This window comes from Salvelinus namaycush, unplaced genomic scaffold (assembly GCF_016432855.1).
Source record: "Salvelinus namaycush isolate Seneca unplaced genomic scaffold, SaNama_1.0 Scaffold740, whole genome shotgun sequence".
NCBI classification, from domain to species: domain Eukaryota; kingdom Metazoa; phylum Chordata; class Actinopteri; order Salmoniformes; family Salmonidae; genus Salvelinus; species Salvelinus namaycush.
The window spans coordinates 1-125,921 of NW_024061465.1; the positions used below are offsets into that span (position 1 = coordinate 1).

The following is a 125,921-nucleotide window of genomic DNA, read 5'->3' on the forward strand; positions in this document are numbered from 1 at the left end:
AGAGAGTGAAGTGAGGAGTTTCCTTCAGTCTGCCCTACATCTCACAGCTGAGGTGAGTCTGAACATGTGTGGTGGTTAGTGATTATGTGATGCTAGTGGTTATTATCTTGTAGAAACATTTGACATTTAAAACTACACATGTTGGTGAATCTGGTAACACTTATCAGCCCATCTCCTGACGTAACAAATGTTGCATCACTAAATGTCACACATAGATAATGTGAACGTCTCTATAAAAAATACTTTAACATATAACCAAAGCACATTATGTAAATGTATAACTACTTCCTATATATAGTTATTACTGGTTTCATGTGTTCATCCATGTCTGAATCAGCTGTTACTGTCCTTGTTGCAGTTTCTATCCACAGAGGTCTGATCCCTCAAAGCAGATCAAGTTCCTGGTGGATCTCCTGTCTCAAGCAGCAGAGTGGGAGGAGCAGACAGGAGAGAAGACACTGAAGCTGGTATCATCAGTGTGTACTTACAGCACCTTTCCTTTTCTCAATGGATACAATTCTAAACAGAGTGATTTCCTGCTGGATCTGTACTCACATGTGAAGGACTATGAGACTCAAACAGGCAGGAGTGTCCTTCCAGCATTACAGACAGTTTACCAGTCAGCTCCTGCAGTCTGGTCCATAGACCTCTCAGAGAGAAAGGCCTCCCTCCTCCTAGAAATGCTGAAACTCCAACCAGAGAAGAAACCAGTAGAGCTGAAGGGCTGGTCAGATGAAGAGAGTGAAGTGAGGAGTTTCCTTCAGTGTCTGCCCTACATCTCACAGCTGAGGTGAGTCTGAACATGTGTGGTGGTTAGTGATCATGTGATGCTAGTGGTTATTATCTTGTAGAAACATTTGACATATAAAACTTCAAGTGTTGGTAAATCTTGTAGCGGTATTGTTAGAGAGGGGTAAGGTAAAGATTTTGTTGGGGCACCAGGCAGGTAATAACCCTGCAGAAAGGAAAAGAGTAGGATAGAGAGAGACCCACTACCCACACACACATCAGCAGAAGAGACTGTCTAGAGTGTAGCCTGTTAGCCAGATAGCCAGTGGAGAGAAAGATAAGACACACCATATAAAACACCCATCACAGCACAGGGGTAACCCCACCAATAATACCTCATACAATAATGATGGCAGAGCAATTTAACGGCAACTTCATAGAAACAATTTACAAGAAAGAACCCAGTCATCAACATGAGAGGATTTGCAGTAATCTGTATTACCTCCCAGTGGAGGAGTGCAGAGGGTATGAATGGTGGGGGGTCATAGACAAACAAAGGCCTTAAATGTCCACAATCTTCTGGGCCACATGTCATTAGTACCACATCAATACAGTTCAAATAACAAGACACAATAAACTGGCAAGAAACCTCCCTTTAACTAAAATGTCAACCCAAATACGTCTGACAGGACAATAATAGTCCACCGATGCTGAACCTCAAAGGGAAGAGCATTGAAAACAATAATAAAGTCTGCTGCAGTGTAAAGCACTGGAGAGATACGGGGAGAGAGAGAGAGAGGAGAGAGGAGAGATAGAGAGGAGAGGAAGAGAGAGAGAGAGAGGGAAGAGAAAAGTGAAAGAGCGATAGGGAAGAGACAGAGGGAAGAGACAGAGGGAAGAGAGAGAGTGAGTGGGAAGAGAAAGAGAGAGAGGGGAGAGAAAGAGAGAGAGAAGAAAGAGGGAATAGAGAGAGTAAGAGTGGAGAGAGGGAAGATAAACCAGAGTTGTTTAGCATCACCACTATCAATCTTCCCCCCAGAGTCTCCTTTCTGACTGCTGATACAAAGTGGCAGCACACGGTGAAGGCTCCGTATAAATCTACACATTTTGGTGAATCTGGGAACATTTATCAGCCCATTTCCTGGCATAACTAATGTTACATTACTAAATGTCACAGATAAATCATGTGAATGTCTCTAAAATTAAATACTTTAACATATAACCAAATCACATTATGTAAATGTATAACTACTTCATATATTTTAACTATGACTGGTTTCATGTGTTCATCCATGTCTGAATCAGCTGTTACTGTCCTTGTTGCAGTTTCTGTCCACGGAGGTCTGATCCCTCAAAGCGATCAAGTTCCTGGTGGATCTCCTGTCTCAAGCAGCAGAGTGGGAGGAGCAGACAGGAGAGAAGACACTGAAGCTGGTATCATCAGTGTGGACTTACAGCACCTTTCCTTTTCCCAATGGAGACACTTCTAAACAGAGTGATTTCCTGCTGGATCTGTACTCACATTTGAAGGACTATGAGACTCGAACAGGCAGGAGTGTCCTTCCAGCATTACAGCCAGTTTACCAGTCAGCCAGTCCTGCAGTCTGGTCCATCGGCCTCTCAGAGAGAAAGGCCTCCCTCCCTCCTAGAGGTGCTGAAACTCCAAACAGAGAAGAAACCAGTACAGCTGAAGGGCTGGTCAGATGAAGAGAGTGAAGTGAGGAGTTTCCTTCAGTGTCTGCCCTATATCTCACAGCTGAGGTGAGTCTGAACATGTGTGATGCTAGTGATTACTGTCTTGTTGTCACGTTCGTCGTAACATTTAAGAGAGGAGGACCAAGGCACAGCGTGAAATGAATACATATTAATAAACGAAGACGAAGAACACTTGACAAACTATGCAAAACAACGTGAAGCTATATAACAAATAGTGCTGACACTAAACACTACACATAGACAATCACCCACGAACTACCTAATGAATATGGCTGCCTAAATATGGTTCCCAATCAGAGACAATGATAGACAGCTGTCTCTAATTGAGAACCAATCTAGGCAACCATAGACATACATACACCTAGACTGAACACTGCCCCGTAAACATACAAAAAACCCTAGACAATACAAAACACATACATCCCCCATGTCACACCCTGACCTAACTAAAATAATAAAGAAAACAAAGATAACTAAGGCCAGGGTGTGACACTTGTAGAAACATGGTAACATTTATATTCAGATTTTCTGACATAACAGATGTTGACATACCAAATGTTACCCAGATATTGTGAAAGTGTTTGAGGTTAAAGACTTATACAAAACAAAAGCATATAATGTAAATGTATAACTGCTTCATACAGTCAGGTCCATAAATATTTAGACGTTGACCAAGTTAGTATTATTTTAGCTGTCTACCATATTGGAGTTGAGGGACCAAAAGGGACCAAAAGTAATTGGACAATTGGCTGCTCAGCTGTTCCTTGGCCAGGTGTTTGTTATTCCCTCATTAGTTAATTTACAAGGAAGCAGATAAAAGGTCTGGAGTTGATTTCAAGTGTGGCATTTGCATTTGTGTTGCTGTTAACCCTCAATATGAAGTCCAGAGAGCTGTCACTGCCAGTGAAGCAAGCCATCATTAGGCTGAAAAATCAAAACCAACCAGTAAATCAGAGAGCTAACAAAAGCATTAGGTGTGGCCAAATCAACTATTTGGTACATTCTTAAAAATAAATAACACACCGGTGAGCTCAGGAACATCAGGAACACCAAAAGGCCTAGAAGACCACGGAAAACAACTGTGGTGGATGACAGAAGAATTCCTTCCCTGGTGAAGAAAACCCTTTTTCACAACAGTAGGCCAGATCAAGAACACCCTCCAGGGGGTAGGCATATCTATGTCAAAGTCAACAATCAAGAGAAGACTTCACCAGAGTAAATACAGAGGGTTTACCACAAGATGTAAACCATTGGTAAGCCTCAAAACAGGAAGACCAGATTAGAGTTTGCCAAAAAAACAGTTCTGGAACAACATCCTGTGGACAGATGAGACAAAGATCAACTTGTACCAGAATGATGGGAAGAGAAGAGTATGGAGAAAGGAAGGAACTGCTGCTCATGATCCGAAGCACCTCATCTGTGAAGCATGGTGGAGGTAGTATATGGCTACCAATGGAACTGGTATTTATTGGGCTATGTTATCTGCTCAGATTCAGCCAAATGCTTCAAAACTCATTGGACGGCGCTTCACAGCGCAGACAATGACCCGAAGCATACTGCCAAAGCAACCCAATACTTTTTAAAGGCAAAGAAGTGGAATGTTCTGCAATGGCCAAGTTAATCACCTGACCTGAATCCAATTGAGCATCTGTTTTACTTGCTGAAGGCAAAACTGACGGCAAAACGCACCAAGAACAAGCAAGAACTGAAGACAGCTGCAGTAAAGGCCTGGCAGAGCATCACCAGGGATGAAACCCAGCATCTGGTGATGTCTATTGGTTACAGACTTTAAAAGTCCTTCTGCTCAGGATTCACAAACCTGTCACCTATTTTTGTTCTTAAAAACATGACAATACATTTGAATGCTTTTACTGTGAATTTAGTTTCCCATCTATTCATAATACATGATTTCCTTGCTTTACTTGGTCCACTTGAATGAGTCTGGTTGCTGAGAAAGTGGGAACGAACCTCTTCTCCACAGTTTTAACCACCAAACTCCACTTCTCTCCCACCTAAGCTCCCTTCAAGTTTAACCAACTGTTACAACTCACAATTTAATTTAGGATTATGTTAGTTTGTCCAATTACTCTTGATCCCCTAAAATTGCGGGGCCTATGTATAAAATAGGTAGGTATGAAAATGGTTGTAATTCCTACATGGTTCATACAATAATTTTGACAAAACCCTCAAATTAAAGATGAAAGTCTACACTTGAAAGCACATCTAGATTTGCTTCCTTTCCGATCCATTGTGGCAGAGACAGAATGATGCACATTCTGTCAGTGTCCAAATGCTTATGGACCTAACGGTGTACAGGTGTACAGGGATGTAAACTGGTGAGGCCCAAAAAGGTGACACTTTTTGTTGCACTGAAACATGTAATAAATCCCTGCTAGGGGGAAATGCAGGTTTTAACTAATTAAGTAACACAGAACATGATCTACACGATCAGTCTCTGTGTGTCCAATATAAAGTGGTTCAATCAAACTCACAGCTAAAAAATTTAAAGAAAGCAATCCAATGTTATTTGTTGCCTAGATTTTATTGCAAATGACACTCAAGTCTTGAGAAAAAAACTATCACTAATATTGCAGTTACCATGACAGCCTTTATAATAGAACGCTTGTTACCATGACAGCCTTTATAATAGAACGCTTGTTACCATGACAGCCTTTATAATAGAACGCTTGTTACCCTGACAGCCTTTATAATAGAACGCTTGTTACCATGACAGCCGTGTTACCATGGCAGCATTTATAATAGAACGCTTGTTACCTTGACAGCCTTTATAATAGAACACGTGTTACCATGACAGCCTTTATAATAGATTGCTTGTTACCATGACAGCCTTTATAATAGACTGCTTGTTACCATGACAGCCTTCTTACCATGACAGCCTTTATAATAGAACGCTTGTTACCTTGACAGCCTTTATAATAGAACACTTGTTGCCATGACAGTGTTTATAATAGAACGCTTGTTACCATGACAGCCTTTATAAAAGAATGCTTGTTACCATGACAGCCTTCTTACCATGACAGCCTTTATAATATAACGCATGTTACCACACACATATATATATTGCACTTGTGGAAAAAATACATCTTAAAGTAGAATATAATGAAACAAACAGGCATTCTATTTTTGCTCTATTATCGTGGCCACTATAGTAGACATCGATCAGGTGCACAAGGCTACATGTCTGCAAAAATAATGTTCACTGAGTAAAAAATGTAATAATCCCCCCTCACTCACAAGTGTAACTGTCAAGTTCAACACTACAAAAGCTATACTGCATATTATTACATTGTACACTTTCTACCTGTGGACATCTGTTCTACAATGTGCCAGCAGAGCAGGATACCCTTTGTTGGCATAATTGATCTCTTTCAAGCAGAGAACTCATCTGGCATATACCCCTTTTAATCCACTGTATTGAAAGAGGGAAAGTGGGTGGTGTTCCTTTCACCTCTATAGTGGCATCCAGCTCCAGCTACACTTGATCCCTGAACCCACTTGTTTAACAAGCAACGCCTTATTTTCACCTAATTCTCTCATTCTGAAAATTAACCACATACTGTAGAAGGAAAACATTAGTTCACAGATAGTTAGTTTGTTAACTAGTTAACATTTCACAGATTCCCAGGGTCCAGTAAGCAACTAACTTAACGCGCTATAACTTGAGGAACGGCAAGGAGTCGAATACCAGTTAATACTATAACGAATTGGTTAGGTTACTGACGTTAGCTCATCTGACGTTGTAACGTTAGCTAGCTAGCTATCTGACTTTGTTAGCCAGCTAATTTTCAAACAATAAACTCAATTATCTGATCAGTTAAGTTGGCTAACAGAGACATTTGAGCCAGCTACTATAGCAATATACTTAGCAACGCTAACAATAACGTTACTTTTTCCATCACACTTTCTCTCTCACCTCAAACTTTCCAAATGCCAGTTGTTTTTAGGTTACAGGTACTCTCCTCACCCCGGTCTCCGTGGCAAATGCCAGTTGTTTTTCGGTTACAGGTACTCTCCTCACCCCGGTCTCTGTGGTCAGGCTTATCACCTACCTCTCCGTTACCGTTCAGGGCGACGCGCTGCTGTAAATTAACCGCCCAAATGCCTTTCCACTCTCCCGCTCTTTCCAGAGCACGCGCTGATGCTGTAACTAGCACATTGGCTCTTCTCTCTTCAGTCTCGTGCTGCGTTCTGTTGTTATGGGAACGATTGGCTGAGCCTTGGATACAGACAGTATTGTGCTGCGTTCTGTTGTTATGGGAACGATTGGCTGAGCCTTGGATACAGACGGTATTGTGCTGCGTTCTGTTGTTATGGGAACGATTGGCTGAGCCTTGGATACAGACGGTATTGTGCTGCGTTCTGTTGTTATGGGAACGATTTGCTGAGCCTTGGATACAGTCAGTATTGTGCTGCGTTCTGTTGTTATGGGAACGATTGGCTGAGCCTTGGATACAGACAATATTGTGCTGCGTTCTGTTGTTATGGGAACGATTGGCTGAGCCTTGGATACAGACAGTATTGTGCTGCGTTCTGTTGTTATGGGAACGATTGGCTGAGCCTTGGATACAGACAGTATTGTGCTGCGTTCTGTTGTTATGGGAACGATTGACTGAGCCTTGGATACAGACAGTATTGTGCTGCGTTCTGTTGTCATGTGAACGATTGGCTGAGCCTTGGATACAGACAGTATTGTGCTGCGTTCTGTTGTTATGGGAACGATTGGCTGAGCCTTGGATACAGTCAGTATTGTGCTGCGTTCTGTTGTTATGGGAACGATTGGCTGAGCCTTGGATACAGACCAATATTGTGCTGCGTTCTGTTGTTATGGGAACGATTGGCTGAGCCTTGGATACAGACAGTATTGTGCTGCGTTCTGTTGTTATGGGAACGATTGGCTGAGCCTTGGATACAGACAGTATTGTGCTGCGTTCTGTTGTTATGGGAACGATTGGCTGAGCCTTGGATACAGACAGTATTGTGCTGCGTTCTGTTGTTATGGGAACGATTGGCTGAGCCTTGGATACAGACAGTATTGTGCTGCGTTCTGTTGTTATGGGAACGATTGGCTGAGCCTTGGATACAGACAGTATTGTGCTGCGTTCTGTTGTTATGGGAACGATTGGCTGAGCCTTGGATACGGACAGTATTGCTCCAAACGCACATCACTCGTTCGCTTACAGCCAGTAGTGATCCAAACCCCTCCCCCACCAAATTTCGCCGAAAGGCGACTAGTTTGCATCCCTGTGTATCTTTAACTATGACTGGTTTCATGTGTTCATCCATGTCTGAATCAGCTGTTACTGTCCTTGTTGCAGTTTCTATCCACAGAGGTCTGATCCCTCAAAGCAGATCAAGTTCCTGGTGGATCTCCTGTCTCAAGCAGCAGAGTGGGAGGAGCAGACAGGAGAGAAGACACTGAAGCTGGTATCATCAGTGTGTACTTACAGCACCTTTCCTTTTCTCAACGGAGACAAATCTAAACAGAGTGATTTCCTGCTGGATCTGTACTCACATGTGAAGGACTATGAGACTCAAACAGGCAGGAGTGTCCTTCCAGCATTACAGACAGTTTACCAGTCAGCTCCTGCAGTCTGGTCCATAGACCTCTCAGAGAGAAAGGCCTCCCTCCTCCTAGAAGTGCTGAAACTCCAACCAGAGAAGAAACCAGTAGAACTGAAGGGCTGGTCAGATGAAGAGAGTGAAGTGAGGAGTTTCCTTCAGTGTCTGCCCTACATCTCACAGCTGAGGTGAGTGAGTTTATCCAACAAGAGTCCATATGTCATTGAACTGGTGTAGATAGTATTTATGTTTTAAACTGTCTTTATCTTTTTAATACATGCACATGTGAAGATGCTGTAGAAACTCTAATTTAGAAGGAATTGAAATTGAACAATATTCCAATTGATAGTTGTATTGTTTTAAAAGATGGAGTCATATGGTGCTATTAGTTTTCAGTTCCCCAACCCTGTTACTCATATCAGTCCTCATCACTCACCTGTATATCATCTGTGTTTTAAACTGTTTGTTCAGATTTCCTCTACTGAAGGATAATATAGAGAGGAGAAAGAGAGAGAAGACATTCCTACTGAATCTGTGTCTTCAAGCAGCTCTCCATGAGAGAGGAACCATACAAACAACTGTAGAGAAAGTGTTGTCACTGTCTGAAGTATATCGCTTTCAGAAATGTGATTTCCTGCTGGATCTGTGCTCACATGTGAAGGACTATGAGACTCAAACAGGCAGGAGTGTCCTTCCAGCATTACAGCCAGTTTACCAGTCAGCTCCTGCAGTCTGGTCCATAGACCTCTCAGAGAGAAAGGCCTCCCTCCTCCTAGAAATGCTGAAACTCCAACCAGAGAAGAAACCAGTAGAGCTGAAGGGCTGGTCAGATGAAGAGAGTGAAGTGAGGAGTTTCCTTCAGTGTCTGTCCTACATCTCACAGCTGAGGTGAGTCTGAACATGTGTGGTGGTTAGTGATTATGTGATGCTAGTGGTTATTATCTTGTAGAAACATTTGACATATGAAACTTCAAGTGTTGGTAAATCTTGTAGCGGTATTGTTAGAGAGGGGTGAAGGTAAAGATTTTGTTGGGGCGCCAGGCAGGTATTAACCCTGCAGAAAGGAAAAGAGTAGGATAGAGAGAGACCCACTACCAGACACACACACATCAGCAGAAGAGACTGTCTAGAGTGTAGCCTGTTAGCCAGATAGCCAGTGGAGAGAATAGATAAGACACACCATATAAAACACCCATCACAGCACAGGGGTAACCCCACCAATAATACCTCATACAATAATGATGGCAGAGCAATTTAACGGCAACTTCATAGAAACAATTTACAAGAAAGAACCCAGTCATCAACATGAGAGGATTTGCAGTAATCTGTATTACCTCCCAGTGGAGGAGTGCAGAGGGTATGAATGGTGGGGGGTCATAGACAAACAAAGGCCTTAAAATGTCCAAAATCTTCTGTCCCACATGGCATTAGTACCACATCAATACAGTTCAAATAACAAGACACAATAAACTGGCAAGAAACCTCCCTTTAACTAAAATGTCAACCCAAATACGTCTGGCAGGACAATAATAGTCCACCGATGCTGAACCTCAAAGGGAAGAGCATTGAAAACAATAATAAAGTCTGCTGCAGTGTAAAGCACTGGAGAGATACGGGGGGAGAGAGTGGGACGAGAGAGAGAGAGAGGGGCATGAGAGAGGGACGAGAGGGACGAGAGAGAGAGAGAGGGACGAGAGAGAGAGAGGGGCATGAGAGAGGGACGAGAGGGACGAGAGAGAGAGAGGGACGAGAGAGAGAGAGAGAGAGAGGGACGAGAGAGAGGGAGAGGGGCATGAGAGAGGGACGAGAGAGAGAGAGAGGGACGAGAGAGAGAGGGACGAGAGAGAGAGGGACGTGAGAGAGAGGGAAGAGAGAGAGAGAGAGGGAAGAGAGAGAGAGAGGGAAGAGAGAGAGAGAGCGAGGGAAGAGAGAGAGAGAGGGACGAGAGAGAGAGAGGGACGAGAGAGAGAGAGAGGGAAGAGAGAGAGAGAGAGGGACGAGAGAGAGGGACGAGAGAGAGGGACGAGAGAGAGAGACGAGAGGGACAAGAAAGAGAGGGAGAGGGACGAGAGAGAGAGAGAGGGACGAGAGAGAGAGGGACGCGAGAGAGGGGGACGAGAGAGAGAGGGAAGAGAGAGAGAGAAGGAAGAGAGAGAGAGAGGGAAGAGAGAGAGAGAGGGAAGAGAGAGAGAGAGAGGGACGAGAGAGAGAGGGACCAGAGAGAGAGGGACGAGAGGGACGAGAGAGAGAGGGACGAGAGAGAAGGACGAGAGAGAGAGGGATGAGAGAGAGGGATAGAGAGAGAGGGACGAGAGAGAGAGGGATTAGAGAGAGTGATAGAGAGAGAGGGACGAGAGAGAGAGAGGTGGATGAGAGAGGGACGAGAGAGAGAGAGAGAGAGAGAGAGAGGGAAGAGAGAGAGAGAGGGAAGAGAGAGAGAGGAAGAGAGAGAGAGGGAAGAGAGAGAGAGAGGGAAGAGAGAGAGAGAAGGAACAGAAACAAGAGGGAGGGAAGAGAAAGAAGAGGGAGGGAGGAGAGGGAAGAGAGGAGAGAAAGAGAGAGAGGGGGGAAGAGAAATAGAGATGGGGAAGAGAGGATGAGAAAGGGAAGAGAGAAAGAGAGAGTGGTAAGAGGGAGAGAGGGAAGAGAAAGAGAGAGTGGTAAGAGAGGGAGAGGGAAGAGAAAGAGAGAGTGGTAAGAGAGAGAGAGAGAGAGGGAAGAACAAGAGAGAGTAGTAAGAGAGAGAAAGGGAAGAGAGAAAGAGAGAGTGGTGAGAGAGGGAGAGGGAAGAGAAAGAGAGAGTGGTAAGAGAGAGAGAGGGAAGAGGGAAATTAACCAGAGCTGTTCAGCATCACCACTATCAAACTGCCCCGCAGAGAGTCTCCTTTCTGACTGCTGATGCAAAGTGGCAGCACACGGTGAAGGCTCCGTATAAAACTACACATGTTGGTGAATCTGGGAACATTTATCAGCCCATTTCCTGACATAACTAATGTTGCATTACTAAATGTCACACAAAAAAATGTGAATGTCCCTAAAATGAAATACTTTAACATATAACCAAAGCACATTTTGTAAATGTATAACTACTTCATATATCTTTAACTATGACTGGTTTCATGTGTTCATCCATGTCTGAATCAGCTGTAACTGTCCTTGTTGCAGTTTCTGTCCATGGTGGCCTGATCCCTCAAAGCGGATCAAGTTCCTGGTGGATCTCCTGTCTCAAGCAGCAGAGTGGGAGGAGCAGACAGGAGAGAAGACACTGAAGCTGGTATCATCAGTGTGGACTTACAGCACCTTTCCCTTCTGTGATGATGATGATGATGATGATGATGGTGACATTAATAAGAAATATCAATGTAATTTCCTGCTGGATCTGTACTCACATGTGAAGGACTATGAGACTCAAACAGGCAGGAGTGTCCTTCCAGCATTACAGCCAGTTTACCAGTCAGCCAGTCCTGCAGTCTGGCCCATAGACCTCTCAGAGAGAAATGCCTCCCTCCTCCTAGAAGTGCTGAAACTCCAACCAGAGAAGAAACCAGTAAAGCTGAAGGGCTGGTCAGATGAAGAGAGTGAAGTGAGGAGTTTCCTTCAGTGTCTGCCCTACATCTCACAGCTGAGGTGAGTCTGAACATGTGTGGTGGTTAGTGATCATGTGATGCTAGTGGTTATTATCTTGTAGAAACATTTGACATATGAAACTTCAAGTGTTGGTAAATCTTGTAGCGGTATTGTTAGAGAGGGGTGAAGGTAAAGATTTTGTTGGGGCGCCAGGCAGGTATTAACCCTGCAGAAAGGAAAAGAGTAGGATACAGAGAGACCCACTACCAGACACACACACATCAGCAGAAGAGACTGTCTAGAGTGTAGCCTGTTAGTCAGATAGCCAGTGGAGAGAAAAGATAAGACACACCATATAAAACACCCATCACAGCACAGGGGTAACCCCACCAATAATACCTCATACAATAATGATGGCAGAGCAATTTAACGGCAACTTCATAGAAACAATTTACAAGAAAGAACCCAGTCATCAACATGAGAGGATTTGCAGTAATCTGTATTACCTCCCAGTGGAGGAGTGCAGAGGGTATGAATGGTGGGGGGTCATAGACAAACAAAGGCCTTAAAATGTCCACAATCTTCTGGGCCACATGTCATTAGTACCACATCAACACAGTTCAAATAACAAGACACAATAAACTGGCAAGCAACCTCCCTTTAACTAAAATGTCAACCCAAATACGTCTGGCAGGACAATAATAGTCCAGCCACGCTGAACCTCAAAGGGAAGAGCATTGAAAACAATAATAAAGTCTGCTGCAGTATAAAGCACTGGAGAGAGAGAGGGGGGAGAGAGGGGAGAGAGAGGAGGTAGAAGGGGAGAGGGAGATGGGGGAGAGAGAGGTAGAGGGAGGGGAGAGGGGGGAAGAGAGAGGGGAGAGGAGGGAGAGAGAGAGAGGGACGAGAGAGAGAGGAGGGAGAGGAGGGACGAGAGAGAGAGGAGGGAGAGGAGGGAGAGAGAGAGAGGGACGAGAGAGAGAGGAGGGAGAGAGAGAGAGGGACGAGAGAGAGAGGAGGGAGAGGAGGGAGAGAGAGAGAGGGACGAGAGAGAGAGTGAGAGGGGAGAGAGGGACGAGAGAGAGAGGAGGGAGAGAGAGGAGGGAGAGAGAGAGAGAGAGAGAGGAGGGAGAGAAGAGAGGGATGAGAGAGGGACGGGAGAGAGAGAGAGAGAGGGACGAGAGACAGAGGGACGAGAGAGACAGAGGGACGAGAGAGACAGAGGGACGAGAGAGAGAGAGGGACGAGAGAGAGAGAGGGACGAGAGAGAGAGAGGGACGAGAGAGAGAGAGGGACGAGAGAGAGAGAGGGAGAGAGAGAGAGAGGGGAGAGAGAGAGAGAGAGAGAGGGACGAGAGAGAGAGAAGAGAGAGAAGAGAGGGATGAGAGAGGGACGGGAGAGAGAGAGAGGGACGGGAGAGAGAGAGAGAGAGGGACGAGAGAGAGAGAGAGGGACGAGAGAGAGAGAGAAGAGAGGGATGAGAGAGGGACGGGAGAGAGAGAGAGAGAGGGACGAGAGACAGAGGGACGAGAGAGACAGAGGGACGAGAGAGAGAGAGGGACGAGAGAGAGAGAGGGACGAGAGAGAGAGAGGGACGAGAGAGAGAGAGGGGAGAGAGAGAGAGAGAGGGGAGAGAGAGAGAGAGAGGGGAGAGAGAGAGAGAGAGGGACGAGAGAGAGAGGGACGAGAGAGAGAGAGGGACGAGAGAGAGAGAGGGACGAGAGAGACAGAGGGACGAGAGAGAGAGAGGGACGAGAGAGAGAGAGGGACGAGAGAGACAGAGGGACGAGAGAGACAGAGGGACGAGAGAGACAGAGGGACGAGAGAGACAGAGGGACGAGAGAGAGAGAAGAGAAAAGTGAAAGAGCGATAGGGAAGAGAAAGAGAGAGGAGAGAAAAGGAAGAGATTAGGGGAGAGAGGGAAGAGAGAGAGAGAGGGATGAGGGAAAATTAATTAGATTTCCTGACATAACTAATGTTGCATCACTAAATGTCACACATAAATCATGTGAATGTCTCTAAAATTAAATACTTTAACATATAACCAAATCACATTATGTAAATGTATAACTACTTCATATATCTTTAACTATGACTGGTTTCATGTGTTCATCCATGTCTGAATCAGCTGTTACTGTCCTTGTTGCAGTTTCTGTCCACGGAGGTCTGATCCCTCACAGCAGATCAAGTTCCTGGTGGATCTCCTGTCTCAAGCAGCAGAGTGGGAGGAGCAGACAGGAGAGAAGACACTGAAGCTGGTATCATCAGTGTGTACTTACAGCACCTTCCCCTTCTGTGATGATGATGATGATGATGGTGACAATAATACGGAATATCAATGTAATTTCCTGCTGGATCTGTACTCACATTTGAAGGACTATGAGACTCAAACAGGCAGGAGTTTCCTTCCAGCATTACAGCCAGTTTACCACTCAACTCCTGTAGTCTGGTCCATAGACCTCTCAGAGAGAAAGGCCTCCCTCCTCCTAGAGGTGCTGAAACTCCAACCAGAGAAGAAACCAGTAGAGCTGTGGGGCTGGTCAGATGAAGAGAGTGAAGTGAGGAGTTTCCTTCAGTGTCTGCCCTACATCTCACAGCTGAGGTGAGTTGGATCAGTACATTTCAGGGATTGTAGTTGTCTGTCCCTGTATTTCCCTTTAGAGAGGATGCTTGTAGCTTTCTGCAGTCATTGTCTTTTTAAGACATTGTCATATGAATCTTCAAATGTTATTGAATCTGGTAACATTTATACTCAGATTCCCTGAAATAACAAATGTTGCCCAGAATTGTGAATCCATATACACATATACTCAGAATACCTCATCTAGAGAGGTCTTGTAACAATAAACCTGAATGTTTATATTCAGAATAGCTAATCTACAAAACCAAATGTCATGTATATTTTGTAACTTTCTCTGTTACATGGTGTTATATGTCCAGGCAGATATTCATCTACAGTGAGGTAGAAGTATTGGGACAGTGATGCATTTTGTTTTGTTTCTCTATTCCAGCACTTTGGATTTGAAATGATACAATCACTAGGAGGTTAAAGTGCCAGTTTAATTTTTTATTCACTTATGTGTATTAACTTCTTATGGCTGCAAGGGGCAGTATTGAGTAGCCTGATAAAATGTGTCCATTTCAAAAGGCCTCGTACTCAATTCTTGCTCGTACAATATGCATATTATTATTACTATTGGATAGAAAACACTCTCTAGTTTCTAAAACCGTTTGAATTATTTCTCTGAGTGAAACAGAACTCATTCTGCAGCACTTTTCCTGACCCGGAAGTTCAAAGTCTGAAATCGATGCTCTCTTCCTCTTCCTGCCTATAAATGGGCACAAAAGCTATTAATAAACATGCACGTCATACACCTTCCTCTGGGTGTCAAGAAGGCTGTGAGAGAAGAAATGAGGTGATTATCTCGATCTGGGATGGAATAAATCCTCTTGGAATGACGTGTACCCCATTTCCGGTACTCTGAAGAACGCGATTTGGACAGTGGGGTTGCCTTTTGTTTTGCTGACGTTATAGGCGACTATTATTTCCGGCTTCGATTTTATTTGATACATGTCACCATATCATCGTAAAGTATGTTTTTTCAATATAGTTTCATCAGATTATTGAATTTTTTTCGGGAGTTTTGCCGTGTTCCGTTCTCTTCCGTTTGTTTACATGGAGAGATCCGTGCAACCCGGCTAGCGCGCTTGCTAAATGGAGAGAGAAAGTTGCCATTCTGAATCCAAACAACGACTCATCTGGACAAAGGACACCTTGTTCAACATTCTGATGAAAGATCAGCAAAAGTAAGACCCATTTTAAGATGTTGTTTCATATATCTGTCGTAGTCGCCGGCGCCCAATTGTTTCTGGCTATTGTGCTAAGCTAATATAATGCTACATTTTGTTTTCGCTGTAAAACACTTAATAAATCGGAAATATTGTCTGGCATCACAAGATGCCTGTCTTTCATTTGCTGTACACTTTGTATTTTTCAGAAATGTTTTATGATGAGTAATTAGGTATTTGACGTTGGTGTCTGTAAATATTATGGCTGCTTTCGGTGCAATTTCTGAATGTAGCTGCAATGTAAACTATGATTTATACCTGAAATATGCACATTTTTCGAAAAAACATATGCTATACAATAAATATGTTATCAGACTGTCATCTGATGAGGTTGTTTCTTGGTTAGTGGCTATTTATATCTTTATTTGGACGAATTTGTGATAGCTACTGATGGAGTCAAAAACTGATGGAGTAATAAAAGTGGAGTCTTTTGCTAACGTGGTTAGCTAATAGATTTACATATTTTGTCTTCCCTGTAAAACATTTTAAAAATCGGACATGTTGGCTGGATTCACGAGATGTGTACCTTTCATATGCTGTATTGGACTTGTTAATGTGTGAAAGTTAAATATTTAAAAAAAATATCTTTTGAATTTCGCGCCCTGCACTTGAAGTGGCTGTTGTCATAAATGTACCGACGTCGGGCTTGCACGCCAAACAGGTTATTGTAGTCAAAAGTTTAGTATTTGGTCCCATATTTCTAGAATGCAATGACTACATCAAGCTTGTGATTCTACAAACTTTTTGCTGTTTGTTTTGGTTGTTTCAGATTATTTTGTGCCCAATAGAAATGAAAAAATAATAATAATAAATAATGTATTGTTTCATTTTGGAGTCACTTTTATTTTAAATAATAATATAATATGTTTCTAAACATTTCTACATGAATGTGGACGCTACCATGGTTACAAATAATCCTGAATAATGATCGTGAATTTTTTTCAAAATATGTTTCTCAGGATATTAATGTTTCATACTTCAAATGTTAGAATGTTTATTTCACTTTGAGGCAGGTGTTTCTGTATTTAGTGGTGAAGAGTTATGAAATCAATATGTTTTATTTTCTTTAACTTTAATGTTATTAAAATAATGTCTGTGAGTATAACAGAACTGATTTGGCAGGCGAAAACCTGAGGAAAAATCCATCCATGAAATGCTTTTATTTTGAAATGGCTGTTTTTCCATTGAAAGCCTATCCACCATACAAAGACTTATGACCCAGTTCACGGTCTCTATGGCTTCCACTACATGTGGCCAGTCTTTAGGCATTGTTTCAGGCTTTTACTCTGAAAAATGAGGGAGAAAACATCACTTTCAATGAGAGGACAGTGGAAATTTCCAGACATGAGTCCTGATCGTGAGAGCCTTTCTTGTTTTTCCTATTGATATTATGTATATTTATACAAAAACTACCTGAGGATTGATTATAAAAAGCGTTTGACATGTTTCTACAAACTTTTATGGTACTTCTTTGATTTTTCGTCTGCCTGCTGTGACCGCGCTTTGTTCCAATGGATTACTGAACAAATTGCGCTAACAAACAGAGGTTTTTGGATATAAAGAGTGACTTTATCGAACAAAACAAACATTTATTGCGTAACTGGGAGTCTTGTGAGTGCAACCATATGAAGATCATCAAAGGTAAGTGATACATTTTAACGCTATTTATGACTTTTGTTACTCCTCTTCTTGGCTGGTTACTATTTGTAATGATTTGTCTGCTGGGCACTGTTCTCAGATAATCGCATGGTATGCTTTCGCCGTAAAGCCTTTTTTGAATTCCTGTATGTATTAAAAAGTCCTATAATAACTGGATAGTTCACCTGATATGGATGAAAATACCCTCGGATTAAAGCTGACCTTTAACCTCATAGTCATTGTATAATTTCAAAATGCTGGATTACAAAGCCAAAACAACAAACCATGTGTCCCTGTCCCAATACTTCTTGACGTCACTGTCTCCTAAATGTCTGATTTGATGTCCCCCATCTTTTGTTGTTTCAGCTGTGATGATGACAGGTTCTTCCAGACTGTGTGTGAATCCATCCCTGTGAGGTCCAGAGAAGAGGACCAGCAGTTGGCCTCTCTTCTCCAGGCCTTGGGCTCCACCCTGTCACTGGGAGGAGAGTTACCCAGGAAAACCTGCAGGTCTGTGGGGAGAGTCCTGGGTCTCTGTGCCTCCAGAGTGGACCTTACTCTCACCCCCAGCAAGATCTCTCTCAAAGGAGCCTTACTTCTTTTGAGACATGAGTCAAAGCTCCACAAGCTCAGGTATGTTCAGTAAGACAGCTTTTACAGGTCTATTGAATAGTTGATTTTCCTACTAGAGCATTTATCTGACAAGACTTCTCTGTTGATTTCTCTAGTGACTTGAGTTTTGTCTTTTCATTCCAGGCTGAGTGTGGGTATGGCAGTGAAACTGTCCAGACTGGTTAGGAGGACAGGGAGAGGTGCTACTCCACTGACTGTCCCAGAACTCTCCCTGGTCCTAAAGAGCAGCCATCTACCAGAGAGAGTGTTATCCAGGGCTCTGAGTAGTGTGGCGTCCCTGCTGAGACTCTGGAGGGTTCAGTGTCTGGACCTGACTGACTTCTGGATCCAGGGTCACTCTCTCATCACACTGCTGTGTCACCAGGGACCTCTCTCTCTCAGGTCAGTCTGAAGCTGATGTATTTTAAAAGTAGAAATAGTAACTTCATTCATGTGTTTTTCATATTTCTGACTGCCTGTATGTTCCAACCTCCTAGACTGAACTCAGACACTCTGCAGCAGCTGACTGTAGTTGTGTATGAAGCTCAGGACAAGGACTTGACTCAGTTGTTCCTGGAGAAGGTTGGTGGAGACCTGACCTCCTGCAGGCTGGACTGGGAAGTGCTTCTCTCTCTGCTGCAGCTTTCAACCCACAACATCACTGTGGACCTCAGGAAGAACCGGCTTCTAGAGAAGAACATCTCAGATCTTCTCCCCTTTCTGGGAAGGGTTACTCTCAAGAGGTGGGAGAACTTCTTTCTCTGTTCAGACTTTCTAGAAATAATAAAATAACTATTTGTATCCAGTGACTAGTTGTTCTGAGTTTTCCTCTGTATTATCATTAGGGTTTTATTCAATAGGTGGGAGATCTTTATTCAATATTTATAGACTTTAATTATTCATGTCCTATCCAGACGGTTGTTGCTATGTGAGTTATCCTTTATAAAACCTTGACATAACCACAACAATCCATTCTCCATGTTTGTTCAGGTCCAGTTCCAGCTTTGTAAAGTCCTCCATCAGACACATCTATGACAGTAGAGACAGTGACTGTGTGTCCAGTTTGTTGAGGTCTTCAGACCATTGGATCAACCTGAACAGCAGAGAGCTGGACAGAGTGGACTGTACTGCTCTGTGTTTTACCCTGCAGCACAGCCACCAAGTCAAAGTCAACCTGCTGTGGACCTCCATACCACCGGGGGAGATAGAGAGCATCCTGCCTCTTCTGGACAGAGTCTCCCAACTCAGGTTTAGTTGGCACTCTTTGACCCTGCTAGAATGGATAGAACTATGAGGCTTTCCACTTCCTGACTGATTTAACCTCTAACCCTATCCTTAGTGTAATGTACTAACCTTAACCTCAGCTTGGGGTGGAATTGAAGGGGAACGCCTGGGAGTTGACCTGATAAACAGAGTTGTAGTGTGTTTATCAGTGTTTTAATGTGTGATGGTGTGTAAATAAGTCTGTCTCTCTCTCTGTCTCGCTGTCTCTCTCTGTCGCTCACTCGCTCGCTCTCTGTCTCTCTGTCTCTGTCGCTCACTCTCTGTCTCTCGCTCTCTGTCTCTCTCTCTGTCTCTCTCTGTAGTGTTGACAGGAAGTTACTGCTGAGTTTCCTCCAGTGCTGTGCTGCCTCTAAGATCCAGCAGGGGGCACCACCACCACCAACAGCAGAATGGCTGCTCAGGTCTCTGCACTACAGGCTGGACTTCTCCTGCTCCTCCTCTGTGGACCTGTCAGCTCAGGACCAGGAGAAGGCTCTGTGTCTGACCACTGACCACTGCAGGGCCATCAACTCTGTTCTGAAGCAGAGCCAACACAGCACCCAGCTGGTCCAGAACCAGGTCCAGCTCATCCTAAGAGACTGTGAGGTGGAGGACAGAGCACTGAGGGAGCTGCTTCCCATCCTGCATATCGTCAAGCTGAGGTTAGACACACAAAGACAAAACATTTGACCAACTAGTTTATCAGTAGGAGTTAGACCTACTCTGTGTCATAATGTTGTCTCTGCTTCTTGTCCTCTCAGTTCCAGCAAAGCTCTGCTACTTCAGCTGCTGGACCTTGTGTCTGAGGGGATTGAAGAGGGGCTGCTGAGGCACACAGGGTCCCTGTGCAGAGCCCTGGATGGGGAGCTGGACCTCAGTGAGACCAGGCTGGATCAGAAGGCCTGTGGATCTCTGGCCCTGGTTCTGGAACACTCAGAGGGTCTGTCAAAACTGGACCTCAGCCACTGTCAACTCACAGACCACCACCTACAGGCCCTGATCACAAACCTGCATAAAGTACAAGTCCTGGAGTGAGTGGCTTTCAGTGTGTGTGTGTGTGTGTGTGTGTGTGTGTGTGTGTGTGTGTGTGTGTGTGTGTGTGTGTGTGTGTGTGTGTGTGTGTGTGTGTGTGTGTGTGTGTGTGTGTGTGTGTGAGACTAGATGACAAATGTCGCTCTCTCTCTCGTAGCCTGAGTCACAATGACATCACTGATGCTCTGACTGACAGAATACTCCAACTGGTCTCTACCAACACTTCAATACACACCGTACGGTAAGGGTGTGTGTGATGGTGAGCAGAGCATGTGTGTGTGAGATCATATGGGTGTGTCTGTTGCTGAGGGCAACAGTTGGAGGATGGAGATGTGTTGTCTAATGATGTAATAATGATTAATAATTATCATGTTCTATAGACTCTTCAACAACAGAATCCAGGACAGAAGACCCTTCCTGACAGACAAGAGGTTTGAGATCTGGTGAAACAACATCAGGTCTTAGTCCAGGAAGAGAAGGCTGAATCCAGGACAGAAGACCCTTCCTGACAGACAAGAGGTTTGAGATCTGGTGAAACAACATCAGGTCTTAGTCCAGGAAGAGAAGGCTGAATCCAGGACAGAAGACCCTTCCTGACAGACAAGAGGTTTGACATCTGGTGAAACAACATCAGGTCTTAGTCCAGGAAGAGAAGGCTGAATCCAGGACAGAAGACCCTTCCTGACAGACAAGAGGTTTAACATCTGGTGAAACAACATCAGGTCTTAGTCCAGGAAGAGAAGGCTGAATCCAGGACAGACGACCCTTCCTGACAGACAAGATAATGTTGTATAATAACACTATAATGTGTCAATGTAGAAGGCTGGTTTGACATCTGGTGACGATAATGTTGTATAATGTGGAACATAAACTGATGGAACATTTTAATACAAAAGACTGGTTGTTACAGCTGGAACAGTCCAATCATGTTTAATCTGCTGTGTTATCAACAGAACCGGTTGTTACAGCTGGAACAGTCCAATCATGTTTAATCTGCTGTGTTATCAACAGAACCGGTTGTTACAGCTGGAACAGTCCGATCATGTTTAATCTGCTGTGTTATCAACAGAACCGGTTGTTACAGCTGGAACAGTCCGATCATGTTTAATCTGCTGTGTTATCAACAGAACTGGTTGTTACAGCTGGAACAGTCCAATCATGTTTAATCTGCTGTGTTATCAACAGAACCGGTTGTTACAGCTGGAACAGTCCAATCATGTTTAATCTGCTGTGTTATCAACAGAACCGGTTGTTACAGCTGGAACAGTCCAATCATGTTTAATCTGCTGTGTTATCAACAGAACCGGTTGTTACAGATGGAACAGTCCGATCATGTTTAATCTGCTGTGTTATCAACAGAACCGGTTGTTACAGCTGGAACAGTCCAATCATGTTTAATCTGCTGTGTTATCAACAGAACCGGTTGTTACAGCTGGAACAGTCCAATCATGTTTAATCTGCTGTGTTATCAACAGAACCGGTTGTTACAGCTGGAACAGTCCGATCATGTTTAATCTGCTGTGTTATCAACAGAACCGGTTGTTACAGCTGGAACAGTCCAATCATGTTTAATCTGCTGTGTTATCAACAGAACCGGTTGTTACAGCTGGAACAGTCCAATCATGTTTAATCTGCTTTGTTATCAACAGAACCGGTTGTTACAGCTGGAACAGTCCGATCATGTTTAATCTGCTGTGTTATCAACAGAACCGGTTGTTACAGCTGGAACAGTCCGATCATGTTTAATCTGCTGTGTTATCAACAGAACCGGTTGTTACAGCTGGAACAGTCCGATCATGTTTAATCTGCTGTGTTATCAACAGAACCGGTTGTTACAGCTGGAACAGTCCGATCATGTTTAATCTGCTGTGTTATCAACAGAACCGGTTGTTACAGCTGGAACAGTCCAATCATGTTTAATCTGCTGTGTTATCAACAGAACCGGTTGTTACAGCTGGAACAGTCCGATCTTGTTTAATCTGCTGTGTTATCAACAGAACCGGTTGTTACAGCTGGAACAGTCCGATCTTGTTTAATCTGCTGTGTTATCAACAGAACCGGTTGTTACAGCTGGAACAGTCCAATCATGTTTAATCTGCTGTGTTATCAACAGAACCGGTTGTTACAGCTGGAACAGTCCAATCATGTTTAATCTGCTGTGTTATCAACAGAACCGGTTGTTACAGATGGAACAGTCCGATCATGTTTAATCTGCTGTGTTATCAACAGAACCGGTTGTTACAGCTGGAACAGTCCAATCATGTTTAATCTGCTGTGTTATCAACAGAACCGGTTGTTACAGCTGGAACAGTCCGATCATGTTTAATCTGCTGTGTTATCAACAGAACCGGTTGTTACAGCTGGAACAGTCCAATCATGTTTAATCTGCTGTGTTATCAACAGAACCGGTTGTTACAGCTGGAACAGTCCGATCTTGTTTAATCTGCTGTGTTATCAACAGAACCGGTTGTTACAGCTGGAACAGTCCGATCTTGTTTAATCTGCTGTGTTATCAACAGAACCGGTTGTTACAGCTGGAACAGTCCAATCATGTTTAATCTGCTGTGTTATCAACAGAACCGGTTGTTACAGCTGGAACAGTCCAATCATGTTTAATCTGCTGTGTATCAACAGCATAAACTATAGTCAACAGACTCATTAAAGAGATTCTCTGCTACTTTTTGTGTACGTTTTAGCCAGTAGTGCTGATAGTAACACTCACAAGCCAAAAGTGATCCCCGAAAATGTTCTACTACATCACATACAGTAGGGAGAACAAGTATTTGAAACACTGACGATTTTGCAGGTTTTCCTACTTACAAAGCATGTAGAGGTCTGTAATTTTTTTCATAGGTACACTTCAACTGTGAGAGACGGAATCTAAAACAAAAATCCAGAAAATCACATTGTATGATTTTTAAGTAATTAATTAGCATTTTATTGCATGACATAAGTATTTGATACATCAGAAAAGCAGAAGTTAATATTTGGTACAGAAACCTTTGTTTGCAATTACAGAGATCATACGTTTCCTGTAGTTCCTGACCATGTTTGCACACACTGCAGCAGGGATTTTGGCCCACTCCTCCAAACAGACCTTATCCAGATCCTTCAGGTTTCGGGGCTGTCGCTGGGCAATATGGACTTTCAGCTCCCTCCAAAGACTTTCTATTGGGTTCAGGTTTGGAGACTGGCTCGGCCAGTCTTGGTCTATTTCTAAAATAAAACAAAACAACAACGTTTTAAGTCTTTCTTTTCTGATATCAAAAACAGAAAAACCTCCCAAAAGTTTACTTTTTCTGACCGTGTAAATCATTTATGAATATTTAGTATTTGTGTTTTTAATAAATGAACCATGAGACACATGATTGATGTGTGTTACTGTGTTTTCTCTGAAGGTTGAACTCATTACTAGTAAAACATCACTTTCAGGTTATTGCTGGTATGAAAGTGATCAAACCCCAAGTGTGTTTCTTTTCATGCCGATGTAAAAGTTGTTAGTTGAAGACGTCTCCCTCTGACAGGCCGATCTCGGGAAAGCCGAACCCGCCCATTTATCAGGAAGCACCATATTAGGTCAATGATGTCGACGGAATCTCCTTTTGGAACGTTCCATTTCTTGGAAACTTAGAAGTTCTAACTTGTTGTCTTTACCGATAAATGCCAGTTAAATTGCATATTCAAATAAATTAAACTTTATTTGTCACATGCGCCGAATACAACAAGTGTAGACTTTACGGTGAAATGCTTACTTACAAGCCCTTAACCAACAGTGCAGTTCAAGAAGAAGAAAATATTTCCCAAATAGGCTAAAATAAAAAGTAACAATAAAAAGTAAAACGATAACAACAACGAGGCTATTTACAGGGGGTACCGCTACAGAGTCAGTGTAGAGGCTATATACAGGGGGTACCGGTACCGAGTCAGTCTGGAGGCTATATACAGGGGGTACTGGTAACGAGTCAGTGTGGAGGCTATATACCGGTGGTACCGGTACCGAGTCAGTGTGGAGGCTATATACAGGGGGTACCGCTACAGAGTCAGTGTAGAGGCTATATACAGGGGGTACCGGTACAGAGTCAGTGTAGAGGCTATATACAGGGGGTACCGGTACAGAGTCAGTGTAGAGGCTATATACAGAGGGTACCGGTACAGAGTCAGTGTAGAGGCTATATACAGGGGGTACCGGTACAGAGTCAGTGTAGAGGCTATATACAGGGGGTACCGGTACAGAGTCAGTGTAGAGGCTATATACAGGGGGTACCGCTACAGAGTCAGTGTAGAGGCTATATACAGGGGGTACCGCTACAGAGTCAGTGGAGAGGCTATATAAAGGGGGTACTGGTACAGAGTCAGTGTGGAGGCTATATACAGGGGGTACCGGTACAGAGTCAGTGTAGAGGCAATATACAGGGGGTACCACTACAGAGTCAGTGTAGAGGCTATATACAGGGGGTACCGCTACAGAGTCAGTGTGGAGGCTATATACAGGGTGTATCGGTACAGAGTCAGTGTAGAGGCTATATACAGGGGGTACCGCTACAGAGTCAGTGTAGAGGCTATATACAGGGGGTACTGGTACCGAGTCAGTGTGGAGGCTATATACAGGGGGTACCGCTACAGAATCAGTGTAGAGGCTATATACAGGGGGTACCGGTACCGAGTCAGTGTAGAGGCTATATACAGGGGGTACCGCTACAGAGTCAGTGTAGAGGCTATATACAGGGGGTACCGGTACAGAGTCAGTGTGGAGGCTATATACAGGGGGTACCGGTACAGAGTCAATGTGGAGGCTATATACAGGGGGTACAGCTATAGAGTCAGTATAGAGGCTATATACAGGGGGTACCGCTACAGAGTCAGTGTGGAGGCTATATACAGGGGGTACCGGTACAGAGTCAGTGTAGAGGCTATATACAGGGGGTACCGGTACAGAGTCAATGTGGAGGCTATATACAGGGGGTACCGGTACCGAGTCAGTGTAGAGGCTATATACAGGGGGTACCGCTACAGAGTCAGTGTGGAGACTATATACAGGGGGTACCGGTACAGAGTCAGTGTAGAGGCTATATACAGGGGGTACCGGTACAGAGTCAATGTGGAGGCTATATACAGGGGGTACCGCTACAGAGTCAGTGTAGAGGCTATATACAGGGGGTACCGCTACAGAGTCAATGTGGAGGCTATATACAGGGATCACCGGTACCGAGTCAATGTGGAGGCTATATAAAGGGGGTACCGGTACAGAGTCAGTGTAGAGGCTATATACAGGGGGTACCGCTACAGAGTCAGTGTAGAGGCTATATACAGGGGGTACCGCTACAGAGTCAGTGGAGAGGCTATATACAGGGGGTACTGGTACAGAGTCAGTGTGGAGGCTATATACAGGGGGTACCGGTACAGAGTCAGTGTAGAGGAAATATACAGGGGGTACCACTACAGAGTCAGTGTAGAGGCTATATACAGGGGGTACCGCTACAGAGTCAGTGTGGAGGCTATATACAGGGGGTATCGGTACAGAGTCAGTGTAGAGGCTATATACAGGGGGTACTGCTACAGAGTCAGTGTAGAGGCTATATACAGGGGGTACCGGTAACGAGTCAGTGTGGAGGCTATATACAGGGGGTACCGCTACAGAGTCAGTGTAGAGGCTATATACAGGGGGTACCGGTACCGAGTCAGTGTAGAGGCTATATACAGGGGGTACCGCTACAGAGTCAGTGTAGAGGCTATATACAGGGGGTACCGGTACAGAGTCAGTGTGGAGGCTATATACAGGGGGTACCGCTACAGAGTCAGTGTGGAGGCTATATACAGGGGGTACCGGTACCGAGTCAGTGTAGAGGCTATATACAGGGGGTACCGCTACAGAGTCAGTGTAGAGGCTATATACAGGGGGTACCGGTACAGAGTCAGTGTGGAGGCTATATACAGGGGGTACCGCTACAGAGTCAGTGTGGAGACTATATACAGGGGGTACCGGTACCGAGTCAGTGTAGAGGCTATATACAGGGGGTACCGCTACAGAGTCAGTGTGGAGACTATATACAGGGGGTACCGGTACAGAGTCAGTGTAGAGGCTATATACAGGGGGTACCGGTACAGAGTCAATGTGGAGGCTATATACAGGGGGTACCGCTACAGAGTCAGTGTAGAGGCTATATACAGGGGGTACCGCTACAGAGTCAATGTGGAGGCTATATACAGGGATCACCGGTACCGAGTCAATGTGGAGGCTATATAAAGGGGGTACCGGTACAGAGTCAGTGTAGAGGCTATATACAGGGGGTACCGCTACAGAGTCAGTGTAGAGGCTATATACAGGGGGTACCGCTACAGAGTCAGTGGAGAGGCTATATACAGGGGGTACTGGTACAGAGTCAGTGTGGAGGCTATATACAGGGGGTACCGGTACAGAGTCAGTGTAGAGGAAATATACAGGGGGTACCACTACAGAGTCAGTGTAGAGGCTATATACAGGGGGTACCGCTACAGAGTCAGTGTGGAGGCTATATACAGGGGGTATCGGTACAGAGTCAGTGTAGAGGCTATATACAGGGGGTACTGCTACAGAGTCAGTGTAGAGGCTATATACAGGGGGTACCGGTAACGAGTCAGTGTGGAGGCTATATACAGGGGGTACCGCTACAGAGTCAGTGTAGAGGCTATATACAGGGGGTACCGGTACCGAGTCAGTGTAGAGGCTATATACAGGGGGTACCGCTACAGAGTCAGTGTAGAGGCTATATACAGGGGGTACCGGTACAGAGTCAGTGTGGAGGCTATATACAGGGGGTACCGGTACAGAGTCAATGTGGAGGCTATATACAGGGGGTACCGCTACAGAGTCAGTGTAGAGGCTATATACAGGGGGTACCGCTACAGAGTCAGTGGAGAGGCTATATACAGGGGGTACTGGTACAGAGTCAGTGTGGAGGCCATATACAGGGGGTACCGGTACAGAGTCAGTGTAGAGGAAATATACAGGGGGTACCACTACAGAGTCAGTGTAGAGGCTATATACAGGGGGTACCGCTACAGAGTCAGTGTGGAGGCTATATACAGGGGGTATCGGTACAGAGTCAGTGTAGAGGCTATATACAGGGGGTACCGCTACAGAGTCAGTGTAGAGGCTATATACAGGGGGTACCGGTAACGAGTCAGTGTGGAGGCTATATACAGGGGGTACCGCTACAGAGTCAGTGTAGAGGCTATATACAGGGGGTACCGGTACCGAGTCAGTGTAGAGGCTATATACAGGGGGTACCGCTACAGAGTCAGTGTAGAGGCTATATACAGGGGGTACCGGTACCGAGTCAGTGTGGAGGCTATATACAGGGGGTACCGCTACAGAATCAGTGTAGAGGCTATATACAGGGGGTACCGGTACCGAGTCAGTGTAGAGGCTATATACAGGGGGTACCGCTACAGAGTCAGTGTAGAGGCTATATACAGGGGGTACCGCTACAGAGTCAGTGTGGAGACTATATACAGGGGGTACCGGTACAGAGTCAGTGTAGAGGCTATATACAGGGGGTACCGCTACAGAGTCAATGTGGAGGCTATATACAGGGGGTACCGCTACAGAGTCAGTGTGGAGACTATATACAGGGGGTACCGCTACAGAGTCAGTGTAGAGGCTATATACAGGGGGTACCGGTACAGAGTCAGTGTAGAGGCTATATACAGGGGGTACCGCTACAGAGTCAATGTGGAGGCTATATACAGGGGGTACCGCTACAGAGTCAGTGTGGAGACTATATACAGGGGGTACCGCTACAGAGTCAGTGTAGAGGCTATATACAGGGGGTACCGCTACAGAGTCAATGTGGAGGCTATATACAGGGATCACCGGTACCGAGTCAATGTGGAGGCTATATAAAGGGGGTACCGGTACAGAGTCAGTGTAGAGGCTATATACAGGGGGTACCGCTACAGAGTCAGTGTAGAGGCTATATACAGGGGGTACCGCTACAGAGTCAGTGGAGAGGCTATATACAGGGGGTACTGGTACAGAGTCAGTGTGGAGGCTATATACAGGGGGTACCGGTACAGAGTCAGTGTAGAGGAAATATACAGGGGGTACCACTACAGAGTCAGTGTAGAGGCTATATACAGGGGGTACCGCTACAGAGTCAGTGTGGAGGCTATATACAGGGGGTATCGGTACAGAGTCAGTGTAGAGGCTATATACAGGGGGTACCGCTACAGAGTCAGTGTAGAGGCTATATACAGGGGGTACCGGTAACGAGTCAGTGTGGAGGCTATATACAGGGGGTACCGCTACAGAGTCAGTGTAGAGGCTATATACAGGGGGTACCGGTACCGAGTCAGTGTAGAGGCTATATACAGGGGGTACCGCTACAGAGTCAGTGTAGAGGCTATATACAGGGGGTACCGGTACAGAGTCAGTGTGGAGGCTATATACAGGGGGTACCGGTACAGAGTCAATGTGGAGGCTATATACAGGGGGTACAGCTATAGAGTCAGTGTAGAGGCTATATACAGGGGGTACCGCTACAGAGTCAGTGTGGAGACTATATACAGGGGGTACCGGTACAGAGTCAATGTGGAGGCTATATAAAGGGGGTACCGGTACAGAGTCAGTGTAGAGGCTATATACAGGGGGTACAGCTACAGAGTCAGTGTAGAGGCTATATACAGGGGGTACCGTTATAGAGTCAGTGTAGAGGCTATATACAGGGGGTACCGGTACCGAGTCAGTGTAGAGGCTAGATCAGGGGGTACCGCTACAGAGTCAGTGTAGAGGCTATATACAGGGGGTACCACTATAGAGTCAGTGTAGAGGCTATATACAGGGGGTACCGTTATAGAGTCAGGGTAGAGGCTATATACAGGGGGTACCGGTACCGAGTCAGTGTGGAGGCTATATACAGGGGGTACTGGTACTGAGTCAGTGTGGAGGCTATATACAGGGGGTACCACTATAGAGTCAGTGTAGAGGCTATATACAGTGGGTACCTCTACTGAGTCAGTGTAGAGGCTATATACAGGGGGCACCGGTACCGAGTCAGTGTGCAGGCTATATTCAGGGGCACCGGTACCGAGTCAGTGTGGAGGCTATATACAGGGGGTACCGGTACAGAGTCAATGTGCAGTGTGGAGGCTATATACAGGGGGTACAGGCTAGTGGAGGTAATATATAGCCACGTAATAACCATGTCGTAACCTGATAGTGTAATAACCATGTCGTAATCTGTCGTAGCCTGATAGTGTAATAACCATGTCGTAGCCTGATAGTGTAATAACCATGTCGTAGCCTGATAGTGTAATAACCATGTCGTAGCCTGATAGTGTAATAACCATGTCGTAACCTGATAGTGTATTAACCATGTCGTAGCCTGGTAGTGTAATAACCATGTCGTAGCCTGATAGTGTAATAACCACGTCGTAACCTGATAGTGTAATAACCATGTCGTAGTCTGATAGTGTAATAACCATGTCGTAGCCTGATAGTGTAATAACCACGTCGTAACCTGATAGTGTATTAACCATGTCGTAGCCTGGTAGTGTAATAACCATGTCGTAACCTGGTAGTGTAATAACCATGTCGTAACCTGATAGTGTAATAACCATGTCTTAGCCTGATAGTGTAATAACCATGTCGTAGCCTGATAGTGTAATAACCACGTCGTAACCTGATAATGTAATAACCATGTCGTAGTCTGATAGTGTAATAACCATGTCGTAGCCTGATAGTGTAATAACCATGTCGTAGCCTGATAGTGTAATAACCATGTCGTAGCCTGATAGTGTAATAACCATGTCGTAGCCTGATAGTGTAATAACCATGTCGTAGCCTGATAGTGTAATAACCATGTCGTAGCCTGATAGTGTAGGGCAGGCTAACTGCAATAAAGAGAGACTGTATTCAGCTAAAACTGATCATTCAGACTTTATAAACTAGAATGTGTTATAATAGTGCATGAGGTGTCCTTCTAGAACAGACTGGATGTTAAACTTCTGATGCTTCTAAGTTAAAGCATCAGACTCAGACTGCAACAGACCACTGACTGCTCACTGCTGTAGTTCATTCATTCAGCAAGCAGCCTGGAAACTCCAGAGACAAGTTCCGCATCATAGTTTACACGTCATTATACCTTCTATAGCTTTTAATAGAACGACCGACCGGATTCATTCATAATGCATGAATCATGTCGGCTCTATATGTGTTATTCTGAAACATTCGACAACGTTTGGTGACTGAACGTTGCCCTGAGGTGTATTCATCAGGAACCAAACGTAAACAAACCGTCAGAAAAAGGGAGGGACTAACCTGAGCTTGTCCAATGAGAAACGCTCGTTGTTGTTGCAAAACGTTTTGCTACGATCTGCACTATAGAATACACCCCTGGAAAGTATGAGACAGCGTTTCTGCTGGTGACTACTACAACAAAACTATTTTCAGTAGCCAAAAATAGTCGAATGTTGCCATTAAAATGACAATAATAGAGCTAATGTGATTTCTTATAATAAATGTCTGAGACGTGTTTGTCCTACAAAGTGTATTTTATATCTGTTCAAAAACGTTGCATCTTGCTGAACCGCCCCAATAATACTTTTATACACGGAAGTATAAGTGAAAGTAAAATAGGTATATCGACACACAAGGTCACTGTAGCAGCAGACAACTAGTAGATTTAGTTGTCCATAGGAAATGACAACACATTTACAGTCTAGTTTGATTTGTGTCCTAATATCCTTTCAGGTTGTATTACTATCATCCAGTGATCCACATAACATGAGGATGAACCCTGCTATTCTCCACTCAGGCTGCGGAGAGAGAAAGACGATTAAACGATAAGGTAGGCAACAATCTGCAATATAACTGTTCAATGGCAATTTCATTTTACGATTCTTGAAGAATATAATTTATGAAGACCTCATCTGTGCCCAGTACAGCCCTATATTGGACGCTGCGCATGGGCGTCCTACAGTAAGTGGCTACAATGCGGCGCACGGAAAATAACAGGTGAAATTCTTTAGGGGGGTAGCCTAGTTGTTTCCGAAAACCTTGTTACTGAAGGCATATGTGTCTATAATCCCTTGTCCGTCGGACCGGATTGTGTGTGGATATCTTTAGAAAATACTTGATAGAAACCGTCTGAACCGAACTTTTCTCCAAACCGGCACCTATAACTTGGCTCTATTAGGCTACGAGGAAGCGCGTCTTGCGCGCTGTCTACCACAGCCAAGGTGCCGGAGGGAGAAAAGTTCGGTTCAGACGGTTTCTATAGGTCTACAGATATCCACACATGATAGAATCCTGACCTACGGACAAGGAGTTACGGATTATCGATATTCAGTAACAGGATTTTAGGAAAAACAGGTAGCCTACCCGCCTACATAATTCTGCCAGTTATTTTCCAGGCTTCACATTGTAGCCACCAAGGACGCCAATGCGCGCATGCGCAGCGTCCTACTATAGTGGTAAACATAGAAATAAGAATGAATAGAAGATTGAATGAATGGAAGGGTATTTTACTCCATTATAAGGAATTCTTATCACGTTACAAGATCCCTGTAACACCTACAGATTGTGTGAATAGTTTTAGATGCCGTTCCCTCAGAGGGGTTGTTTTATTATCCAGGAACATGTCAAGCCCTGATCCTCAGATCATACCTACGATTAACCCTGTTGACTCATCAGTAGGAAAGATTCGTTTTCCTTTAGGCCATTCAACAACATTAGAGGAATAGGAACCTTGTTTCAATGTTGTATCTATTCCTTACATACATTGGAATGGTTTTATTGATAATATCTGTTGGGAGAAAGTTTGGATGTTGCCTCACACATACCTACTATTAACACAATTAAGGACGTTTCTTCTTCAATTATTCATAAATATTATCCTACCAACCACTATATGAAGAAGTGTAAAAAACACCATCATTTCAAGTTGTACCTTTTGTAATGACCACCCAGAAACAGTGTTGCATCTTTTTGGGGATTGTGTTCATGTGAGGAATCTGATGCAAGACATCAGTAGATTTATAATGGAACACATTTAAGAAGATCTTACACTATAATGGAGAGATGTGCTCCTTAGAAACAAGTTGAAACAATTTTATGCAATTCATTTCATTATTCTTTTGGCCAAATTTCATATTTACAAATGCACACTACTGGTCAAAAGTTTTAGATTCTTGAAATAGTCACCCTTTGCCTTGAATACAGCTTTGCACACTCTTGACATTCTCCAAACCAGCTTCACCTGGAATGCTTTTCCAAAAGTCTTGAAGGATTTCCCACATATGCTGATCACTTGTTGGCTGCTTTTCCTTCACTCTGCGGTCAAACTTATCCCAAACCATCTCAATTGGGTTGAGGTCGGGGGGTTTTGGAGGCCAGGTCATCTGATGCAGCACTCCATCACTCTCCTTCTTGGTCAAATAGCCCTTACACAGGCTGGAAGTGTGTTGGGTCATTGTCCTGTTGAAAAATAAATGAAAGTCTCACTAGGCACAAACCAGATGGGATGGCTATATACTATATGGTAGCTAGGACTATAAGACTATATGGTAGCTAGGACTATAAGACTATATGGTAGCTAGGACTATAAGACTATATGGTAGCTATGACTATAAGACTATATGGTAGCTAGGACTATAAGACTATATGGTAGCTAGGACTATAAGACGACATGGTAGCTAGGACTATAAGACTATATGGTAGCTAGGACTATAAGACTATATCGTAGCAAGGACTATAAGACTATATGGTAGCTATGACTATATGACTATATGGTAGATAGGACTATAAGACTATATGGTAGCGAGGACTATAAGACTATATGGTAGCTATGACAGTAAGACTATATGGTAGCTAGGACTATCAGACTATATGGTAGCTAGGACTATAAGACTATATGGTAGCTAGGACTATAAGACTATATGGTAACTAGGACTATAAGACTACATGGTAGCTATGACAATAAGACTATATGGTAGCTAGGACAATAACACTATATGGTAGCTAGGATTATAAGACTATATGGTAGCTAGGACTATAAGACCATATGGTAGCTATGACAATAAGACTATATGGTAGCTAGGACTATAAGACTCTACGGTAGCTATCACAATAAGAGTCTATGGTAGATATGACAATAAGACTACAGGGTAGCTATGACAATAAGACTACATGGTAGCTATGACAATTAGACTATATGGTAGCTAGTACTATAAGACTACAGGGTAGCTATGACAATAAGACTACAGCGTAGCTATGACAATAAGACTACAGGGTAGCTAGGACTATAAGACTACATGGTAGCTCGGACTATAAGACTACAGGTTAGCTAGGGTAGCTAGGACTGTAAGACTATATGGTAGGTATGAGACTATATGGTAACTAGGACTATAATACTATATGGTAACTAGGACTATAAGACTAAATGATAACTAGGACTATAATACTATATGGTAGCTATCAGACTACATGGTAGCTATGAACGATTCTTGAATGATATAATTCATAAAGACATCATCTGTGCACAGTATAGCTCTGTATAGGACGCCGGCAGCGTTGCAGTTCTTGCAAAACCCAGCAGCGTTGCAGTTCTTGACACAAACCGGTGCTACTGGCACTTACTACCAAGCCCCGTTCAAAGACACTTTAATATTTAGACTGTATTCAGCTAAAACTGATCATTCAGACTTTATATACTAGAACGTGTTATAATAGTGCATGAAGGGTCCTTCTAGAACAGACTGGATGTTAAACTGCTGAAGCTTCTAAGTTATAGCATCAGACTCAGACTGCAACAGACCACTGACTGCTCACTGCTGTAGTTCATTCATTCAGCAAGCAGCCTGGAAACTCCAGAGACAAGTTCTGCATCATAGTTTACACGTCATTAAGATTATAACTCCTGTAGCTTTTAATAGACCGACCCGACCGGCTTCATTCATAATGCATGAATGTAATGATAGTCATTGCCCGGGACTAAACTAACTGGGGCATGTTCTCTGAGCAGGACCCAACGTTTTGGAACGTTCAGATGTTATGAACAAACATGCCTCTCTGACATTTAGAATAGTGATTCAGTTCGGCTCTTTATCTGGTAATTCTATCTGTAACATTCGACAACGTTTGGCGAATGAACGTTGCCCTGAGGTGTATTCATTAGGATCCAAACGAACACAAACCGTCCGAAACAGGGAGGGACTAACCTGAACTTGTCCAGTGAGAAACACTCGTTTTTGTTGCAAAACGTTTTGCTACGATCTGCACAATTGAATACACCCATGGAAAGTATGAGACAGCCTTCCTGCTGGTGGTTACGACAACAAACCACTTTCAGGAGCCAAACGCTGTCGAATGTTGCCGATAGAAATGTCATGAATAGATGTGATTCCTTCTTCTAAATATCTGAGGCATGTTTGTCCTACATAGTGTTTTTTATATCTGTTCAAAAACGTTGCGTCTTGCTGAACCACCCCCAATAATGTTTTTAGACACGTTCCATACATTCCATATACCTCTCATCCCCGGGTTAATTCCAGGACCTCCTTTGAGGATTTACCACCCATCTTATTAAATTACTTTCCTTGTTATTATACTTATTCTCACAATCTATGTGTGTGCTTTTACTGTTTTTATAATTAAATCTTACAATCTATGTGTGTGCTCTTATTCTCATATATTTTTTAATAGTCCCAGACTACTTCCCATATATCTTTACTTGTCCCAGACTACTTCACATATACCCCTAATAGCCCCAGACTACTTCCCATATTCCTCTAATAGTCCCAGACTATTTCGATACGGGGTAGTTTCTTTTGGTAATGACCTCAACTACCTTGAGTCATTGCAGACCCAATTTCGTTCAATACTCAGCCCCCCGTTTTATATTTATCTAGATACTTTGTTACTTTTGAACTTTCTCTATATATAAAAAAAAAAAAGTATACTGAATATGAATCCTCCTGGACTTTAGTGATTATCACCTTACCTACATAAGATTTATAACAATGTATACGTCTAATGCAAGTTTAGATCCTACCCCCAAAATCCATGAATAAAGATTACTGACCTTATTCTTGCAGCTGAGAATTCAATGCAGGTTGGATCTCGTCACCACCTCTGTCGTGTACCAGTTCACCACTGGCCTGAAATAAATCCTAAATTCAGAGGTCAAGGTCTTTGTCTTACGGATCCTGGATCCGCCTGTGCACGGTTTTCAGCAGTTCCTTGGGACGACAGAGGCAGGTATTGAGATCCGGCTCGAAGGACCAAGCTGTCACGAGAATTCTTTATCCCAATGTTGTGAACTCAACTCTCACTTAAGCTTTGAATAATTCCCAGGGGTTGTAAATCCCTGGTTAATGAAGAATTCGACAAAGTCCCAGTCTGCAATAGGTAAAAAGTTTATTCAGAGAACGATCTGAAAATCATACAATGCACATTAGGTAATATACCTCACATTTGGTCATCAATCCCCTCCTCTTCTCCTAACCCTATCAATACTATTTACAAGTCTTCTCCTACACATCCATTGCTTATCATATCCTGCAACATGTTACATAATCTACTGCAAGCCTAACAGTTTCTCCCCTCCCTGGGTGGGGAGACCTCCTTCCTGTTATCAGTTTCACAGTAGTCACAAGTTGTCTGTCACAAGCTGTCTGTTAACAGTTCCTGTTTTCCTATGCACAATCATGGAAGAATTCTAGTCTTATGATTCAAATACATTTCACTCCATTATACAGTGACAGGGTGGAATACTGTTAGTTATTGCCTTGACATTAATTTGAACGTATAAATAATTTAGTCATTAAACATATAAATCATGTGAATTTATTCACAACACCGAAACAGGGAGGCACTCAGCCAAACTTGTCCAATGTTTTGCTACGGTGTTGAATACACCCTAGTAGTGTATAATGCAGTCTAGTGTATTTGGTTGGCTGGCCCATATAGTAGTGTATAATGGCCCATATAGTAGTGTATAATGCAGTCTAGTGTATTTGGTTGGCTGGCCCATATAGTAGTGTATAATGTGGTCTAGTGTTTTGGTTGGCTGGCCCATATATTAGTGTATAATGGCCCATATAGTAGTGTATAATGCAGTCTAGTGTATTTGGTTGGCTGGCCCATATATTAGTGTATAATGTGGTCTAGTGTTTTGGTTGGCTGGCCCATATAGTAGTGTATAATGGCCCATATAGTAGTGTCTAATGGCCCATATAGTAGTGTATAATGGCCCATATAGTAGTGTATAATGGCCCATATAGTAGTGTATAATGGCCCCTATAGTAGTGTATAATGTGGTCTAGTGTATTTGGTTGACTGGTCCATATAGTAGTGTATAATGGCCCATATAGTAGTGATTAATGGCCCATATAGTAGTGTATAATGGCCCATATACTAGTGTATAATGGCCCATATAGCAGTGTATAATGGCTCATATAGTAGTGTATAATGGCCCAAATAGTAGTGTATAATGCGGTCTAGTGTATTTGGTTGGCTGGCCCATATAGTAGTGTATAATGGCCCATATAGTAGTGTATAATGGCCCATATAGTAGTGTATAATGGCCCATATAGTAGTGTATAATGGCCCATATAGTAGTGTATAATGGCCCATATAGTAGTGTATAATGGCCCATATAGTAGTGTATAATGGCCCATATAGTAGTGTATAATGTGGTCTAGTGTATTTGGTTGACTGGTCCATATAGTAGTGTATAATGGCCCATATAGTAGTGATTAATGGCCCATATAGTAGTGTATAATGGCCCATATACTAGTGTATAATGGCCCATATAGCAGTGTATAATGGCCCATACAGTAGTTTATAAAGGCCCATATAGTAGTGTATAATGGCCCATATAGTAGTGTATAATGGCCCATATAGTAGTGTATAATGGCCCATATAGTAGTGTATAATGGCCCATATAGTAGTGTATAATGGCCCATATAGCAGTGTATAATGGCCCATATAGTAGTGTATAATGGCCTAGATAGTAGTGTATTTGGTTAGCTGGCTGTCAGGTCTAAACTATAATCAGAGGTTGTAAGGCTCTGAGTTTCTATCTAAGAAGAATAGTTTAGCCCCATCATAGACACTAAACCCAGCGAACGGTTTGTAAGCGTTTATTCAGAGAGCTCTGAAAATCATACAATGCACATAGCTTTTTATACCTCACATTTGGTTTTACAACACATTTTATAAATGCCCCTCCTCTTCTCTAACTCTGTCACAATGTTCTACTTTGATAGCTCCTTCTGTCTAACAGGGTACGTCTATAATTCTGCTTCATGTCTGCAGCTGACAACTCAATACAGGAAACCTCTGTGGTTTCAAAGCACCTGCTTTACTTCTCTTCTCGGAACTCAGTCTCGCCTAATCTGCTGAGAAATAGATCAACTTGTTTTCTTCAAACCCACACAGACACGTTCCATCTTAACCGACACGTTCTTTTATGCATTCAATATTTCTCTAACCTACTGTTAAACACACTTACAAATGCTAACTGTTCTCTTCTATTATTCAACATTAACTCAATAAATGAATACTATTCACATGTTTTCCTCAACACTGGCCCATATAGTAGTGATTAATGGCCCATATAGTAGTGTATAATGTGGTCTAGTGTATTTGGTTGGTTGGCCCATATAGTAGTGTGTAATGTGGTCTAGTGTATTTGGTTTGCTGGCCCATATAGTAGTGTATAATGGCCCATATAGAAGTGTATAATTGCCCATATAGTAGTGTATAATGTGGTCTAGTGTATTTGGTTGGCTGGCCCATATAGCAGTGTATAATGGCCAATATAGTAGTGTATAATGGCCCATATAGTAGTGTGTAATGTGGTTTAGTGTATTTGGTTGGCTGGCCCATATAGTAGTGTATAATGGCCCATATAGAAGTTTATAATTGCCCATATAGTAGTGTATAATGTGGTCTAGTGTATTTGGTTGGCTGGCCCATATAGCAGTGTATAATGGCCAATATATTAGTGTATAATGGCCCATATAGTAGTGTATAATGGCCCATATAGTAGTGTATAATGGCCCATATAGTAGTGTATAATGGCCAATATAGTAGTGTATAATGGCCCATATAGTAGTGTATAATGTGGGCTAGTGTATTTGGTTGGCAGGCCCATATAGTAGTGTATAATGTGGTCTAGTGTGTTTAGTTGGCTGGCCCATATAGTAGTGTATAATGGCCCATATAGTAGTGTATAATGGCCAATATATTAGTGTATAAAGGCCCATATAGTAGTGTATAATGTGGTCTAGTGTTTTTGGTTGGCTGGCCCATATAGTAGTGTTTAATGCGGTCTAGTGTATTCGGTTGGCTGGCCCATACAGTAGTGTATAATGGCCCATATAGTAGTGTATACTGGCCCATATAGTAGTGTATAATGTGGTCTAGTGTGTTTGGTTAGCTGGCCCATATAGTAGTGTATAATGTGGTCTAGTGTGTTTGGTTGGCTGGCCCATATAGTAGTGTATAATGGCCCATATAGTAGTTTATAATGGCCCATATAGTAGTGTATAATGTGGTCTACTGTATTCGGTTGCCTGGCCCATATAGTAGTGTATAATGGCCTAAATAGTAGTGTATAATTGGCCCATATAGTAGTGTATAATGGCCCATATAGTAGTGTATAATGGCCCATATAGCAGTGTATATGCGGTCTAGTGTATTTGGGTGGCTGGCCCATATAGTAGTGTATATTGCGATCTAGTATATTTGGTTGGCTGGCCCATGTAGTAGTGTATAATGGCCCATATAGTAGTGTATAATGGCCCATATATTAGTGTATAATGGCCCATATAGTAGTGTATAATGCGGTCTAGTATATTTGGTTGGCTTGCCCATATAGTAGTGTATAATGGCCCATATAGTGGTGTATAGTGGCCCATATATTAGTGTATAATGGCCCATATAGTAGTGTATAATGTGGTCTAGTGTTTTTGGTTGGCTGGCCCATAGACAGTAGGGAGAACAAGTATTTGATTCACTGCCGATTTTGTAGGTTTTCCTACTTACAAAGCATGTAGAGGTCTGTAATGTTTATCATAGGTACACTTCAACTGTGAGAGACGGAATCTAAAACAATAATCCAGAAAATCACATTGTATGATATTTAAGTAATTCATTTGCATTTTATTGCATGACATAAGTATTTGATCACCTACCAACCAGTAAGAATTCCGGCTCTCACAGACCTGTTAGTTTTTCTTTAAGAAGCCCTCCTGTTCTCCACTCATTACCTGTATTAACTGCACCTGTTTGAACTCGTTACCTGTATAAAAGACACCTGTCCACACACTCAATCAAACAGACTCCAACCTCTCCACAATGGCCAAGACCAGAGAGCCGTGTAAGGACATCAGGGATAAAATTGTAGACCTGCACAAGGCTGGGATGGGCTACAGGACAATAGGCAAGCAGCTTGGTGAGAAGGCAACAACTGTTGGCGCAATTATTAGAAAATGGAAGAAGTTCAAGATGACGGTCAATCACCCTCGGTCTGGGGATCCATGCAAGATCTCACCTCTTGGGGCATCAATGATCATGAGGAAGGTGAGGGATCAGCCCAGAACTACACGGCAGGACCTGATCAATGACCTGAAGAGAGCTGGGACCACAGTCTCAAAGAAAACCATTGGTAACACACTACGCCATCATGGATTAAAATCCTGCAGCGCACGCAAGGTCCCCCTGCTCAAGCCAGCGCATGTCCAGGTTCGTCTGAAGTTTGCCAATGACCATCTGGATGATCCAGAGGGGGAATGGGAGAAGGTCATGTGGTCTGATGAGACAAAAATAGAGCTTTTTGGTCTAAACTCCACTCGCCGTGTTTGGAGGAAGAAGAAGGATGAGTACAACCCCAAGAACACCATCCCAACCGTGAAGCGTGGAGGTGGAAACATCATTCTTTGGGGATGCTTTTCTGCAAAGGGGACAGGACGACTGCATCGTATTGAGGGGAGGATGGATGGGGCCATGTATCGCGAGATCTTGGCCAACAACCTCCTTCCCTCAGTAAGAGCATTGAAGATGGGTCGTGGCTGGGTCTTCCAGCATGACAACGACCCGAAATACACAGCCAGGGCAACGAAGGAGTGGCTTCGTAAGAAGCATTTCAAGGTCCTGGAGTGGCCTAGCCAGTCTCCAGATCTCAACCCCATAGAAAATCTTTGGAGGGAGTTGAAAGTCCGTGTTGCCCAGCAACAGCCCCAAAACATCACTACTCTAGAGGAGATCTGCATGGAGGAATGGGCCAAAATACCAGCAACAGTGTGTGAAAACCTTGTGAAGACTTACAGAAAACGTTTGACCTCTGTCATTGCCAACAAAGGGTATATAACAAAGTATTGAGATAAACTTTTGTTATTGACCAAATACTTATTTTCCACCATAATTTGCAAATAAATTCATTACAAATCCTACAATGTGATTTTCTGGAGAAAAAAAATTCTAATTTTGTCTGTCATAGTTGAAGTGTACCTATGATGAAAATTACAGGCCTCTCTCATCTTTTTAAGTGGGAGAATTTGCACAATTGGTGGCTGACTAAATACTTTTTTGCCCCACTGTACATGTAATTGTGCCAGACATACACACAAACATATACAGTTGGCATTGCTGTTATGATTTCAGTTGTCTTTGATGTCCTTTTTTAAAATAGATTGTCAATATTACGTATTGGATCCCAAACAAAACTGTTTTCTTCTGTATTTTCCTTTCTTCTCTTTAGTTCATTATCTTGGTTGTTGGTGCATTGGGGGGTTCTTGTGGGGTGGGGATTGTTTTTTATATTCCTGGGGGGGACTGTGGGAGGGGTCTTGAATGGTTGAGGGACAGCTATTGGGGAACAGTGGGGGGATCTTGGAGGGTTCGGGTTCACGTTTTTTGGCCTGGTTGTAGATCGGTCAACATGCCCTTGAGCATTGACCCTGGATGCTTGAAATAAAAAATCTAAAAAACGAATAAATAAAACACTTTTTAAAAAACTGCCTTGTTCAGGGGCAGAACGACAGATGTTTACCTTGTCACCTCAAGCTACCTGCCGCCCCATAATTCTAAGTAAATCAATCAATCATTTATTAATGCAATTGCAGACAGAAGTTGACAACGGCAACACAGCACACATGTTTCCCAGTAAGTTCTGCAAAATATGAAAGGGTCCTAGTTGTTTTATTATGCTTGCAGTCAACCCCTAGTGATGTCACTGCCTACGTCATTACCTTCTACTCATGAGACCAAGCCCATGCATACACAGCTATACAACCACTAGTTCCAGTGTTATCTAAGGGCTCAGCAGTAGATGTCCACTCCCCAAGTTGATTTATAGTGGTATGTCTGACTTGTCTCTTATCTCTTTCACTCCCCTGCAGGGTTCTGTGTCTATGAATCTCTTTTAGCCTTGAGGCGCTTTCTCACAGACACCCTGTTTAGTCTGCAATAACTCACACATCTCTCAGACTGTTTCTTATAAGAGAGAGAGAAACTAGAAAAGAGCTGTGGAACAGTATTAAACCTTATAATGAATATATATATTGTTCATCTGTAGTCCAGGACCCTATAAATATAGTGGGGGAGGGGTCTTATAACCCCTCCCCTTCTATTAATACAACATAAGCATAATCAATTATTATAATACATCAAACATTTGGAACAGCCCCTATCATGAACCCCATCACAACCACTATATGAAGAAGTAAAAAAACACCATTATTTCAAATTGTACCTTTTGTAATGACCACCCAGAAACAGTGTTGCATCATGTAAGGAATCTGATGCAAGACATCAGTAGATTTATAATGGAACACATTTATGAAGATCTTACACTATAATGGAGAGATGTGCTGCTTGGATTCTTTACTTAAGATAGAAATAAATTGAAACAATTTCATGTAATTAATTTCATTATTCTTTTGGCCAGATTTCATATTTACTGGTCAAAAGTTTTAGGTTCTTTACATTTACATTTACATTTACATTTAAGTCATTTAGCAGACGCTCTTATCCAGAGCGACTTACAAATTGGTGCATTCACCTTATGATATCCAGTGGAACAGCCACTTTACAATAGTGCATCTAACTCTTTTAAGGGGGAGGGGGGGGTTAGAAGGATTACTTTATCCTATCCTAGGTATTCCTTAAAGAGGTGGGGTTTCAGGTGTCTCCGGAAGGTGGTGATTGACTCCGCTGACCTGGCGTCGTGAGGGAGGTTCTTGAAATAGCCACCCTTTGCCTTGATGACAGCTTTGCACACTCTTGGCATTCTCTCAACCAGCTTCACCTGGAATGCTTTTCCAAAAGCCTTGAAGGAGTTCCCACATATGCTGATCACTTGTTGGCTGCTTTTCCTTCATTCTGCTGTCTGACTCATCCCAAACCATCTCAATTTGGTTGAGGTCGGGGGATTGTGGAGGCCAGGTCATCTGATGCAGCACTCCATCACTCTCCTGGGTAAATAAAAAACAAACAATTTATCATAATAACGTTTTAAATGAAGGTTAGGCCCTACTTGCTACATTTTAGCTGGTCTAGACTAGACTTCATAAATAGGTCGGAAAATTGAGAGTCAGACGAATTGTCAAAGGATCTGCAGTCCATAAATCTGTCCAGTAGATGTAGTTGTCTATCGGACATATACAAACTAGTTTGATTTGTTTCCTTATATCCTAAATAATATAATATCAGGTTGTATTGTCATCCGCTGATCCACATTAGGATGAATCCTGCTGGTCTCCACTCAGGCAGCGGAGGGAGAGAGTCGAAAAACGATAATATAACTGCATTATAACTGTTCAATGGCCATTTCCATGAACGATTATTGAATAATATAACTTATAAAGACCTCATCTGTGCACAGTATTGCTCTGTATAGGACGCCAGCAGTGTTGCAGTTCTTGCAAAACCCAGCAGCGTTGCAGTTCTTGACACAAACTGGCACTTACTACCAAACCCTGTTCAAAGGCACTTCAATATTTAGTCTTACCTTTTCACCCTCACCCTAAATTATCCTAAATGTTTTTTTTTTATATTATCAACTGTTGCTAACGATACTCAGCATTTACGGAGGAAGCAAATGAAGGTAAACAAAATAATAGAATGAAATGGAATGATAATGTAGCCTTTACCAACTGAAGGGAAGTAACAGTAAATTTGGCAGTTGAATATGTGTTGTTTTTAGGCCTACTGACGGTCCATACTGATATTTAACATGATAGAAACATGAAATAGAGAAAATCAGGAAAGCCTTTATTTCAGACATTCCAGAATGCCCATCCCTGCAAGTTAAAAGGCAGTACAATTAAAATTCTGCATAATGGCACAGTATTTCATCAACTTTGACGTGGGATAGTTGATATGTTGATACGCTGAACAGTGTTGTACCTAATATACTGACCACCCCGTTCAGAGGTATACACTCAGTGGTCAGTTTATTAGGTACACCACCCCGTTCAGAGGTATACACTCAGTGGTCAGTTTATTAGGTACACCACCCCGTTCAGAGGTATACACTCAGTGGTCAGTTTATTAGGTACACCACCTCGTTCAGAGGTATACACTCAGTGGTCAGTTTATTAGGTACACCACCTCGTTCAGAGGTATACACTCAGTGGTCAGTTTATTAGGTACACCACCTCGTTCAGAGGTATACACTCAGTGGTCAGTTTATTAGGTACACCACCCCGTTCAGAGGTATACACTCAGTGGTCAGTTTATTAGGTACACCACCTCGTTCAGAGGTATACACTCAGTGGTCAGTTTATCCTGATTATCCTCCACTGATTATCCTCCACTGATTATCCTCCACTAATTGTCCTCCACTGATTATCCTCCACTGACCCAGATCAGTTGTGTTATGAAAAAAGGAATTTCTAGATATATCATATGTGTAATATGAGTAGTACTTTAATATCCCACTCAAGGAGAAGTTCTGTTACTGATATGCATGGAAGAGATCATGTCCAACAACGTTCAGGTAACCATAGTGCAGTTAACTTAACTGAATCAGTTCAACTGTCATCCATCTTTGATCTGACCCCATCAGAACCCCAAATATACTCTTGTTTTACTCCATTGTCATAGATACAGTCACATGTAGTTGGTGTATGTTTATTTACATGGGATAAAAAGTTAAATTTAATAAATAAACCTAATCATTACTTGACTCTTCTACTGTTGACTGACTATGTACTGTCTTCTTCCAGAGATCCTACTTGTTGAAACATATCAGTGATGCTGCAGAAACAACCTGAGACATGGCTTCTACAAGACAATCTGCTTTAGAGTACATTACAAATGGAAGGTTACATCTCATTGGAAGGCTCCAGAATCTGCCCCTCATTGTGGAAAACCTGTTCCAGCGCAAGGTTCTTCACGAGGAGGAAGTCAGTAAAATTCAAGCTGAAGTTGACTGTTTTGACCAAACCAGAAGAATTCTGGACTGGGTCTCAGCCAAAGGAGAGGCTGCATGCTACGAGTTACTGATGATTCTCGACATCACAAGGAAGAGGACCTTAGGCGACGCTGACTTACAGCAATGGATCAGCTGCTTCCCCTTCGAGGAAGACCCAGAGATGACAGACTACCTTGTTGGTAAGTGATTGTATAGTATCCTATTAGTATACACTATATACAGTTGAAGTCGGAAGTTTACATACACCTTAGCCACATACTATTATGCAGATGAATGAGGACCCAAAAGCGACTTAACAAAAACAGAGTCTTTATTCCAAACTTAAACAAAACGGTACTCCTGGATATATCTTAGATGACACCTGCTCACACGCAGCATCTGATGAAGGCCAAAAAACACGACAGGGCGGAACCAGGACGCCTGCTCACACGCAGCATCTGATGAAGGCAAAAACACGACAGGGCGGAACCAGGACACGGAACAGCAAACATCAAACAAAGATCCGACAAGGACAGAAGCGGAAAACAGAGGGAGAAATAGGAACTCTAATCAGAGGGCAAAATAGGGGACAGGTGTGAAAGATTAAATGAGGTAGTTAGGAGAATGAGGAACAGCTGGGAGCAGGAACGGAACGATAGAGAGAGAGCGAGAGAGGAAGAGAGGGAGGGGAAGAGAGAGGGAAAGAACCTACTAAGACCAGCAGAGGGAGACAAATGGAAGGGAAGCACAGGGACAAGACATGATAATCAAAAGACAAAACATGACAGTACCCCCCCACTCACCGAGCGCCTCCTGGCGCACTCGAGGAGGAACCCTGGCGGCAACGGAGGAAATCATTAATCAACGAACGGTCCAGCACGTCCCGAGATGGAACCCAACTCCTCTCCTCAGGACCGTAACCCTCCCAATCCACTAAGTACTGGTGACCACGTCCCCGAGAACGCATGTCCATGATCTTCCGTACCTTGTAAATAGGTGCGCCCTCGACAAGGACGGGAGGGGGGGAGGGAAGACGAACGGGAGCGCGAAGAAAAGGCTTGACACAAGAGACATGGAAGACAGGGTGGACGCGACGAAGATGTCGCGGAAGAAGCAGTCGCACAGCGACAGGATTGACGACCTGAGAGACACGGAACGGACCAATGAACCGCGGAGTCAACTTGCGAGAAGCTGTCGTAAGGGGAAGGTTACGAGTGGAAAGCCACACTCTCTGACCGCGACAATACCTAGGACTCTTAATCCTACGTTTATTGGCGGCTCTCACAGTCTGCGCCCTGTAACGGCAAAGTGCGGACCTGACCCTCCTCCAAGTGCGCTCACAACGTTGGACAAAAGCCTGAGCGGAGGGAACGCTGGACTCGGCGAGCTGGGACGAGAACAGAGGAGGCTGGTAACCAAGACTACTCTGAAACGGAGATAGCCCTGTAGCAGACGAAGGAAGCGAGTTGTGAGCGTACTCAGCCCAGGGGAGCTGTTCTGCCCAAGACGCAGGGTTTCGAAACGAAAGGCTGCGTAAAATGCGACCAATCGACTGATTGGCCCTTTCTGCTTGACCGTTAGACTGGGGATGAAACCCGGAAGAGAGACTGACTGAAGCACCGATCAAACGACAGAACTCCCTCCAAAACTGTGACGTGAATTGCGGACCTCTGTCTGAAACGGCGTCTAACGGGAGGCCATGAATTCTGAACACATTCTCAATGATGATTTGTGCCGTCTCCTTAGCGGAAGGAAGCTTAGCGAGGGGAATGAAATGTGCCGCCTTAGAGAACCTATCGATAACCGTAAGAATCACAGTCTTCCCCGCAGACGAAGGCAGACCGGTAATAAAGTCTAAGGCGATGTGAGACCATGGTCGAGAAGGAATGGGAAGCGGTCTGAGACGACCGGCAGGAGGAGAGTTACCAGACTTAGTCTGCGCGCAGTCCGAACAAGCAGCCACGAAACGGCGCGTGTCCCGCTCCTGAGTAGGCCACCAAAACCGCTGGCGAATAGAAGCAAGCGTACCCCGAACACCGGGGTGGCCAGCTAACTTGGCAGAATGAGCCCACTGAAGAACAGCCAGACGAGTAGGGACAGGAACAAACAGAAGGTTACTAGGACAAGCGCGCGGCGACGCAGTGTGAGTGAGCGCTTGCTTTACCTGTCTCTCAATTCCCCAGACAGTCAACCCGACAACACGCCCTTCAGGGAGAATCCCCTCGGGTCGGTAGAAACCACAGAAGAACTAAAGAGACGGGATAAGGCATCAGGCTTGGTGTTCTTATTCCCCGGGCGATAGGAAATCACGAACTCGAAACGAGCGAAAAACAACGCCCAACGAGCTTGACGTGCATTAAGTCGTTTGGCAGAACGGATGTACTCAAGGTTCTTATGGTCAGTCCAAACGACAAAAGGAACGGTCGCCCCCTCCAACCACTGTCGCCATTCGCCTATGGCTAAGCGGATAGCGAGCAGTTCGCGGTTACCCACATCATAGTTGCGTTCCGATGGCGACAGGCGATGAGAAAAGTAAGCGCAAGGATGAACCTTATCGTCAGACTGGAAGCGCTGGGACAGAATGGCTCCCACGCCCACCTCTGAAGCGTCAACCTCGACAATAAATTGTTTAGTGACGTCAGGAGTAACAAGGATAGGAGCGGATGTAAAACGCTTCTTGAGGAGATCAAAAGCTCCCTGGGCGGAACCGGACCACTTAAAGCAAGTCTTGACAGAAGTCAGAGCTGTGAGAGGGGCAGCCACTTGACCGAAATTACGAATGAAACGCCGATAGAAATTAGCGAAACCGAGAAAGCGCTGCAACTCGACACGTGACTTAGGGACGGGCCAATCGCTGACAGCCTGGACCTTAGCGGGATCCATCTGAATGCCTTCAGCGGAAATAACAGAACCAAGAAAAGTGACAGAGGAGACATGAAAGGCGCACTTCTCAGCCTTCACGTAGAGACAATTCTCTAAAAGGCGCTGGAGTACACGTCGAACGTGCTGAACATGAATCTCGAGTGACGGTGAAAAAATCAGGATATCGTCAAGGTAAACGAAAACAAAGATGTTCAGCATGTCTCTCAGTACATCATTGACTAATGCCTGAAAGACCGCTGGAGCATTAGAGAGACCGAACGGCAGAACCCGGTATTCAAAATGCCCTAACGGAGTGTTAAACGCCGTTTTCCACTCGTCCCCCTCTCTGATGCGTACGAGATGGTAAGCGTTACGAAGGTCCAACTTAGTAAAGAACCTGGCTCCCTGCAGCATCTCGAAGGCTGACGACATAAGGGGAAGCGGATAACGATTCTTAACCGTTATGTCATTCAGCCCTCGATAATCCACACAGGGGCGCAGAGTACCGTCCTTCTTCTTAACAAAGAAAAACCCCGCTCCGGCGGGAGAGGAAGAAGGCACCACGGTACCGGCGTTGAGAGAAACAGACAGATAATCCTCGAGAGCCTTACGTTCGGGAGCCGACAGAGAGTAAAGTCTACCCCGAGGGGGAGTGGTCCCCGGAAGGAGATCAATACAACAATCATACGACCGGTGAGGAGGAAGGGAGCTGGCTCTGGACCGACTGAAGACCGTGCGCAGATCATGATATTCCTCCGGCACTCCTGTCAAGTCACCAGGTTCCTCCTGAGTAGAGGGGACAGAAGACACAGGAGGGATAGCAGACATTAAACACTTCACATGACAAGAAACGTTCCAGGATAGGATAGAATTACTAGACCAATTAATAGAAGGATTATGACATACTAGCCAGGGATGACCCAAAACAACAGGTGTAAAAGGTGAACGAAAAATCAAAAAGGAAATGGTCTCACTGTGGTTACCAGATACTGTGAGGGTTAAAGGTAGTGTCTCACATCTGATACTGGGGAGAAGACTACCATCTAAGGCGAACATGGGCGTGGGCTTCCCTAACTGTCTGAGAGGAATGTCATGTTTCCGAGCCCATGCTTCGTCCATAAAACAACCCTCAGCCCCAGAGTCTATCAAGGCACTGCAGGAAGCAGCCGAACCGGTCCAGCGTAGATGGACCGACAAGGTAGTACAGGATCTTGATGGAGAGACCTGAGTAGTAGCGCTCACCAGTAGCCCTCCGCTTACTGATGAGCTCTGGCCTTTTACTGGACATGACATGACAAAATGTCCAGCAGAACCGCAATAGAGACAAAGGCGGTTGGTGATTCTCCGTTCCCTCTCCTTAGTCGAGATGCGAATACCTCCCAGCTGCATGGGCTCAGTCTCTGAGCTGATGGGAGAAGATGGTTGAGATGCGGAGAGGGGAAACACCGTTAACGCGAGCTCTCTTCCACGAGCTCGGTGACGAAGATCTACCCGTCGTTCTATGCGGATGGCGAGTGCAATCAAAGAGTCCACGCTGGAAGGAACCTCCCGGGAGAGAATCTCATCCTTAACCTCAGCGTGAAGTCCCTCCAGAAAACGAGCGAGCAACGCCGGCTCGTTCCAGTCACTGGATGCAGCAAGAGTGCGAAACTCTATAGAGTAATCCGTTATGGATCGATCACCTTGACATAGGGAAGCCAGGACCCTGGAAGCCTCCTTCCCAAAAACTGAACGATCAAAAACCCGTATCATCTCCTCTTTAAAGCTCTGATAATCGTTAGTACACTCAGCCCTTGCCTCCCAGATAGCTGTGCCCCACTCCCGAGCCCGACCAGTAAGGAGTGATATGACGTAGGCGATCCGAGCTCTCTCTCGTGAGTATGTGTTGGGCTGGAGAGAAAACACAATATCACACTGGGTCAGAAAGGAGCGGCACTCAGTGGGTTGCCCAGAGTAACATGGTGGGTTATTAACCCTAGGTTCCGAAGACTCGGAAGACCAGGAAGTAACAGGTGGCACGAGACGAAGACTCTGAAACTGTCCTGAGAGGTTGGAAACCTGAGCGGCCAGGGTCTCAACGGCATGACGAGCAGCAGACAATTCCTGCTCGTGTCTGCCGAGCATAGCTCCCTGGATCTCGATGGCAGTGTTGCGAGAATCCGTAGTCGCTGGGTCCATACTGGTCGGATCTTTCTATTATGCAGATGAATGAGGACCCAAAAGCGACTTAACAAAAACAGAGTCTTTATTCCAAACTTAAACAAAACGGTACTCCTGGATATATCTTAGATGACACCTGCTCACACGCAGCATCTGATGAAGGCCAAAAAACACGACAGGGCGGAACCAGGACGCCTGCTCACACGCAGCATCTGATGAAGGCAAAAACACGACAGGGCGGAACCAGGACACGGAACAGCAAACATCAAACAAAGATCCGACAAGGACAGAAGCGGAAAACAGAGGGAGAAATAGGAACTCTAATCAGAGGGCAAAATAGGGGACAGGTGTGAAAGATTAAATGAGGTAGTTAGGAGAATGAGGAACAGCTGGGAGCAGGAACGGAACGATAGAGAGAGAGCGAGAGAGGAAGAGAGGGAGGGGAAGAGAGAGGGAAAGAACCTACTAAGACCAGCAGAGGGAGACAAATGGAAGGGAAGCACAGGGACAAGACATGATAATCAAAAGACAAAACATGACACATACATTTAAACTCAGTTTTTCACAATTCCTGACATTTAATCCTAGTAAAAATTCCCTGTCTTAGGTCAGTTAGGATCACCACTTTATTTTAAGAATGTGAAATGTCAGAATAATAGTAGAGAGAATGATTTATTTCAGCTTTTATTTCTTTCATCACGTTCCCAGTGGGTCAGAAGTTTACATACACTGAATTAGTATTTGGTAGCATTGCCTTTAAATTGTTTAACTTGGGTCAAACGTTTCGGTAGCCTTCCACAACCTTCCCACAATAAGTTGGATGAATTATGGCCCATTCCACCTGACAGAGCTGGTGTAACTGAGTCAGGTTTGTAGGCCTCCTTGCTCACACACAGGTTTTCAGTTCTGCCCACAAATGTTCTATAGGATTGAGGTCAGGGCTTTGTGATGGCCGCTCCAATACCTTGACTTTGTTGCCCTTAAGCCATATTACCACAACTTTGGAAGTATTCTTGGGGTCATTGTCAATTTGGAAGACATTTTGCGACCAAGCTTTAACTTCCTGACTGATGCCTTGAGATGTTGCTTCAATATATCCACATAATTGTCCTTCCTCATGAAGCCATCTATTTTCTGATGTGCACTAGTCCCTCCTGCAGCAAAGCACCCCCATAACATGACGCTGCCACACCCGTGCTTCACGGTTGGGATGGTGTTCTTCGGCTTGCAAGCCTCCCTATTTTTCCTCCAAACATAACGATGGTCATTATGGTCAAACAGTTCTATTTTTGTTTAATCAGACCAGAGGACATTTCTCCAAAAAGTTTGATCTTTATCCCCATATGCAGTTGCAAACCATAGTCTGGCTTTTTATGGCGGTTTTTGGAGCAGTGGCTTCTTCCTTGCTGAGCGGCCTTTCAGGTTACGTCGATATAGGACTCATTTTACTGTGGATATAGATACTTTTGTACCTGTTTCCTCCAGCATCTTCACAAGGTCCTTTGCTGTTGTTCTGGGATTGATTTGCACTTTTCCGCGACAAAGTTTGTTAATCTCTAGGAGACAGAATGCGTCTCCTTCCTGAGCGGTATGACGGCTGCGTGGTCCCATGGTGTTTATACTTGTGTACTGTTGTTTGTACAGATGAACGTGGTACCTTCAGGCGTTTGGAAATTGCTCCCAAGGATGAAGCAGACTTGTGGAGGTCTACAATTTATTTTCTGAGGTTTTGGCTGATTTCTTTTGATTTTCCCATGATATCAAGTAATGAGTTTGAAGGTAGGCCTTGAAATACATTCACAGGTACACCTCCAATTTACTCAAATGATGTCAATTAGCCTATCAGAAGCTTCTAAAGCCATGTCATCATATTCTGAAAATTTCCAAGCTGTTTAAAGGCACAGTCAACTTAGTGTATGTAAACTTCTGACCCACTGGAATTGTGATACAATTAATTATAAGTTAAATAATCTGTCTGTAAACAATTTTTGGAAACATGACTTGCGTCATGCACAAAGTAGATGTATGAAACCGACTTGCCAAAAATATAGTTTGTTAACAAGAAATTTGTGGAGTGGTTGAAAAACGAGTTTTAATGACTCCAACCTAAGTGTATGTAAATTTCCGACTTCAACTGTAGTATACAATTGGCTGGGCTGAAAATTGTTGAAATTTGTCTTTCAAATATTATTTTAGGTGTGGTTAATTTAGCTTACTGTGCGACTCAGTGAACAGGGTTTGTACTTTTGGCACTATTCCTTTGGTTCCATGGTGCTGGGGAAGCTATTTGAAGAGCACATTGAAGGGGGTTAATGTACCTTTTTAGATTGTTCATCAAAAACAAGGACGACCAATGTCCTTTTCATGAAGTAAAAAACCTTCATTATGATGGCATGTTCAATAGAGATTTGTGTTATTGTCCTCCTTGATGAAGGCTATGCTGAAACGTGTCAGAGTTTTTATAGATATTGTTCTATTGAACATGCCCATCATAATAAAGGCATTTTAACTTTGTTTTTAGTGCCCCTTGGTCCTTCTTGTTTTTGATGACCATTTATCCCCAAAAGATCACCTTCAATCTATGAAGATCTACCAGTGTATCCTTGTAGCTTTCTATCCTGATTTTCTCTCGTCCTTTAGATTGGCTTTGATTTGTTGGCACAGTGCATTTACTCTCTCTTCCCTTAATACCTGTATTTTAGGTTCAAAACCCTGTCACGGATATCAAGAACAGCTGAAATATGAAGCACGGAGGATCACAGAGGGTGCATGGAAACAAAACTGTAGTCTCCTACCAGAGAGATTTAGAAATGAGGGGACTTTCTCTTACACCCCTCTTGTGTTAGATACACATGTGCATTCATCTGACTCTAAAATTAAAATGAAGAATAAAAGATGCAAGAAAGTTCGCCCTAAAAAGCTAAAGAGCTTCATCCCCATGGCCAAACAGGAAACATCCCCGGCTGAGCTGCTAAAAACACATGAGAAAAAAATCCTCCTGGTTGGAAAACCTGGAATTGGAAAAACAACAGTCGCCCATCAAATGTTGAACCTCTGGGCAGAGAAAGATCACAGAGAACTAGATTACATGTTTTATTTTGACGTGAGAGACATTTCACACAGAAAACCCATGAACCTGGAGGACCTTCTCTTTAACATGAACAGTGAGCCAAAAGAAAGCAAAGAAGAAGTGTTACAGGATATTAAGAAGAACTCTGAAAACGTTGTCATCATATTTGATGGAATCACAGACCTCTCCTATCTATCGGTAGTAAAGAACCTTGTGGAGAAACTCCTCCCTGATGCAAAGATTGTGACCACATGCAGACCAGATCAATCTGAAGACTTCCTGACAGACTGGCCCGTAGACTGGTTCAGAGTGGAGGTGAAAGGGTTCAGTGATGAATCCATCAGGGCTTACTTAACACAGATGCTGAGTGCTGAGCCTGACTCCTTGAGCAGTGTGTTAAACAACCTAGAGTTGTTCAGTCTGTGCCATGTCCCAATGTACGCACTGATGGTGGTTGCCTGCATTTATTTCCCTACCTCAGAGGCTTCTAAACAGACATGCACTATAACTGAAATGTACATTAACATCCTCCGTCACTGCATCCAAAAACACAGTGCCAAACGATGTAAGGATACCGACAAGTGTCTCAAAGAAAACAAAGAGAAAATATTGTCTTTGGCAGAAATTGCTTTTGATGCGACAAATGAAAAAAATATGAACTTGACAACACTGAGTTGTGAAGAAAGCAGTGTCCATTTTGCATTCTTGGGGGCACTTATGGTTAAGGTTGCACCCACAGCGTCAGACACCTACTCTGCATTTCTCCACTACACAATGCAGGAGTTCTTTGGTGCCCTTTGGCTCTTACAGAATCCAGACAAAATCAGAGAGGTTCTACAGAAGTGCCAGACTGAAGAATGGAAACACACAAAACACTTGATTCCTTTCCTGTGTGGGCTTCTGAATGAGAGGAATATTAGATTGGTTAACAGTCTAGTTCCAGTTCAACAGATAAAGAAGACGTCAGATTGGTTCTTCAAGGAAGTGGTGAACACATTTCTTCCATCTCAAACAAACCAAGATCATGCAGAAGGTGGTGCTCCTGAGTTTGAGATAGATCTTCTGTTTTTGTGTCAGTGCTTGTATGAATATCAGTCTACTGAGGCCTGTCTGCTTCTCCTGGACAAACTGGACTATCATCTAGACCTGAGTGGAGAACATCTTGATCCTCACCAGTGCTGTGCAGTCTCTTATGTGACCAGTCAGTCTGCAGAGAGAAAGGTTGGCTTGGACCTGAACGGCTGCACTGTGTCAGACCAAGGAGTAAGGCTGATACTGGGCTCTCTGAAGAACGTCAGACATCTTGGGTAATATTTGTGTTATCTAATTCACCAGTTTATTTCCAATTAATCAGCCAAAGAAAGAGAAATGGGGATGCAGCAACCCATCTTTAAAAAATATATCTTATATTCTCTTCCATTCAGATGCTGAGTTATAAACACTTCTGTGTCATGCTACTTTTAAATAATTAGTATAATCTAATTTATAATCTATTATTTAAAGTGATTCATCTGACCCCTCAATGCTGTGTCAACTCTGGACAACTTTGCTGAGAAGTGAGGCAGAGATGGACTTCACCAGCTTACTTGGTCTCTGTGGAAATGAGTTGCACCTTCCAGTCCAGGGTGAAAGACGAGTGTTTGAGAGAGCAGAAGAAGTGATGAAACAGAGTCTAGAGAGGGTTCGTCTCTGTCTACACTGGGATCAGAGAACTGTTCTCAGTGAAGCTCTCAGCAAAACCATTTTAAAGTGTCTAACAAATATCAACAAGCTCAGGTGAGTGTTTTCACAGCCAATATTTACTCAATGTCTTTGTGACTGTTCATTTATTTAAGTCAATTGAGATCATATTGTTCTTATTTCCAATGACAACCTATCGAAAGGCTAAGACGGACAAACAAGACATTACAGCAACACAACAAGATAGACATGACAACAGTATTCAGTCTATTAAAGAGGCAGCAGTCACATTCTCCCTGCTTCTATCTGAACACAGACATTCTTATGTTTTATGGGTCACAGGTTTACCCCTCTACAGCATCAGAGAGGATCCCCTGAAAGACTGGAGAAAGCAGTCCTACTAGATTTGTGTCTACAAGCAGCACTAGATCACAGAGAAACAGTCCAGAGAACTGTGAACACACTGCTGCCACTGTTCTCTGTGTATCAAACTGAGAGATGTGACATCCTGCTGGATCTGTACTCTCATGTGAAGGACTATGAGACTCAAACAGGCAGGAGTGTCCTTCCATCATTGAACCCGCTTTACCAGCCAGCTCCTGCAGTCTGGTCCATAGACCTCTCAAAGAGAAAGGCCTCCCTCCTCCTAGAAATGCTGAAACTCCAACCAGAGAAGAAACCAGTACAGCTGAAGGGCTGGTCAGATGAAGAGAGTGAAGTGAGGAGTTTCCTTCAGTGTCTGTCCTACATCTCACAGCTGAGGTGAGTGAGTTTATCCAACAAGAGTCCATATGTCATTGAACTGGTGTAGATAGTATTTATGTTTTACACTGTCTTTATCTTTTTAATACATGCACATATGAAGATGCTGTAGAAACTCTAATTCAGTAGGAATTGAAATTGAACAAAGTTCCAATTCATAGTTGTATTGTTTTAAAAGATGGAGTCATATGGTGCTATTCGTTTTCAGTTCCCCAACCCTGTTACTCATATCAGACCTCATCACTCACCTGTATATCATCTGTGTTTTAAACTGTTTGTTCAGGTTTCCTCCACTGGAGGATAATATAGAGAGGAGAAAGAGAGAGAAGACATTCCTACTGAATCTGTGTCTTCAAGCAGCTCTCCATGAAAGAGGAACCATACAAACAACTGTAGAGAAAGTGTTGTCACTGTCTGAAGTATATCACTATCAGAAATGTGATTTCCTGCTGGATCTGTACTCACATGTGACAGACTATGAGACTCAAACAGACAGGAGTGTCCTTCCAGCATTACAGCCAGTTTACCAGTCAGCTCCTGCAGTCTGGTCCATAGACCTCTCAAAGAGAAAGGCCTCCCTCCTCCTAGAAGTGCTGAAACTCCAACCAGAGAAGAAACCAGTAGAGCTGAAGGGCTGGTCAGATGAAGAGAGTGAAGTGAGGAGTTTCCTTCAGTGTCTGTCCTACATCTCACAGCTGAGGTGAGTCTGAACATGTGTGGTGGTTAGTGATTATGTGATGCTAGTGGTTATTATCTTGTAGAAACATTTGACATATAAAACTTCAAGTGTTGGTAAATCTTGTAGCGGTATTGTTAGAGAGGGGTGAAGGTAAAGATTTTGTTGGGGCGCCAGGCAGGTATTAACCCTGCAGAAAGGAAAAGAGTAGGATAGAGAGAGACCCACTACCAGACACACACACATCAGCAGAAGAGACTGTCTAGAGTGTAGCCTGTTAGCCAGATAGCCAGTGGAGAGAAAAGATAAGACACACCATGTAAAACACCCATCACAGCACAGGGGTAACCCCACCAATAATACCTCATACAATAATGATGGCAGAGCAATTTAACGGCAACTTCATAGAAACTATTTACAAGAAAGAACCCAGTCATCAACATGAGATGATTTGCAGTATTCTGTATTACCTCCCAGTGGAGGAGTGCAGAGGGTATGAATGGTGGGGGGTCATAGACAAACAAAGGCCTTAAAATGTACACAATCTTCTGGGCCACATGTCATTAGTACCACATCAATACAGTTCAAATAACAAGACACAATAAACTGGCAAGAAACCTCCCTTTAACTAAAATGTCAACCCAAATACGTCTGGCAGGACAATAATAGTCCAGCCACGCTGAACCTCAAAGGGAAGAGCATTGAAAACAATAATAAAGTCTGCTGCTGTGTAAAGCACTGGAGAGAGAGAGGGAGGGGGAGAGGGGAGAGGGGAGAGAGGGGAGAGATAGGAGAGAGGGAAGAGAGAGAGAGGGAGGGAAGAGACAGAGAGGAGAGAGAGACGAAAGGGAGCGAGAGAGGAGTGAGAGAGGAGAGAGAGAGAGGAATAGAGAGAGGAGAGAAAGAGAGGGGGGAGAGGGAGAGAGAGAGAGGGGAGAGAGGGAAGAGAGAGAGAGCGAGGGAAGAGAGAGAGAGGAGAGAGAGAGGAATAGAGAGAGGAGAAAAAGATAGGGGGGAGAGAGAGAGAGGAGGGAGAGAGAGAGGAGAGAGAGGAGTGAGAAAGGAGAGAGAGAGGAATAGAGAGAGGAGAGAAAGAGAGGGGGGGAGAGAGAGAGAGGGGAGAGGAGAGAGGGAAGAGAGAGAGCGAGGGAAGAGAGAGAGAGGAGAGAGAGAGGAATAGAGAGAGGAGAGAAAGAGAGGGGGGAGAGAGAGAGAGAGGGGAGAGGAGAGAGGGAAGAGAGAGAGAGCGAGGGAAGAGAGAGAGAGGAGAGAGAGAGGAAAGGGAGCGGGAGAAAGAGAGGGGGGAGAGAGGGAAGAGAGAGGGAAGAGAGAGGGAAGGAAAAGAGAGAGGGAAGAGAGAGGGAAGAGAGAGGGAAGGAAAAGAGAGAGGGAAGAGTGAAAATGAACCAGAGTTCTTCAGCATCACCACTATCAAACTGCCCCCCAGAGAGTCTCCTTTCTGACTGCTGATGCAAAGTGGCAGCACACGGTGAAGGCTCCGTATAAAACGACACATGTTGGTGAATCTGGGAACATTTATCAGCCCATTTCCTGATATAACGAATGTTACATTACTAAATGTCACAGATAAATCATGTGAATGTCTCTAAAATTAAATACTTTAACATATAACCAAAACACATTATGTAAATGTATAACTACTTCATATATCTTTAACTATGACTGGTTTCATGTGTTCATCCATGTCTGAATCAGCTGTTACTGTCCTTGTTGCAGGTTTTGTCCATGGAGGTCTGATCCCTCAAAGCAGATCAAGTTCCTGGTGGATCTCCTGTCTCAAGCAGCAGAGTGGGAGGAGCAGACAGGAGAGAAGACACTGAAGCTGGTATCATCAGTGTGGACTTACAGCACCTTTCCTTTTCCCAATGGAGACAATTCTCAACACAGTGATTTCCTGCTGGATCTGTACTCACATGTGAAGGACTGTGACACTCAAACAGGCAGGAGTGTCCTTCCAGCATTACAGCCAGTTTACCAGTCAGCCAGTCCTGCTGTCTGGTCCATAGACCTCTCAGAGAGAAAGGCCTCCCTCCTCCTAGAAGTGCTGAAACTCCAACCAGAGAAGAAACCAGTAGAGCTGAAGGGCTGGTCAGATGAAGAGAATGAAGTGAGGAGTTTCCTTCAGTGTCTGTCCTACATCTCACAGCTGAGGTGAGTCTGAACATGTGTGGTGGTTAGTGATTATGTGATGCTAGTGGTTATTATCTTGTAGAAACATTTGACATATAAAACTTCAAGTGTTGGTAAATCTTGTAGCAGTAATGTTAGAGAGGGGGTAAAGGTAAAGATTTTGTTGGGGCGCCAGGCAGGTATTAACCCTGCAGAAAGGAAAAGAGTAGGATAGAGAGAGACCCACTACCAGACACACACACATCAGCAGAAGAGACTGTCTAGACTCTAGAGTGTAGCCTGTTAGCCAGATAGCCAGTGGAGAGAAAAGATAAGACATACCATATAAAACACCCATCACAGCACAGGGGTAACCCCACCAATAATACCTCATACAATAATGATGGCAGAGCAATTTAACGGCAACTTCATAGAAACTATTTACAAGAAAGAACCCAGTCATCAACATGAGAGGATTTGCAGTAATCTGTATTACCTCTCAGTGGACGAGAGAGAGGAGAGGGAAGAGAGAGTGATAAGAGAGAGTGGTAAGAGAGAGAGAGATGAAGAGGGAAGAGAGGGGGAGAGGCAAGAGAGAGAGAGAGGGAGAGGGAAGAGAGGGTGAGGGAGGAGAGGGAAGAGAGAGAGAGAGAGGGAAGAAAGAGAGAGGGAAGAGTGAGAAGAGAGAGAGAGAGTGAGAGAGGGAAGAGAGAGAGAGGGAGGGAAGAGAGAGAGAAGAGAGAGGGAAGAGAGGGAGAGAGAGGGAGAGACAGAGGGAAGAGGGGGAGAGAGGGAAGAGGGAGAGAGAGAGGGAGGAGAGAGATAGGGAGGAGAGAGAGAGGGAAGAGAGAGGGAGAGGGAATAGAGAGGGAAGAGAGGGAAGAGAGAGAGAGAGAGAGAGAGAAAGAGAGAGAGAGGGAAGTGAGAGGGGGAGAGAAGAGAGAGAGAGAGAGAAAGGGAAGAGAGAATGGGAAGAGAGAGAGAGAGAAGGAAGAGAGAGAGAGGGAAGAGAGAGAGAGAGAGAGGGAAGAGTGAGAAGATATAGAGAGGGAAGAGAGAGGGAGAGAGGAAAGAGAGAGAGAGGGAGAGATGAAAGAGAGAGAGGGAGAGATGAAAGAGAGAGAGAGAGAGAGGGAAGAGAGAGAGAGGGAAGATAGAGAGAGAGGGGAGAGAGAAAGGGAAGAGAGAGACAGACGAGAGGGAAAGAGAGAGAGGGAAGAGGGAGGGAGAGGGAAGAGAGGGAGTGGAGAGAGAGTGGGGGGAGAGAGAGAGAGAGAGGGAATACGGAGGGGGAAGAGGGAGAGGGAAGAGGGGGAGAGAAGAGAGGGGGAGTGAAATAAAGAGAAAGAGAGAGTGAAAGTAACCAGAGTTGTTTAGCATCACCACTATCAAACTGCCCCCCAGAGAGTCTCCTTTCTGACTGCTGATGCAAAGTGGCAGCACACGGTGAAGGCTCCGTATAAAACTACACATGTTGGTGAATCTGGGAACATTTATCAGCCCATTTCCTGACATAACTAATGTTGCATTACTAAATGTCACAGATAAATAATGTGAATGTCTCTAAAATTAAACACTTTAACATATAACCAAAACACATTATGTAAATGTATAACTACTTCATATATCTTTAACTATGACTGGTTTCATGTGTTCATCCATGTCTGAATCAGCTGTTACTGTCCTTGTTGCAGTTTCCATCCATGGAGGTCTGATCCCTCAAAGCAGATCAAGTTCCTGGTGGATCTCCTGTCTCAAGCAGCAGAGTGGGAGGAGCAGACAGGAGAGAAGACACTGAAGCTGGTATCATCAGTGTGTACTTACAGCACCTTTCCTTTTCCCAATGGAGACAATTCTGAACACAGTGATTTCCTGCTGGATCTGTGCTCACATGTGAAGGACTATGAGACTCAAACAGGCAGGAGTGTCCTTCCAGCATTACAGCCAGTTTACCAGTCAGCTCCTGCAGTCTGGTTCATAGACCTCTCAGAGAGAAAGGCCTCCCTCCTCCTAGAAGTGCTGAAACTCCAACCAGAGAAGAAACCAGTAGAGCTGAAGGGCTGGTCAGATGAAGAGAGTGAAGTGAGGAGTTTCCTTCAGTGTCTGCCCTACATCTCACAGCTGAGGTGAGTTGGATCAGTACATTTCAGGGATTGTAGTTGTCTGTCCCTGTATTTCCCTTTAGAGAGGAAGCTTGTAGCTTTCTGCAGTAACTTAATAAACTAAACATACACATACTGTTTAAAAAGATGCAGTCTTACTTTGTGGTCATGATTTTAAGGAACAATTGAAGTGGATGATGAGTTTAGAAAGATAGTCATTGTATTTTACACACCATAATGTGACCTTCAGAAATACATATCATATCTCTCACATATTCATCTATTTGTTGTTAAACTGTTCTTGCAGTTTTACTCCTCCACAGGATCAGAGAAGATCCCCTGAAGAGAGGACAAAGAGAGAGAAGACATTCCTACTGAATCTGTGTCTTCAAGCAGCTCTCCATGAGAGAGGAACCATACAAACAACTGTAGAGAAAGTGTTGTCACTGTCTAAAGTATATCACAATCAGAAATGGTATTTCCTGCTGGATCTGTACTCACATGTGAAGGACTATGAGACTCAAACAGGCAGGAGTGTCCTTCCAGCATTACAGCCAGTTTACCAGTCAGATCCTCCAGTCTGGTTCATAGACCTCTCAGAGAGAAAGGCCTCCCTCCTCCTAGAAGTGCTGAAACTCCAACCAGAGAAGAAACCAGTAGAGCTGAAGGGCTGGTCAGATGAAGAGAGTGAAGTGAGGAGTTTCCTTCAGTGTCTGCCCTACATCTCACAGCTGAGGTGAGTGAGTTTATCCAACAAGAGTCCATATGTCATTGAACTGGTGTAGATAGTATTTATGTTTTACACTGTCTTTATCTTTTTAATACATGCACATATGAAGATGCTGTAGAAACTCTAATTCAGTAGGAATTTAAAATGAATAAAATGCCAATTGATAGTTGTATTGTTTAAAAGATGGAGTCATATGGTGCTATTAGTTTTCAGTTCCCCAACCCTGTTACTCATATCAGTCCTCATCACTCACCTGCATATCATCTGTGTTTTAAATGTTTGTTCAGATTTCTTCCACTGATGGATATTACAGAGAGGAGAAAGAGTGAGAAGACATTCCTACTGAATCTGTGTCTTCAAGCAGTTCTCCATGAGAGAGGAACCATACAAACAACTGTAGAGAAAGTGTTGTCACTGTCTAAAGTATATCGCTATCAGAAATGTGATTTCCTGCTGGATCTGTGCTCACATGTGAAGGACTATGAGACTCAAACAGGCAGGAGTGTCCTTCCAGCATTACAGCTCGTTTACCAGTCAGCCAGTCCTGCAGTCTGGTCCATAGACCTCAGAAGGAGAAAGGCCTCCCTCCTCCTAGAAGTGCTGAAACTCCAACCAGAGAAGAAACCAGTAAAGCTGAAGGGCTGGTCAGATGAAGAGAGTGAAGTGAGGAGTTTCCTTCAGTGTCTGTCCTACATCTCACAGCTGAGGTGAGTCTGAACATGTGTGGTGGTGAGTGATCATGTGATGCTAGTGGTTATTATCTTGTAGAAACATTTGACATATAAAACTTCAAGTGTTGGTAAATCTTGTAGCGGTATTGTTAGAGAGGGGTAAAGGTAAAGATTTTGTTGGGGCGCCAGGCAGGTATTAACCCTGCAGAAAGGAAAAGAGTAGGATAGAGAGAGACCCACTACCAGACACACACACATCAGCAGAAGAGACTGTCTAGACTCTAGAGTGTAGCCTGTTAGCCAGATAGCCAGTGGAGAGAAAAGATAAGACACACCATATAAAACACCCATCACAGCACAGGGGTAACCCCACCAATAATACCTCATACAATAATGATGGCAGAGCAATTTAACGGCTACTTCATAGAAACAATTTACAAGAAAGAACCCAGTCATCAACATTAGTCGATTTGCAGTAATCTGTATTACCTCCCAGTGGAAGAGAGATAGGGAATAGAGAGAGGGAAGAGAGAGAGGGAATAGAGAGGGGGAATAGAGAGGGGGAAGAGAGAGGGGAGAGAGAGAGGGAAGAGAGAGAGGGAAGAGAGAGAGGGAAGAGAGAGAGGGAAGAGAGAGAGAGAATAGATAGGGAAGAGAGAGAGGGAGGAGAGAGGGGAGAGAGAGAGAATGGATAGGGAAGAGAGAGAGGGAAGAGAGAGAGGGAGTAGAGAGGGAGTAGAGAGGGAGTAGAGAGGGAGTAGAGAGGGAGAGAGAGAGGGAGAGAGAGAGGGAGAGAGAGAGGGAGAGAGAGGGGAGAGAGAGGGAGGAGAGAGAGAGGGAGGAGAGAGAGAGGGAGGAGAGAGAGAGGGAGGAGAGAGAGAGGGAAGAGAGAGGGAAGAGAGAGAGGGAAGAGAGAGAGGGAGTAGAGAGAGGGAGTAGAGAGGGAGTAGAGAGGGAGTAGAGAGAGAGAGAGGGAAGATAGGGAATAGAGAGAGAGAGGGAAGATAGGGAATAGAGAGAGGGAGTAGAGAGAGGGAAGAGAGAGAGGGAAGAGAGAGAGGGAAAAGGGAGGGAAGAGAGAGGGAAGAGAGAGGGAATATAGAGGGAATATAGAGGGAATAGAAAGGGAAGAGAGAGAGGGAAGAGAGAGAGGGAAGAAAGAGGGAATAGAGAGGAGGAAGAGAGAAAGAAGAGAGATGGAAGAGAGAGGGAAGAGAGATGGAAGAGAGAGGGAATAGAGAGAGGGAATAGAGAGAGGGAATAGAGAGAGGGAATAGAGAGAGGGAATAGAGAGAGGGAATAGAGAGAGGGAATAGAGAGAGGGAATAGAGAGGGAATAGAGAGGGAATAGAGAGGGAATAGAGAGGGAGAGAGAGAGGGAATAGATAGAGGGAATAGAGAGGGAGAGGGAGAGAGGGGAGAGAGAGGGAAGATAGGGACTAGAGAGAGGGAAGAGAGAGAGGGAAGAGAGAGAGGGAGTAGAGAGGGAGTAGAGAGGGAGTAGAGAGGGAGAGGGAGAGAGAGGGAGAGAGAGGGAGAGAGGGGAGAGAGAGGGAAGATAGGGACTAGAGAGAGGGAAGAGAGAGAGGGAAGAGAGAGAGGGAAGAGAGAGATGGAAGAGAGAGAGGGAAGAGAGAGAGGGAAGAGAGAGGGAAGAGAGAGGGAATATAGAGGGAATATAGAGGGAATAGAAAGGGAAGAGAGAGAGGGAAGAGAGAGAGGGAAGAGAGAGAGGGAAGAGAGAGAGGGAAGAGAGAGAGGGAAGAGAGAGAGGGAAGAGAGAGAGGGAAGAGAGAGAGGGAAGAGAGAGGGAAGAGAGAGGGAATATAGATAGGGAATATAGAGAGGGAAGAGAGAGGATAAATATAGAGGGAAGAGAGAGAGGGAAGAGATTGGGAAGAGAGAGAGGGAAAAGAGAGAGGAGAGGGAAGAGAGAGAGGGAAGAAAGAGGGAATAGAGAGACGGAAGAGAGAAAGAATAGAGAGACGGAAGAGAGAAAGAATAGAGAGACGGAAGAGAGACGGAATAGAGATATGGAAGAGAGACGGAATAGAGATATGGAAGAGAGAGATGGAAGAGAGAGAGGGGAGAGAGAGGGGAGAGAGAGGGAATAGAGAGGGAAGAGAGAGGGAAGAGAGAGGGAAGAGAGAGGGAAGAGAGAGGAAATAGAGAGAGAGTTATAGAGACGGAAGAGAGAGGGAATAGAGAGAGGGAATAGAGAGAGGGAATAGAGAGAGGGAATAGAGAGAGGGAATAGAGAGAGGGAAGATAGAGAGGGAAGATAGAGGGAAGAGAGAGAGAATTATAGAGACGGAATAGAGGGAAGATAGAGAGAGGGAATAGAGAGAGAGGGAAGAGAGAGGGAAGAGAGACGGAAGAGAGAGGGAAGAGAGAGGGAAGAGAGAGGGAAGAGAGAGGGAAGAGAGAGGGAAGAGAGACGGAAGAGAGAGAGAGGGAATAGGGAGAGAGAAAGAAGAGGGAGAGGGAAGAGAGAGATGGAAGGGAGAGGGAAGAGAGAGTCGTAAGGAAGAGAGAGGGAAGAGAGAGGGAAGATAGAGATGGAAGAGAGAGTGAGGGAAGAGGGAAAGAGAGGGAAGAGGGAGAGGGAAGATAGAGGGAGGATAGAGAGCGATGGAGGAGAGAGAGAGAGAGGGCGGAGAGAGGGAAGAGGGAAGAGAGATGGAGAGGGAAGAGAGTGGTAAGAGAGAGAGAGGGAAGAGAGAGGAAGAGGGTAGAGAGAGGGAATAATGAGAGGGAAGAGAGAGAGAATAGAGAGACGGAAGAGAGAGGGAATAGAGATAGGGAATAGAGATAGGGAAGAGAGACGGACGAGAGAGAAGGAAGGGAGAGGGAAGAGAGAGAAGGATGGGAGAGGGAAGAGAGGGGGAGAGGGAAGAGAGAGAGGGAAGATAAAGAGAGAGGGAAGAGAGAGGGAAAAGAGAGAGGGACGAGAGAGAGAAGAGAGAGAGGGAAGAATTAGATAGAGAGGGGGAAGAGGGAGAGAGAGAGTAGAGAGAGTGGAGAGAAAGTGGGGGAAGAGGGGGAGTGAAGAGAGAGAAAGAGAGAGAGGGGAGAGGAGAGGGAAAATAAACCAGAGTTGTTTAGCGTCACCACTATCAAACTGCCCCCCAGAGAGTCTCCTTTCTGACTGCTGATGCAAAGTGGCAGCACACGGTGAAGGCTCCGTATAAAACTACACATGTTGGTGAATCTGGGAACATTTATCAGCCCATTTCCTGACATAACTAATGTTGCATTACTAAATGTCACACAAAAATAATGTCTCTGAAATTAAATACTTTAACATATAACCAAATCACATTATGTAAATGTATAACTACTTCATATATCTTTACCTATGACTGGTTTCATGTGTTCATCCATGTCTGAATCAGCTGTTACTGTCCTTGTTGCAGTTTCTATCCATGGTTGTCTGATCCCTCAAAGCAGATCAAGTTCCTGGTGGATCTCCTGTCTCAAGCAGCAGAGTGGGAGGAGCAGACAGGAGAGAAGACACTGAAGCTGGTATCATCATTGTGTACTTACAGAGCCTTTCCTTTTCCCATTGGAGACACTTCTAAACAGAGTGATTTCCTGCTGGATCTGTACTCACATGTGAAGGACTATGAGACTCAAACAGGCAGGAGTTTCCTTCCAGCATTACAGCCATTTTACCAGTCAGCTCCTGCAGTCTGGTCCATAGACCTCTCAGAGAGAAAGGCCTCCCTCCTCCTAGAAGTGCTGAAACTCCAACCAGAGAAGAAACCAGTAGAGCTGAAGGGCTGGTCAGATGAAGAGAGTGAAGTGAGGAGTTTCCTTCAGTGTCTGCCCTACATCTCACAGCTGAGGTGAGTCTGAACATTTATATTCAGATTTTCTGACATAACAGATGTTGACATACCAAATGTTACCCAGATATTGTGAAAGTGTTTGAGGTTAAAGACTTATACAAAACAAAAGCAGATCATGTAAATGTATAACTGCTTCATACAGTCAGGTCCATAAATATTTAGACGTTGACCAAGTTAGTATTATTTTAGCTGTCTACCACAGCATATTGGAGTTGAGGGACCAAAAAGGACCAAAAGTAATTGGACAATTGGCTGCTCAGCTGTTCCTTGGCCAGGTGTTTGTTATTCCCTCATTAGTTCATTTACAAGTAAGCAGATAAAAGGTCTGGAGTTGATTTCAAGTGTGGCATTTGCATTTGTGTTGCTGTTAACCCTCAATATGAAGTCCAGAGAGCTGTCACTGCCAGTGAAGCAAGCCATCATTAGGCTGAAAAATCAAAACCAACCAGTAAATCAGAGAGATAACAAAAACATTAGGTGTGGCCAAATCAATTATTTGGTACATTCTTAAAAATAAATAACACACCGGTGAGCTCAGGAACGTCAGGAACACCAAAAGGCCCGGAAGACCACGGAAAACAACTGTGGTGGATGACAGAAGAATTCCTTCCCTGGTGAAGAAAAACCTTTTTCACAACAGTTGGCCAGATGAAGAACACCCTCCAGGAGGTAGGTGTATCTGTGTCAAAGTCAACAATCAAGAGAAGACTTCACCAGAGTAAATACAGATGGTTTTCCACAAGATGTAAACCATTGGTAAGCCTCAAAAACAGGAAGACCAGATTAGAGTGCGCAAGAAAAACAGTTCTGGACAGTTCTGGAAAAACATCCTATTGACAGATGAGACAAAGATCAACTTGTACCAGAATTATGGGAAGAGAAGAGTATGGAGAAAGGAAGGAACTGCTGCCCAGGATCCGAAGCACCTCATCTGTGAAGCATGGTGGAGGTAGTATATGGCTACCAATGGAACTGGTATTTATTGGGCTATGTTATCTGCTCAGATTCAGCCAAATGCTTCAAAACTCATTGGACGGCACTTCACAGTGCAGACAATGACCCGAAGCATACTGCCATAGCAAACCAATACTTTTTTAAGGCAAAGAAGTGGAATGTTCTGCAATGGCCAAGTTAATCACCTGACCTGAATCCAATTGAGCATCCATTTCACTTGCTGAAGGCAAAACTGATGGCAAAACGCACCAAGTTAGGGTACCCTCAATCTCACACAAATCATCAAGGAACCCACCAGGTACAACCCTAAATCCGTAAACATGGGCACCCTAATAGACATTATCCTGACCAACTTGCCCTCCAAATACACCTCTGCTGTCTTCAATCAGGATCTCAGCGATCACTGCCTCATTGCCTGTATCCGCTACGGGTAAGCGGTCAAACGACCACCCCTCATCACTGTCAAACGCTCCCTAAAACACTTCTGCGAGCAGGCCTTTCTAATTGACCTGGCCCGGGTATCCTGGAAGGATATTGACCTCATCCCGTCAGTTGAGGATGCCTGGTCATTCTTTAAAAGTAACTTCCTCACCATCTTAGACAAGCATGTTCTGTTCAAAAAATACAGAACCAAGAACAGATATAGCCCTTGGTTCACTCCAGACCTGACTGCCCTCGACCAGCACAAAAACATCCTGTGGCGAACTGCAATAGCATCGAAGAGCCCCTGCGATATGCAACTGTTCAGGGAAGTCAGGAACCAATACACGCAGTCAGTCAGGAAAGCAAAGGCCAGCTTTTTCAAGCAGAAATTCGCATCCTGTAGCTCTAACTCCAAAACGTTCTGGGACACTGTAAAGTCCATGGAGAACAAGAGCACCTCCTCCCAGCTGCCCACTGCACTGAGGCTAGGTAACACGGTCACCACCGATAAATCCGTGATAATCGAAGACTTCAACAAGCATTTCTCAACGGCTGGCCATGCCTTCCTCCTGGCTACTCCAACCCTGGCCAACAGCTCCGCCCCCCCCTCACCCCCCCGCTGCTACTCGCCCAAGCCTCCCCAGCTTCTCCTTTACCCAAATCCAGATAGCAGATGTTCTGAAAGAGCTGCAAAACCTGGACCCATACAAATCAGCTGGGCTTGACAATCTGGACCCTCTATTTCTGAAACTGTCCGCCGCCATTGTCGCACCCCCCTATTACCAGCCTGTTCAACCTCTCCTTCGTATCATCTGAGATCCCCAAGGATTGGAAAGCTGCCGCGGTCATCCCCCTCTTCAAAGGGGGAGACACCCTGGACCCAAACTGTTACAGACCTATATCCATCCTGCCCTGCCTATCTAAGGTCTTCGAAAGCCAAGTCAACAAACAGATCACTGACCATCTTGAATCCCACCGTACCTTCTCCGCTGTGCAATCCGGTTTCCGAGCCGGTCACGGGTGCACCTCAGCCACGCTCAAGGTACTAAACGATATCATAACCGCCATCGATAAAAGACAGTACTGTGCAGCCGTCTTCATCGACCTGGCCAAGGCTTTCGACTCTGTCAATCACCATATTCTTATCGGCAGACTCAGTAGCCTCGGTTTTTCTAATGACTGCCTTGCCTGGTTCACCAACTACTTTGCAGACAGAGTTCAGTGTGTCAAATCGGAGGGCATGTTGTCCGGTCCTCTGGCAGTCTCTATGGTGGTACCACAGGGTTCAATTCTCGGGCCGACTCTTTTCTCTGTATATATCAATGATGTTGCTCTTGCTGCGGGCGATTCCCTGATCCACCTCTACGCAGACGACACCATTCTGTATACTTCTGGCCCTTCCTTGGACACTGTGCTATCTAACCTCCAAACGAGCTTCAATGCCATACAACACTCCTTCCGTGGCCTCCAACTGCTCTTAAACGCTAGTAAAACCAAATGCATGCTTTTCAACCGGTCGCTGCCTGCACCCGCACGCCCGACTAGCATCACCACCCTGGATGGTTCCGACCTAGAATATGTGGACATCTATAAGTACCTAGGTGTCTGGCTAGACTGCAAACTCTCCTTCCAGACTCATATCAAACATCTCCAATCCAAAATCAAATCGAGAGTCGGCTTTCTATTTCGCAACAAAGCCTCCTTCACTCACGCCGCCAAACTTACCCTAGTAAAACTGACTATCCTACCGATCCTCGACTTCGGCGATGTCATCTACAAAATGGCTTCCAAAACTCTACTCAGCAAACTGGATGCAGTTTATCACAGTGCCATCCATTTTGTTACTAAAGCACCTTATACCACCCACCACTGCGACCTGTATGCTCTAGTCGGCTGGCCCTCGCTGCATGTTCGTCGTCAGACCCACTGGCTCCAGGTCATCTACAAGGCTATGCTAGGTAAAGCGCCGCCTTATCTCAGTTCACTGGTCACGATGGCAACACCCACCCGTAGTACGCGCTCCAGCAGGTGTATCTCACTGATCATCCCTAAAACCAAAACCTCATTTGGCCGCCTTTCCTTCCAGTTCTCTGCTGCCTGCGACTGGAACGAATTGCAAAAATCTCTGAAGTTGGAGACTTTTATCTCCCTCAACAACTTTAAACATCTGCTATCTGAGCAGCTAACCGATCGCTGCAGCTGTACATAGTCCATCGGTATATAGCCCACCCAATTTACCTACCTCATCCCCATACTGTTTTTATTTATTTACTTTTCTGCTCTTTTGCACACCAGTATCTCTATTTGCACATGATCACCTGATGATTTATCACCCCAGTGTTAATCTGCTAAATTGTAATTATTCGCTCCTATGGCCTATTTATTGCCTACCTCCTCATGCCTTTTGCACACAGGCTGAGCCTTGGGTACAGACAGTATAGATTCTCTTTTTTTTTTTTTTTCTTTTCCTACTATGTTATTGACTTGTTTATTGTTTACTCCATGTGTAACTCTGTGTTGTTGTCTGTTCATACTGCTATGCTTTATCTTGGCCAGGTCGCAGTTGCAAATGAGAACTTGTTCTCAACTAGCCTACCTGGTTAAATAAAGGTGAAATAAAAAAGAAAAAGAAAAAAGAACAAGCAGGAACTGAAGACAGCTGCAGTAAAGTCCTGGCAGAGCATCACCAGGGATGAAACCCAGCATCTGGTGATGTCTATTGGTTACAGACTTTAAAAGTCCTTCTGCTCAGGATTCACAAACCTGTCACCTATTTTTGTTCTTAAAAACATGACAATACATTTAAATGCTTTTACTGTGAATTTAGTTTCCCATCTATTCATAATACATGATTTCCTTGCTTTACTTGGTCCACTTGAATAAGTCTGGTTGCTGAGAAAGTGGGAACGAACCTCTTCTCCACAGTTTTAACCACCAAACTCCACTTCTCTCCCACCTAAGCTCCCTTCAAGTTTAACTTCTAACACGTCCCAAACCCGGATCCGGGAGCACCCCCCACAGTAAAAAAGCTGACTAGCATAGCCTAGCATAGCGCCACAAGTAAATACAAGCATCTAAATATCATTAAATCACAAGTCCAAGACACCAGATGAAAGATACACTTCTTGTGAATCTAGCCACCATTTCTGATTTTTAAAATGTTTTACAGGGAAGACACAATATGTAAATCTATTAGCTAACCACGTTAGCAAAAGACACCACTTTTCTTACACCACCAGTTTTTTACTCCATCAGAAGCTATCACTAATTCGACTAAATAAAGATATATATAGCCACTAACCAAGAAACAACTTCATAAGATGACAGTCTGATAACATATTTATGGTATAGCATAGGTTTTTTTAGAAAAATGTGCATATTTCAGGTATAAATCATAGTTTGCCATTGCAGCCACCATCACAAATCTCCCCAAAGCGACTAGAATTACTACAGAGAGCAACGTGTATTACCAATTTACTCATCATAAAACATTTCATAAAAATAGACAAAGCATAGCAATGGAAAGACACAGATCTTGTGAATTCAGACAATATTTCAGATTTTCTAAGCGTTTTACAGCGAAAACACAATAAATCGTTATATTAGCATACCACATGTGCAAACGTTACCCCAGCATGAATTCAAGGCAAAGGGAGCTATAACCTTATCATCGCCAAAATATATAAATTTTTTCACTAACCTTCTCAGAATTCTTCCGATGACACTCCTGTAACATCATATTACAACATACATATAGAGTTTGTTCGAAAATGTGCATATTTAGCCACAAAAAAACGTGCTTATACAAAGAGAATAGTAGCAAAACTGTCCTGAAAATATCGTGCGCCATCTTTGAGAGTGATCTAGTCTAATCTATAACTAATCATAAACTTGATAAAAAAATACAGGGTTGACAGGAATCGAAAGACAAATTAGTTCTTAATGCAATCGCTGATTCACATTTCTAAAAGTATCCTTACTGTGCAATACCGGGTCCGCCAAAGCGAAGCTACACAAAACAAAGTGTCGATTTATGCGTTGAACATTTTTCAACAGAACAGCGATTTATCATCATAAATAGTTCTTACTTTGAGCTGTTCTTCCATCAGATTCTTGGGCAATGTATCCTTTCTCCGGTCTAATTGTCTTTTGGTCGAAAGATGTCCTCTTGTCCCGTCGAAATAGCCACTAACGTTCGGTATGTACAGGAAAAGTGCCCAGCTCATGGGAGGACGTCACAAATAAATGCCTCCAAATCGCACTAAACGGATATAAATTGCTATAAAACGGTTTAAATTAACTACCTTATGATGTTTTTAAAACCTATAACGAGTAAAAACATGACCGGTGATATATTACTGGCTAAACCAAGGCTTGGAAAGAGGCCAGTCCGACGTTCATTGTGCGTCCGGCGCAGGGTCCAAAAGAGGGGGTCTTCTGGGCTTTTGTGTTTTATACAGGCCCTGATTGCGCAATCGACTCCATTCAAATTGTCACCACTTACTGACATCTAGTGGAAGACGTAGGCAGTGTTTGTATCCTCATAGCATTCACAGGGACATTAAAACTGACCTGGGACCAGAGGCCAAGATTTCTGAAATCTCACTCCCTGTCAGGAAAAGTGCTGTAGAATGAGTTCTGTTCCACTCAGAGACATAATTCCAACGTTTATAGAAACTAGAGAGTGTTTTCTATCCAATAATAACAATAATATGCATATTGTACGAGCAAGAATTGAGAACGAGGCAGTTTAATTTGGAGACGCAAAATGTCGAAGTTGAAACAGCACCCCCTGTATTCTCAAGAGGTTTTAACCAACTGTTAAAACTCACAATTTAATTTAGGATTATGTTAGTTTGTCCAATTACTTTTGATCCCCTAAAATTGCGGGGCCTATGTATAAAAATAGGTAGGTATGAGAATGGTTGTAATTCCTACACGGTTCATAAAATAATTTTGACAAAGCCCTCAAATTAAAGATGAAAGTCTACACTGGAAAGCACATCTAGATTGCTTCCTTTCCGATCCTTTGTGGCAGAGACAGAATTATGCACATTCTGTCAGTGTCCAAATGCTTATGGACCTAACGGTGTACAGGTGTACAGGGATGTAAACTGGCGAGGCCCAGAAAGGAAACACTTTTTGTTGCACTGAAACATGTAATAAATCCCTGCTAGGGGGAAATGCAGGTTTTAACTAATTAAGTAACACAGAACATGATCTACATGATCAGTCTCTGTGTGTCAAATATAAAGTGGTTCAACCAAACTCACAGCTAAAAAATGTAAAGAAAGCAATCCAATGTTATTTGTTGCCTAGACTTTACTGCAAATGACACTCAAGTCTTGAGAAAAAAACGATCCACTAATATTGCAGTTACCATGGCAGCCTTTATAATAGAACGCTTGTTACCATGACAGCCTTTATAATAGAACGCTTGTTACCATAACAGCCTTTATAATAGAACGCTTGTTACTATGGCAGCCTTTATAATAGAACGCTTGTTACCATGACAGCCTTTATAATATAACGCTTGTTACTATGGCAGCCTTTATAATAGAACGCTTGTTACCATAACAGCCTTTATAATAGAACGCTTGTTACTATGGCAGCCTTTATAATAGAACGCTTGTTACCATGACAGCCTTTATAATATAACGCTTGTTACCATGACAGCCTTTATAATAGAACGCTTGTTACCATGACAGCCTTTATAATAGAACGCTTGTTGCCATGACAGCCTTTATAATAGAACGCTTGTTACCATGACAGCCTATATAATAGAACGCTTGTTACCATGACAGCCTTTATAATAGAACGCTTGTTACCATGACAGCCTATATAAAGGAACGCTTGTTACCATGACAGCCTTTATAATAGAACGCTTGTTACCATGACAGCCTTTATAATAGAACGCTTGTTACCATGACAGCCGTGTTACCATGGCAGCATTTATAATAGAACGCTTGTTGCCATGACAGCCTTTATAATAGAACACGTGTTAATATGACAGCCTTTATAATAGATTGATTGTTACCATGACAGCCTTTATAATAGACTGCTTGTTACCATGACAGCCTTCTTACCATGACAGCCTTTATAATAGAACGCTTGTTGCCATGACACCCTTTATAATAGAACGCTTGTTACCATGACAGCCTTTATAATAGAACGCTTGTTGCCATGACAGCCTTTATAATAGAACGCTTGTTGCCATGACAGCCTTTATAATAGAACGCTTGTTGCCATGACAGCCTTTATAATAGAACGCTTGTTGCCATGACAGCCTTTATAATAGAAAGCTTGTTGCCATGACAGCCTTTATAATAGAACACTTGTTACCATGACAGCCTTTATAATAGATTGCTTGTTACCATGACAGCCTTTATAATAGACTGCTTGTTACCATGACAGCCTTCTTACCATGACAGCCTTTATAATAGAACGCTTGTTGCCATGACACCCTTTATAATAGAACGCTTGTTACCATGACAGCCTTTATAATAGAACGCTTGTTACCATGACAGCCTTTATAATAGAACGCTTGTTGCCATGACAGCCTTTATAATAGAACGCTTGTTACCATGACAGCCTTTATAATAGAACGCTTGTTACCATGACAGCCTTTATAATAGAACGCTTGTTACCATGACAGCCGTGTTACCATGGCAGCATTTATAATAGAACGCTTGTTACCATGACAGCCTTTATAATAGATTGCTTGTTACCATGACAGCCTTTATAATTGACTGCTTGTTACCATGACAGCCTTCTTACCATGACAGCCTTTATAATAGATTGCTTGTTACCATGACAGCCTTTATAATTGACTGCTTGTTACCATGACAGCCTTCTTACCATGACAGCCTTTATAATAGAACGCTTGTTACCATGACAGCCTTTATAATAGAACGCTTGTTACCATGACAGCCGTGTTACCATGGCAGCATTTATAATAGAACGCTTGTTACCATGACAGCCTTTATAATAGATTGCTTGTTACCATGACAGCCTTTATAATTGACTGCTTGTTACCATGACAGCCTTCTTACCATGACAGCCTTTATAATAGATTGCTTGTTACCATGACAGCCTTTATAATTGACTGCTTGTTACCATGACAGCCTTCTTACCATGACAGCCTTTATAATAGAACGCTTGTTACCATGACAGCCTTTATAATATAACGCATGTTACCACACACATATATATATTGTACTTGTGGGAAAAAAAAACATCTTAAAGTAGAATATAATGAAACAAACAGGCATTCTATTTGTGCTCTATTATCATGGCGATCAGGTGCACAAGGCTACATGTCTGCAAAACTAATGTTCATTGAGTAAAAAATTTAATAATCCCCCCTCACTCACAAGTGTAACTGTCAAGTTCAACACTACAAAAGCTATACTGCACGTTATTACATTGTACACTTTCTGCCTGTGGACATCTGTTCTACAATGTGCCAGCAGAGCAGGATACCCTTTGTTGGCATAATTGATCTCTTTCAGGCAGAGAACACACCTGGCATACCCCTTTTAATCCACTGTATTGAAAGAGGGAAAGTGTGTGGTGTTCCTTTCACCTCTATACTGGCATCCAGCTTAAACCAGGCCCAGCTCCAGCTACACTTGATCCCTGAACCCACTTGTTTAACAAGCAATGTCTCATTTTCACCTAATTCTTTCATTCTGAAAATGAACCACATACTGTAGAGGGAAAACATTAGTTCACAGAGAGTTAGTTTGTTAACTAGTTAACATTTCACACAGATTCCCAGGGTCCAGTAAGCAACTAACTTAACGCGCTATAACTTGAGGAACGGCAAGGAGTCAAATACCAGTTAATACTATATCGGATTGGTTAGGTTACTGACGTTAGCTCATCTGACGTTGTAACGTTAGCTAGTTAATACTATATCGGATTGGTCAGGTTACTGACGTTAGCTCATCTGACGTTGTAACGTTAGCTAGTTAATACTATAACGGATTGGTTAGGTTACTGACGTTAGCTCATCTGACGTTGTAACGTTAGCTAGTTAATACTATAACGGATTGGTTAGGTTACTGACGTTAGCTCATCTGACGTTGTAACGTTAGCTAGTTAATACTATATCGGATTGGTTAGGTTACTGACGTTAGCTCATCTGACGTTGTAACGTTAGCTAGTTAATACTATATCGGATTGGTTAGGTTACTGACGTTAGCTCATCTGACGTTGTAACGTTAGCTAGTTAATACTATATCGGATTGGTTAGGTTACTGACGTTAGCTCATCTGACGTTGTAACGTTAGCTAGTTAATACTATATCGGATTGGTTAGGTTACTGACGTTAGCTCTTCTGACGTTGTAACGTTAGCTAGTTAATACTATAACGGATTGGTTAGGTTACTGACGTTAGCTCATCTGACGTTGTAACGTTAGCTAGTTAATACTATAACGGATTGGTTAGGTTACTGACGTTAGCTCATCTGACGTTGTAACGTTAGCTAGTTAATACTATAACGGATTGGTTAGGTTACTGACGTTAGCTCATCTGACGTTGTAACGTTAGCTAGTTAATACTATAACGGATTGGTTAGGTTACTGACGTTAGCTCATCTGACGTTGTAACGTTAGCTAGTTAATACTATAACGGATTGGTTAGGTTACTGACGTTAGCTCATCTGACGTTGTAACGTTAGCTAGTTAATACTATATCGGATTGGTTAGGTTACTGACTTTAGCTCATCTGACGTTGTAACGTTAGCTAGTTAATACTATAACGGATTGGTTAGGTTACTGACGTTAGCTCATCTGACGTTGTAACGTTAGCTAGTTAATACTATATCGGATTGGTTAGGTTACTGACTTTAGCTCATCTGACGTTGTAACGTTAGCTAGTTAATACTATAACGGATTGGTTAGGTTACTGACGTTAGCTCATCTGACGTTGTAACGTTAGCTAGTTAATACTATAACGGATTGGTTACGTTACTGACGTTAGCTCATCTGACGTTGTAACGTTAGCTAGTTAATACTATAACGGATTGGTTAGGTTACTGACGTTAGCTCATCTGACGTTGTAACGTTAGCTAGTTAATACTATAACGGATTGGTTAGGTTACTGACGTTAGCTCATCTGACGTTGTAACGTTAGCTAGTTAATACTATAACGGATTGGTTAGGTTACTGACGTTAGCTCATCTGACGTTGTAACGTTAGCTAGTTAATACTATAACGGATTGGTTAGGTTACTGACGTTAGCTCATCTGACGTTGTAACGTTAGCTAGTTAATACTATAACGGATTGGTTAGGTTACTGACGTTAGCTCATCTGACGTTGTAACGTTAGCTAGTTAATACTATAACGGATTGGTTAGGTTACTGACGTTAGCTCATCTGACGTTGTAACGTTAGCTAGTTAATACTATAACGGATTGGTTAGGTTACTGACGTTAGCTCATCTGACGTTGTAACGTTAGCTAGTTAATACTATAACGGATTGGTTAGGTTACTGACGTTAGCTCATCTGACGTTGTAACGTTAGCTAGTTAATACTATAACGGATTGGTTAGGTTACTGACGTTAGCTCATCTGACGTTGTAACGTTAGCTAGTTAATACTATAACGGATTGGTTAGGTTACTGACGTTAGCTCATCTGACGTTGTAACGTTAGCTAGTTAATACTATATCGGATTGGTTAGGTTACTGACGTTAGCTCATCTGACGTTGTAACGTTAGCTAGTTAATACTATAACGGATTGGTTAGGTTACTGACGTTAGCTCATCTGACGTTGTAACGTTAGCTAGTTAATACTATAACGGATTGGTTAGGTTACTGACGTTAGCTCATCTGACGTTGTAACGTTAGCTAGTTAATACTATAACGGATTGGTTAGGTTACTGACGTTAGCTCATCTGACGTTGTAACGTTAGCTAGTTAATACTATATCGGATTGGTTAGGTTACTGACGTTAGCTCATCTGACGTTGTAACGTTAGCTAGTTAATAGTATATCGGATTGGTTAGGTTACTGACGTTAGCTCATCTGACGTTGTAACGTTAGCTAGTTAATACTATATCGGATTGGTTAGGTTACTGACGTTAGCTCATCTGACGTTGTAACGTTAGCTAGTTAATACTATATCGGATTGGTTAGGTTACTGACGTTAGCTCATCTGACGTTGTAACGTTAGCTAGTTAATATTATATCGGATTGGTTAGGTTACTGACTTTAGCTCATCTGACGTTGTAACGTTAGCTAGTTAATACTATATCGGATTGGTTAGGTTACTGACTTTAGCTCATCTGACGTTGTAACGTTAGCTAGTTAATACTATATCGGATTGGTTAGGTTACTGACGTTAGCTCATCTGACGTTGTAACGTTAGCTAGTTAATACTGTATCGGATTGGTTAGGTTACTGACGTTAGCTCATCTGACGTTGTAACGTTAGCTAGTTAATACTATATCGGATTGGTTAGGTTACTGACGTTAGCTCATCTGACGTTGTAACGTTAGCTAGTTAATACTGTATCGGATTGGTTAGGTTACTGACGTTAGCTCATCTGACGTTGTAACGTTAGCTAGTTAATACTATATCGGATTGGTTAGGTTACTGACGTTAGCTCATCTGACGTTGTAACGTTAGCTAGTTAATACTGTATCGGATTGGTTAGGTTACTGACGTTAGCTCATCTGACGTTGTAACGTTAGCTAGTTAATACTGTATCGGATTGGTTAGGTTACTGACGTTAGCTCATCTGACGTTGTAACGTTAGCTAGTTAATACTGTATCGGATTGGTTAGGTTACTGACGTTAGCTCATCTGACGTTGTAACGTTAGCTAGTTAATACTATATCGGATTGGTTAGGTTACTGACGTTAGCTCATCTGACGTTGTAACGTTAGCTAGTTAATACTGTATCGGATTGGTTAGGTTACTGACGTTAGCTCATCTGACGTTGTAACGTTAGCTAGTTAATACTGTATCGGATTGGTTAGGTTACTGACGTTAGCTCATCTGACGTTGTAACGTTAGCTAGTTAATACTGTATCGGATTGGTTAGGTTACTGACGTTAGCTCATCTGACGTTGTAACGTTAGCTAGTTAATACTATATCGGATTGGTTAGGTTACTGACGTTAGCTCATCTGACGTTGTAACGTTAGCTAGTTAATACTATATCGGATTGGTTAGGTTACTGACGTTAGCTCATCTGACGTTGTAACGTTAGCTAGTTAATACTATAACGGATTGGTTAGGTTACTAACTTTAGCTCATCTGACGTTGTAACGTTAGCTAGTTAATACTGTATCGGATTGGTTAGGTTACTGACGTTAGCTCATCTGACGTTGTAACGTTAGCTAGTTAATACTATATCGGATTGGTTAGGTTACTGACGTTAGCTCATCTGACGTTGTAACGTTAGCTAGTTAATACTATATCGGATTGGTTAGGTTACTGACGTTAGCTCATCTGACGTTGTAACGTTAGCTAGTTAATACTATAACGGATTGGTTAGGTTACTGACTTTAGCTCATCTGACGTTGTAACGTTAGCTAGTTAATACTATATCGGATTGGTTAGGTTACTGACGTTAGCTCATCTGACGTTGTAACGTTAGCTAGTTAATACTATAAGGGATTGGTTAGGTTACTGACTTTAGCTCATCTGACGTTGTAACGTTAGCTAGTTAATACTATATCGGATTGGTTAGGTTACTGACGTTAGCTCATCTGACGTTGTAACGTTAGCTAGTTAATACTATATCGGATTGGTTAGGTTACTGACTTTAGCTCATCTGACGTTGTAACGTTAGCTAGTTAATACTATATCGGATTGGTTAGGTTACTGACGTTAGCTCATCTGACGTTGTAACGTTAGCTAGTTAATACTATAACGGATTGGTTAGGTTACTGACGTTAGCTCATCTGACGTTGTAACGTTAGCTAGTTAATACTATAACGGATTGGTTAGGTTACTGACTTTAGCTCATCTGACGTTGTAACGTTAGCTAGTTAATACTATATCGGATTGGTTAGGTTACTGACGTTAGCTCATCTGACGTTGTAACGTTAGCTAGTTAATACTATATCGGATTGGTTAGGTTACTGACTTTAGCTCATCTGACGTTGTAACGTTAGCTAGTTAATACTATATCGGATTGGTTAGGTTACTGACGTTAGCTCATCTGACGTTGTAACGTTAGCTAGTTAATACTATAACGGATTGGTTAGGTTACTGACGTTAGCTCATCTGACGTTGTAACGTTAGCTAGTTAATACTGTATCGGATTGGTTAGGTTACTGACGTTAGCTCATCTGACGTTGTAACGTTAGCTAGTTAATACTATATCGGATTGGTTAGGTTACTGACGTTAGCTCATCTGACGTTGTAACGTTAGCTAGTTAATACTATAACGGATTGGTTAGGTTACTGACGTTAGCTCATCTGACGTTGTAACGTTAGCTAGTTAATACTATAACGGATTGGTTAGGTTACTGACGTTAGCTCATCTGATGTTGTAACGTTAGCTAGTTAATACTATAACGGATTGGTGAGGTTACTGACGTTAGCTCATCTGACGTTGTAACGTCAGCTAGTTAATACTATAACGGATTGGTTAGGTTACTGACGTTAGCTCATCTGATGTTGTAACGTTAGCTAGTTAATACTATAACGGATTGGTTAGGTTACTGACGTTAGCTCATCTGACGTTGTAACGTTAGCTAGTTAATACTATAACGGATTGGTTAGGTTACTGACGTTAGCTCATCTGACGTTGTAACGTTAGCTAGTTAATACTATAACGGATTGGTTAGGTTACTGACTTTAGCTCATCTGATGTTGTAACGTTAGCTAGTTAATACTATAACGGATTGGTTAGGTTACTGACGTTAGCTCATCTGACGTTGTAACGTTAGCTAGTTAATACTATAACGGATTGGTTAGGTTACTGACGTTAGCTCATCTGACGTTGTAACGTTAGCTAGTTAATACTATAACGGATTGGTTAGGTTACTGACGTTAGCTCATCTGACGTTGTAACGTTAGCTAGTTAATACTATAACGGATTGGTTAGGTTACTGACGTTAGCTCATCTGATGTTGTAACGTTAGCTAGTTAATACTATAACGGATTGGTTAGGTTACTGACGTTAGCTCATCTGACGTTGTAACGTTAGCTAGTTAATACTATATCGGATTGGTCAGGTTACTGACGTTAGCTCATCTGACGTTGTAACGTTAGCTAGTTAATACTATATCGGATTGGTTAGGTTACTGACGTTAGCTCATCTGACGTTGTAACGTTAGCTAGTTAATACTATATCGGATTGGTTAGGTTACTGACGTTAGCTCATCTGACGTTGTAACGTTAGCTAGTTAATACTATATCGGATTGGTTAGGTTACTGACGTTAGCTCATCTGACGTTGTAACGTTAGCTAGTTAATACTATATCGGATTGGTTAGGTTACTGACTTTAGCTCATCTGACGTTGTAACGTTAGCTAGTTAATACTATATCGGATTGGTTAGGTTACTGACGTTAGCTCATCTGACGTTGTAACGTTAGCTAGTTAATACTATATCGGATTGGTTAGGTTACTGACTTTAGCTCATCTGACGTTGTAACGTTAGCTAGTTAATACTATATCGGATTGGTTAGGTTACTGACTTTAGCTCATCTGACGTTGTAACGTTAGCTAGTTAATACTATATCGGATTGGTTAGGTTACTGACGTTAGCTCATCTGACGTTGTAACGTTAGCTAGTTAATACTATATCGGATTGGTTAGGTTACTGACTTTAGCTCATCTGACGTTGTAACGTTAGCTAGTTAATACTATATCGGATTGGTTAGGTTACTGACGTTAGCTCATCTGACGTTGTAACGTTAGCTAGTTAATACTATATCGGATTGGTTAGGTTACTGACTTTAGCTCATCTGACGTTGTAACGTTAGCTAGTTAATACTATATCGGATTGGTTAGGTTACTGACTTTAGCTCATCTGACGTTGTAACGTTAGCTAGTTAATACTATATCGGATTGGTTAGGTTACTGACGTTAGCTCATCTGACGTTGTAACGTTAGCTAGTTAATACTATAACGGATTGGTTAGGTTACTGACGTTAGCTCATCTGACGTTGTAACGTTAGCTAGTTAATACTATAACGGATTGGTTAGGTTACTGACTTTAGCTCATCTGACGTTGTAACGTTAGCTAGTTAATACTATATCGGATTGGTTAGGTTACTGACGTTAGCTCATCTGACGTTGTAACGTTAGCTAGTTAATACTATATCGGATTGGTTAGGTTACTGACGTTAGCTCATCTGACGTTGTAACGTTAGCTAGTTAATACTATATCGGATTGGTTAGGTTACTGACGTTAGCTCATCTGACGTTGTAACGTTAGCTAGTTAATACTATAGGGAATTGGTTAGGTTACTGACGTTAGCTCATCTGACGTTGTAACGTTAGCTAGTTAATACTATATCGGATTGGTTAGGTTACTGACGTTAGCTCATCTGACGTTGTAACGTTAGCTAGTTAATACTATAACGGATTGGTTAGGTTACTGACTTTAGCTCATCTGACGTTGTAACGTTAGCTAGTTAATACTATATCGGATTGGTTAGGTTACTGACGTTAGCTCATCTGACGTTGTAACGTTAGCTAGTTAATACTATATCGGATTGGTTAGGTTATTGACGTTAGCTCATCTGACGTTGTAACGTTAGCTAGTTAATACTATATCGGATTGGTTAGGTTACTGACGTTAGCTCATCTGACGTTGTAACGTTAGCTAGTTAATACTATAACGGATTGGTTAGGTTACTGACTTTAGCTCATCTGACGTTGTAACGTTAGCTAGTTAATACTATATCGGATTGGTTAGGTTACTGACGTTAGCTCATCTGACGTTGTAACGTTAGCTAGTTAATACTATATCGGATTGGTTAGGTTACTACGTTAGCTCATCTGACGTTGTAACGTTAGCTAGTTAATACTATAACGGATTGGTTAGGTTACTGACGTTAGCTCATCTGACGTTGTAACGTTAGCTAGTTAATACTATAACGGATTGGTTAGGTTACTGACGTTAGCTCATCTGACGTTGTAACGTTAGCTAGTTAATACTATATCGGATTGGTTAGGTTACTGACGTTAGCTCATCTGACGTTGTAACGTTAGCTAGTTAATACTATATCGGATTGGTTAGGTTACTGACGTTAGCTCATCTGACGTTGTAACGTTAGCTAGTTAATACTATATCGGAGTGGTTAGGTTACTGGCGTTAGCTCATCTGACGTTGTAACGTTAGCTAGTTAATACTATATCGGATTGGTTAGGTTACTGACGTTAGCTCATCTGACGTTGTAACGTTAGCTAGTTAATACTATAACGGATTGGTTAGGTTACTGACTTTAGCTCATCTGACGTTGTAACGTTAGCTAGTTAATACTATATCGGATTGGTTAGGTTACTGACGTTAGCTCATCTGACGTTGTAACGTTAGCTAGTTAATACTATATCGGATTGGTTAGGTTACTGACGTTAGCTCATCTGACGTTGTAACGTTAGCTAGTTAATACTATAACGGATTGGTTAGGTTACTGACTTTAGCTCATCTGACGTTGTAACGTTAGCTAGTTAATACTATATCGGATTGGTTAGGTTACTGACGTTAGCTCATCTGACGTTGTAACGTTAGCTAGTTAATACTATAACGGATTGGTTAGGTTACTGACGTTAGCTCATCTGACGTTGTAACGTTAGCTAGTTAATACTATATCGGATTGGTTAGGTTACTGACGTTAGCTCATCTGACGTTGTAACGTTAGCTAGTTAATACTATATCGGATTGGTTAGGTTACTGACTTTAGCTCATCTGACGTTGTAACGTTAGCTAGTTAATACTATAACGGATTGGTTAGGTTACTGACGTTAGCTCATCTGACGTTGTAACGTTAGCTAGTTAATACTATATCGGATTGGTTAGGTTACTGACGTTAGCTCATCTGACGTTGTAACGTTAGCTAGTTAATACTATAACGGATTGGTTAGGTTACTGACTTTAGCTCATCTGACGTTGTAACGTTAGCTAGTTAATACTATATCGGATTGGTTAGGTTACTGACGTTAGCTCATCTGACGTTGTAACGTTAGCTAGTTAATACTATATCGGATTGGTTAGGTTACTGACGTTAGCTCATCTGACGTTGTAACGTTAGCTAGTTAATACTATAACGGATTGGTTAGGTTACTGACTTTAGCTCATCTGACGTTGTAACGTTAGCTAGTTAATACTATATCGGATTGGTTAGGTTACTGACTTTAGCTCATCTGACGTTGTAACGTTAGCTAGTTAATACTATAACGGATTGGTTAGGTTACTGACTTTAGCTCATCTGACGTTGTAACGTTAGCTAGTTAATACTATATCGGATTGGTTAGGTTACTGACTTTAGCTCATCTGACGTTGTAACGTTAGCTAGTTAATACTATAACGGATTGGTTAGGTTACTGACTTTAGCTCATCTGACGTTGTAACGTTAGCTAGTTAATACTATATCGGATTGGTTAGGTTACTGACTTTAGCTCATCTGACGTTGTAACGTTAGCTAGTTAATACTATATCGGATTGGTTAGGTTACTGACTTTAGCTCATCTGACGTTGTAACGTTAGCTAGTTAATACTATATCGGATTGGTTAGGTTACTGACTTTAGCTCATCTGACGTTGTAACGTTAGCTAGTTAATACTATATCGGATTGGTTAGGTTACTGACTTTAGCTCATCTGACGTTGTAACGTTAGCTAGCTAGCTATCTGACTTTGTTAGCCAGCTAATTTTCAAACAATAAACTAAATTATCTGATCAGTTACGTTGGCTAACAGACAAATTTGAGCCAGCTACTATAGCAATATACTTAGCAAAGCTAACAATAACGTTACTTGTTCCATCACACTTTCTCTCTCACTCAAACTTTCCAAATGCCAGCTGTTTTTCGGTTACAGGTACTCTCCTCACCCCGGTCTTTGTGGTCAGGCTTCTCACCTACCTCTCGGTTACCGTTCAGGGCGACGCGCTGCTGTAAATGAACCGCCCAACTGCCTTTCCACTCTCCCGCTCTTTCCAGAGCGAGCGCTGATGCTGTAACGAGCACATTGGTTGTCTCTTCTCTCTTCAGTTTCGTGCTGCGTTCTGTTGTTATGGGAACGATTGGCTGAGCCTTGGATGCAGACAGTATTGTGCTGCGTTCTGTTGTTATGGGAACGACTGGCTGAGCCTTGGATACAGCCAGTATTGTGCTGCGTTCTGTTGTTATGGGAACGATTGGCTGAGCCTTGGATACAGACAGTATTGTGCTGCGTTCTGTTGTTATGGGAACGATTGGCTGAGCCTTGGATGCAGACAGTATTGTGCTGCGTTCTGTTGTTATGGGAACGACTGGCTGAGCCTTGGATACAGCCAGTATTGTGCTGCGTTCTGTTGTTATGGGAACGATTGGCTGAGCCTTGGATACAGACAGTATTGTGCTGCGTTCTGTTGTTATGGGAACGATTGGCTGAGCCTTGGATACAGACAGTATTGTGCTGCGTTCTGTTGTTATGGGAACGATTGGCTGAGCCTTGGATGCAGACAGTATTGTGCTGCGTTCTGTTGTTATGGGAACGATTGGCTGAGCCTTGGATACAGACAGTATTGTGCTGCGTTCTGTTGTTATGGGAACGATTGGCTGAGCCTTGGATGCAGACAGTGTTGTGCTGCGTTCTGTTGTTATGGGAACGATTGGCTGAGCCTTGGATACGGACAGTATTGTGCTGCGTTCTGTTGTTATGGGAACGATTGGCTGAGCCTTGGATACAGACAGTATTGTGCTGCGTTCTGTTGTTATGGGAACGATTGACTGAGCCTTGGATACAGACAGTATTGTGCTGCGTTCTGTTGTTATGGGAACGATTGGCTGAGCCTTGGATGCAGACAGTATTGTGCTGCGTTCTGTTGTTATGGGAACGATTGGCTGAGCCTTGGATACAGACATTGTGCTGCGTTCTGTTGTTATGGGAACGATTGGCTGAGCCTTGGATACAGACAGTATTGCTCCAAACGTACATCAGTCGTTCGCTTACAGCCAGTAGTGATCCAAACCCCTCCCTCACCAAACTATTCTCATGAGATCTACACGAAAAACGTATTTTGGATTCAAAACGGCGAATTTCGCCGAAAGGTGACTAGTTTGCATCCCTGTGTATCTTTAACTATGCCTGGTTTCATGTGTTCATCCATGTCTGAATCAGCTGTTACTGTCCTTGTTGCAGTTTCTATCCATGGAGGTCTAATCCCTCAAAGCAGATCAAGTTCCTGGTGGATCTCCTGTCTCAAGCAGCAGAGTGGGAGGAGCAGACAGGAGAGAAGACACTGAAGCTTGTATCATCAGTGTGGACTTACAGAGGCTTTCCTTTTCCAAATGGAGGCAATTCTGAACAGAGTGATTTCCTGCTGGATCTGTACTCGCATGTGAAGGACTATGAGACTCAAACAGGCAGGAGTGTCCTTCCAGCATTACAGCCAGTTTACCAGTCAGCTCCTGCAGTCTGGTCCATAGACCTCTCAGAGAGAAAGGCCTCCCTCCTCCTAGAAGTGCTGAAACTCCAACCAGAGAAGAAACCAGTAGAGCTGAAGGGCTGGTCAGATGAAGAGAGTGAAGTGAGGAGTTTCCTTCAGTGTCTGTCCTACATCTCTCAGCTGAGGTGAGTGAGTTTTTCCAACAAGAGTCCATATGTCATTGAACTGGTGTAGATAGTATTCATGTTTTACACTGTCTTTATCTTTTTAATACATGCACATGTGAAGATGCTGTAGGAACTCTAATTATGAAGGAATTGAAATTGAACAAAACTCTAATTAATAGTTGTATTGTTTTTAAAAGATAGAGTCATATGGTGCTATTAGTTTTCACTTCCCCAACCCTGTTACTCATATCAGTCCTCATCACTCACCTGCATATCATATGTGTTTTAAACTGTTTGTTCAGATTTCCTCCACTGAAGGATAATACAGAGAGGAGAAAGAGAGAGAAGACATTCCTACTGAATCTGTGTCTTCAAGCAGCTCTCCATGAGAGAGGAACCATACAAACAACTGTAGAGAAAGTGTTGTCACTGTCTGAAGTATATCACTATCAGAAATGTGATTTCCTGCTGGATCTGTACTCACATGTGAAGGACTATGAGACTCAAACAGGCAGGAGTGTCCTTCCAGCATTACAGCCAGTTTACCAGCCAGCTCCTGCAGTCTGGTTCATAGACCTCTCAGGGAGAAAGGCCTCCCTCCTCCTAGAAGTGCTGAAACTCCAACCAGAGAAGAAACCAGTAGAGCTGAAGGGCTGGTCAGATGAAGAGAGTGAAGTGAGGAGTTTCCTTCAGTGTCTGTCCTACATCTCACAGCTGAGGTGAGTCTGAACATGTGTGGTGGTTAGTGATCATGTGATGCTAGTGGTTATTATCTTGTAGAAATATTTAACATATAAAACTTCAAGTGTTGGTAAATCTTGTAGCGGTATTATTAGAGAGGGGTAAAGGTAAAGATTTTGTTGGGGCGCCAGGCAGGTATTAACCCTGCAGAAAGGAAAATAGTAGGATAGAGAGAGACCCACTACCAGACACACACACATCAGCAGAAGAGACTGTCTAGAGTGTAGCCTGTTAGCCAGATAGCCAGTGGAGAGAAAAGACAAGACACACCATATAAAACACCCATCACAGCACAGGGGTAACCCCACCAATAATACCTCATACAATAATGATGGCAGAGCAATTTAACGGCAACTTCATAGAAACAATTTACAAGAAAGAACCCAGTCATCAACATTAGAGGATTTGCAGTAATCTGTATTACCTCCCAGTGGAGGAGAGATAGGGAAGAGAGAGGGAAGAGAGGGAGCGGGAAGAGAGGGAGAGAGAAGAGAGAGAGAGAGGGAAGAGAGAGAGGGGGGGAAGAGAGAGAGGGGGGGAAGAGAGAGAGGGAAGAGAGAGGGAAGAGAGAGAGGGAAGAGAGAGAGGGAAGAGAGAGAGGGAAGAGAGAGGGAAGAGAGAGGGAAGAGAGAGAGAGGGAAGAGAGAGAGAGAGGGAAGAGAGAGAGGGGGGGAAGAGAGAGAGGGAAGAGAGAGGGAAGAGAGAGGGAAGAGAGAGAGGGAAGAGAGAGAGGGAAGAGAGAGAGGGAAGAGAGAGAGGGAAGAGAGAGGGAAGAGAGAGGGGGGGGGAAAGAGGGAGGGAAGAGAGAGAGGGATGATAGGGAGAGAGAGGGAAGAGGGAGGGAGGAGAGAGAGAGAGAGGGAGGAGAGAGAGAGAGAAGAGAGAGAGAGAGAGAGAGGGAAGAGAGCTGGAAGAGAGGGAGAGGGAAGAGGGAGGAGAGAGAGAGGGAGGAAAGAGAGAGAGGGAAGAGGGAGAGGGAAGATTGAGAAGGAAGGGAGAGGATAGAGAGAGGTAGTGGGAAGAGAGAGAGGGAAGAGAGAGGGAATTGAGAGAGAGCGAGAGGGATGAGAGAGAGAAAAGAGAGAGAGAGAGAAGAGAGAGAGAGAGAGAGAGAGAGAGATGGAAGAGGGAGAGAGAGGGAAGAGAGAGTGAGGGAAGAGGGAGAAAGAGGGAAGAGGGAGGAAGAGGGAAGAGAGAGGGAGAAGGAAGAGAGGGAAGAGAGAGCGAGGGATGAGAGGGAGACAGAGGGAATAGGGAGAGAGATAGGGAGGAGAGGGAGGAGAGAGAGAGGGAAAGAGAGGGAGGAGAGAGAGAGGGAGGAGAGAAAGAGTTAGAAGAGGGAGAGGGAAGAGAGAGAGGGAAAAGCGAGAGGGACGAGAGAAAGAACAGTGAGAGGGGAGAGGGAAGAGAGAGGGAAGAAGTGGGAAGAGAGAGAGAGAAAGGGAAGAGAGAGAGGGAAGAGAGAGAGAGAGAAAGGGAAGAGAGGGAAGAGAGGGAGAGAGGGACGAGAGAAAGGAAGAGGGAGATGCAAGAGAGAGAGAGAACAGTGAGAGGGGAGAGGGAGAGGGGGAAGGAGAGGGGAGAGAGAGAGTGCGAGAGAGAGAGAGAGAGAGAGAGAGAGAGAGAGAGAGAGAAATAGAGAGTGGTGAGAGAGAGAGGGAGGAGAGAGAGAGTTAGAAGAGGGAGAGGGAAGAGAGATGAAATAGAGAGGGAAAAGAGAGAGAGGGATGAGAGAAAGGAAAATGGAGAGGGAATAGAGAGGGATAACAGTGTGAGGGGAGAGGGAAGAGAGAGGGAAGATGAGGGAAGAGAGAGAGAAAGGGAAGAGAGAGACAGGGAAGAGAGAGATAGGGAAGAGAGAGATAGGGAAGAGAGAGAGGGAAGAGAGTGAAGAGGGAGAGGGGGGAAGGAGAGGGGAGAGAGAGAGAGAGGAGGAGAGAGAGAGAGAAGAGGGAGAGAGAAGAGAGACAAGGAAGGGAGAGGGAAGAGAGAGGGAGAGGGAAGAGAGTGGTAAGAGAGAGAGTGGTGAGAGAGGGAGAGGGAAGAGAGGGAGAGGGAAGAGAGGGAGAGGGAAGAGAGGGAGAGGGAAGAGAGGGAGAGGGAAGAGAGGGAGAGGGAAGAGAGAGAGAGGGAAGAGAGAGAGAGGGAAGAGAGAGAGAGGGAAGAGAGAGAGGGAAGAGAGAAAGATGGATGAGAGGGTGAGAGACAGAAGAGGGAAGAGAGAGGAGAGAGAGAGAGAGAAGAGAGAGAGAGAGAGGGAGAGAGAAGAGAGAGAAGAGAGAGAGAGAGGGAAGAGAGAGAAAGATAAGAAAGAGAGAGGGAGGAAAGAGAGAGAGGGAAGAGAGAAAGGGAAGAGAGAGGGAGGAAAGAGAGAGAGAGAGAGAGAGGGGGAGGAGAGAGAGCGAGAAGAGGGAGACGGAAGAGAGAGGTAGAGAGAGAGCGAGAGGGAAGAAAGAGAGCGAGAGGGAAGAGAGAGAGAGAGAGCGAGAGGGAAAAGAGAGAGAGGGGGAAGAGAGAGAGAAAAGAGAGAGAGGGAAGAGAGAGAGCGAGAGGGAAGAGAGAATGAGAGGGAAGAGAGAGGGGAAGAGGGAAGAGAGAGAGAGAGAAAAGAGAGAGAGAGAGAAAAGAGAGAGAGAGGGAAGAGAGAGAGAGGGAAGAGAGAGGGGAAGAGAGAAGAGAGATAGGGAAGAGAGAAGAGAGATAGGGAAGAGAGGGGGAGAGAGAGGGAGAGAAGAGGGAGAGGGAAGAGAGAGGGAGGGAAGAGAGATGGAGAGAGGGGGAAGAGAGAGAGAGGCATGACAGAGAGAGAGAGAGAGAGAGAGAGAGAGAGAGAGAGAGAGAGAGAGAGAGAGACAAAGATGGAGAGTGGTGAGAGAGAGAGGGAAGAGAGAGAGAGAGACAGAAAGAGAGAGTGGTGAGAGAGAGAGGAAAGAGAGAGAGAGGGAAGAGAGAGAGATGGATGAGAGGGTGAGAGACAGAAGAGGGAGAGAGACGGAAGAGGGAGGAGAGAGAGAGAGAGGGAGAGGGAAGAGAGGAGAGACAGAGGGAGAGGGAAGAGAGAGAGAGGGAAGAGAGAGAATAGTGAGAGAGAATAGAGGAGAGAGGGAAGAGAGAGAGAAGGAGGAGAGAGAGAGGGAAGAGAGAAATAGAGAGGGAAGAGAGAGAGAGGGAAGAGAGAGGGAAGAGAGGGGGAGAGCGAGTGAGGGAAAAGAGAGAGAGAAGGAGGAGAAAGAGGGAGGAGAGAGAGAGAGAATGAGGAGAGAGAGAGAGAGAGAAGAGGGAGAGGGAAGAGAGAGAAGGGAGGGAAGAGAGGGAGCGGGAAGCGAGGGATAGGGAAGAGAGAGAGAGGGAAGAGAGAGAGAGTGAGGATAGAGAGAGAGGGAAGAGAGAGAGAGTGAGGATAGAGAGAGAGGGAAGAGAGAGAGATGGATGAGAGGGTGAGAGAGGGAAGAGGGAGAGAGAGGGAAGAGGGAGGAGAGAGAGAGAGAAGAGGGAGAGGGACGAGAGAGGAGAGGGAGGGAAGGAAAAGAGAGAGGGAAGAGTGAAAATAAACCAGAGTTGTTTAGCGTCACCACAATCAAACTGCCCCCCAGAGAGTCTCCTTTCTGACTGCTGATGCAAAGTGGCAGCACACGGTGAAGGCTCCGTATAAAACTACACATGTTGGTGAATCTGGGAACATTTATCAGCCCATTTCCTGACATAACTAATGTTGCATTACTAAATGTCACACATAAATCATGTGAATGTCTTTCAAATAAAACACTTTAACATATAACCAAAGCACATTATGTAAATGTATAACTACTTCATATATCTTTAACTATGACTGGTTTCATGTGTTCATCCATGTCTGAATCAGCTGTTACTGTCCTTGTTGCAGTTTCTATCCATGGTGGTCTGATCCCTCAAAGCAGATCAAGTTCCTGGTGGATCTCCTGTCTCAAGCAGCAGAGTGGGAGGAGCAGACAGGAGAGAAGACACTGAAGCTGGTATCATCAGTGTGTACTTACAGCACCTTTCCTTATCCCATTGGATACACTTCTAAACAGAGTGATTTCCTGCTGGATCTGTACTCACATGTGAAGGACTATGAGACTCAAACAGGCAGGAGTGTCCTTCCAGCATTACAGACAGTTTACCAGTCAGCTCCTGCAGTCTGGTCCATAGACCTCTCAGAGAGAAAGGCCTCCCTCCTCCTAGAAGTGCTGAAACTCCGACCAGAGAAGAAACCAGTAGAGCTGAAGGGCTGGTCAGATGAAGAGAGTGAAGTGAGGAGTTTCCTTCAGTGTCTGTCCTACATCTCTCAGCTGAGGTGAGGGAGTTTATCCAACAAGAGTCCATATGTCATTGAACTGGTGTAGATAGTATTTATGTTTTACACTGTCTTTATCTTTTTAATACATGCACATATGAAGATGCTGTAGAAACTCTAGTTCAGTAGGAATTTAAATTGAACAAAATCCAATTCATAGTTGTATTGTTTTAAAAGATTGAGTCATATGGTGCTATTAGTTTTCAGTTCCCCAACCCTGTTACTCATATCAGTCCTCATCACTCACCTGTATATCATCTGTGTTTAAAATGCTTTGTTCAGATTTCCTCTACTGAAGGATAATATAGAGAGGAGAAAGAGAGAGAAGACATTCCTACTGAATCTGTGTCTTCAAGCAGCTCTCCTTGAAAGAGGAACCATACAAACAACTGTAGAGAAAGTGTTGTCACTGTCTAAAGTATATCACTATCAGAAATGTGATTTCCTGCTGGATCTGTACTCACATGTGAAGGACTATGAGACTCAAACAGGCAGGAGTGTCCTTCCAGCATTACAGCCAGTTTACCAGTCAGCTCCTGCAGTCTGGTCCATAGACCTCTCAGAGAGAAAGGCCTCCCTCCTCCTAGAAGTGCTGAAACTCCAAAAAGAGAAGAAACCAGTAAAGCTGGAGGGCTGGTCAGATGAAGAGAGTGAAGTGAGGAGTTTCCTTCAGTGTCTGCCCTACATCTCACAGCTGTGGTGAGTCTGAACATGTGTGGTGGTTAGTGATTATGTGATGCTAGTGGTTATTATCTTGTAGAAACATTTGACATATAAAACTTCAGGTGTTGGTAAATCTTGTAGCAGTATTGTTAGAGAGGGGTGAAGGTAAATATTTTGTTGGGGCGCCAGGCAGGTATTAACCCTGCAGAAAGGAAAAGAGTAGGATAGAGAGAGACCCACTACCAGACACACACACATCAGCAGAAGAGACTGTCTAGAGTGTAATCTGTTAGCCAGATAGCCAGTGGAGAGAAAAGATAAGACACACCATATAAAAAACCCATCACAGCACAGGGGTGAACCCACCAATAATACCTCATAGAGTAATGATGGCAGAGCAATTTAACGGCAACGTCATAGAAACAATTTACAAGAAAGAACCCAGTCATCAACATTAGAGGATTTGCAGTAATCTGTATTACCTCCCAGTGGAGGAGTGCAGAGGGTATGAATGGTGGGGGTCATAGACAAACAAAGGGGAGGGATGAGAGAGAGTGAAGACAGAGAAAGGCAAGAGAAAGAGAGGACGACAGAGAGGGCATAGGGAAGAGAGAAGAGGGAGAAGAGAGAAAAGAGAGTGAAGAGGGAAGAGCGAGAGAGAGAAGAGAGAGAAAGAGGGAAGATGAAAGAGAGAGGGAAGAGAGGACGAGAGAAAGGGAATAGAGAGAGAGAGGAAAGAGTAAGAGAAAGAGGGATGGGGTAGAGAGAGTGAAGAGAGAGGGGTGAGAGAGTGAAGAGAGGATAGAGGGAAGAAAGAGGGAGGGAAGAGAGAGAGAGGGGAAGTGGGAGGAGAGAGAGAGAGGGGAGCGAGAGAGAGGGAAGAGAGAGAGAGGGAAGAGAGAGAGAAAAAGGGATGGGGAAGAGAGAAAGAATGAGGGAAGAGGAAGAGAGAGAGAGAAAAGGAAGAGAGTAAGAGAGAGGGAAGAGAGGAAGAGAGATAGGAAAGACAGAGTTGAAGAGGGAAGAGAGAGTAAGGGAAGATGGAAGAGAGAGAGGGAAGAGAGAGAGAAGAGAGAGGGAAGAGAGAAAGAAAGAGTGATGAGGGAAGAGAGGGAGAGGGAAGATAAAGAGAGAGAGGGAAGAGAGCAGGAAGAGATAGGGAAGAGAAAGGAGAGGGAAAAGAAAGAGAGAGGAAAGAGGGGGAAGAGGAGGAGAGAGGAAAGAGAAAAAGAGAGATGGAAGAGAACGAAGTTGGAAGAGCGAGAAGAAGGAAGAGAAAAAGCGAGGGAAAAGAACGAGAGAGAGGGAAGAGAGAGGGAAGAAAAATAGAAAGAGGGAAGAGGGACGAGGGACTAGGGAAGAGAGAGAGAGAGACAGAGAGGGAAGAGAGAGAGAGAGAGAGAGAGAGAGAGAGAGAGAGAGAGAGAGAGAGAGAGAGAGAGAGAGAGAGAGAGAGAGAGAGAGAGAGAGAGAGAGAGAGAGAGAGAGAGAGAGAGAGAGAGAGAGAGAGAGAGAGAGAGAGAGAGAGAGAGATAGGGAAGAGAGAGAGAGAGAGAGATAGGGAAGAGAAAGAGAGAGAGGGCGAAGAGAGGACGAGAGAGAGAGGGAAAATGGAAGAGAGAGAGAGGGAAGAGGGAAAGTAAACAAGAGATCTGCATCATCACACACTATCAATCTGCCCCCCAGAGAGTCTCCTTTCTGACTGCTGATGCAAAGTGGCAGCACACGGTGAAGGCTCCGTATAAAACTACACATGTTGGTGAATCTGGGAACATTTATCAGCCCATTTCCTGACATAACTAATGTTACATTACTAAATGTCACAGATAAATAATATCTCTAAAATTAAATACTTTAATATATAACCAAAGCACATTATGTAAATGTATAACTACTTCATATATCTTTAACTATTACTGGTTTCATGTGTTCATCCATGTGTGAATTAGCTGTTACTGTTGTCGTGTCTTTGGCTATGCCGGATTAAGTGACAATACATGCTATTCTATAAAATCCTTTCTCTGTAATTAATATGACCTGATTGAACTAATCATGTAAATGTAATTAACTAGAAAGTCGGGGCACCACGAAATCATTTTTATAGAGCTTTATCTTCCGAATAAACTCTTAAAGACCTAGTAATATTTTACATCAATAGCAGTCAATATTAATTGTCACCTTATTTCAGTCTCATCTGAAAGTTGTACATTCTTGGTTATCTGCAAGAATCCTGGCTAACAAGTTGAATCAGCAATACAAAATTGGTTTTAATTATTTATTTACTAAATACCTAACTAAATCACACAGAATTACATATACACAGAATGAATCATACCTTGATTACAAATTATGCCCTAAAGGAAAACGTCCCTAGCGGACGGAACAGATATGACAGCTGGTTACACATAGAAAAGGGGGTTGGGTTTGAGTGAAAGAGCGGGAAGACTGAAGAACAAAGGGAGAAGCGATGTCTCCATCGGGCTGTAGGCAGCTACTCTATCGTAAATACAGAATCTTATGCATTCTAAATTACCGCCCATTTGGAAAAGGAAAGTGCAATAAATATTTACTCTGAGCTGCGCTTCAATAGGTTGGTAGTAGATGGAGGGCCGTGTTGCCCAACAGAGTCCTTTGTCCTTTGAAGAGTGTCTCTGGTGGTGAACGGGATACGTTGTAGTGTCGTTGTTGTGTGGTAGAGAGGATACTCTGTCCGTTCTTTCCGAGCCCACGTTTGCAGCTGCTGTTGCTAACTCAACGGCTAGGAGGTATCACTTCTGTAGCGAATACGAGTTCAAAGTTCATACCATTCGCAACCAAAGCTCACGCTGAGGTTGGCTTAGTTCTGTAGTTGACATGTTAGTCCTTTTTAACTTATGGACTGTCGTCCTCATGTCCTCGGAACAGGAGGTTACATTTTCGTCAAGGCTTTATATAGTGGAGGGAGAAGGGCGTGTTTCACAGTCTACAGCCCCTGTCTCTTCACAGGGGCGAGCCATTGATTCAGCAGAGCTCTAACTTTATGAAAACCCAAATCTCTCATTTGGAAGCTAAAATTACATTTAATCTTTTCACAAATAGTGTCAAATTTACACATTTAAATTGCACAACAATTCCATTTGAATCTGATAACTATAATGTGTAGACTTTCCACTGTACCGTTTATGTCATCCTATCATTGATGAGAATGTCTCAGATGAAATCCGAACTGACCTCATATTCATTAAGTACCAACGCATATTTTCAACTGGTTCTATTACCGAAATATGGTTAATTTCCCCCCAACTTCTTTGATGTTCCCAGACTCTGTTTAACAAAGGCTATTAAAGAGTCCCTCTGTAGAGTCAAGAGAGAGAGGGAAGGGAGAAAGGTATTTATGGGGGGGGGTCATAAACCTTACCCACAGGCCAACATCATGACACTGTCCTTGTTGCAGGTTCTATGACTGTTGGTCTGATCCCTCAAAGTGGATCAAGTTCCTGGTGGATCTCCTGTCTCAAGCAGCAGAGTGGGAGGAGCAGACAGGAGAGAAGACACTGAAGCTGGTATCATCAGTGTGTACTTACAGAAACTTTCCTTATCGTCATGGAGACAATTCTCAACGGAGTTATTTCCTGCTGGATCTGTACTCACATGTAAAGGACTATGAGACTCAAACAGGCAGGAGTGTCCTTCCAGCATTACAGCCAGTTTACCAGTCAGCCAGTCCTGCAGTCTGGTACATAGACCTCTCAGAGAGAAAGGCCTCCCTCCTCCTAGAAGTGCTGAAACTCCAACCAGAGAAGAAACCAGTAGAGCTGTGGGGCTGGTCAGATGAAGAGAGTGAAGTGAGGAGTTTCCTTCAGTGTCTGTCCTACATCTCACAGCTGAGGTGAGTCTGAACATGTGTGATGGTTAGTGATTATGTGATGCTAGTGGTTATTAACTTGTAGAAACATTTGACATATAAAACTTCAGGTGTTGGTAAATCTTGTAGTGATATTGTTAGAGAGGGGTGAAGGTAAAGATTTTGTTGGGGCGCCAGGCAGGTATTAACCCTGCAGAAAGGAAAAGAGTAGGATAGAGAGAGACCCACTACCAGACACACACACATCAGTAGAAGATACTGTCTAGAGTGTAGCCTGTTAGCCAGATAGCCAGTGGAGAGAAAAGATAAGACACACCATATAAAACACCCATCACAGCACAGTGGTAACCCCACCAATAATACCTCAAACAATAATGATGGCAGAGCAATTTAACGGCAACTTCATAGAAACAATTTACAAGAAAGAACCCAGTCATCAACATGAGAGGATTTGCAGTAATCTGTATTTCCTCCCAGTGGAGGAGTGCAGAGGGTATGAATGGTGGGGGGTCATAGACAAACAAAGGCCTTAAAATGTCCACAATCTTCTGGGCCACATGTCATTAGTACCACATCAATACAGTTCAAATAACAATACACAATAAACTGGCAAGCAACTTCCCTTTAACTAAAATGTCGACCCAAATACGTCTGGCAGGACAATAATAGTCCAGCCACGCTGAACCTCAAAGGGAAGAGCATTGAAAACAATAATAAAGTCTGCTGCAGTGTAAAGCACTGGAGAGAGACAGGGGAGAGAGAGAGAAGAGTGAGGGAAGGGAAAAAGAGAGAGAGGGATGATAGAGAAAGGAGAGAGCGAGAGTGAGGGGACGAGAGAGAAAGTAAAGAGGAAGAGAGATGGAATAGAGAGAGAGGGAAGTGAAAGAGAGAGAGGGAAGATAGAGAGAGGGAAGAGAAAGAAGAGGGATGGAAGAGACAAGGAGAGAGAGGGAAGAGGGAAGAGAGAGGAGAGGAAAGAGACAGAGAGATGGGGAAGAGAGAGGAGAGGGATGAGAAAGGGAAGAGAGAATTGGGAGAAAGAGAGAGTGATGAGAGAGAGGGAAGAGGGAAAATAAACAAGAGTTCTTCATCATCACACACTATCAATCTAACCCCCAGAGAGCCTCCTTTCTGACTGCTGATGCAAAGTGGCAGCACACGGTGAAGGCTCCGTATAAAACTACACATGTTGGTGAATCTGGGAACATTTATCAGCCCATTTCCTGACATAACTAATGTTGCATTACTAAATGTCACAGATAAATAATGTGAATGTCTCTAAAGTTAAATACTTTAACATATAACCAAATCAAATTCTGTAAATGTATAACTACTTCATATATCTTTAGCTATAACTTGTTTCGTGTGTTCATCCATGTCTGAATCAGCTGTTACTGTCCTTGTTGCAGTTTCTATCCATGGTGGTCTGATCCCTCAAAGCAGATCAAGTTCCTGGTGGATCTCCTGTCTCAAGCAGCAGAGTGGGAGGAGCAGACAGGAGAGAAGACACTGAAGCTGGTATCATCAGTGTGTACTTACAGCACTTTCCCCTTCTATGTCCTCTATAATGATGAGATCAAGAAATCTCAATGTGATTTCCTGCTGGATCTGTACTCAAATGTGAAGGACTATGAGACTCAAACTGGCAGGAGTGTCCTTCCAGCATTACAGCAAGTTTACCAGTCAGCTCCTGCAGTCTGGTCCATAGACCTCTCAAAGAGAAAGACCTCCCTCCTCCTAGAAGTGCTGAAACTCCAACCAGAGAAGAAACCAGTAGAGCTGAAGGGCTGGTCAGATGAAGAGAGTGAAGTGAGGAGTTTCCTTCAGTGTCTGCCCTACATCTCACAGCTGAGGTGAGTTGGATCAGTACAGTTCAGGGATTGTAGTTGTCTGTCCCTGTGTTTCCCTTTAGAGAGGAAGTTTGTAGCTTTCTGCAGTAATTGTCTTTTTAAGACATTGTCATATGAAACTACATTTATGCTCAGGATATCTCATCTAGAGAAGTCTTGTAACAATTAACCTGAACGTTTATATTCAGAATCTCTAATCTATAAACCAAATGTCTTGTATGTTATGGAACTTTCTCTGTGACATGGTATTATGTTTCCATATGACAGGCAGGTATTCATGTACAGTGAGGTAGAAGTATTGGGACAGTGACACATTTGTTATTTTGTCTCTGTACACTTTGACATGATACAATGACTGAGGTTAAAGGTCAGTCTGTCAGCTTTAATGTCAGGGCATTTTCACCATTTAGAAAGTGCTGGAGTACAGAGCCAAAACATCAAACAATGTGTCACTGTCCCAATACTTCTGGACGTCACTGTCTCCTAAATGTCTGATTTGATGTCCTCCATGTTTTGCTGTTTCAGCTGTGATGATGACAGGTTCTTCCAGACTGTGTGTGAATCCATCCCTGTGAGGTCCAGAGAAGAGGACCAGCAGTTGGCCTCTCTCCTCCAGGCCTTGGGCTCCACCCTGTCACTGGGAGGAGAGTTACCCCGGAAAACCTGCAGGTCTGTGGGGAGAGTCCTGGGTCTCTGTGCCTCCAGAGTGGACCTCACTCTCACCCCCAGCAAGATCTCTCTCAAAGGAGCCGCACTTCTTTTGAGACATGAGTCAAAGCTCCACAAGCTCAGGTATGTTCAGTAAGAAAGCTTTTACAGGTCTATTGAATAGTTGGTTTTCCTACTGAGCATTTATCTGACAAGGTTTCTCTGTTTCAAGTGACTTGAGTTTTGTCTTTTCATTCCAGGCTGAGTGTGGGTATGGCAGTGAAACTGTCCAGACTGGTTAGGAGGACAGAGAGAGGTGCTACTCCACTGACTGTCCCAGAACTCTCCCTGGTCCTAAAGAGCAGCCAGCCACCAGAGAGAGTGTTATCCAGGGCTCTGAGTAGTGTGGCGTCCCTGCTGAGACTCTGGAGGGTTCAGTGTCTGGACCTGACTGACTTCTGGATCCAGGGTCACTCTCTCATCACACTGCTGTGTCACCAAGGATCTCTCTCTCTCAGGTCAGCTTGAAGCTGATGTTTTTTGAAGTAGAAATAGTAACTTCATTCATGTGTTTTTCTTCATATTTCTGACTGCCTGCATGTTCCAACCTCCTAGACTGAACTCAGACACTTTGCAGCAGCTGACTGTAGTTGTGTATGAAGCTCAGGACAAGGACTTGACTCAGTGGTTCCTGGAGAAGGTTGGTGGAGACCTGACCTCCTGCAGGCTGGACTGGGAAGTGCTTCTCTCTCTGCTGCAGCATTCAACCCACAACATCACTGTGGACCTCAGGAAGAACAGGCTTCTAGAGAAGAACATCTCAGATCTTCTCCCCTTTCTGGGAAGGGTTACTCTCAAGAGGTGGGAGAACTTCTTTCTCTGATCAGACTTTCTAGAAATAATAAAATAACAATTTGTATCCAGTGACATGTTGTTCTGAGTTTTCCTCTGTAATATCATTAGGGTTTTAATCAAGAGGTGGGAGATCTTTATTCAATATTTATAGACGTTAATTATCCATGTCCTATCCAGCCAGTTGTTGCTATGTGAGTTATCCTTTTTAAAATCTTGACATAACCACAACAATCCATTCTCCATGTTTATTCAGGTTCAGTTCCAGCTTTGTAAAGTCCTCCATCAGACAGATCTATGACAGTAGAGACAGTGACTGGACAGAGTGGACTGTTCACTTAAAACGTAAAGAATTATCATTCACTGTTGAGTGACGATGGCCTATTATAAAATAATTCAGTGTTTAAGGATTTCAAAAATAGAAAGTTTTGTTAAATTGACATAATTAAATGGAATTTTGATGATGTAAGTATCTTCTAAAATGATATTAAACTAATGTCGGTACCAACTTTTATACAGAAAAGATGACGAAATGATTGGGACAGCGTCTACTTTGAGACAGCGTTTACTTTAAGTATTGGAACTTGTCTTGAAAAAGCAACCAATGTCAGATTTTTTTTTTCACTATATCTATGTTTGAATAGTTGTTTGGAAATTTGGTTACAATTAGTCTGGGAAATGTTAGGTTGAGTTAAGGTGATCATGATCATTAGTCTACCAATTGAAATGTTTTTTAACTTCTACTGCCTCAGAAACCCGGATCCGGGAGCACCCCCCACCCCCCCACACTGATTAGCATAGCTAGCATAGCTTCACAAGTAGATAGTAGCATCTAAATATCATTAAATCACAAGTCCAAGACACCAGATGAAAGATACAGATCTTGTGAATAAACCCATCATTTCTGTTTTTTAAAATGTTTTACAGGAATGTAAATCTATTAGCTAACCACGTTAGCAGAATACACCATCTTTGTTTGTCCACCATGTTCTCTCTCCACCTCTAGCTATCACCAATTCGGCTAAACTAAGATATTGATAGCCACCAACCAAGAAAAAAACTCATCAGATGACAGTCTGATAACATATTTATGGTATAGGATAGGTGTTGTTAGAAAAAAGTGCATATTTCAGGTAGAAATCACAGTTTACAATTGCACCGACCATCACAAATGACTAGAATTACTAGATAGAGCAACGTGTATGACCCATTTACTCATCATAAAACATTTCATAAAAATAGACAAAGCATAGCAATGGAAAGACACAGTTCTTGTGATTTCAGACCATATTTCAGATTTTCTAAGCGTTTTTCAGCGAAAACACAATAAATCGATAAGTTAGCATACCACATGTGCAAACGTTACCAGAGCATCGATTCAAGCCAAAGAGCGCGACAACGTAATCATCGCCAAAATATATTAATTTTTTCACTAACCTTCTCAGAATTCTTCCGATGACACTCCTGTAACATCATTTTACAACATACATATACAGTTTGTTCGAAAAGGTGCATATTTAGCCATACAAAACCGTGGTTACACAATAAAAATACTAGGAAATCAAGCCTCAATATGTCTGACGTCATCTATCAGAGTGATCTAGTTTAATTGAAAGCTAATCATATACTTGACTAAAAAATACAGGGTAGACAGGAATCGAAAGACAAATTAGTTCTTAATGCAACCGCTGATTTACATTTTTAAAATGATCCTTACTTTTCAATACAGGGTTCGCCAAGTGAAGCTATACCAAACAAAATGGCGAAATATGCGTTTTAAATATTTCGACAGAACAACGATTTATCATATTAAATATTGCTTACTTTGAGCTGTTCTTCCATCAGATTCTTGGGCAATGTATCCTTTCTATGTTATAAACGTCTTTTGGTCGATAGATGTCCTCTGTCCTTCGAAATGTCCACCACCAACGACCGACACCCCGAAACGTTTCCAAAGCTAAAAAGTGCACGACAAAGAAATTCCTCAGAATCGCACTAAACGGATATAAATTGCTATAAAACGGTTCAAATTAACTACATTATGATGTTTTTAACAACTATAACGAGTAAAAACATGACCAGACAAATATAACTAGTTAAACAACGATTTGGAATGAGGCAGGTCCGATGTCCATCTTGCTTGTGGCGCGCGGAGAAGAGAGAGAGGTCCTCCCACGTTTTGTAGTGTTATAGTGGCTGGGATTGTGCAATAGACTCCATTCAAAACGTGATGACGTACAGACACCCAGAGGAAGACGTAGGCAGTGTCGGTTTCTTCATAGCATTGACTGTCGCCTTAAAAACAGACTCCAGATCAGGGGTAAAAATTTCTGAAATCTGACCCCTGTCATGAAAAGTGCTGTAGATATTGTTCTGTACCACTCAGAGACAAAATTCCAACGGCTATAGAAACTAGAAAGTGTTTTCTATCCAATAATAACAATAATATGCATATTGTACGATCAAGAATTTAGCACGAGGCAGTTTAATTTGGAGACACAAATATGCTAATGCGGAACAGCACCCCCTATAGTTCCAAGAAGTTAATCAAAATGCGTTTTTTTGGCCGAAATGCCTTCTGGAACATGTGAACTTTCATGTGTCTTAATAACACACGTGTATGCCACCTGTAAATACAAATACAAATATTAAATCGTTGGTTAAGCCACTGAAAAAGTTAGCAACCTTCCCACTAGCCATGATCGGCTGAGATGTGGGCTGGACATTCCGAGAGCGGAGTTCGGATTGGTCTGCCATATAGAAGGCTTCTGTCTATTTGAGCTGGTCAGTCTGTGTTGGTAATCCTGTCGAACGCGGCTTTAAAAAAAAAATTATCGCGTAGTGGAGCTGCCTTAGTGTTGCTCTCCACTTTCTGGAGGATCGAGTTTTGAAATCAGTGGAATTAGAGTATGATAGGTAAAGATATGGAGGAAAAACCTGTCTCTGGATTAAATCTTCAAACTAAGGGCTACCGTAGTATGCATTCCGTGACAGGGACACACGTCCATCAGTTCATTAACTTCTTCTGGCTGCAAGCCCGACGTCGGTACATCTATGACAACAGCCACTTCAAGTGCAGGGCGCGAAATTCAAAATATATATTTTTTTAAATATTTAACTTTCACACATTAACAAGTCCAATACAGCTAATGAAAGATACACATCTTGTGAATCCAGCCAACATGTCCGATTTTTAAAATGTTTTACAGGGAAAACACCACGTATATTTATGTTAGCTCACCAACAAATAGAAAAAAGCACAGACATTTTTCACAGCACAGGTAGCATGCACAAAATCAACCAAACTAACCTAGAACCAACCAAACTAACCAAGAAACAACTTCATCAGATGACAGTCTTATAACATGTTATACAATAAATCTATGTTTTGTTCGAAAAATGTGCATATTTCAGGTATAAATCATAGTTTACATTGCGGCTACAATCAGAAATTGCACCGAAAGCAGCCAGAGTAATTACAGACACCAACGTGACATACCGAAATACTCATCATAAAACATTTCTGAAAAATACATGGTGTATAGCAAATGATAGACAAAGATCTTGTGAATATAGCCAATATTTCCGATTTTTTAAGTGTTTTACAGCGAAAACACAATATAGCGTTATATTAGCTTACTACAATAGCTAACACACAACAGCATTGATTCAAGGCAAACGATAGCTAATAAACCAGCAAAAGATATTAATTATTTCACTAACCATCATAAACTTCATAAACTTCATCAGATGACAGTCCTCTAACATCAGGTTATACATACACTTATGTTTTGTTCGAAAATGTGCAAATTTAGAGCTGAAATCAGTGGTTATACATTGTGCTAACGTAGCATCTTTTTCCCACAACGTCCGGATATTTATCTGACACTCACATATTCTGACCAAATAACTATTTATAAACATGACTAAAAAATACATGTTGTATAGGAAATGATAGATACACTAGTTCTTAATGCAATCGCAGTGTTAGAATTCTAAAAATAACTTCATTACGACATAAGGCTTACGTTATGGCGAGATAGTGCCCAAAACCTGGGCGCAAAACTAATAGTACACAGTTCGACAGATATATGAAATAGCATCATAAAATGGGTCCTACTTTTGATGAGCTTCCATCAGAATGTTGTACAAGGGGTCCTTTGTCCAGAACAATCGTTGTTTGGATTTAGAACGTCCTCTTCTCCAGTCAATTAGCACAGAAAGCTAGCAAAGTGGCGCGAAGCTCTCCTTCCTGAACAAACGCAGACAAAGCAACACGCCTAACGTCCCGAAAAAATTTCAATAATCTAATAAAACTATATTGAAAAAACATACTTTACGATAATATTGTCACATGTATCAAATAAAATCAAAGCCGGAGATAGTAGTTGTCTATAACGACAGCTTTACAGAAGGCAATCCCAGGTCCATCCTCGCGCTTTCCAGAAAACAGGAAATGGGTGACACGTCATTCCAAGAGGATTTATTCCACCTCAGACCAAGATAATCACCTCATTTCTTCTCTCACTGCCTCTTGACATCTAGTGGAAGGTGTATGACGTGCATGTATACTAATACGTATCATGCCCATTTATAGGCAGGCCCTAGAACAGAGCATCGTTTTCAGACTTTCCACTTCCTGGTCAGGAAGTTTGCTGCCAAATGAGTTCTGTTTTACTCACAGATATAATTCAAACGGTTTTAGAAACTAGAGAGTGTTTTCTATCCAATAGTAATAATAATATGCATATTGTACGAGCAAGAATTGAGTACGAGGCCGTTTGAAATGGGCACCTTTTATCAGAGCTACTCAATACTGCCCCTGCAGCCCAAACAAGTTAACCTCAGCTAGGGGTGGAATTGAAGGAGAATGCCTGGTAGTTGACCTGATAAACAGAGTTGTAGCATGTTTATCAGTGTTTTATTGTGTGATGGTGTGTAAATAAGTCTCTCTCTCTGTGTTTGTCTCTCTTTCTCGCGCTCTCTCTCTCACTCTCTCTCTGTCTCTCTTTCTCGCGCTCTCCCCTCTCTGTCTGTCTCTCTTTCTCGCGCTCTCTCTCTCACTCTCTCTCTCTTTCTCTCTTTCTCGCGCTCTCCCCTCTCTGTCTGGTGCTCTCTCTTTCTCTCTCTCGCTCAAATCTCTGTCTCTGTCTCTCTCTCTGTCTCTGTCTCGCTCTCTGTCTCACTCTCTTTCTCTCTGTCTCTCTCTCTAGTGTTGACAGGAGGTTACTGTTGAGTTTCCTCCAGTGCTGTGCTGCCTCTCAGGTCCAGCAGGGGGCACCACCACCACCAACAGCAGAATGGCTGCTCAGGTCTCTGCACTACAGGCTGGACTTCTCCTGCTCCTCCTCTGTGGACCTGTCAGCTCAGGACCAGGGGGGGGCTCTGTGTCTGACCACTGACCACTGCAGGGCCATCAACTCTGTTCTGAAGCAGAACCAACACAGCACCCAGCTGGTCCAGAACCAGGTCCAGCTCATCCTAAGAGACTGTGAGGTGGAGGACAGAGCACTGAGGGAGCTGCTTCCCATCCTGCATATCGTCAAGCTAAGGTTAGACACACAAAGACAAACATTTGACCAACTGGTTTATCAGTAGGAGTTAAAACTACTCTGTGTCATGATGTTGTCTCTGCTTCTTGTCCTCTCAGCCCCAGCAAAGCTCTGCTACTTCAGCTGCTGGACCTTGTGTGTGAGGGGATTGAAGAGGGGCTGCTGAGGCACACAGAGTCCCTGTGCAGAGCCCTGGATGGGGAGCTGGACCTCAGTGAGACCAGGCTGGACCAGAAGGCCTGTGGATCTCTGGCCCTGGTTCTGGAACACTCAGAGGGTCTGTCAAAACTGGACCTCAGCCACTGTCAACTCACAGACCACCACCTACAGCCCCTGATCACACACCTGCATAAAGTACAAGTCCTGGAGTGAGTGGCCTTCACTCTGTGTGTGTGTGTGTGTGTGTGTGTGTGTGTGTGTGTGTGTGTGTGTGTGTGTGTGTGTGTGTGTGTGTGTGTGTGTGTGTGTGTGTGTGTGTGTGTGTGTGTGTGTGTGTGTGAGACTAGATGACAAATGTCTCTCTCTCTCTCTGTCTCTCTCTGTCTCTCTCTCTCTCTCTCTCTCTCTCTCTCTCTCTCTCTCTCTCTCTGTCTCTCTCTCTCTGTCTCTCTCTCTCTCTCTCTCTCTGTCTCTCTCTCTCTCTGTCTCTCTCTGTCTCTCTCTCTCTCTCTCTCTCTCTCTCTCTCTCTCTCTCTCTCTCTCTCTCTCTCTCTCTGTCTCTCTCTCTCTCTGTCTCTCTCTGTCTCTCTCTCTCTCTCTCTCTCTCTCTCTCTCTCTCTCTCTGTCTCTCTCTCTCTGTCTCTCTCTCTCTCTCTCTCTCTGTCTCTCTCTCTCTCTGTCTCTCTCTGTCTCTCTCTCTCTCTCTCTCTGTCTCTCTCTCTCTCTCTCTCTCTCTCTCTGTCTCTCTCTCTCTCTGTCTCTCTCTCTCTCTGTCTCTCTCTGTCTCTCTCTCTCTCTCTCTCTCTCTCTCTCTCTCTCTCTCTCTCTCTCTCTCTCTCTCTCTCTCTCTCTCTCTCGTAGCCTGAGCCACAATGACATCACTGATGCTCTGACTGACAGAATACTCCAACTGGTCTCTACTAACACTTCAATACACACCGTACGGTAAGGGTGTGTGTGACGGTGAGCAGAGCATGTGTGTGTGAGATCATATGGGTGTGTCTGTTGCTGGGGGCAACTGTTGGAGGATGGAGATGTGTTGTCTAATGATGTAATAATGATTAATAATAATCATGTTCTATAGACTCTTCAACAACAGAATCCAGGACAGAAGACCCTTCTTGACAGACAAGAGGTTTGACATCTGGTGAAACAACATCAGGTCTTAGTCCAGGAAGAGAAGGCTGAATTCAGGACAGAAGACCCTTCCTGACAGACAAGATAATGTTGTATAATAACACTATAATGTGGAACATAAACTGATGGAACATTTTAATACAAAAGACACACAACAAACTGGTTGTTCCAGCTGGAACAGTCCGATCATGTATAAACTATAGTCAACAGACTCATTAAAGAGATTCTCTGCTACTTTTTGTGTACTTTATAGCCAGTAGTGCTGATAGTAACACTCACAAGCCAAAAGTGGTCCCCGAAAATGTTGTACTACATCACATATGTGCACCACGTCATTGCTCTCTCTCTCTGCTGTAGCCCGCCCTGCAACCTCATTGGATAACCCTGGGCTGGCTTCTTGCTAGCTGTCACTCAAATACGAGGGGCTGAAGCTCATTAGATAGAACTCTAATTGCCCATGTGGAGGGAAATGGAGGGAAAATGGCACGGCACAGTTTCAACAAATTGTCGTTTTCCATCTTGGGATTTTTGTGTCTTTTTGAGGTAAAACGGTGATTATGTATGAATTAGCTACATATTGAAACATCCAGCCCAAAGTGTGAGATTAAAAATAAAATAACATGTTCTTATTCGCTAAAGTACCGGAGCATCTCTTTAAGGTCCTTGTACCTCCATTTGTTGTAAATATTAGAGGTAAATATGTATTCCATTTGATTTAATTGTAGCCTATGACATTTGTTTTGTGCATATACGTGTGATAATTTAGCATTAATGTAGTGATTGTCACTTTAATAACTCTAACTCATGTACATATTATCTCAATTACCTCAAATAACCACTCATTGACTATGTATCGGTAACCCTTGTATTTTGCCCCACTATTGTTATTTACTGCTGCTCTTTAATCATTTGTTATTCTTATCTCTTACTTTTACGGGGGTGTTTTCTTAAAACTGCATTGTTGGTTAAGTGCTTGTAAGTTCTACACCTGTTGTATTCAGCATTTCACTGTGGTATTCATGTGACTAATAATCAGTTTGTTTCATGTGTTGTGTTGGTCCTTGTCTCTATCAAAAGGAAACAAAACAAACACGTTTTAACTCTTTCTTTTCTGATATCAACAGAAAAACCTCCCAAATGTTTACCTTTTTTGACCGTGTAAATCATTTATGAATATTTAGTATTTGTGTTTTTAATGAATGAACCATGAGACACATGATTGATGTTTGTTACTGTGTTTTCTCTAAAGGTTGAAATCATTACTAGTAAAACATCACTTTCAGGTTATTGCTGGTATGAAAGCGATCCCACCCCAAGTGTGTTTCTTTTCATGACGATGTAAAAGTTGTTAGTTGAAGACATCTCCCTCTGACAGGCCGATCTCGGGAAAGCCGGACCCGCCCACTTACCAGGAAGCACCATATTAGGTCAATGATGTCGACGGAATCTCCTTTTGGAACGTTCCATTTCTTGGAAACTTAGAAGTTCTAACTTGTTGTCTTTACCGATAAATGCCAGTTAAATTGCATATTCAAATAAATTAAACTTTATTTGTCACATGCGCCGAATACAACAAGTGTAGACTTTACGGTGAAATGCTTACTTACAAGCCCTTAACCAACAGTGCAGTTCAAGAAGAAGAAAATATTTCCCAAATAGGCTAAAATAAAAAGTAACAATAAAAAGTAAAACGATAACAACAACGAGGCTATTTACAGGGGGTACCGCTACAGAGTCAGTGTACAGGCTATATACAGGGGGTACCGGTACCGAGTCAGTCTGGAGGCTATATACAGGGGATACTGGTAACGAGTCAGTGTGGAGGCTATATACCGGTGGTACCGGTACCGAGTCAGTGTGGAGGCTATATACAGGGGGTACCGCTACAGAGTCAGTGTAGAGGCTATATACAGGGGGTACCGGTACAGAGTCAGTGTAGAGGCTATATACAGGGGGTACCGGTACAGAGTCAGTGTAGAGGCTATATACAGAGGGTACCGGTACAGAGTCAGTGTAGAGGCTATATACAGGGGGTACCGGTACAGAGTCAGTGTAGAGGCTATATACAGGGGGTACCGGTACAGAGTCAGTGTAGAGGCTATATACAGGGGGTACCGCTACAGAGTCAGTGTAGAGGCTATATACAGGGGGTACCGCTACAGAGTCAGTGGAGAGGCTATATAAAGGGGGTACTGGTACAGAGTCAGTGTGGAGGCTATATACAGGGGGTACCGGTACAGAGTCAGTGTAGAGGCAATATACAGGGGGTACCACTACAGAGTCAGTGTAGAGGCTATATACAGGGGGTACCGCTACAGAGTCAGTGTGGAGGCTATATACAGGGTGTATCGGTACAGAGTCAGTGTAGAGGCTATATACAGGGGGTACCGCTACAGAGTCAGTGTAGAGGCTATATACAGGGGGTACTGGTACCGAGTCAGTGTGGAGGCTATATACAGGGGGTACCGCTACAGAATCAGTGTAGAGGCTATATACAGGGGGTACCGGTACCGAGTCAGTGTAGAGGCTATATACAGGGGGTACCGCTACAGAGTCAGTGTAGAGGCTATATACAGGGGGTACCGGTACAGAGTCAGTGTGGAGGCTATATACAGGGGGTACCGGTACAGAGTCAATGTGGAGGCTATATACAGGGGGTACAGCTATAGAGTCAGTATAGAGGCTATATACAGGGGGTACCGCTACAGAGTCAGTGTGGAGGCTATATACAGGGGGTACCGGTACAGAGTCAGTGTAGAGGCTATATACAGGGGGTACCGGTACAGAGTCAATGTGGAGGCTATATACAGGGGGTACCGGTACCGAGTCAGTGTAGAGGCTATATACAGGGGGTACCGCTACAGAGTCAGTGTGGAGACTATATACAGGGGGTACCGGTACAGAGTCAGTGTAGAGGCTATATACAGGGGGTACCGGTACAGAGTCAATGTGGAGGCTATATACAGGGGGTACCGCTACAGAGTCAGTGTAGAGGCTATATACAGGGGGTACCGCTACAGAGTCAATGTGGAGGCTATATACAGGGATCACCGGTACCGAGTCAATGTGGAGGCTATATAAAGGGGGTACCGGTACAGAGTCAGTGTAGAGGCTATATACAGGGGGTACCGCTACAGAGTCAGTGTAGAGGCTATATACAGGGGGTACCGCTACAGAGTCAGTGGAGAGGCTATATACAGGGGGTACTGGTACAGAGTCAGTGTGGAGGCTATATACAGGGGGTACCGGTACAGAGTCAGTGTAGAGGAAATATACAGGGGGTACCACTACAGAGTCAGTGTAGAGGCTATATACAGGGGGTACCGCTACAGAGTCAGTGTGGAGGCTATATACAGGGGGTATCGGTACAGAGTCAGTGTAGAGGCTATATACAGGGGGTACTGCTACAGAGTCAGTGTAGAGGCTATATACAGGGGGTACCGGTAACGAGTCAGTGTGGAGGCTATATACAGGGGGTACCGCTACAGAGTCAGTGTAGAGGCTATATACAGGGGGTACCGGTACCGAGTCAGTGTAGAGGCTATATACAGGGGGTACCGCTACAGAGTCAGTGTAGAGGCTATATACAGGGGGTACCGGTACAGAGTCAGTGTGGAGGCTATATACAGGGGGTACCGGTACAGAGTCAATGTGGAGGCTATATACAGGGGGTACCGCTACAGAGTCAGTGTAGAGGCTATATACAGGGGGTACCGCTACAGAGTCAGTGGAGAGGCTATATACAGGGGGTACTGGTACAGAGTCAGTGTGGAGGCTATATACAGGGGGTACCGGTACAGAGTCAGTGTAGAGGAAATATACAGGGGGTACCACTACAGAGTCAGTGTAGAGGCTATATACAGGGGGTACCGCTACAGAGTCAGTGTGGAGGCTATATACAGGGGGTATCGGTACAGAGTCAGTGTAGAGGCTATATACAGGGGGTACCGCTACAGAGTCAGTGTAGAGGCTATATACAGGGGGTACCGGTAACGAGTCAGTGTGGAGGCTATATACAGGGGGTACCGCTACAGAGTCAGTGTAGAGGCTATATACAGGGGGTACCGGTACCGAGTCAGTGTAGAGGCTATATACAGGGGGTACCGCTACAGAGTCAGTGTAGAGGCTATATACAGGGGGTACCGGTACCGAGTCAGTGTGGAGGCTATATACAGGGGGTACCGCTACAGAATCAGTGTAGAGGCTATATACAGGGGGTACCGGTACCGAGTCAGTGTAGAGGCTATATACAGGGGGTACCGCTACAGAGTCAGTGTAGAGGCTATATACAGGGGGTACCGCTACAGAGTCAGTGTGGAGACTATATACAGGGGGTACCGGTACAGAGTCAGTGTAGAGGCTATATACAGGGGGTACCGCTACAGAGTCAATGTGGAGGCTATATACAGGGGGTACCGCTACAGAGTCAGTGTAGAGGCTATATACAGGGGGTACCGGTACAGAGTCAGTGTGGAGGCTATATACAGGGGGTACCGGTACAGAGTCAATGTGGAGGCTATATACAGGGGGTACAGCTATAGAGTCAGTGTAGAGGCTATATACAGGGGGTACCGCTACAGAGTCAGTGTGGAGACTATATACAGGGGGTACCGGTACAGAGTCAATGTGGAGGCTATATAAAGGGGGTACCGGTACAGAGTCAGTGTAGAGGCTATATACAGGGGGTACCGCTACAGAGTCAGTGTAGAGGCTATATACAGGGGGTACCGTTATAGAGTCAGTGTAGAGGCTATATACAGGGGGTACCGGTACCGAGTCAGTGTAGAGGCTAGATCAGGGGGTACCGCTACAGAGTCAGTGTAGAGGCTATATACAGGGGGTACCACTATAGAGTCAGTGTAGAGGCTATATACAGGGGGTACCGTTATAGAGTCAGGGTAGAGGCTATATACAGGGGGTACCGGTACCGAGTCAGTGTGGAGGCTATATACAGGGGGTACTGGTACTGAGTCAGTGTGGAGGCTATATACAGGGGGTACCACTATAGAGTCAGTGTAGAGGCTATATACAGTGGGTACCTCTACTGAGTCAGTGTAGAGGCTATATACAGGGGGCACCGGTACCGAGTCAGTGTGCAGGCTATATTCAGGGGGCACCGGTACCGAGTCAGTGTGGAGGCTATATACAGGGGGTACCGGTACAGAGTCAATGTGCAGTGTGGAGGCTATATACAGGGGGTACAGGCTAGTGGAGGTAATATATAGCCACGTAATAACCATGTCGTAACCTGATAGTGTAATAACCATGTCGTAATCTGTCGTAGCCTGATAGTGTAATAACCATGTCGTAGCCTGATAGTGTAATAACCATGTCGTAACCTGATAGTGTAATAACCATGTCGTAGCCTGGTAGTGTAATAACCATGTCGTAGCCTGATAGTGTAATAACCATGTCGTAGCCTGATAGTGTAATAACCATGTCGTAACCTGATAGTGTAATAACCATGTCGTAACCTGATAGTGTAATAACCATGTCGTAACCTGATAGTGTAATAACCATGTCGTAGCCTGGTAGTGTAATAACCATGTCGTAGCCTGGTAGTGTAATAACCATGTCGTAGCCTGATAGTGTAATAACCATGTCGTAACCTGATAGTGTAATAACCATGTCGTAGCCTGATAGTGTAATAACCATGTCGTAGTCTGATAGTGTAATAACCATGTCGTAACCTGATAGTGTAATAACCATGTCGTAGCCTGATAGTGTAATAACCATGTCGTAGCCTGATAGTGTAATAACCATGTCGTAACCTGATAGTGTAATAACCATGTCGTAACCTGGTAGTGTAATAACCATGTCGTAGCCTGATAGTGTAATAACCATGTCGTAGCCTGATAGTGTAATAACCATGTCGTAACCTGATAGTGTAATAACCATGTCGTAACCTGATAGTGTAATAACCATGTCGTAACCTGGTAGTGTAATAACCATGTCGTAGCCTGATAGTGTAATAACCATGTCGTAGCCTGATAGTGTAATAACCATGTCGTAACCTGATAGTGTAATAACCATGTCGTAACCTGATAGTGTAATAACCATGTCGTAGCCTGATAGTGTAATAACCATGTCGTAACCTGATAGTGTAATAACCATGTCGTAGCCTGATAGTGTAATAAACATGTCGTAGCCTGATAGTGTAATAACCATGTCGTAACCTGATAGTGTAATAACCATGTCGTAACCTGATAGTGTAATAACCATGTCGTAGCCTGATAGTGTAATAACCATGTCGTAATCTCATAGTTTACACGTCATTAAGATTATAACTCCTGTAGCTTTTAATAGACCGACCGACCGGCTTCATTCATAATGCATGAATGTAATGGTAGTCCGGGACTAAACTAACTGGGTCATGTTCACTGAACAGGACCCAACGTTTTGGAACGTTCAGATGTTATGAACAAACATGCCTCTCTGACATTAAGAATAGTAAATCAGGTCGGCTCTATATCTGCTAATTCTATCGACAACGTTTGGCAACAGAACGTTGCCCTGAGGTGTATTCATTAGGAACCAAACGGAAACAAACCGTCAGAAACAGGGAGGGACTAACCTGAACTTGTCAAGAAAGAAACGCTCGTTCTTGTTGCAAAACATTTTGCTACGATCTGCACAATTGAATACACCCCTGGAAAGTATGAGACGGCTTACCTGCTGGTGACTACTACAACAAAACCATTCTCAGTAGCCAAAAATAGTCGAATGTTGCCATTAAAAATGGCAAGAATAGAGCTAAAGTGATTCCTTATTCTAAATGTCATGAATAGACGTGATTCCTTATTCTAAATGTCATGAATAGACGTGATTCCTTATTCTAAATGTCATGAATAGATGTGATTCCTTATTCTAAATGTCATGAATAGATGTGATTCCTTATTCTAAATGTCATGAATAGACGTGATTCCTTATTCTAAATGTCATGAATAGACGTGATTCCTTATTCTAAATGTCATGAATAGACGTGATTCCTTATTCTAAATGTCATGAATAGACGTGATTCCTTATTCTAAATGTCATGAATAGATGTGATTTCTTATTCTAAATATCCGAGGCGTGTTTGTCCTACATAGTGTTTTTTATATCTGTTCAAAAACGTTGCGTCTTGCTGAACCGCCCCCAATAATGTTTCTATACCCGGAAGTATAAGTGAAAGTAAAATAGGTATAGCGACACACAAGGTCACTGTAGCAGCAGACAACTAGTAGATTTAGTTGTCTATAGGAAATGACAACACATTTACAGTCTAGTTTGATTTGTTTCCTAATATCCTTTCAGGTTGTATTACTATCATCCAGTGATCCACATAACATGAGGATGAATCCTGCTATTCTCCACTCAGGCTGCGGAGAGAGAAAGACGATTAAACGATAAGGTAGGCAACAATCTGCAATATAACTGTTCAATGGCTATTTCATTTTACGATTCTTGAAGAATATAATTTATAAAGACCTCATCTGTGCCCAGTATAGCCCTATATTGGACGCTGCGCATGGGCGTCCTACATTAGGTGGCTACAATGCGAAGCCCGGAAAATAACAGGTGAATTCTTTAGGGGGGGTAGCCTACTTGTTTCCGAAAACCCTGTTACTGAAGGCATTTGTATCTATAATCCGTTGTCCGTCGGACCGGATTGTGTGTGGATATCTTTAGAAAATACTTTATAGAAACCGTCTGAACCGAACTTTTCTCCAAACCGGCACCTATAACTTGGCTGTATTAGGCTACGAGGAAGCGCGTCTTGTGCGCTGTCTACCACAGCCAAGGTGCCGGTTTGGAGAAAAGTTCGGTTCAGACGGTTTCTATAGGTCTACAGATATCCACATATGATAGAACCCTGACCAACGAACAAGGAGTTACGGATTATCGATATTCAATAACAGGATTTTAGGAAACAAGTAGCCTACCCGCCTACACAATTTTGGCAGTTATTTTCCAGGCTTCACATTGTAGTCACCGAGGACGCCAATGCGCGCGCGCGCAGCGTCCTAATAGAGTGGTAAACATAGAAATAAGAATGAATAGAAGATTGAATGAATAGAAGGGTATTTTACAAAATTATAAGGAATTCTTATCACGTTACAAGATCCCTGTAACACCTAAAGATTGTGTACTAGTTTTAGATGCCATTCCCTCAGAGGGGTTGTTTTATAATCCAGGAACATGTCAAACCCTGATCCTCAGATCATACCTACGATTAACCCTGTTGACTCATCAGTAGGAAAGATTCGTTTTTCTTTAGTCCATTCAACATCAATAGAGCAATAGGAGCCTTGTTTCAACAGGATGTGATATCTTTTCCTTACATACATTGGAATGGTTTTATTGATAATATCTGTTGGGAAAAAGTATGGATGTTGCCTCACACATACCTACTATTAACACAATTAAGGACGTTTCGTCTTCAATTATTCATAAATATTATCCTACCAACCACGATATGAAGAAGTGAAAAAACACCATCATTTCAAGTTGTACCTTTTGTGATGACCACCCAGAAACAGTGTTGCATCTTTTTGGGGATTGTGTTCATGTGAGGAATCTGATACAAGACATCAGTAGGTTTATAATGGAACACATTTATGAAGATCTTACACTATAATGGAGAGATGTGCTCCTTAGATTCTTTACTTAGGATAGAAACAAGTTGAAACAATTTTATGCAATTCATTTCATTATTCTTTTGGCCAAATTTCATATTTACAAATGCACACTACTGGTCAAAAGTTTTAGATTCTTGAAATAGTCACCCTTTGCCTTGAATACAGCTTTGCACACTCTTGACATTCTCCAAACCAGCTTCACCTGGAATGCTTTTCCAAAAGTCTTGAAGGAGTTCCCACATATGCTGATCACTTGTTGGCTGCTTTTCCTTCACTCTGCGGTCAAACTTATCCCAAACCATCTCAATTGGGTTGATATCGGGGGGTTTTGTAGGCCAGGTCATCTGATGCAGCACTCCATCACTCTCCTTCTTGGAAAAATAGCCCTTACACAGGCTGGAAGTGTGTTGGGTCATTGTCCTGTTGGAAAAAAATAAGAAAGTCTCACTAGGCACAAACCAGATGGGATGGTGTATCGCTGCAGCACCCTCACCACCCTTTCTTCCTGTGGCTATGGTGGCTAGGACTATAAGACTATATGGTAGCTAGGACTATACTGGATGTTAAACTGCTGAAGCTTCCAAGTTAAAGCATCAGACTCAGACTGCAACAGACCACTGACTGCTCACTGCTGTAGTTCATTCATTCAGCAAGCAGCCTGGAAACTCCAGAGACAAGTTCTGCATCATAGTTTACACGTCATTATACCTTCTATAGCTTTTAATAGACCGACCCGACCGGCTTCATTCATAATGCATGAATGAAATGATAGTCATTGCCCGGGACTAAACTAACTGGGGCATGTTCTCTGAACAGGACCCAACGTTTTGGAACGTTCAGATGTTATGAACAAACATGCCTCTCTGACATTAAGATTAGTGATTCAGTTCGGCTCTTTATCTGCTAATTCTATCTGTAACATTCGACAGCGTTTGGCGAATGAACGTTGCCGTGAGGTGTATTTATTAGTAACCAAACAAACACAAACCGTCCGAAACAGGGAGGGACTAACCTGAACTTGTCCAGTGAGAAACACTCGTTTTTGTTGCAAAACGTTTTGCTACGATCTGCACGATTGAATACACCCATGGAAAGTATGAGACAGCGTTCCTGCTGGTGGTTACTACAACAAACCACTTTCAGGAGCCAAACGCTGTCGAATGTTGCCGATAGAAATGTCATGAATAGATGTGATTCCTTCTTCTAAATATCCGAGGCGTGTTTGTCCTACATAGTGTTTTTTATATCTGTTCAAAAACGTTGCGTCTTGCTGAACCGCCCCCAATAATGTTTTTATACACGGAAGTATAAGTGAAAGTAAAATAGGTATATCGACACACAAGGTCACTGCAGCAGCAGACAACTAGTAGATTTAATGATTCTATGATTTTCTCCCCATTAATTCCCTCTGGTTTATCCGCTGGACAGATAGCTGTACGGCAGGCTCCGGTATCACAAAGGAATTTCATTTTCTTTCCCATTACTGTTAATGTTAAATACGGTTTCTGTTCATGTTGCAATGCTAAATCAATGGTTACCATTTCAAACACTTCACAACTAGGATCGATGGTTTCTTCTGTCTCCTCTATAAAAAATAAAGATATATATAAAAAGAAAGGGTACCAGTCGTGTACCAGTTCACCACTGGCCTGAAATAATCTACTGCAAGCCTAACAGTTTCTCCCCTCCCTGGGTGGGGAGACCTCCTTCCTGTTATCAGTTTCACAGTAGTCACAAGTTGTCTGTCACAAGCTGTCTGTTAACAGTTCCTGTTTTCCTATGCACAATCATGCAAGAATTCTAGTCTTATGATTCAAATACATTTCACTCCATTATACAGTGACAGGGTGGAATACTGTTAGTTATTGCCTTGACATTAATTTGAACGTATAAATAATTTAGTCATTAAACATATAAATCATGTGAATTTATTCACAACACCGAAACAGGGAGGCAATGTTTTGCTACGGTGTTGAATACACCCTAGTAGTGTATAATGCAGTCTAGTGTATTTGGTTGGCTGGCCCATATAGTAGTGTATAATGGCCCATATAGTAGTGTATAATGCGGTCTAGTGTATTTGGTTGGCTGGCCCATATAGTAGTGTATAATGTGGTCTAGTGTTTTGGTTGGCTGGCCCATATATTAGTGTATAATGTGGTCTAGTGTTTTGGTTGGCTGGCCCATATAGTAGTGTATAATGGCCCATATAGTAGTGTATAATGGCCCATATAGTAGTGTATAATGGCCCATATAGTAGTGTATAATGGCCCATATAGTAGTGTATAATGGCCCATATAGTAGTGTATAATGTGGTCTAGTGTATTTGGTTGACTGGTCCATATAGTAGTTTATAATGGCCCATATAGTAGTGATTAATGGCCCATATAGTAGTGTATAATGGCCCATAAACTAGTGTATAATGGCCCATATAGCAGTGTATAATGGCTCATATAGTAGTGTATAATGGCCCAAATAGTAGTGTATAATGCGGTCTAGTGTATTTGGTTGGCTGGCCCATATAGTAGTTTATAATGGCCCATATAGTAGTGTATAATGGCCCATATAGTAGTGTATAATGGCCCATATAGTAGTGTATAATGGCCCATATAGTAGTGTATAATGGCCCATATAGTAGTGTATACTGGCCCATATAGTAGTGTATAATGTGGTCTAGTGTATTTGGTTGACTGGTCCATATAGTAGTGTATAATGGCCCATATAGTAGTGATTAATGGCCCATATAGTAGTGTATAATGGCCCATATACTAGTGTATAATGGCCCATATAGCAGTGTATAATGGCCCATACAGTAGTTTATAATGGCCCATATAGTAGTGTATAATGGCCCATATAGTAGTGTATAATGGCCCATATAGTAGTGTATAATGGCCCATATAGTAGTGTATAATGGCCCATATAGTAGTGTATAATGGCCCATATAGCAGTGTATAATGGCCCATATAGTAGTGTATAATGTACTATATAGTAGTGTATTTGGTTAGCTGGCTGTCAGGTCTAAACTATAATCAGAGGTTGTAAGGCTCTGAGTTTCTATCTAAGAAGAATAGTTTAGCCCCATCATAGACACTAAACCCAGCGAACGGTTTGTAAGCGTTTATTCAGAGAGCTCTGAAAATCATACAATGCACATAGCTTTTTATACCTCACATTTGGTTATACAACACATTTTATAAATGCCCCTCCTCTTCTCTAACTCTGTCACAATGTTCTACTTTGATAGCTCCTTTTGTCTAACAGGGTACGTCTATAATTCTGCTTCATGTCTGCAGCTGACAACTCAATACAGGAAACCTCTGTGGTGTCGAAGCACCTGGTTTACTTCTCTTCTCGGAACTCAGTCTCGCCTAATCTGCTGAGAAATAGATCAACTTGTTTTCTTCAAACCCACACAGACACGTTCCATCTTAACCTACATGTTCTTTTATGCATTCAATATTTCTCTAACCTACTGTTAAACACACTTACAAATGCTAACTGTTCTCTTCTATTATTCAACATTAACTCAATAAATGAATCCTATTTACAATTTTACACTACTATATGGGCCCATATAGTAGTGTATAATGTGGTCTAGTGTATTTGGTTGACTGGCCCATATAGTAGTGATTAATGGCCCATATAGTAGTGTATAATGGCCCATATAGTAGTGTATAATGGCCAATATAGTAGTGTATAATGGGCCATATAGTAGTGTATAATGGCCCAAATAGTAGTGTATAATGGCCCATATAGTAGTGTATAATGGCCCATATAGTAGTGTATAATATCCCATATAGTAGTGTATAATGGCCCATATAGTAGTGTATAATGGCCCATATAGCAGTGTATAATGGCCCATATAGAAGTGAATAATGGCCCATATAGTAGTGTATAATGGCCCATATAGCAGTGTATCATGGCCCATATAGTAGTGTATAATGTGGTCTAGTGTATTTGGTTGACTGGCCCATATAGTAGTGTATAATTGCCAATATAGTAGTGTATAATGGCCCATATATTAGTGTAAAATGGCCCATATAGCAGTGTATAATGGCCAATATAGTAGTGTATAATATCCCATATAGTAGTGTATAATGTGGTCTAGTGTATTTGGTTGGCTGTTTCATATAGTAGTGTATAATGGCCCATATCTAGGTGTATAATGGCCCATATATTAGTGTAAAATGGCCCATATAGCAGTGTATAATATCCCATATAGTAGTGTATAATGGCCCATATAGTAGTGTATAATGGCCCAAATAGTAGTGTATAATGGCCCATATAGTAGTGTATAATGGCCCATATAGTAGTGTATAATATCCCATATAGTAGTGTATAATGGCCCATATAGTAGTGTATAATGGCCCATATAGCAGTGTATAATGGCCCATATAGAAGTGAATAATGGCCCATAGAGTAGTGTATAATGGCCCATATAGCAGTGTATAATGGCCCATATAGTAGTGTATAATGTGGTCTAGTGTATTTGGTTGGCTGGTCCATATAGTAGTGTATAATGGCCCATATAGTAGTGTATAATGGCCCATATATTAGTGTAAAATGGCCCATATAGCAGTGTATAATGGCCAATATAGTAGTGTATAATGGCCCATATAGTAGTGTATAATGTGGTCTAGTGTATTTGGTTGGCTGTTTCATATAGTAGTGTATAATGGCCCATATCTAGGTGTATAATGGCCCATATATTAGTGTAAAATGGCCCATATAGCAGTGTATAATATCCCATATAGTAGTGTATAATGTCCCATATAGTAGTGTATAATGGCCCATATATTAGTGTAAAATGGCCCATATAGCAGTGTATAATATCCCATATAGTAGTGTATAATGGCCCATATAGTAGTGTATAATATCCCATATAGTAGTGTATAATGGCCCATATAGTAGTGTATAATGGCCCATATAGTAGTGTATAATGGCCCATATAGAAGTGAATAATGGCCCATATAGTAGTGTATAGTGGCCCATATAGTAGTGTAACATGGCCCATATAGTAGTGTATAATGTGGTCTAGTGTATTTGGTTGGCTGTTTCATATAGTAGTGTATAATGGCCCATATAGTGGTGTATAATGGCCCATATAGTAGTGTATAATGTCCCATATAGCAGTGTATAATGGCCCATATAGTAGTGTATAATGGCCCATGTAGTAGTGTATAATGTCCCATATAGTAGTGTATAATGGCCCATATAGTAGTGTATAATGGCCCATATAGCAGTGTATAATGGCCCATATAGTAGTGTATAATGTGGTCTAGTGTATTTGGTTGGCTGGTCCATATAGGAGTGTATAATGGCCCATATAGCAGTGTATAATGGCCCATATAGTAGTGTATAATGTGGTCTAGTGTATTTGGTTGGCTGGTCCATATAGTAGTGTATAATGGCCCATATAGTAGTGTATAATGGCCCATATATTAGTGTAAAATGGCCCATATAGCAGTGTATAATGGCCAATATAGTAGTGTATAATATCCCATATAGTAGTGTATAATGGCCCATATAGTAGTGTATAATGGCCCATATAGTAGTGTATAATGGCCCATATAGTAGTGTATAATAGCCCATATAGTAGTGTATAATGGCCCATATAGTAGTGTATAATGGCCCATCTAGTAGTGTATAATAGCCCATATAGCAGTGTATAATGGCCCATATAGTAGTGTATAATGGCCCATATAGCAGTGTATAATGGCCCATATAGTAGTGTATAATGTGGTCTAGTGTATTTGGTTGGCTGGTCCATATAGTAGTGTATAATGGCCCATATAGTAGTGTATAATGGCCCATATATTAGTGTAAAATGGCCCATATAGCAGTGTATAATGGCCAATATAGTAGTGTATAATGGCCCATATAGTAGTGTATAATGGCCCATATAGTAGTGTATAATGGCCAATATAGTAGTATATAATGGCCCATATAGTAGTGTATAATGGCCCATATAGTAGTGTATAATGGCCCATATAGTAGTGTATAATGGCCCATATAGTAGTGTATAATGGCCCATATAGTAGTGTATAATGGCCCATATAGTAGTGTATAATGTGGTCTAGTGTATTTGGTTGGCTGTTTCATATAGTAGTGTATAATGGCCCATATAGTGGTGTATAATGGCCCATATAGTAGTGTATAATGTCCCATATAGCAGTGTATAATGGCCCATATAGTAGTGTATAATGGCCCATGTAGTAGTGTATAATGGCCCATATAGTAGTGTGTAATGGCCCATATAGTATTGAATAATGGCCCATATAGTAGTGTATAATGGCCATACAGTAGTGTATAATGGCCCATGTAGCAGGTTATAACTGCCCATGTAGTAGTGTATAAGGGCCCATATAGTAGTGTATAATGGCCCATATTGTAGTGTTTTAATGGCCCATATAGTAGTGTATAATGGCCCATATAGTAGTGTATAATGGCCCATATAGTAGTGTATAATGGCCCATATAGTAGTGTATAATGGCCCATATAGCAGTGTATAATGGCCCATCTAGTAGTGTATAATAGCCCATATAGTAGTGTATAATGGCCCATATAGCAGTGTATAATGGCCCATATAGTAGTGTATAATGGCCCATATAGCAGTGTATAATGGCCCATATAGTAGTGTTTTAATGGCCCATATAGTAGTGTATAATGGCCCATATAGTAGCGTATAATGGCCCATCTAGTGGTGTATAATGGCCCATATAGTAGTGTATAATGGCCCATATAGTAGTGTATAATATCCCATATAGTAGTGTATAATGGCCCATATAGTAGTGTATAATGGCCCATAAAGTAGTGTATAATGGCCCATATAGAAGTGAATAATGGCCCATATAGTAGTGTATAGTGGCCCATATAGTAGTGTAACATGGCCCATATAGTAGTGTATAATGTGGTCTAGTGTATTTGGTTGGCTGTTTCATATAGTAGTGTATAATGGCCCAAATAGTGGTGTATAATGGCCCATATAGTAGTGTATAATGTCCCATATAGCAGTGTATAATGGCCCATATAGTAGTGTATAATGTCCCATATAGCAGTGTATAATGGCCCATATAGTAGTGTATAATGGCCCATGTAGTAGTGTATAATGGCCCATATAGTAGTGTATAATGGCCCATATAGTAGTGTATAATGTGGTCTAGTGTATTTGGTTGGCTGGTCCATATAGTAGTGTATAATGGCCCATATAGCAGTGTATAATGGCCCATATAGTAGTGTATAATGTGGTCTAGTATATTTGGTTGGCTGTTTCATATAGTAGTGTATAATGGCCCATATAGTAGTGTATAATGGCCCATATATTAGTGTAAAATGGCCCATATAGCAGTGTATAATGGCCAATATAGTAGTGTATAATGGCCCATATAGTAGTGTATAATGGCCCATATAGTAGTGTATAATGGCCCATATAGTAGTGTATAATGGCCCATATAGTAGTGTATAATATCCCATATAGTAGTGTATAATGGCCCATATAGTAGTGTATAATGGCCCATATAGTAGTGTATAATGTGGTCTAGTGTATTTGGTTGGCTGTTTCATATAGTAGTGTATAATGGCCCATATAGTGGTGTATAATGGCCCATATAGTAGTGTATAATGTCCCATATAGCAGTGTATAATGGACCATATAGTAGTGTATAATGGCCCATCTAGTAGTGTATAATAGCCCATATAGTAGTGTATAATGGCCCATATAGCAGTGTATAATGGCCTAGGGTACATCTATAATTCTTCTTCATGTCTGCAGCTGACAACTCAATACAGGAAACCTCTGTGGTTTCGAAGCACCTGGCTTACTTCTCTTCTCGGAACTCAGTCTCGCCTAATCTTCTGAGAAATAGATCAACTTGTTTTCTTCAAACCCACACAGACATGTTCCATCTTAACCTAACGGTAGACCTACAATAGACCTACTTAACGGTAGACTTACAATCCGCAGTATTTACAACTGTTGAATGGCAACTGATTTTTAGAATAGAAAACCCTCATGAGCGCAGTTACCGACACCTGTCATTACAGGGCTGACCACTCTCACCCATTGGCGGTGAGACACGCCTGACACCTGTCATAACAGAGCTGACAAGTCTCACCCATTGGAGGTGAGACACGCCCGACACCTGTCAAAACAGAGCTGACAACTCTCACCCATTGGAGGTGAGACACGCATTTGACCCTCTAATCATGACACAACTCTTATATTTCACCCAAATACTTTCTTAGTCTCCAAAGTAATAACCATGTCGTAGCCTGATAGTGTAATAACCATGTCGTAACCTGATAGTGTAATAACCATGTCGTAACCTGATAGTGTAATAACCATGTCGTAGCCTGATAGTGTAATAACCATGTCGTAACCTGATAGTGTAATAACCATGTCGTAGCCTGATAGTGTAATAACCATGTCGTAGCCTGATAGTGTAATAACCATGTCGTAGCCTGATAGTGTAATAACCATGTCGTAGCCTGGTAGTGTAATAACCATGTCGTAACCTGATAGTGTAATAACCATGTCGTAGCCTGATAGTGTAATAACCATGTCGTAGCCTGGTAGTGTAATAACCATGTCGTAACCTGATAGTGTAATAACCATGTCGTAACCTGATAGTGTAATAACCATGTCGTAGCCTGGTAGTGTAATAACCATGTCGTAATCTCATAGTTTACACGTCATTAAGATTATAACTCCTGTAGCTTTTAATAGACCGACCGACCGGCTTCATTCATAATGCATGAATGTAATGATAGTCATTGCCCGGGACTAAACTAGCTGGGGAATGTTCACTGAACAGGACCCAACGTTTTGGAACGTTCAGATGTTATGAACAAACATGCCTCTCTGACATTAAGAATAGTAAATCAGGTCGGCTCTATATCTGCTAATTCTATCGACAACGTTTGGCAACAGAACGTTGCCCTGAGGTGTATTCATTAGGAACCAAACGGAAACAAACCGTCAGAAACAGGGAGGGACTAACCTGAACTTGTCAAGAAAGAAACGCTCGTTCTTGTTGCAAAACATTTTGCTACGATCTGCACTATTGAATACACCCCTGGAAAGTATGAGACGGCTTTCCTGCTGGTGACGACTACAACAAAACCATTTTCAGTAGCCAAAAATTGTCGAATGTTGCCATTAAAAATGGCAAGAATAGAGCTAACGTGATTCCTTATTCTAAATGTCATGAATAGATGTGATTTCTTATTCTAAATGTCATGAATAGATGTGATTCCTTATTCTAAATGTCATGAATAGATGTGATTTCTTATTCTAAATGTCTGAGGCATGTTTGTCCTACATAGTGTATTTTATATCTGTTCAAAAACGTTGCGTCTTGCTGAACCGCCCCAATAATACTTTTATACACGGAAGTATAAGTGAAAGTAAAATAGGTATAGCGACACACAAGGTCACTGCAGCAGCAGACAACTAGTAGATTTAGTTGTCTATAGGAAATGACAACACATTTACAGTCTAGTTTGATGTGTGTCCTAATATCCTTTCAGGTTGTATTACTATCATCCAGTGATCCACATAACATGAGGATGAACCCAACTTTTCTCCACTCAGGCAGAGGGAGAGAGACGGTTAAACGATAAGGTAGGCAACAATCTGCAATATAACTGTTCAATGGCCATTTAATTTAACGATTCATGAAGAATATAACTTATAAAGACCTCATCTGTGCGCAGTATAGCCCTATATAGGAAGCAGCGCATGGGCGTCCTACAGTAAGTGGCTACAATGCGGAGGCCGGAAAATAACAGGTGAAATTCTTTAGGTGGAGTAGACTACTTGTTTACGAAAACCCTGTTACTGAAGGCATATGTGTCTATAATCCCTTGTCTGTCGGACCGGATTGTGTGTGGATATCTTTAGAAAATACTTTATAGAATGCGTCTGAACCGAACTTTTCTCCAAACCGGCACCTATAACTTGGCTGTATTAGGCTACGAGGAAGCGCGTCTTGCGCGCTGTCTACCACAGCCAAGGTGCCGGTTTGGAGAAAAGTTCGGTTCAGACTGTTTCTATGGGTCTACAGATATCCACACATGATAGAATCCTGACCAACGGACAAGGAGTTACGGATTATCGATATTCAGTAACAGGATTTTAGGAAACAAGTAGCCTACCCGCCTACATAATTCTGCCAGTTATTTTCCAGGCTTCACATTGTAGCCACCAAGGACGCCAATGCGCGCATGCGCAGCGTCCTAATATAGTGGTAAACATAGAAATAAGAATGAATAGAAGATTGAATGAATGGAAGGGTATTTTACTCCATTATAAGGAATTCTTATCACGTTACAAGATCCCTGTAACACCTAAAGATTGTGTACTAGTTTTAGATGCCGTTCCCTCAATCTATTCCTTAAGTCCATTCAACAACATTAGAGCAATAGGAACCTTGTTTCAATGTTGTATCTATTCCTTACATACATTGGAATGGTTTTATTGATAATATCTGTTGGGAAAAAGTTTGGATGTTACCACACACACCTACTTATTAACACAATTAAGGATGTTTCTTCTTCAATTATTCATAAATATTATCCTACCAACCACGATATGAAGAAGTGAAAAAAACACCATAATTTCAAGTTGTACCTTTTGTAAAGACTATATGGTAGCTAGGACTATAAGACTATATGGTAGCTAGGACTATATGACTATATGGTAGCTAGGACTATATGACTATATGGTAGCTAGGACTATAAGACTATATGGTAGCTAGGACTATAAGACTATATGGTAGCTAGGACTATAAGACTACATGGTAACTAGGACTATAAGTCTATATGGTAACTAGGACTATAAGACTATATGGTAGGTATGAGACTATATGGTAACAAGGACTATAAGACTATATGGTAACTAGGACTATAAGACTACATGGTAGCTAGGACTATAGGACTACATGGTAGGTATGAGACTATATGGTAACTAGGACTATAAGACTATATGGTAACTAGGACTATAAGACTATATGGTAGGTATGAGACTATATGGTAACTAGGACTATACTACTATATGGTAGCTAGGACTATATGGTAACTAGGACTATAAGACTATAAGGTAGCTATGACAATAAGACTATATGGTAGCTAGGACTATAAGACTATATGGTAGCTATGACAATAAGACTATATGGTAGCTATGACAATAAGACTATATGGTAGAGAGGACTATCAGACTATATGGTAGCTATGACAATAAGACTATATGGTAACTAGGACTATAAGACTATATGGTAACTAGGACTATAAGACTATATGGTAGCTAGGACTATCAGACTATATGGTAGCTATGACAATAAGACTATATGGTAGCTATGACAATAAGACTATATGGTAGCTAGGACTAAAAGACTATATGGTAGCAAGGACTATCAGACTATATGGTAGCTATGACTATAAGACTATATGGTAACTAGAACTATAAGACTATATGGTAGCTAGGACTATAAGACTATATGGTAGCTTGGACTATAAGACTTTATAGTAGCTAGGACAATAAGACTATATGGTAGCAAGGACAATATGACTATATGGTAGCTATGACAATAAGACTATATGGTAGCTAGGACTATAAGACTATATGGTGGCTAGGACTATAAGACTATATGGTAGCTAGGACTATAAGACTATATGGTAACTAGGACTATAAGACTATATGGTAGCTAGGACTATACGACTATATGGTAGCTAGGACTATAAGACTATATCGTAGAGAGGACTATAAGACTATATGGTAGCTAGGACTATACGACTACATGGTAGCTAGGACTATAAGACTATATGGTAGCTAGGACTATAAGACTATATGGTAACTAGGACTATACGACTATATGGTAGCTAGGACTATAAAACTATATGGTAGGTAGGACTATATGACTATATGGTAGCTAGGACAATAAGACTATATGGTAGTTAGGACTATAAGACTATATGGTAGCTAGGACTATAAGACTATATGGTAGCTAGGACTATCAGACTATATGGTAGCTAGACCTATAAGACTATATGGGAGCTAGGACTATAAGACTATATGGTAGCTATGATTATCAGACTATATGGTAGCTAGGACTATATGACTATATGGTAGAGAGGACTATAAGACTATATGGTAGAGGACTATAAGACTATATGGTAGCTAGGACTATAATACTATATGGTAGCTAGGACTTATGACTATATGGTAGCTAGGATTATCAGGACTATGGTAGCTGGACTAATGACTATATGGTAGCTAGGATTTATCAGACTATATGGTAGGCTAGGGCTATAGGACTATAGGTTAGCTAGGATTATCAGACTATATGGTAGCTAGG

The 125,921-nt window shown here is 42.9% G+C and overlaps 1 protein-coding gene across 4 annotated transcripts; it reads left to right on the forward strand.

The window, feature by feature from the left end:
- Positions 1-8,773: 8,773 nt before the first annotated feature.
- LOC120042661 lies at positions 8,774-106,023 on the forward strand. Of its 4 annotated transcripts, none has more exons than XM_038987480.1 (9): positions 8,774-8,913; positions 17,446-17,712; positions 17,836-18,093; positions 18,189-18,434; positions 18,682-18,939; positions 19,278-19,616; positions 103,750-104,019; positions 104,672-104,755; positions 104,895-106,023. In XM_038987480.1, the coding sequence occupies exons 1-9, from the start codon at positions 8,804-8,806 to the stop codon at positions 104,959-104,961; spliced, it is 1,899 nt and encodes a 632-aa protein (XP_038843408.1). In that variant the 5' UTR covers positions 8,774-8,803; the 3' UTR covers positions 104,962-106,023. The 4 variants fall into 4 exon arrangements, with proteins under 4 accessions (XP_038843408.1, XP_038843409.1, XP_038843407.1 ...); XM_038987481.1 differs by lacking the exon at positions 19,278-19,616 and adding an exon at positions 103,313-103,651; XM_038987479.1 differs by lacking the exons at positions 103,750-104,019; positions 104,672-104,755; positions 104,895-106,023 and adding exons at positions 19,716-19,985; positions 20,144-20,227; positions 20,367-20,765.
- The last annotated feature ends 19,898 nt before the right edge of the window (positions 106,024-125,921 follow it).

What these genes read in the sequence shown, in the direction of transcription:
- LOC120042661 (XM_038987480.1), top strand. Translation starts at nt 8,804, where the DNA reads ATGCTGAAACTCCAACCAGAGAAGAAACCAGTAGAGCTGAAGGGCTGG. An exon ending in CAGGGACCTCTCTCTCTCAG is followed by an intron (nt 18,094 to 18,188) that starts GTCAGTCTGAAG and finishes CCAACCTCCTAG; the next exon opens with ACTGAACTCAGACACTCTGC. An exon ending in CATAAAGTACAAGTCCTGGA is followed by an intron (nt 104,020 to 104,671) that starts GTGAGTGGCCTT and finishes TCTCTCTCGTAG; the next exon opens with CCTGAGCCACAATGACATCA.